Source organism: Pangasianodon hypophthalmus, chromosome 11 (genome assembly GCF_027358585.1).
Source record: "Pangasianodon hypophthalmus isolate fPanHyp1 chromosome 11, fPanHyp1.pri, whole genome shotgun sequence".
Lineage (NCBI taxonomy): Eukaryota > Metazoa > Chordata > Actinopteri > Siluriformes > Pangasiidae > Pangasianodon > Pangasianodon hypophthalmus.
The window spans coordinates 6,201,707-6,345,885 of NC_069720.1; the positions used below are offsets into that span (position 1 = coordinate 6,201,707).

Genomic DNA, 144,179 nt, shown 5'->3' on the forward strand with positions numbered 1-144,179 from the left:
TGATCTCAACAGACTTAAAGCAACATTTAATTAATGGAAAATTTAAGATGTAATCCAGCTTCAATCAAATTCTCCCCCCTGGAAAAGGAGTTCCTTCTTCAAAAGGATGAATTTTACAGATTTGGAGCTTCATTTACAAACAAAAATTCATTTAAACATTTATTGATGGACTTCAACAGCTGCTCTTAGACTTCAAAGGAGTAAACAGGTTTTTATTGTTCAGGTCTCACTACAGGGAAATGTATTGAAATTCTTGTCTGTGGTAATCACACATACACTACGGATATGCTGGCTAGAGATTAGGATGAAAAACACTTGAGTATTCCTTTAATATAATGGGTCACAGATTGTGCTTAATAATATATAATGAATGTTGTATGACACTCTCAACTTACTTACATTAACAAAGTGCAATGCCACACTTGAAATAATGATACACATCTGTTATTATTATTATTATTATTATTATTATTATTATAACAATAATAATAATAGTGCCTGGAACCCTAATAATGCATACTGCATCTCTTTATGTACTGAAATCCATGTAATCAGGTTAGAGATCAAAGATGAATAAGTAACTCAACCGGAAACACCCAAACAACTCACTCTCTCACGCGAGCCATTCCTACACATTCACGCATGCGCGCACACACACACACACACGCACACACACACCCACACCCACACCCACACACAAACTGCCTCTCACACCACTTTACAGCCAGCAATAGAAAGAGAAGTTAGTGCCTTCAGCAGCAGGGACAAGATGTCTGGCCAGACTTTTGAACAGAGCCTAAAGTCCAGCATTGAGCGGGGCATGAACATGAAGGATGAGGAGAAGCTTTACAAGAGAAATGGGATCCTCTATTCCACAATCATGAGCCCACCGGCGAATCTGGATGCCTTGAAGGACCTGGAGGCCAGGGAGGATGATGTCATGCTGGTGGCATATCCCAAATGTGGTGAGTAAGACCTGATTTTGGGTAAAAGAAATCTCAGCTGTTACATGTTTTTTTTCTTTCTTTCTTCTCAGCTGTTTCTGCAGCTCTAAAAAAGTCTCATTCAGTGCTGGAATGTAAGGAAAAGGGGTACAATAAGTATCAAGTTACACAGTAGATAACAACTGCAGATCTTTAGTGTAGAGTTCCTAAGTGCAGTGTGAAGCAATGTTATTAATACTAAACCTTGTGAAAATGTCCCGAGTTTCCAGGATGCATAATGCTCACAGTAGTGTGCATGGGTGTGTGTTTTGTGTCAACACTGCTTAATCACTGTTTACTTTTCAAGTACGAAAAAAAAGAAAATGACAAACCACAAACAGAGTAATCTGTGAGCTCTGATTTTGTTCCAGGCTGTAACTGGATGGTGGGAGTGTTGAGGAAAATTATGACCACATGTGGATACACTGTCCCTGACAGGCCCCCACTGATCGAGTTCTACCCGCCAGACACACAGAAGGTCTGTATTGTTCCAGAAACCTCAAGCATTCTGAGGTTAAGAGGTTAAAACATCCTTTATTTACTGAAATCTTTTGTGTTCTTCCCAAATAATATACAGTAGTAGACAAACTGATGTTTGGCTGCTTTCCCACTTTTTTGGAGCACCTTTTGTGCTGGTATGAAAAAAAAAGCCAAACATCTCATTCAGTGTGCATGCTGTAACCATAACAACCCTCTTACCAGCCCTAGCTATCTAGTCTAGCTTAAGCTTCCCAAAAGCATCATAGCACAGATCTCCTTTAAATGCTAGGGAGAGCATTCAATTCAATTCAATTCAATTTTATTTGTATAGCGCTTTTAACAGTGGACATTGTCACAAAGCAGCTTTACAGAAATAAATGGATTCACAAAAATATATTGTAAATATTTGAATTTATCACTGTGAATTTATCCCTAATGAACAAGCCAGTGGCGACAGTGGCGAGCATCATATTGAACACTCTCTTGACATTTTTATGATGCTTTTTGATAGTCTGGCCCCTAGCTTGAGTCTGGCCCCTAGCTTGCTCTTTATATTGGATTTATTATTACCAGTAATAAAAATGAAATAGAAATTGGTTTAACTTTGAAGATGTGGTGGTCGCTTGCCTTCACTGTCACTTTAGAGACAGAAAATCAAGATTATTTGAGCTGCTTCTGTGACTTAAACAATACACATACTGTTATTTTTAGTTATATTGGAACCTTGGTATATTGGCAATCAAATATTGGTCAAGAGGGAAAAAAAACCCTGCTGAACCCTGAACTTCTTTCAACTTTGGACATGCAACTGCAAAGCTCTTCATTCCAGTCACTTCTAATAGGATTATATTCAAACTGTGTGCTGGTGCCACACACTTTTTTTTCTGTGCAATCTGAGGGATAAAGCTGTGCCAAATTATTTGACTCTTCCCTTTTTTCGTATCTTTGTCTTTGCAGATTGTAGCTCAGGCACCATCAAGGCGGTTGCTTGCGAGTCATTTGCACCCTGATGACATCCCTGTTTCATTTAAGACCAGTAAAACAAAGGTCAGTGTGAGAGCACAATGCAGATTGTGACAGATTTTCAGGTTTCAGACTGGCATTGTTATGTTAATAGTAGTCATACCTTACATTCAATCCTTAAGTCTCAGTTTATTATTCAGTGATATGCCTCAAAGCACAATAACTACCATGAATTATTCAGTAACTACACTGAAAATAATACACACATGCTTCTACACCAGCGTTGAATCAGCCATGCAATAGAACTTAACAATTTAAAAATCATAGTTTTAAGTGCATGGTTACTTAAAGAACAATATACTTGAAAAATAAATCAAGCTCTTCAGTTCAATCAGGGACTCAGGCAATGCTGTGTTGCAGATCTTGTATGTTTTCTTTACGTTAACTGAAAATGTTGTTTGTTTTCAGATGTTGGTGGTGTTTCGAAACCCCAAAGACACTGCCGTCTCTTATTACCATTTCACAAACAAAAACCCAGTGCTGCCCAATGCCGAGTCCTGGGACAAATTCTTCTCCGACTTCATTACTGGTGAAGGTGAGGTGAATGCTCTAGAGCCCCTGATTTCAATCATAATGTTTACTTTTTCAAGATAACTGAGTACAGACGTCTCACACTGACCTGATTTTCATATGCAGTGGGCTGGGGTTCATACTTTGACCACGCCCTGGGCTGGGAGAAACACATGGACGACCCTAATGTGTTGATTGTGACCTTCGAGGAACTAAAGGAGGTAAAAAAATGGCCATGCTTGTGTTATAGCATATCAGGAGAAAATGAATTATCGTGCTTATCCAAGTTTAGAGTACATATTCTCCTTATTTAATATTTGTCCCCTGTAAATGAAATAAACTGTAATTTAACATAAGAACACAATTCAGTTCTGTGCCTGCAGTACAAAATAATGATAATGAACTGCTCTCATTTGAACACCTGTAGCAGCAAATAATGCAGAAATGCTTTTCTATAACAACACTGTTTTTTTTTAACCTTTATTAGAACCTACTTGAGGGTGTAAAGAAAATCGCAGACTTCTTCAGCTTCACCCTGACGGATGAACAGATCAAGGCGATCACCGGAGAGAGCACATTCAGGGCCATGCAGTCAAGCTCTGAAACTTCTCATGGAAATTTTGCCAGCATCATTTTCCGAAAAGGTAATTAAGCTGAGCATTAATGATGAGTTTGCGGAGTTTGCATGTGTTAGAGGGCTGGTAACCGTAACTCTGCTTCATCACACCAACCCGTCGTTGATTGTTTTCCTACAACAGCATGACCCAAATGTCTAAATCTGTATGTCTAAAGCATGTTTATTTTAATATCAGCTGTAAATTACTAAGCATATGCACGGCTCAGTTGATTTACATTTAGCAACACCCAAAAAACTGTGAAACAGCGCCTCCTAAGTGTGATGTTCACTAAATCTTCCAGTAATCCAGATGAACCATTGCATAGTGTTGGCTACCACAGACACACAATAAATTTTCCTCCTTTTATAGGGTGCCATTACTTTCAATCCACAGAAAATGTGATTAAATGCGCCCAAGTGGCGCAACAGAAAAGTGAATCAGAAAAGAGAATCAAGAGAGCAAAAATTGTTCATGCTTTCTGGGTGGGAGGGATGGCATACTCTCTCTCTCCCTGTCAGTCACAGCGACACTTGTCAGTCATGGGCGTCTGTGAGCTTATGTAGGTGGAAGAGGGCGGATACCGCTTTCTGTGTGTGTTATGCTGCCCTGTGATGCAGCATGAGCAGCAGTTTGAAAAAAAAAAAAAAACATTGAGGTTGGCTTCACGTGTCTCAGAGGAAGCATGTGTTTGCGCCACCCTGCCTGTGTCGTTAGCTAGTTAGCTTGTGGATGGGAATTGGCAACTGGGTGTTTAAATGTGATTAAACAAAACAAAAGAGAAATGTTCGTTTGACATTTGGAGTGGTTAAATAGGGAGGAATCGTAATGCTGAACATTTGAACATCATTATAGTGTAATTACTGTGCTAATGTTATTTGACATGTATGTCATTAGCTGCACTGTATGTGTGCTATATTAAGCACCCATGAATAAGGATTTTGAACTGTCCTAAAATATTTCAGGGTTCAAATATGAAATCACCTTTAGCAATGATTCTGTGATAGCCTTCTCACATAGTTCAAATAAATTGTTACTGGTATAAATGTTTCTTTGTCATAATATTACACCAATATTGCATCAACTGTAGACCAGGTATCAAAATGTTAATCTTTGCTAATTCTGTTTCTTTTACAGGTGAGGTAGGAGACTGGAAGAACCACTTCAGCGAGGCTCAGAGTAAGCAGATGGATGAAGAGTTCAAGAAGAAACTGTCAGGAACCAAACTGGGAGCCAAGCTTAAATACGAAAAGTACTGTCAGTAGTCTGAAATATTAAACACTGTGAAACAGGGCTGTTTTTGTTTTAAAACTCTTTTCTCAACAGTGATTTTTAGGCATAAATAATTAATACATTGCACTTTGAGCTCATATACAGTACATTACCTAATTTATCTCCAACATACTGTGTGACTTAGAATGGTCAATATTCTAATATTTATGTACCTGACTGTATATAATATGGGAATCAACTCCAGATCACCTCTGGGCAGTGGTGGCTCAATGGTTAAGGCTCTGGGTTACTGGTCAGATCAATCCCCAGCACTGCCAAGCTGCCACTGTTGGGCCCCTGAGCAAGGCCCTTAACCCTCTCTGCTCCAGGGGAGCTATATCATGGCTGACCCTGTGCTCTGAACCCAAGCTGGGATAAGCAAAGAAAAGAAGTTCTCTGTACTGTAATGTATATGTGACAAGTAAATGCTTCTAAAAATAATCTCAGTCATCTTCTTCTTCTTCTTCTTTTTCTTCTACCACTCCAATGCTATATATACACACACCATTATCCTGATTTTAATTGTCCCATTGTCCCAATCCAAGATGGCTGATGGTGAGAGATGCAGCACATCTCCGGCATTTCTGTCTACATTTTCTCCACAAATACTCTAGTGAAATAAAAAAAGACTCTAACAAAGATGTTAGCTGTAACGCCTCGTCCGAGGCGGATTGTGTAGGATCCATCAGCAGAGATGAAAGCAGACTAATCCGAAACAGCAGGCAGAAAACACAATCAAGAAACGAGAGCAAAAGTCCGAAAAACCAGGAAGTCAATCAGCGAGAAAATACAACACCAAAATCACAAGGCAAAGGCAGAAATCCGAAAAAACAAACCAGGGTCATACACATGGAGAAAACTGTAAACAAGGCAAAAGAAAACGCTCAGTAATGTCCCGAAAACAATACTTCGCGTCCTCGTGTGGTGAATGCGCTGCTTAAATGTCCCTGAAAACCCCGGAAGTGTTTCTCAAGGGTGGAGTCAAAACTCAGGCGAGGGCTCCCTCTGGCGGGCAGGTGCCGGTGGTGACGTTACATTAGCTTTCTTCAAATAACACATCCAAATAATAACTGTATTTGTTAAAAAAGTGTAAGATTTACTTTATTGTCACTGCATAGACAATGAAATTTAGTATTCTATAAATATATCAATCAGCAATAACATTAAAACCACCTGCCTACTATTGTGTAGATCCCCCTTGTGCTGCCAAAACAACTCTGACCTGTCGAGGCATGGACTCCACGAGTCCTCTGAAGGTGTGCTGTAGTACCTGGCACCAAAACATTAGCAGCAGATCCTTTAAGTCCTGTAAGTTGCATGGTGGGGCCTCCATGGATCAGACTTGTTTGTCCAGCACATCACACAGATGCCTGATCAGATTGAGATCTGGGGAATTAGGAGGCCAAATCAACACACTGAACTCTTAGTCATGCTCTGCAACCCATTCCTGAACAATTTTTGCAGTGTGGCAGGGCGCATTATCCTGCTGAAAAGACCACTGTTATTAGGAATACCGTTGCCATGAAGGGGTGTACTTGGTCTGCAGCAATGTTTAGGTAGGAGGTACGTGTCAAAGTAACATCCACATGAATGTCAGGGCCCAGGGTTTCCCAGCAGAACGTTGCCCAGAGCATCACACTGACTCCGCCGGCTTGCCTTCTTCCCATAGTGCATCCCCAGGTAAGCGACACACACGCACCTGGCTGTCTGCATGATGTAAAAGAAAATGTGATTCATCAGACCAAGAAGCATTCTTCCATTGCTCCATGGTCCAGTTCTGATGCTCATGTGCCCACTGGCTGTCTAATATATCCCACCCCTTGACAGGTGCCAGTGTAACCTGATAATTAATGTTATTCACGTCACCTGTCAGTGATTTTAATGTTATGGCGAATCAGCGTATAGCATTTCTATCATTTTGGACAGCAAAGATTTTACAAACAATTTTGTGTAATATTTTAGACCTAAGCAGTAGCAGTACCTTTTTTTTTAAACCCAATTTTACTTTTACTTGATGCATGCTAATTTCAAAAGATTTTTAATATAGGTGGTACATATTCTGCATGCCATTTTCTGATTAATAAACTCATCTAAACTTTGGATATGTTTTGTAATAAGTATTGTTAAAGTAAAAGTACAAGAAAGAATCACAAATCACAAACTGATTTTGGTAATTAACAGAAAATTTATATTTGCCAAAGAACCAAGGAATATGAGCAAACATGAAGTAACAGTAACTAATGATAGACAGTAGCTGTGACAATATAAACTCTCTTGTATGATACAAGACATAGCTGTCTGTCATGATGTGAATTAGCTTGATAAATACAGAATGTAGCTGAAGACAGACAGATATTTGTAGATATACTGTATGCAGTAATAGACATTGGGTGTTGTTTTTTCCGGAGTTATGAGAAAATCACACACATTTCAGATGTGAGCATAGGTTTTTCCACGACACCATGTGAACAATATGTGACACACTTGTGAAAAGGTTTTCACATGTGTAGTTTTAGGTTATTAGTAGAGATGGCACAGTACCACTTTTTCTTAATAATATAGAAACTTTATTGCTGCATTTTAATGAAATTTTAGTCTTGTGGTCTTAAAGCAATCTCATGTGCCTGATACTGATACTAGATATTGGATCAGTGCCATCTCTAGTTATTAGATTATTACAAGTCATCTTATGAAATAAAAAAAAAGATAGAGTTTAAAGTCAAAAGTATTGCGTAAAAAGAAAAGCTCATAAGCAGATTTTTGAAAATTACACTCAAGTCCAATATCAATAAAAAATTAAAGCTGCAAGCAGCATTTTCGAGGGCCAAGCACCCAGACTGGGTGAGCCACACATTACTACAGCCACACTACAGTTGTTGCCTAAGCAATCACAGGGAAGCAGAGCCATAACTTTAGGCAAAGAGATTCAAGAGTGATTTGTACTTTTTTTGGCATGTTATTGGAACATTTGACCAGTAGGTGGTGCTGGCACAAAATTTGTTGCATAGTCTCAGGTCATGGTCTTGACGAAGCCTACCAAGTTTTGTGTCAGTGTGCAAAGTCATTGCTGAGATACGGCCTCAATTCCTGTTTGGTGGCTTTGCCATCAGATTCGGCGGCCCATTACGGGCAAACCGTTTGAAATATTCAAAATTCTTTTGATAACATTTGTGAGGCAAAATTTGGTAATGATTGGACAATATTTTTAGGAGTATGGGAAAAAACTGTTTTTGACTAAATTCAAGATGGCTGAAAATCTAATCAGGCGGAAATTGACATCAGAGGGTGCATTGAACTCATCTTGACCCAGGGAATCCAGGGATGGCTTTTAAATTTTGGACACACGGTTCAAAAGTTATGACCATAAATGTACTCCAAAATTAGGCCCAAATTTGACCTGATGGTGGCGCTACAGCATTGGCAGCACTTGGCCCAAATTTGGTCGGAATGTTCCTTAGACCCTCTCCAATCAGTGTGCCAAATTTCACAACTTTTTACCGGGCGGTTCTATGGGCTGCCATAGACACCCTAGCCAGAAGAAGAAGAGCAATAGGGTGCCTATGCACCTACTGTGCTTGACCCCCTACTAAGCACACGTAGAATAACAATAGAGTGCCTATGCACCTTTGGTGCTTGGCCCCCTAATAAGAAAATATAGAATAACAATAGGTTGCCTATGCACTTCGGTGCTTGGCCCCCTAAAAATCCATTAAAATGTGGATGCACACACGAAAATTCTTTTTTTTGGCATATCAGAAGCACAAAGCTGTCCAAGTGCAGCTTAAAAGAACATGAGAAATAAGGTGTCACACGTGCACCTTACTTTTTTTTTTGGTGTAGTATCTCTGGAACCTGAAGAAACCTGCACAGGAGGAACAAAAAGAGATAAGGAACAGAAAGAGATGAGATAAACTTCCATACCCTCTGGCACAGATTCAGCCTGGGTCATTTTGTAATCCAAACCAGCTCCCTTTTACCTTCTACACCACTATTTAAACTTTATGTACCTTACTAGAGAGAATGTAATGTGCTGTTGGTAAAAACAAACAATAAGGTGACACACCCACACCTCAACTGTAGAAGAGGAGATTACACGCGATTTCCTGATTTAGTGAGTTGTGTAAGAATGTGTGGGTGCATGTGAGGACGAAGGCAAGCTTGAAAGTGGTCAGACAGGTGTCAGTGAGAAGGAAAATAATTTCAAAAGACTTTAAGCAACATTTAAATAATGTAAAATTTAAGATATAATCCATCTTCTCAGTGTGAGGCATTTATCTCATTCACCATCACTATCTTATTAAAATGTTCCAGTATTTATTTCAAGAAATACTCCAGGTGTTTTTCAACTTAATCTCTAGCCACTTTATGCGTAATGTATGTTTATTCAATTATAATAAAAGTCTAAGGGCAATTGTGTAACCTGATGATAATTGTTTAAAATACACAGTTGTGTGATTTGAATTCAAAATTACAGCCTTTAAACTGGAACAATAAAATGTGTCAGGATGAATAACACCAAAACTGTTCTTATAAAGTTTTATCAACTTTCTAACACTAAAGCAATACAATAAAAAGTAGTTCCGGTCACTCTACCCTTTCCTGAAGAGCTTGTTACATTCATATGCCACACATTTTCACTGGTAATATTGGCATTACTGCAAATTCTCCCCCCTGGAAAAGTAGTTCCTTCATCGAAAAGATGAATTTTACAGATTTGGAGCTTCATTTACAAACAAAAATTAATTTATTATTGATGGACTTCAACAGCTTTCAATAGACTTTAAAGGAGTAAACAGGTTTTTATTGTTCAGGTCTCACTACAGGGAAATGTATTGAAATTCTTGTCTGTGGTAATCACATATACACTACGGATATGCTGGCTAGAGATTAGGTTGAAAAACATCTGAGTATTCCTTTAATATAATGCGGTCACAGTTTGTGCTTAATAATATATAATGAATGTTGTATGACACTTTTAACTTACTTATATTAACAAAGCGCAATGCCACACTTGAAATAATGATACACATCTGTTGTTGTTGTTATTCTTTATTGTAATAATAATAATAATAATGATAATAATAATAATAATAATAATAATAATAATAAAGAAAAAAGTGCATGGATCCCTCATAATGTACACTGCATCTCTTAATGTACTGAAATCCATGTAATCATGGTGACAGATCAAAGATCTGTGAATAAGTAACTACCTGAAACACCCAAATAACTCTTGCTCACGTGAACCCTTCCTACACATTCACGCATACGCACGCACACAGACACACACACACACACACACACACTCTACAGCCAGCAGTAGAAAGAGAAGTTAGTGCCTTCAGCAGCAGGGACAAGATGTCTGGCCAGACTTTTGAACAGAGCATAAAGTCCAACATTGAGCGGGGCATGAACATGAAGGATGAGGAGAAGCTTTACAAGAGAAATGGGATCCTCTATTCCACAATCATGAGCCCACCGGCGAATCTGGATGCCTTGAAGGACCTGGAGGCCAGGGAGGATGATGTCATGCTGGTGGCATATCCCAAATGTGGTGAGTAAGACCTGATTTTGGGTAAAAGAAATCTCAGCTGTTACATGTTTTTTTTTTTTTTTCTTTCTTCTCAGCTGTTTCTGCAGCTCTAAAAAAGTCTCATGCAGTGCTGGAATGTAAGGAAAAGGGGTACAATAAGTATCAAGTTACACAGTAGATAACAACTGCAGATCTTTAGTGTAGAGTTCCTAAGTGCAGTGTGAAGCAATATTATTAATACTAAACCTTGTGAAAATGTCCCGAGTTTCCAGGATGCATAATGCTGACAGTGGTGTGCATGGGTGTGTGTTTTGTGTCAAGACTGCTTAATCACTGTTTACTTTTCAAGTGCAAAAAAAAGAAAAATGACAAAATTAACACTGAGCTCTGATTTTGTTCCAGGCTGTAACTGGATGGTGGGAGTGTTGAGGAAAATTATGACCACATGTGGATACACTGCCCCTGAAAGGCCCCCACTGATCGAGTTCCACTCGCCAGACACACAGAAGGTCTGTATTGTTCCAGAAACCTCAAGCATTCTGAGGTTAAGAGGTTAAGACATCCTTTATTTAACGAAATCTTTTGTGTTCTTCCCAAATAGTATACAGTAGTAGACAAACTGATATTTGGCTGCTTTCCCACTTTTTTGAGCACCTTTTGTGTTGATATGAAAAAAAAGCCAAACATCTCATTCATTGTGCACACTGTAACCATGACAACCCTCTTATCAGCCCTAGCTATCTAGTCTAGCTTAAGCTTCCCAAAAGCATCATAGCACAGATCTCCTTTAAATGCTAGGGAGAGCATCATATTGAACACTCTCTTGACATTTTTATGATGCTTTTTGATAGTCTGGCCCCTAGCTTGCTCTTTATATTGGATTTATTATTACCAGTAATAAAAATGAAATAAAAATTGGTTTAACTTTGAAGATGTGGTGGTCGCTTGCCTTCACTGTCACTTTAGAGACAGAAAATCAAGATTATTTGAGCTGCTTCTTTGACTTAAAAAATATGCTAAATACACATTCTGTTATTTTTCGTTGTATTACAACCTTTCCCATAGGATTACATTTAAACTGTCCTGGTGCCAAGAGTGAAAGCAGCCTTATAGCTTTTTTTCTGTGCAATCTGAGGGATAAAGCTTTGCCAAATTATTTGACTCTTCTTTTTTTGTATGTTTGTCTTTGCAGATTGTAGCTCAGGCACCATCAAGGCGGTTGCTTGCGAGTCATTTGCACCCTGATGACATCCCTGTTTCATTTAAGACCAGTAAAACAAAGGTCAGTGTGAGAGCACAATGCAGATTGTGACAGATCACAATGACTCGTCAGGTTTCAGACTGGCATTGTTATGTTAATAGTAGTCAAACCTTACATTCAATCCTTAAGTCTCAGCTTATTATTCAGTGATATGCCTCAAAGCACAATAACTACCATGAATTATTCAGTAACTACACTGAAAATAATACACACATGCTTCTACATCAGCGTTGAACCAGCCATGCAATAGAACTTAACAATTTAAAAATCATAGTTTTAAGTGCATGGTTACTTAAAGAACAATATACTTGAAAAATAAATCAAGCTCTTCAGTTCAGTCAGGGACTCAGGCAATGCTGTGTTGCAGATCTTGTATGTTTTCTTTACATTAACTGAAAATGTTGTTTGTTTTCAGATGTTGGTGGTGTTTCGAAACCCCAAAGACACTGCCGTCTCTTATTACCATTTCACAAACAAAAACCCAGTGATGCCCAATGCCAAGTCCTGGGACAAATTCTTCTCCGACTTCATTACTGGTGAAGGTGAGGTGAATGCTCTAGAGCCCCTGATTTCAATCATAATGTTTACTTTTTCAAGATAACTGAGTACAGACGTCTCACACTGACCTGATTTTCATATGCAGTGGGCTGGGGTTCATACTTTGACCACGCCCTGGGCTGGGAGAAACACATGGACGACCCTAATGTGTTGATTGTGACCTTTGAGGAACTAAAGGAGGTAAAAAGCTGGCCATGCTTGTGTTTTAGCATATCAGGAGAAAATGAATTATTGTGCTTATCCAAGTTTAGAGTACATATTCTCCTTATTTAATATTTGTCGTCGATTTCTGATTGTTAGTATGTACAATCTGAAACAACAGCATTTTCAGTGATCTGAGTCTGGAGTGCACTAATAATAATAAACTGGACTCATTTCCTTTATTAGAACCTGCTTGAGGGTGTAAAGAAGATCGCAGACTTCTTCAGCTTCACCCTGACGGATGAACAGATCAAGGCGATCACCGGAGAGAGCACATTCAGTGCCATGCAGTCAAGCTCTGAAACTTCTCATGGAAAATTTGCCAGCATCATTTTCCGAAAAGGTAATTAAGCTGAGCACTAATGATGAGTTTGCGGAGTTTGCATGTGTTAGAGGGCTGGTAACCGTAACTCTGCTTCATCACACCAACCCGTCGTTGATTGTTTTCCTACAACAGCATGACCCAAATGTCTAAATCTGTATGTCTAAAGCGTGTTTATTTTAATATCAGCTGTAAATTACTAAGCGTATGCACGGCTCAGTTGATTTACATTTAGCAACACCAAAAAAACTGTGAAACAGCGCCTCCTAAGTGTGAAATTCACTATATCTTCCAGTAATCCAGCTGAGCCATTGCATAGCCACAGACACACAATAAATTTTCCTCCTTTTATAGGGTGCCATTACTTTCAATCCACATAAAAGGGAGGGATGGCATACTCTCTCTCTCCCTATCAGTCACAGCGACACTTGTCAATCATGGGCGTCTGTGAGCTTATGTAGGTGGAAGAGGGCAGATACCGCTTTCTGTGTGTGTTATGCTGCCCTGTGATGCAACACGAGTGGCAGTTTGAAAAAAAAAAAAAACATTGAGGTTGGCTTCACGCGTCTCAGAGGAAGCATGTGTTTGCCCCACCCTGCCTGTGTCGTTAGCTAGTTAGCTTGTGGATGGGAATTGGCAACTGGGTGTTTAAATGTGATTAAACAAAACAAAAGAGAAATGTTCGTTTGACATTTGGAGTGGTTAAATAGGGAGGAATCGTAATGCTGAACATCTGAACATCATTATAGTGTAATTACTGTGCTAATGTTATTTGACATGTATGTCATTAGCTGCACTGTATGTGTGCTATATTAAGCACCCATGAATAAGGATTTTGAACTGTCCTAAAATATTTCAGGGTTCAAATATGAAATCACCTTTAGCAATGATTCTGTGATAGCCTTCTCACATAGTTCAAATAAATTGTTACTGGTATAAATGTTTCTTTGTCATAATATTACACCAATATTGCATCAACTGTAGACCAGGTATCAAAATGTTAATCTTTGCTAATTCTGTTTCTTTTACAGGTGAGGTAGGAGACTGGAAGAACCACTTCAGCGAGGCTCAGAGTAAGCAGATGGATGAAGAGTTCAAGAAGAAACTGTCAGGAACCAAACTGGGAGCCAAGCTTAAATACGAAAAGTACTGTCAGTAATCTGAAATATTAATGATAATAACACTGTGAACCAGGACACATGTTCACATTTCACATTTATCACATTTTTAACAGTTAAATGAATTCCGGCTAAATACAGTGATTTACCATAAATAATTATCACTTATTTACTACTAATAATTAATAATTAATAATTATTGCTACTAATTATGTTGGATCTGTTCACAAAATTTCAATGTTTATTACTACTAATTAAAGACTTCGCCACTAGATGGTGCAACGGCTCATGGCTCATGTTCATCTCTTCCTCTCGGATGCTGTCACTCAAAAAACTCGCCATCAAAAAAATAAAAATTTACAGCACACTTATGCTCCGTTTCAGAATAGCCTGAGAATATTAATCCTTTCTGAAACCCAGAGCTATAAATGAATGTCACCATGGAGAGCCTTCCTCTTTCTGTCTCCATTCTCAAGAGCCCCCTCTTCAATCTAATGAGCACTAATCAGGCCAGGGCCCCTGCAGAGCAAAGCCAATCAACAAGAACAGGACAGCGACAGGAACAGGAGACAGTGGAGTCATTACTGATAAGCTGCCATTTCTCATCAAAACAAACATTTTCATTTAGGAAACGCAGAAATGCAACGAGAGGCGGTGAAATTCTGGGTAGTGGATCAGATTATTCATAAACTGCAAAACAGCGAATCAGCTATCTGAACACAGTATACTACCCCTTACAGAAAACACATTTAGACATATCACTGGTTTTAAAATCCTTTTAAATTTTAAAAAAATTTTCACACACAGTGAAACAATTCAATTCAAACAATTTTCACACACGCAGTGCTCCCTAATGGAAATGTCATACATTTCAAGTGATTATGTGAGTAAAATAAATCACCTCGAAAAACATCACGTAAAAAAAATATTGTATAAAAATAAAATGTGGAAATAAATGAATTGTGTGTAAAAAAAAATCACATGAAATTAATTGGATTATGTAAAATCATGTGAAATGAATCGTGAAAAAAATAACACACAAAATTAAATGAATTCTGTAAAATTCACACGTGGAACTAAATAAATTTTGTAAAAAGATAATGTGGAATTTAACAAACCACATGAAAAAAATTCACAGGTGAAAATAAATAATCTCAAAATAACGAAAAAAAAAAGGATCATGTGAAAAAAATCATACGTGAAAAATACATTTTGTAAAAGTAACGTGGAAATAAATGAATCGTGACAAAAATCATGTGAAAATAAAAGCACTTGCATTATACATGAAAATTGTGAGAAATATAATGTGATCTGTAAATATCACATATGAGTTAAGTGATTATTCACATGAGAAGCTCACGTGACATTTCTGTAAGGGAAATATATTTGATTTAAATGGTTTAAGAGATTCGTAAGAAGAAATTAAGCCAATATGATTTTATCTCTCAAACACAAAATAATGTCCAATTAATAATATTTAAGCTCGTTAAATATATAGGCCTACGTTTGGTGTTAATTTCAGAACAGAAGTACACATGTGTGAAAAATGTGTGTTATTCAAGGAGAAAACAGTCAAGGGCCTGCCAATAATTAGCTTTTTCTAAGTAATGAGGCGGGATATTTCAAGTAGACGAGCGTCTCTAATCATTCGTCCATTTTCGACAAAGAATGCGGGGCACTTGCCGAGACCCTCACACAAATGAAGATCTTGACTCATCAGTGGTGATGACTTTGAGCTGATTTATTAATGAACGCTGCGCTCAGTGCGTCACGCTGTGGTCCGGGCCTTGACACTTTTGGGTGAGAAAATAAAACCTTGAAAACATCCAAACACATTAGAGTCCTACCCTGGATAAGTATTTCATAAAGCAGCTTGAAACTTCATTTAATTCAACCAATATGTTCCTGCATCATTGTTTTTCAACGCTGTTTGTTTTTCAGAGCTCCTGTTTATCACCAGGTCAAACCTACATCAGGGCGTGTTTAGATTTGCGATGTCTAAACTGAAATATAATATATTTTTAAAAGCCCTAATCTATCACACACTTGGCATGACTGTACTTGCAATACAGCAATATATCAGAGTTTCGAAAAAGCAATTTTGTCGTGTTAGTGAAGGTACAATGTAAAATGTCGCATGGCTGCCCTTTTCACCAGTAATTCTCACGGGATCAGGATGGAGCATCTCCGTTTGTGTTTCTGACACCTGCTTCCTTTCACATCGCTCACTGCCATGCAGGGCAAGACCATAAAGACCATAAAGCAGTAAATGCAGCTTGACTCTTTCCATATTATAGCAAGGAATTTTCAAGCAGCACACTCTTCTTTGCACAAATAAAATTATCTTGATATCATAACAAATTTGTATGAATTGGAATGATCAACGTGATTGTGGTTGGAATTTGGACTTGATTTGAATTTCAAATGGAAAAGCTCTAAATTCAAAAGCTCTAACTAACTTTAAGCTAGCTACTAAATAGTTCGTAGTAGTTACTAAATAATACACTTTCACGCTGCTTAACTCATTTCATATCATAGCTAGGAATTTTCAAGCAATTTACTTTCTTTTACACAAACTAAAAAATCTGATATCATGAAATTTTTTTGCAAATTTGAACAAATGAGAACAGCATGGTTGGATTTTGCATAATTTCATACAAATAAATTTGTAAGTAAAATTACAAATGCAAACCCCTCTAAACTTCACCTTCATAACTACTCTTATAAGACAGTGAGAAAGGAAGGTTCAAGTTAAGAACTAGATTTCCGATTTTTGTGACCATACATATTTCCTTTTAGTTACTATAGTTACTAATAATTCATAGTTACTAAATAATAGGCTTTCATGCTGCTTCACTCATTCCATACCATAGCTAGGAATTTTCAATTAAATTACTCTCCATTTTCACAAACTAAAAAGTCAGATAACATGAAAAATTCATATGAATTTCAGCAAATGAGTGTGACATGGTTGTAATTTGCTTAATTTTATACAAATAAAGTCATAAGGAAAAATACAAACACAAACCCCGCCACTGAATGCTAACCACAACCTCGATAACTGCTCTTATAAGACAGTTAGAAAGCAAAGTTCATGTTAATATCTAGATTTCTGTTTCTTGTAACTACATACATTCCCCATTAGTTTTACTGTAGTAAGTGAATAATTCGTAGTAGTTACTATATAATATGCTTTCACGCTGCTTCACTCGTTCCATATTATAGCTAGAATTTTCAAGCAACTCACTCTCTTTTTGCACAAATCAAAAAAGCCTGATATCATGAAACATTTGTACAAATTTGAATGAATTAAATTTGCTTAATTTCATACAAATAAAGTGGTAAGAAGAGCTACAAATGCAAACCACGCCCAGAGCTCCAACCTTTATTCTTCATAACTGAATTTGTTATTCTGAATTTGTAACTGTGAGATCATGGTCTACAAAGATAAGACTGATGATATTTAGTGTTTTGTCCACAGTTAGCTGCCCAGATCTTTATTGGATCTTTACAAGACCTGTTAAACAGCTGACCATCAACCAGAGACAAAACCAGGACTCCAAGTTAATAATCCATTAAACTCTCAGAAGCCTTTGATGGCTCCAGATTTGCACTCCAGTCTGAATAACTCAATAATATCCAGCACATAGCAGCCAAGTAAGATTTATGCAGATCTTGGAAATAAATAAGGAATAATACACTTGGGAGTGTGCTGTTAAAGGGAAATAATCACCAACATGGTGGTGTGAATGCAATCTGGCATGAAGCAGAATTAGTGTTACCGCCCGGAAGTTCATTATTTTCCTAGAACAGCATAACCTGAAGTGTTTTATTCCTCTTATACCACAGAAATTTTCTGATTATTCATGTAATTTATTAATGAATGACACATCATACATCATCGCCAGCCCCTAATTTTTCTCTTTCATGAAGTTAATAAGAAAAGAAAAAGTCACTATTACCAACCACACAAAATACAACTGGCCACGCACATGCTGAGTGGGAAGGTTGCATTTGTGTATAAGGCATTTTCAGAAAATAAGAGTGAAAACATTAATAATAGAGTTAAATTTCTATACCCAATAATCCAAATGCAGTAAAGACTAGAACAATGAGAAATACAAGAAAACAGAAGAGCTGATACTGTTGACAAAGAAAGAGTGTCATAGCGTCCTTTCAGGTTTTAGGGAATTTCCTATGACTAATACTAGCAGAAAACAGAAAAAAGAGAACCTAACCCGAAAGTTTTGGTTCTCATATGATATTGTGTAATGTGCTGAAAGACGTGTTACAAAGAAATGTAATCATTCAAATGTTAAATGAAAACCAACCCAACATGAAAAGGGCTCTGAATATGGATGTTTCTTTTTTGTGATCATCCAACCATGAGATTTCTTTCTTCAAGACAGCAAGAAAACAGGTTGGACAATGACAAAGCAAGCTTAGACCAATAACATTACATGAGTATAAAAGGCGAACATATTTAGCAGCCTGTTTAAGGTGCTTGACCTTCACCTAAATCATTTCCAAGCACTCTAGGGCATGAATCGGTGCGATCGTAGCTGAAGGATATCACAACATTGCCCATGACTCCACAAAACCAGGCTCAAATCAGCAAAAGAGCTTTCTGGATTAGCGGCCAATTTCCCTCTCTGGTTTCCCTCTTCGCTGATAGTCCCTCAGCACTAGTCTCAGGAAATGAGCGGTCATAACAGATGCACAGGCCACCATTACCTCAACCATGTCTGCTTTCCTGAGGTGCTTCATCAATCTTAGCACACATGCCTACACAAAGGCCAAGGCAAACACTCTTAACGTCAAGTAAACCCGGTGTAGATAAACCTATATGCTGGGAAACCCTTGATGATATAAGTTCCTTCAAATAAATGCTCAAAGTTCATTTGTGACGTTAACCCATCATATGCATAAATTGTAGAAAACAGTAATAAAGAAAGTTTCCTTAAGGAAGCAGGACACATGTGTGTGATCATTTGTCATCTCCTTTACTAGACCAGATGTCTTCTGATGGACATATTACATGGCAATATTAGAATATTATGTAATAATTAAATGCTTGGCAGTGTGCTGTTATAGGAATATAATCAACAATGGGGTGGTGTGATGCAGCCCAATTCAAGAAGTTACTATTACCACCCCAAACTGATTATTTTCCTATAACATTAACATGATGTCCTGAAGTGTTTTATTTCTCTTATACTACAGCAATTTGTCAACAATTACAATTTCTATTTATTCATGAACTTCACATCATAGTTTTTATCCATTTATAGTTACATTTAATGTTATGGAATGTCCAAGAGACAAGTTAGTTCCTGTTTTCACTTATGTTATAGCGATATACAGTAAACAGTTGCTCCCTCACCAAACTGTGTTATTTTTTGTAGCTTGTTGTGTTACCAATAAGTCACGAATCCTGAAAGATTTCCTGTAGAGAAAAACTGAGCACTGACACTGGAGACTCCTTCCATACCTCCTTCCATAAATGTCAAGAGTGCTGTGGTATAAGTAATTTTATAATATTTTACTAAAATACTAAAAGTCACCACTCAGGCATGACACACACTTCCTAGCATATTTGATAGTAGAGTGGGGCTATAAGAGCTAATTCATGTTAAAATTTTTAAAGCTGCTGGAAAAAAAACCAAAAAAATTCTCATTAATAATAAATCATCCGGTCACGGGGGAGCCTGGAGTCTATCCCAGGGAACTCTGGGCACACCCTGGATGGGGTGTCAATCTATCACAGGGCACAATCAGACACACGTTCACACACTACGGACAATTTAGGAATACCAATCAGCCTACAGTGCATGTCTTTGGAATGGGGGAGGAAACTGAAGTACCCGGAGGAAGACCCTGGGGAGAACATATGAGTGTCATCAAATCTTAGCCAAATGTTAATGGCAGGTACTTAATTAATGCAAGAGGGTTAAATGAAAATGTATAGATGTCCATGTTGTAGAACCCATAACCAACTCCTATGGTAGCTAATTTTCTTCCAAACTTCAGAAACTTGCTGTTTTTAACATCCAAATTTTTTTCTTTTGTTGATCAATTTTCTGTAACTTGCAATACCTATTTCACCTTAAATGGTCCTCCACTTCCTGGAAATATAAATGGTCTCTCTAATTAATTTATGTTTCTTTATGTAATATAGTAATGTTCTTCCAGTCTGCATCCTACGCAACTGCCACTGGCACTTAGCTTATCGGCCTGCTCATCTGATTCTTTGTAAGTGTATCCATTCTTGATTATAAGTTTGTCTTTGAGCCAAGTAATTAAAATGTTCAAGTTGTTTAATGGATGTCTTCTTCATATTATCTCAGATGCTCACCAGTCATACTGTAAACATCTCCACTCCTTTAACAGTAAAACCTCTGACATCACAGGCTAGTTTGGCTATAAGGAGATTTATACTATTGGTTGTGCACATATAGTACTTTATTAACATGGATTCTATGGGAGTGTACTGTCTTTGACACATCTGAAATCCCGCACCCTTAATATTTCATGTGCAGGCAGAAACCTAGCTGTTCTATTATGACCAGCAGTGCTGTCCAAACAAGCATGGCTACTAAGCAACAAGCAATTCACACAACCAAATTATTACATTTACACCCACTGTACTATTTTGGCACTGGAACACTGTTACCTTGCAGCTACCATCAATTAATCTTAAAGAACACAATATTACAAAACAGTCTACCTAATTCAATTATGAATAATTTTTCTTCTTTCCTCTTCATGCTCAATATGGCCAAAGGTATATGGACACCTGACCATCACACCCAAACTGTTGCCACAAAGTTGGAACCACACAATTATCTACAATGTCCTTATATGCTGCAGCATTATTATTTCCCTTCACTGAAACTAAGGGGCAAAGCCCAAACCTGTTCTAGCATGACAGTGCCCCTGTGCACAAAGCAAGTTCCATAAAGACATGGTTTGTCAGGGTTGGAGTGGAAGAACTTATGTGGCCTGCACAGAACCCTGAATGGAATGGAATGGAATAACCTACCTGTTGGATAGTGATATTATCCATGCTTCCACAGTTTGGAGGGAGGAATTAGCTACACAGTGAAATCAGTACCAAGATCCATCATGGTAGTTCTGCCTCTCTTTGCACTGACACCACCCTGTATGTTGCACCATTAGGTAAATTCCAAATGAATTCCATTCATTTGGCATTAAGCCAAATGGCAAACTGTATAAGACATGCTATTTTGCATATAGTTCAAACTGATGTGGTGTATAGTTGAAGATGGAGACTATGCCAGCAAGACTCAAAATTGACAATGGGGAAAGGACGTGGTTTGAGATTCAAGTTTGACCTGGCAAGGTGTATGGGTCCCTGGGTCAGACGAATGTTCTTAGATCAACAATGGGGAAGGTCCATGATCTGAGATCAACACTGAAGCATGGACATTGTTGACGACTGACACTGGGGCAGGTACATGGTTCAAGCTTGATGCTGGCACAGGTACATAGCTCAAGATCAACACTGGGGCAGCTACATGATTCAAGGTCCATCCTGAGGCAGGCACATAGTTTGAGATTGACACTAGGTTCGATGCATTGTCTGAGATCAAACCATGCTATGGTTAGAAACACAAGAAAGTTTTGTCAGGACAGATAACATGACGTTATTGGATTCAGGCTGTTGGGAAGTGACCCAACAGGGACTGCAGGGACAAAAATCCCCACCTAAGGCATGCTGATCCTGTAACATTATACTGTAATATTTTACTAAACATTCTTAAGAAAGGTGCTAGCTGGAGTATTAGGAAGGTAGGAGACCTCATTGTCACTTATCACCTCTCTTCCGTGACTACTTCTATAGTGTCTGCTGTTTCTGAAAGCCTTAAGGTAATACCTGATGCAACATACATGTCTAAATAGCAAAAACATACTCAAAGCAGTTATTTTCTGTATTTTCTGCTTTTGAAGTTTTATAAAGTGGCTTACTCACTGACCTGAATCTACAGCAGATGAAAATGAGAGGTCCAATCTGATTAGTGAACATGCAGAATGCAGTAATCTGATTGACCCTGTGGGCCAGTGCACTCGGGGAGTTGGAGATGCACATAGGCAACTTGTAATGATGAAACACGATGCCTGTAATGACCAGCCCAACTCACTCCTCGTCATAAGTTTATGAATCTAATCAGAGTGATGATGAACGTGCGTCCTGTGACATCTGAAAACCGATATTTGAAAACAAACGGGGAAAATGTACTTGTACGTTACAGAATAGGTTTATAATATGTGCAAAACTATTTAGAAAATCCTGACCTGGGATATTGTCTTAAATATCTTAAATATAGGAATGTCTAAGAAAATTCACAAACCTTGACCTAATACATAAACATAAAAATTCTATTTATTCTTTTGTAGGCAAGTTTATTAAGTATATACGTACATGCATTAAACCACTAGCTAACCAGCTTAGCATGCAGGTTCTGCAGCTAAATGTTTCGAGATACCTGTCATCCTATGATCTTTGGCACATTTACTCAGTGTGAAGATCATTTAATGATCACACTAACATAGGCTCTATGTGTTACGCTTCAGTCCACTTTCTAAGATTATAGGATGACAAGGTAGCTTGAAACATTTAGCTGCAAAACCTGCATGCTAAGCTAGCTAGCTAGCTAACTTAGCTAATATTAATGATGAGCAAAATAGTTTTAATTGCTATTTTGACAAGTTTTGCTATAGTGAAATAAATCATTGAGGATATCAAAACTGATATGAAAATTCTACTCATGTCAGTCTGCGAATAGAATTACTGTTACCACTCTGATGTTAATTATTTTCCAATAACAGCATGAAAACAGCATGATTTATTCATCTCATACAACAGAAATTTGCCAATGATTACAATTTTTAATTTTTTTAACATTTAATTTTTAATTTTTAATTTTTTTAACCATTTAGTTACATTATTCCAGCATTTCATGTTACCAACAAACCACAAACCACAAAGTCCTGAGGACTTAGTCCTCCATCTTGAAGACTTTCCCTTTGCTTTGTTGTTACAAAGCACTAAAACTGGAGACTCCTTCCATAAATATTAAACAAACATCACCATATCAATGAGTATATGTTTTTCTTTGTTAAGTAAGAACACATTTTTAATTTGCTTGTTGTTAATATTAGATTATTTTGTGCATCCGCCAAACAAGTACTTGTGTATTAGCTGTTACTATAGAAACAATAATATTAGAACAAGCATATTCATTTAACCCTGTTAATTGAATTACAGCTGGAAAAGAGCTGCTGCAATAGAAAATAAATCAACACCTTCTGACTAATCAGAATCTAGAATTGTCTAGAAATGGAAATAATAAGCTTTTCATTTAGGAAATTTATATCAAAGTGTTGAACTTTTACTTGCAAGGGAGGCAAAAATAAAAAATAAAAATAAAGCAATTATGCTGATATATATAATATATCTTATTCCTTAAAGTAGGCTACATATTATTTAAAGAAAAGTGCTAGGAATAGTCGTTATAGACTTGAAATGTTCCTCAGCCATTTTTAATCATGCTTGTTCTAATATTATTGTTTGTGCATTAATACCATCTTAAATTATTTATTAGTCTACAGAGACCTTTATAGTGGCTCGGTGGTGTAGTGGGTACCGATGTCACAGTCCCCAGTTTAATCCTGAGCTTATGTTGCTGTTTCTGTGGCATTGTGCATGTTCTGTCCATGGGTTTCCTCCTGGGTCTCCAGTTTTCTCCTACCTCCCAAAAACATGCTGGTACAGTTGGATTGTCTATGCTAAAGTGCCCCAGTGTCTGAATGAGTGTGTGAACATGTGTAGATGGTGCCCTGTGATGTACTGGTGGCCGTTCCAGGGTGTATTCTTGCTTCAGGGTGTGTGTGTGTGCGTGTGTGTGTGTGTGTGTGTGTGTACTTCATACTCTAAACTAACATCTGTTTGACCACTTTACACACAGGCGGTTACTAGTAAAAGTGAGTCATCAGTTAAACAAATGCGATTTGACCACGGGCTTTCGAGGACCAGACCACCGGCCGTTAATTCCCTCTCCGTCATTTCTCTGCTCGACTCTACCGGGACCTTCATGACGCAGGACTGTGTCAGAGCAAAACGAAACGACCGTCTGTATAAAACGCGGCAGGCGGAGGAGGACAAGAGCAGAGGTAGAGGAGCTTGTGCATATCTGAACAACACGAGAAAAGAAGAAAACTTTCTTTGATTTTTCGGAGGAAAAGCTTGGGGAGTTTTGTGCGCTCTCGGCGCGCGGCTGCTTTGGTTCCAGCACCTCGGACAGCGTCCTTTTCCGGTTCCCACCCCCACGACAGTGAGTAGCTAAAAATATATATGAAAATCATTTCCATAAACCACGATCTTTATGCACACAGCAATGAATTGTGTAGAGTTTTAAACTGATCTAGAAATTCGGTTTAAGATTAAATATGCAAATTCTAGATATTCCAGAAATTTGCTTTAAGGTTAAGTATGTAGAAATTTTTATAAATTCATATTAAGATTATACATCTATAACTTCTAGCAGTCCAGTTTAAGATTAAACTGAATCTAGAGTTGTTGTTTTTACAATTAAATATCCAAAATTCTAGAAATCCAGTTTAAGATGTGAGAATTTCAGTTCAAGCTGAAATATCTGAAATTCTAGAAACTCAGGTTTAGATGAAAAATTGAGTAATGCTAAAAATTCCATTTAAGATTAAACATCTAAAATTCTAAAACCTCAGTTTAAGATTAAACATGGAGAAATGCTAGAAACTCAGTTTAAAATTAAATATCTAAAATTCTAGAAATTTGGTTGTAAGATGAAACATCTGGAAATGATGGACAATTGGGTTATGAATAAACATCTAGGAATGGTAGAAATTCAGTTTAAGATTCAATATCGTGAAATGCTACATATATGTAATATAGTAAGATTTGGTTTAAGATCGATCATTTAGCACATTCCTAGAGGTAAATATTTAGGGCTTGTCCAGGACACTCTCAGAAAAAAAAGGGATCAAACACAAAGTACTTTTCATGACCACTAGCGTGGAACCATCAAGGGTACACCTTTTGTACCTTTAGTATATATTTTACTATGTTTTACCTTTAATTAGTTTTGGCATAAAAAAGGTATAAAGGTATATCAGTGATCCTTAAGGGCCAATTAAATACCTTAAAATATTATAAGTATTATAGTATCTTTATATTAAAGACTTAAAGAACATAAAGATACTTAGTAAAGGTATGAAAGATGTCTCCTTGATAATTCCAACCGAGCAACGAGGAACAGTACAGTTTGGTACCTAAATTTCTCAGAGTGCACTTTACCCATGCTCATGACCTCTTTTTTGTGTTAGATATGAAGAAAGCTAGGAGATCAGTGAGCACCTCACAGTTGTTCTTTATGGCTGTGTGTAGCGTGTTGTGCTGCAGGACACTTTCAGCTCTCCCGGCCATCAGCTCATACTCTGCCATCAGGTGAGAAGATCGAATCCCCTCCCAATTCATTCTGAGAAATGCAATTGGCCTTTATGTAGCCTGTTAATTTTTTCCTCTTCTGACATGATAAAGTAAAGAATAAAGTAAAGAATGACACACGATGATGCTCTTTAGGTCAGGCAGTCTGAACAGTGACGGGGATGGTGGGTGGCCAAACGAGCCCTCTCAGGATCTGGAAGTGTATAAACTTCTGTATGAAATTGCAAACACAGTGGAAAGGTAAAAAAAAAAAAAAAAAAAACGTAAAAAAAATCTACCTTTGTATGAAGAAGTGTAAATTCAGAAAAGTGGACTGTATATCAAATAAACAAGATGCCTTCATGAATATTAGGATGTTTTCAAATAAAAGCACATTTATTTAAAGGCTATATTTTTATATTTTTTGTGAGTAATGTGTATTCATTCTCCTGTCATTTCATGCAGACCACCAAGACACGCTGATGGACTTTTCACCAGCGGATACAGCAAACTCCTCGGACAACTTTCAGCCAAAGAATACCTTGAATCCTTACTTGCCAAGCGTGTCAGGTAAATATTTTTCTTCCATATCCATTGTACACCTGCACGTCTAACTCACAGGACAGTGTAGAAGTTAGATTTATAGATTTTGTTTGAGATTTGGCCTGAAAACTCAGCCATGCACTTCCCATGACCATGATGACTCGAATGTAATTAAGCTTACAAATGGCTGCCCAGTGTGTCTCACATAGCGGAATATTTAATTACGAGTACAAATATCTGTCCAAACAGAATTACACAGTAGGATATTGAATTAACCGTACAAATATCTGTGCATTTGGAATAATAGCCTATAGCACAATATTTAATTAAGATCACATATATATGTCAATATGTAGCAGAATATTGAATTATGTTTACAAATAGATATCCAGAGATTTTATATATAGGAATATTTTATTAAGGTTATGAATATCTGTGCAATGAAAAGGGCATGATGGTTTCATTTGCAGTGATGAGCTGAGCGCAGATGACCTACGCATGAAGCGTCACTCGGATGCGGTGTTTACAGACAACTACAGCCGATATCGCAAGCAGATGGCAGCCAAGAAGTACCTGAACTCAGTCTTAGCAGGAAAGAGAAGGTAAGAAGGTAAAGCCTGCAAATTCTAATATGTGTATATAAAGATTTACATTCCTCACTCTCAGAAATAAAGGTACCTTGATGCCTGGGTGGCAGACCTGTCGCTAGGCCTCAGTCTAAAATTATACATTTTATTATTATATTTTTAAAGAAAAAAAACTGGAAACACAATTAATGTTCATAAGGAAATGTCCAGAAATCAAGACAATATAAAATTCAATATCATTCATTTATCATTCAAAATATTCATGGGCGTTAGTGGCTCTGTGGGTGGGCCCAGCCCCCTAAGGCCCGCCCATGCTGACGGGTATGCTGAATGGTACCATTAATGGTACATTTTTTATACCTTTAACATGAGAAGGCACATTTAGTGCACCTTTAACTAACTTAAGGTCCTTAAAGTCTAATTATGTTGCTTAAATTATTTTTAAAGATGAAGTATACATGCTAAAGGTACCCCAAGATGATACCATATTTGTATGTATTTCTGAGAGTGTACACACCTTTCTTATTAGTTTCACTCTACTTAATGAATAATTAATAGCAGCTGCTGAATCATAAGCTTATTATATGCTTAATATGAATATCTGAATAATAATCTGAAACTTTAAAAAGCACCATTTGGTGAATTGCTTGCTCTAACACTATTAGTTAGGTATGTTAGATCAGGAAAATCATCCTCTCTGCTTGATTTTAGCTCCAAAGCTATGCATATGAGAAGCTATACACTGTACTGCTATTTTCTTATAGCCCAGAAGATGCCTTAACGCTGTCTAACCAGTCCAAAAGCACTGACTCTTCCTTACCTCAGAGCTACGAGGACGAGGTCGATCAGCTCCTCCAGCAGCTTCCGCTAGCATGACTACTTTCCTCTGGTTCTTAACTTAAAACTGTGCGCAAGAAGGTCTGACTCACAAATAATCCACTAACACTGGTGTTTGCTTAATTAACACTGCTTTTGCTTCATTTTCATCGCTCTCTTACGTTACTGTAGAGGAACTGTTCCACTATTCCTCTGTAAATCTGAAGAAATAGCTTTAAGAGCTTTAATATATCCCAGTGCTCAAACATCACACATGGTTCTGGGGTTCAGTATTTTCAGCATTTGTGTACCACATCATCAGTAAACTGAAACACAATCTCTATTGCTGCTTTCTTTCTTTCTTTTTTCCCCAGAACATCTAGATGATGATGACGATATTTAATCTGGCACCTGTAATATTGGACCTATTATCTGGTTACTGTAGAACAAACATAACAAATTGTATCAAGATTTTGTAGGCAAAGTTGATTATCATTGTTGTTGATCTGTTTATCAAAGAGCTATTTTTTTTTATTTTTAAGATCGCTGCTGGTGTCTGAAATTGTAATGTATCAAAACAGAAGAATAAAAATGTGTAAAGAAGAAGAAGGCTGTTGTGTTGTAGTTTGTCAGTGAATTGTGTTAACAAAGCAAGCTCCTGAGACATACTGGATATATGTGTTTATATTATGCACATGAAAAACATAGGAAATGGGCATGGGCATTTCACCATGTTATGTGAATATTGAGATCACATACAGAAAAAGAATTATTCATGTCAGAAAAGGACATCTCGAAAAATGAAACCTAGTGCAGGATCTGTAAAACTAACCTGTGAAAATTGATCAAATAATTAAAAAAAAAAAATCACATATAAAAAACTGACAAATAAAAATAAATTAATCTGGTGAGAAAATCACATCTGAAAAATCTTAGCAAGTGAAAATATCTTGAATATAGACAAATTTATTATTAATAAATTTATTATTTATTATTAAATTACCGTAAACTACATAAAACGATTACTAATCCTATTTCTAGACTTTTTTTTTTAAACTAATTTCAAGCATGAAATATGTTTGTTTTGCAGATTATTTAAAATAATTTTCTAGAAAAAAGCAAAATTATTTGCTGACAGAAAAAGAAAATTTAAAATTATTTTATAGTAAGCTCATAAAAGGAAATATTATATAAATTTGCCACATATATAAGAAATTTTCACTTGCTAAGATATTGCTTTTGCAGTATTTGCCCTACATGTGAAAATAATTATGTGTTTTTTTTGTAAGATGTGTTTCATGGATCTAGCTTTGGTATAGTTGGAATAGAGAGTTAACACTGGTTTATTATTCACACTCACAGATTTAGGGCGGGTGTGTCCATTAGGGTGGGAAACGGTAAGTCTGCGTCACGCTATTTCATGAATGCTAACATTTACACTGTTTACCTACTCCACAAGGAAGTAATGTGGATGATTAATAATTCCAGAAGAAAAAAGAAGTAGAAGAGGGATGTGTCTGCTGCCAACAAGTCTAGTCTTTCTTTTTACTAATGTGTACACCTGAAATACCCTTAAAATATTCCATGACCATGTTTGGATCAATGCCATGTAATCGGATCATTTGTTAGCAAGGATAAGTCTATACAAATCTTACATTATAGAGATACAGAGCCTCTAGAAAGTATTGACCCAAGTGATTATTTCTCTTTTTGCTGTATTGCAACAACAAATTTAAGTATATTAAAATGAGACTTTTTCTTTTATTTTTGAAGTAACTCTCTATAGAAATAAAATTTATTAAAGTATTTAATGTTCTCAGAATAATTCAAAAATAAAAAAATCTAAAATCTTAACTGATAAATATTCACCCCCCCCCCCCCCCCCCCCTCTTTTAACAGTCTAAATAAGGACAAGTATTTCATTTTCTTGAGCACTCACGCTAAATACGTTTAGCATACACCTGTGTTTATTTCAAATCCACCTGTGTCCAACTGTATGCTTGCAGAGTAAATATCTCTGACTTTAAACTAAAACAGCATATCAGATTAGTTCTGCAGGAACTGCCCATGAAGCTTCATGATGAAGCTGGTCAGAGAAGAAAAACAGCTGGAGAAGATTATAAAAAGATCAGCAAAGCTTTGAATGGTCGTAGGAGCACTGTGAAATCCATTATAGCAAAGTGGAAAAAAATACGGCACAACCCAGACACTACCTAGATCAGGCCATCTTTCCAAACTGAGCACGTGCAATTGTCAGAGAAGTATCCAAGAGGCCAGCTATGAGACTAAAAGGGTTACAGAGCTCACTGGTTCAAATAGGAGAACAATATCATCATCTCATCAGGTATCAACATGGCAACAGTTGTACATAGCCAGAAAATGGGCCTTGAGTTCCTGGCTATGAACGCATAATTAACATCTCAGTATGACAAACAGGAAGGAAGTTACTGAAGAAAAAAACTGTTTCAGACATTTGACCTTGCTGTGACCTTGATCCTGATTGAATCAATTCCAAAATCGAATCAGTTCATCTGCTGGCTATGATGATAAATCCATATATATCTTACAAACATTCAACCACTCATTCTTGAGATATTGCGCTAATGAGAATCTTCAACAGACAGACACACAGACGGACACACAGACTACCCGAAAACATAATGCCATCACCACTTAGTGGTGACATAAAACCATTAAAATAGTCACAAGGCAAACTGAGGCACTAGCTCAGCCACAAAGGGAGAAAAACTTAATCAACTAATACGACGAAGGCGAGAAAAAAACTTCCTGATATGACATAAGGAAGAAACCTAGTGAGGAATCAGACACAAACCAGACACCAGATAATAGGGGTGTAACAATCCGATACAACAGTTTAATAGGCAACAACTGAACAAAGCACAATGTGTTATTCCTAAATCAATTATTATTGATTATAATTGATTATGAATCAATTATTTTCCTGGTTTGTAAAAAAATAAATAGTGTCTTTAAACTAATGTGTTAGGAAGGTGATTTGCCCATAATCCTAAGTAGTCTTCATTATTCGTGAATTAACGATAGGTTTACTCCAGATTCTGAACAAAGTTAGTCACATATTGATCAGAGGCTAATAAATAAAAAAATCCTATCATATTGAATCATAACAGATTCAGTGTTATCGTCAAATATTGAATCATTGACATAAGAATTGAAATTGTATGGTATTGTGTAAAAGCCTGAGGGTTACACCCATATACTGGATAGTGTGATTATAAATCACTACAGTATACAGGTGTATAGAGTAACGAATACTAAATTACTGAATGTGTTTACAGGATGTCCAGGAGGAGCAGAAGAATCCTGGGATGAGCTGCAGGACAGTCTTTATGATTACAGCAGCAGCTCTCAGACACAAACCACCTGTACATTGTTACTATGAGAGTATGTTGTTGAGAGTATTGTGAGGAAGAGGATATTAAAATAATAAGCAAAAAGCAATCATTATATTTTTGGCACATAAATATTATCTTGCCATTATATTTATATAATGGCAAGATAATAAAGCCTACAAAGAACTTCACAGAGCAATTGTCAGATTCAGATGCAAAACGGAAGGAAAAATAACAGCAACAGCATCAGGAAGAATAAAACAGGATAAAATGCAAGAATACACACACACACGCACACACACATTATATATATATATATGTGTGTATATATATATATATATATATATATATATATATATATATATATATATATATATATATATATATAGATAGATAGATAGATAGATAGATAGACACACACATAGTGGGGTCCAAAAGTCTGAGACCACTAGTGAAACTGCTTCTGTTTGGCATTCTTTTTCAATTTAACACAAAAATTTTCATTACAAATGATATTATCAGCAGCAACTTGAGTGAAAAATAGAATCTTAGGAATATTTACATGAATTTCAGACTTTGTTAGTATTAGCTATGTCCCTTTTTTGCTTTAATGACTGTTCAATCGAGCTAGCATCAACTCCACAGTTTTGGTGAAACCTTATGATCCATTTTAGATCAAATCTTTTGGAGTGTTGTCTGAACATGTGCTTCAGTAGAAGGGATAAGACTCACGGAATATCTGACCTTCTGTACAAACTAGTTAACATGGTCAATATCACAAATTTGCTTACATTTAAACAGGGGTCTAGAAATTGTGCAACATCTTTAATATTGAATAGACAAGATGTTGCACATTTCTTTTTTTCAAAATTCTAAAGCTTTCTGTTTATTTCCAGTTTTAAATAAAAAAAAATTCCAGATTTTCGATGTCTCAGACTTTTGGACCCCACTGTGTACATATATATATATATATATATATATATATATATATATATATATATATATATATATGTAACAATTAAATATTATACAAATGCATGTTTAAAGAGAGGCAATACTATGAATATTCAATAATGATATTAATAAATAAATAAATAAATACAATGCAATTGCGAAAGAAATAAATACAGATTTAAGAGCTGGTGTAATGTGATTGTTCAAGCATCACTGTAAACATTTGTCACTTTCTTCTAGAGCATATTGGGTCACCCTTTGGTCTCGTCCAAGAACAGACCGCTGTACCTGACTGTGGCCAGCAGAGGGCGTTTTGTTTTTTTTTAAATAGTCAAAAGTCTGAAACCCTCGCTCAATACTGTAGAGCTTTACACAAATAAAGGTACCGAATTGTACGTGTCTTTAGTACCTTTAGTATGATACATACTAAAGTACCCTTGATGGTACCACCCCACCAACAAGCAAAAGTTCACTCTAGTACCTTCATCACTGAGACTGTTACATACTGAAAGTTAGCTAATTAAAACCATGGAAGTCCTTGGATCAGTGATTTCAAAAATTGCCTTGATTTGTTTGTGATCATGTTTTTGTGTTTAAAACAACAACAACAAAAAGACTCTAATGGAGATGTGAAACTGTTGGTTAGGGGACAAAAGGATAAAAGACACTGCTCCATTCACCCTCACCTGTTACTCCATGGACACAAGAGAGGCAGGAATCTGAACACAGTACAAAAAAAAGGGCAATGTCTATAAATAAACCACTATATCAGTAACAACCAAGAGCAAGAACAAGAAGAGGAAGGGAGGCACAACCTGGCAAGCTTCCTCTCGTGCCACTCTCCTGGTGAGGAACCCGTCTGTCATTCTCAGATATCCAGTGATGGCTGGGTGTGATATTATCCTGGAGGGCTAAAATCCCAACTCAACAAAACGACACTACTTTATTTGGACTACTTGCTAATCTTGCTGCAAAAATCATGTAAGCCTAATCAGTTTACGTTGCGATCTTGAATGTACCAGGCTTTAGCCAAAAGTCCTAAGGCCACTACACATTTAAATTAAAGCACAGAATTTTGTAACTACAGTGAAACTAATAGGAAAGTGTGAGGAATGTAAGTCTGGAGCCTGAGCGTTTAAGGAGTTAAAAGTGACACGTAAATTCAACAAACCTTTCGGTGAACAGTTGATCGTGTCTCCAGCAAGGTGTGTTAGTAACCTACAGTGTTTTTTTACACCCTTCCCTCTGAGCATTACAACTCTGAACCTCTGCTGTTGAGCCACATACTAACACACACAAACACACATACAGGTCCTCCATCTTTGTGAGGATTTTCCACTGACATAACGATTACTGTAGATGATTAGTGCAACACATGAAAACTAACCCTAACCTAGTGACCAAAAGCTATATTTTGCAATTTTACATTTGTTAAACAAAAGCTGCTGTTTTTGGGAAAAAAAAAGAAGAAAAGTTCCTTATGGGAACCAGGCAAATGTCTCCACAAGGTCAAAACTGTCAGATATTCCAGTCCTTGTGGGGACATTTGCCTAGTTCCCATAAAGAACTTTTTTTTTTTTTTTTTTCACAAAAAACTGCAGCTTTTGTTTAAAGTAAAAGGGCCAAATATAGTTATGTTATTTATTTATTTATTTACTTATTTATTCATTCATTCATTCAAAAAAGTCAGCTTTGATTTAATATAATAAATGAGCGCACACAAACACACACAAACACACACACACACTTTTTGTCTGTTTGTTTGTTTGTTTTGTGAGGATCTTCTATTACTGTAGCAAATTAATGATATGACTACACCTTAACCTAAATTAACCATGAAAGTTTTTCAAATAAAAGCCATAAAAAAACAGAATTTTTGTGAGTACTGGGTGATTATGAGGATATTTAACACTGTCCTATCATTGTGAGGACCTTTTTTGGTGCAGACACACACACACTCATGTTTCAGCAACATGTATGGATTGTAACCCATTCTCTAATCTTTATTTGCTTTCCCTTCAGTGTGATTTAGCATAAGTTATTTTCTTGGTGTACTGGGACACAAAGTTGTAGTGTGAATTGATGACCTAGCATTTTTAGAATTTCCGTGTCATTAATCCGTGCAGTAGTTACTCTGATAAACACACTAAATGTTTTACCAATTCTGTTAATAATTTCCAAGGTTAATGAATTTCATTAGTGTTACTTTGCTTTAAGTTTAATATATTGTAAATGACATAGAGATATAAATATCAATTGTACACTGCAAGTGAAAGTTTTTGAACTTTTTATGTTTTTTCTATTTTTAAAGGAAAACAAAATAAGAAAATAACTAGAAAAGACTGATGTATTTGTGTACTAGCACTGTCTCAGCTTACAGTAAATTACAGTTTTTCAATTAACTGCTTTATTAAAAAAGTGGACTTTAATAAAGCACCCATTTAGAGTTTGATTATAATCTGAGAATGAGCAATGAAGAAGTCCTTAAATACAAAGGTTAAGATATTTGATAGGAAACATTAATTTTTTTCTTTCCATATTTAATTGCCAATAGGGTGTAAACTGTAACAAAATTTCAAAGAGCATAAAACATAACAAATGCCACATGTTCAAAGATTGTAAAATGTCATAAAATGTATATGTACTGCTTTTTAACACTTACATATGGTGTGCAATCCAACAGTAAATTCTGCTTACACAAAGAAAGTAAGCAAAATGTGACAGCAGCCTGACTAAACAGACAACTACAACATTACGCAACTCTAAAAGTGCAGATTAAGCTACCATGACTTCTCCAGGAAAGCAGAAATCGTTAGCCTCAGGGGTTAAAATGCAATGCAGTCACAGAAACATGTGACAGCAGTGGAAAAGAAAGAAGAGAACTGTCTGAAAACAGAATTGCAACCAAGAACAAATCAAAAGTTTGATCGGACTAAAAGGTAAGAGGCAGATGCTCATTTGATCTAACTGTGTGCACTTGTGCCATGAATGTAGTGATGTTAACAGAAAAGTAGGTGATGTTAACACAAAAGTCTCTGTGTTGAGTTAACAGCAGTGAAATAGAATCACTTGGGCTGTAATTATTTTCAATGTTGATGGATTTTATGGTGAACCTTCTAGTCACTAACCATCTGTCAACTGTCTGAATAGTGATTATGAGACCACCAAGGAATGCACTGACACAATAAAAGTGCTAATGGCTATTGTCTCTGGTGCCATCTCAAGAATTTAGCATTTCTAACCTTAGCACAAACAATCTAAACAGTTTAGTTTAGAGATTAGAGTTGAGTGATGCATCCTTTCTCACAGCTACATTGTCCTAGACTGTTAAACAAGCTTACACAAGCTGTGTTAGCGAGCTCAGTCCCAAAGTTAACACCTTGCTCTGATATATTTTTGAAATCTTTTTGCTTTTGGTTTCTTTCGCTTATAGACACCATCATAAATTTCGCAAAGCATAGACTTCAGAATAGTCTGTCAGCTTTGTGGTGAAATTCTCATATACCTACGCAAGAGTTTTAGCCACAGTCTTTGATTAGCAGTAACTTTCTTACATCACTGGGTCTGGACCAGAAAACAAACAGTGTTAATGAGTATGTATACCATAATGCTGGTTAATTCTCTATAGTGTTCAGTCAGAAGGTGTTGATCATTTTTCTGACAATAGTTTCTGCTGCAAGAAAAATCAGTACGTTTTCCTCCACAGGAAAATCTTCAGACAAGCTGTGGGTTTTTTTTTTTTTGGTTGTTTTATTAAATTAAAGAAAGAAAAAATAAAGAACCTGGTGAAGTAACGGCTGTTTATAGCTGCTATAACATAAGTGATAGCAGGAATGATCTTGTTTCGTGTTTGTTCCATAACATAACATAACATAACATAATTTATGATGTCACTCTTTATTTGATTATAAAATGAATTGTTGGTAAAAGAGGAACAAAACATTTTAGCATGCCCTCAAATGTTTTATTCCTTATTTATCAGCTAGGAATGTAAGATGTGTCGCAGTTAATAAACATGTTTCATTTCTACATTTTTGTCGGTGGTTAATAAAACTAAATTTCTCGGAATTTGTGAATGTAATGTCAAGTGCGACACTACAGTCAAAAATTCACTGCATACCCTGAATCAGTAGCATCACATCAGTTAGAGGAGAAAAGTAATAAAAGCTAGTTTTTTTATGTTTTATAGTGAACATCAGAAACAAGGCTATTTTCACACAGAGGCTAACATTAGCTAGTTAACAAAATGACAGGAGAACGTAACAAAATACACTGACAACACTGCTCATGTAATAAAAATACACACAGGAAACAAACAGCTGTATTTTGAGGCTATCTAGCTAAAGTCAGTGTTGTTTTAGTCTTTAATATTTACAGATATAGTTTAATTCTTTGAATCAATCCTGACCAGGATAAAGCAGTGACTCAATATGAATACATAAATGAAGTTAAATTTAGGTACGTTAATTAAGCAAAGTAAGTACATTGGATTAAGTACATCCAAGTAAGGAGGAATTGTAAGTCAAATAATTGTTTGGCGACAGATCCAAGATAATAAGCCAACATTTTTCCACTTGCACAAAACCAGTTATTAATCTTCACTGAGAACCTGAAACTGTAGAATAGTTTAATTCTGTCATATACCTGACCTTTTACTTCACCTTCCGTGACGTTACTATTTACAGTATAAACACTCTTGATATTTTCCGCATCCAGAAATTCGGATGTTTGAAATACAGTTGAGTAAATGAAGTCTTTTCCATGATGGCATTCCCAGGTGTTCCTGAACAGTGTAGACAATGAGCAGGAGGTGGTAAGATGTGGTGTCAGGTCACACTTCCTGCACTGCGGTGTTCCCGTTATAGCAATGGCTAATCGAGGATAACCATCAAGGCAGCTTTTGCAGGATGTAGTTTGAATCTTGGGGATTTGAATCTCACATCATTGTTATGATTGCAGTTTCCAGACATTCAGATGTCAGATGCTCGAGAGTTTCATTTTATTATAGACCTTATTTCTGTTGAGAGGGAACTTTTGAACAGTTTGTCTAAGAATGTAGTGATCAGTCAGCATCACAAAACAAACATAAAGGATAAAGTATGAAGTATCATAAAGTATAAAGTATTATCATACATTCATAACCTCGTACATACATCCACGTATCCTGTCCAGACATCTTCTGATGAACAGTTATGGGGTGTAACACAGTTGATATCTTCAGGACCTTTTGTCTTTTGTCATTTTCTCCTTTGTAAGTGGTTTCTTCTCTGTTTTTAGTCATTAGATAGTGTATGGTATTAGGAAATCAATTTTTATCCCTTTAAAAGCACTTTTCTTTAAAGGTCAGATCGATCTGTGGGAAGCCGCAGTCCTTAAAATGCCCAGGAATACACTGAGGAATGAAGTTTTGTAGGAATAGTAAAGAAGTGAAAAGGGAAAACACCCTCTAAGTGCCACGATAACGCTTTATGTGAAAAAACCACGGCCATTTAAATCACAGTGGTGGCCCTTAATCTTTTTTTTTTTTTTTAATGATTCAGCTGTTAGTGCTAATTGTGTCTCATCAGAGCAGATCTGATAAAGTGAAAACGTAAAGAGCATCACATGTTGCGATGCTTTACTACACTTTTACTAGCATAGAAATGAAAAAGGGTTTGTGTTCACCTAAAATAATCATGAAAATAAAAGGCACAAAACAAATGTCAAGACAAAGATTATCTCAACCAGTGCTCTACTATCCTCTAATAATGAAACACTATTTTGCTGTAAACATTTACGACTTCTTGCAGTGTAATAATTTCAGTGTTTCAATGGTTTCAAAGTCATTAAACGTACTTAAATTATCTTTTCACTTAAGAGCACTCGAGCATGATGGTGAAACAGGTGATGGTGGGTTTCTAGCAGGGTTTCCTCGTCTGTGTAAAAAAAAAACAATTAACTGCAAAAACAAGTCCAGTATCAAAACTGAAATAATTTTCATATCCAAATCCTAGATACTACTTTTAAAGTCTAGCTTTATGACACTCTCACTGTAAATGTATTCAAAATATATCTTTATTCACTCCTAGTGCACTATTTGGGGAGTTTTGTCATTTTATATGTGACAGAAAGTAAAGTAGAAAATATATAGTGCACCCGTGAAATCCTACACTGGTTAGCTTTCAAATGATGTATTCTAGAATATACAGAATACCCATAATGCACTTAGCCATTTGTAGAGACTACAGAGCATCATTTCAGACACAGGGATTTTTTTTAAATATTTGCCAAAGGGCTAAAATGATGAAGAAATTTGAGAATAAATAGGCCAAAACACTGTGATGTTTACGAGTGTGTTGGATGTTTAAATGGCAATGTGTTTTGAAGTAGGTTTGGAATATTGAATATGAAATATTAGGAATATTTTAATTGAATTTCAACAATATATGTTGTAATATATACAGTAGGTATAATTAATCGAAAAAAAAAAAAAAAAAGGCTGTACCTCAGTGCTTGGACCCCTTTGGTTTTTTAATTTATTTTTTTTTTTACATGAAAGTGCTCCAAACACTCCCAAGAATCCTGTGTACCCTGTCAGTCCCAGAAATGTGCAACCACACACACAGGGGGGGTCCTGGGGGTGGGGTGGGGTGGGGTGGGGTGGGGGGCGGGGTGTTGGGTGTGGCTTTAGTGAATTAAAGCTGGTGTGAGGGTCTATAAGTTGAAACCTGTTTTCCATTATAGACTAAAGAGTGTACGATGATGTGGAGGTGAAGCATTAAAGTGTCTGGTTAGTGGTTTGTGAGTATCTCATTCTTATTTATCTGATTGTGTTGTCCATGCATTTGTTCTGCATTGTTTAATTACTACTTGTTTGATTTTACAACTGTTGCATGATGTAGTTTCTGGAGATGAAAAAAGCTATTTAAAAAAAAGCTGAAGTGTTCATTGGTGTCTGGTGCAAAAATATTTCTTTAACTTAATTTGAGATTTTGTGTAGAAGATTTGTAAAGATATTGAGGATGACAAACTGTCTAGAGAGCAAGAGAAATCAGTTATCAGAATAAAACATTACATATGAAATTGAAAAAAAAAATCTTCCAAAAAATTATAGAAAATATCATTAATGAACTAAACGTGCCAATATACTTGACGTCATGCAAAATACCCAGTTTATGACTGTTATGCAGTTTTTGAAGAAAAAAAAAAACTAGTTCATTAAGTCTGGAACATTTTTGTTTTACTTAAGTTGGGATTCCTTTTTTTTAAGATATGCTGCATTGAGAATGACAAATAATCTAGAGAGCAACAGAAATCAGAAATCAGGATAATTATTTATGTTAAATTACAGTATTGATCTCAAGTGCTGTGGTGGTGATCTTATATTTTCCTAGAAACAGCTGTAAATTGACTGTACATATGTGTGGACACTGCATGAAAGTGTAAAGCAAATGATTAACTCTAAATGCTTAAATTGATTTTTTTTAATTGATTTTTTTTTTATTTTATATGCACTGTCTGTGTTTATCACTGACGTTCCCTTTGTGATTGTTAAACTTTTGAATTAAATCAACAGAACACACAAAAGCGGTTGTTTGAATCTTGGACCAAGAGCAATTTCCAGCATTACATTGGGTAAGTTCTACTTGCACACATTCATTTATTACTAATTCATACATGTAACATATGTATATTACTGTTCAGGACAAAATGACTAATTACTGTTCCTTCTCAAATCTAAAGCTGTCTGTGAGCATTGAGAAGGACACAAAAGCATTTTCTCCACAAAAATGGCCACAGAGGATCCCAAAGACAGGTTAGTAATGTTGTCTTTTGTTATCAGCTCAATCATAAGCTGGTTTATGATTTATGATTGAACCTGGATTATCCACATTATACATTAATACACAATAATGCTAAGTGCTTATTTAATTTTTTTCTCTTTTCATTCAGATTCAAAGCTGTGTGGTTGATTCTCTTCATGCTTGGATTAGGGACTTTACTGCCATGGAATTTCTTCATGACTGCCACTATGGTACTGTGTAAATTTAAAAAAAATTATTTTATTTTTTATTTTGGAATGAGTTTGGAAAAGTTTTTATTTAGAGCAAATATAGTATGCTGACTCAAAAATACAGTTTTCTGAGCAGTAAAACTAACACTCCTGCTCTCTACAGCCATTTTGTCACATCCTATAGCTGTGTGATGATAAACATGATCATGTACTTTAATCTCTTCTCTGTATTTGTACCTAAAGTACTTCAACCACCGTCTAGCCGACCCTGCTCCAGCCAACACGACCATAGGAGAGAGTCGAAATGCCCTGCAAGCCAAATTCAACAACGCAATGACGCTGTGTGCCATGATCCCTCTGCTGATCTTCGCCTGCCTCAACTCCATCGTACACCAGAGGTAACACTGCGATGGATAGATTTATTCTCTTCAAGAATAACGTAAATCTTTACATAAGTGACTCAATAATGGACAAGATGGATATGTATAGATGGGTGGACAGATTGATACATAGGTACAAGTGAGCGCAAAATTTGTGTACACCTTAGAGGAAAATGAAGAAGACAAAAAAATTCTAGATTTATAGCGATAAGTAATTTAATGAGTTCAGTTTCATGGTCCTTCAATATCACAAGTAACCAAAAATGACCAAATCGTGTAAGATTTTAATGATCCAAAAAAAAAAAAATGATATCAGTTCAAAAGTCTCCCTTTCTGTGTATGATATGAATATTTTCCATTAACCTGTATGCCCATTGTATGCATTTGGTCAAGAGACAGTGTTTTAAGTAAGGATTTAAACACTTGTAGGCGTGCTGTTATAGGAAAATAATCAAAGATGGGGGTGATGTGACATGGCCTGACATGAAGCAGAGTTACTGTTACCACCCAGAATTTGATTATTTTCCTATAACAGCATGTCCTGAAGTGTTTTATTCTTCTTATATCACAGCAGTTTGCCAACAATTACATTTGTTTTTATTTATTAAAGAAGGACACGTCATTGTTCTCAGTTTACAGTTACCTTTAATGTTGTAGAATGTCTTCAAAACAAGTACTCTAGAGATTTGTTGTCGTTGTGTATGTATTTATTTTATGTATTATGTATTTTTTTTTTCTTCACATGTTCATCACATTTTCTAATGTTTGTGATTGAATAGAATTTTGTCCTCGACTTGTTTTTGATAGCTTCTTGGTCTCTTTATGATGCTGTTTGTTTAAGTGTGATCTCTAAGATACTCTAGGGTCTTCATGGAACAGGTGTATTTATATTGAGATCATGTGACACTTTAATTGCACACATGTTGACTCCATTCAATTACGTGACATTTTTGATAGCACAGTGATGGGGGTGAATACTTGTGCAATCAATTCATGACATTATAATGCCACTAAAATCCATTTCACTTCCAGGTCGTAACTTCTAAATGTGGAAAAGCTCATGTTCAAGACACTGCATATCCTGCTTTTTTTTTTAAAAGATCAGACACATTTTCAGTTGATTCTGACTTATTTAAAAATGGTTTGCATGATCCACCCACAATTTTAACTTTGTGGATTTTTTATGTATGGTATATAAATTGCCATATAGAGGCTTTTTCAGTAGGTTTCAGACAAAAGTCCTTCAGCACATGTGTAAGCAAAGTGCTTTTGAGGCCACATGATTGACTAATTGGACAATTACATGACTGAGCAGATGTATAGATGTTCCTAATAAAGTGGCAAGTCCATTGCAGCATGTCCCCTAACCTCTGGCCTTACTTACTTACTTATTTTAACAGAATTCCTCAGAAGATAAGGATTCTGGGTAGTCTGGTGTTCATCTTGGTGGTGTTTTGTGTGACTGCCATCTTGGTTAAATTGTCTATTAATCCCTTGCCCTTCTTTGTGATTACTATGATAAAGATAGTCATTATTAATGGTGAGTCCTGCATCACACACACACACACACACACACACACTTTTACCTACAAGTGTGATACATGGGATGACACTAACATGACACACAAAAAAATATCCAGGCATTATCCTAAGTTGATGCATATAGTCAGTTTTTGTGTGTGTGTGTGTGTGTGTGTGTGTGTGCGCTCCTTTGCTAGCATTTGGAGCTATTCTACAGGGCAGTCTCTTTGGCATGGCTGCTGCGTTGCCTGATGGCTACACGACCCCCATCATGAGTGGTCAGGGTCTGGCTGGAACCTTCGCTGCATTTTCTATGATCTGCGCCATTGCAAGTAAGACTGAATAAATGCTAACAGTGCAAAGAAAATTCAACAATACAGGATTTTCTCACCTTTCCCTCACATGTGTGACTTTTTCTTCCACAGGTGGTTCTGATCTAATGGACTGCGCGTTTGGCTACTTCATCACAGCCTGTGTGGTTATCAGCCTCGCTATTCTGTCCTACATAATCCTCCCCAAACTGGTGAGCGTAAATCCCTATCCTGCCATCAGGACATTCTTATGACGTACAGTCCAGGAAAATCACGCCACACTTCTTCCTCCTTCCTACAGGAATTTTACCGATACTACCTCGAGAAGCGCCAGAACAATCGAGCACTACAAGAGGAGAAAAAAATCAAACTATTGAAAAATGGTAGGAATCTTTTTGTATTTGTTTCAGCTCAGTTCAGTTCAGAATCATTTGGAAACATGGAATTCATGGATTCAGATCTAATATGGAATATTTTGAACCTGCTTTAGGGGACACCAGTGGAGAGATGAGCACGAGTGAAGAGGTTCAGCAAAAACCCTCGCTTCTGAGCATCTTTAAAAAGGTAAGATAAGATAAGATAATCCGTTATTCATCCCCAATGGGGAAATTTGCATAGTTACAGCAGCAAAGGATAGGAGACATAATACTTATAATAGTAATTATATACAATCTGAGTATAAAAATATAAAAGAGACACACCAAGAATGCACAAAACCACAAACACACAACAGTATTAAAGTGGTACTTCTGGTGGGGCCACGTGAGCGGCTGCCTGTTACAGCGGCTCCCACTCACTTTTGAGTTTTTTCTTATATTCTTTTCTTATAAAAAGGTAAAGCACTCACAAATCCCATCTCTACACACAGCTTTTTATTGCAACAAAACATTGGTAGGTGTGAAAGTTTATAGGTTTTATACCTGTAAATAAACCTGATCCTGGGTTGTTTCTCACTAAGTAAACATGAATGAAGATCAGAAGTTATCATTAAGCTAAGCAAGGAATAAAACACTTTGGGGATGTGCTGTAATAGGAAATAATCAATGACAGGGTGATGGAGATGCTGTTACCACCATGAAGTTAATTCTTTTCCTATAAGAGCATGCCCCAAAGTGTTTTATTACTCTTATACCAACAAATACAATTTTTATTTGATTAATTAGCACCACATCGTACTTATTTATTATCCATTTATAGTTATGTACAATGTTATGAAACATCCCAGAGACAAGGTAGTTCCAGTTATCGCTTATGTTATAGCAGCTATAAACAGTCATTCTGTCACCAGGCTCTCATTTTTTTCTCTCTTGAAATTAATAAGACAAAAATAATCATATCTTTCATGTTACTAAGAAACCTCAACGCACAAATTCCTCTGTCCTGAAGACTTTCTTGCATAAGAAAACTTACTGACTAGTACAAAGCGCTGACACTGGAGACTCCTTCCATAAATGTTAAATAAAAATCTCCTTAGAGAAAACTTCACCAAATCAATGATTACATGTCTTAACTGACAACATGCATTTTACTATAATTGTTATGATGTTAGATTATGTGGAGCATCTGCGATACAAGTCCCTGTGAATTAGCTGTTACTATAGAAACGATAAATAATTAATATAAACCTGTGATTTTAAAAAACAATTACAGGGAGAACGTCTGTCAGAGTGGCATCTGTTTAGTGGCATGATCATGTAAATACGCAGTAGGCCTAAATTGTTAATTAAGCTTGTTGTCATGGTTAGATTCCAACATATCCTGATATAAGAAAAACAGACATCTGCCAGCCAATCAGAAACTTATATTTTCAGTGGTCCTTATATTATATTTAAGCAATATTACATGAGCAAGAGTGCAGTTATACTGAATATCGGCATGGCTGTGATTCAGCGTAGGCGCGCAGAACGAGTGTCTTAGGTGCAGCCGCGCCGATATTTAGTAAAACAGCATGATTGCATGTGCAATATTGCTTTTATACAACACTTCTATAAACAAGAAATTAATTTTGAGTAGCCGACATTTCCCACACAATATGGTGAAATAATCTGTTTATTTTTGCTCCGCTAGTGGAAATAGATCCCGAAGAAGCCACACCCACTTTGTAGCACATATCATTTGTATCACAATGATTTGTACTTTCTTGTTAAAGGTGCTTCCGGTTAATTTTTCTCGTCCCTTCTTCTTTTTCATCTTCATCTGACGAGCTTTCATATTTCAAGTCGAAAGCTATATTCATGAAAAATGTATCATTTGCCATGTCCGCTGAAGAAATCATTAACTCTACTGTAGTATCCGTTTCGAACTAGCAAGTGGAATTTTACGTGCAAACACACAGGAGTGGAGTGATACAAACAGTGAAACATCCCAGTGTGGTTATACTAAATATAAGCACACTTGAAATGCTGCTTGACCAATCAAATTAGTGGACCGGAACTTACAGGTGTATAATATAGACTTTAGCATTTCATACCTGTAACATAAACTTGCGTTACCGTTTGAGTGTGTGATTTTTCTTCCTCTTTATTTCTCTCTCGGTCTTGCTCTGTAGATCTGGGTGATGGCTCTGTCTGTGTGCTTTGCCTTCACCATCACCATCGGCATGTTTCCCGCCGTCGCCGTGGACGTCAAATCCACCATTGCTAAAGGAGGACTTTGGGGTAAGCTGAAGTGTGTGTGAGAGAAATTTCTGAAAAATAACCTGGACAATTAGTTACATTACAGTAATACTCACACACATGGAATGTATCTGCTCATAAACTTCCAGCAGCCGTGCATATTCCTCAATCTTACATTTACAAACTTATAATTGGTTAGGTGTTGATTAATTTTCTATAACAGCAGCTCTAAGAGTAAAGACAGCAGCAAATCAGAGGTTTATATTAATGGGCTCGTTCTAATACGTTACCGTTTCTATAGTAACAACTTACACAGGGACTTGTATGGCAGATGATTCACATAAACAAACTTTTAAAATGTTTGTAATCATTAATAGGGTGAAGTATTCTGTAAGGAAGGAGTCTCCAGTGTCAGCACTTTGTAACAGTCTGAGGTAAAGCTGTAACTTTATGTTTTCTGACACGGGAAAGTCTCCAGGACAGAACACATTGCATTTTTGCAGTTTCTCAGTTACATGATAAGCTGCATTTAACATATTTAATGTTCCACATCATTAAATATAGCTATAAATGAGTGGAAAATATGATGGGTCATAATTTAATGAATAAAAAAAAAGTAACCATTGGGAAATTGTTGTAGTATAAGAGAAATAAAACACTTCAGGACATGCTGTTATAAGAAAATTAACAACTTTGGGGTGGTAACAGTTAAAATTAAGCCACCAATAGAGTTACATGTACTGTCGAGTCAGCGTACTTCTGTAATCTTAGTTTCTTTTTGGAGTTAAGAACTTAAGAACTTAGGAAACTGTAGTTGTCATGGTTACTAGGATGTTTCTGTAATACAGCACAATTTTCTTAATTTCAGTATTACAATATAAAAGCTTTATTATTATAAACTGCATTTATGGTTCTCTCATCAGAGAAATACTTCATTCCTGTGTCTGGTTTCCTGCTCTTTAACCTGGGTGACTGGCTGGGACGGAGCCTGACTGCTGTGTGTTTGTGGGTGAGATTTACACACACACACACACACACACACACACACACACACACACACACACACAATTATTGTTGCAAAAAATACACTCTGGTGAGAATTTTTGCTAATGCTATATGGTAATAGTAACCTATAATGATTTTTTTTTTGTGCAAATCTGTCAATTATTCTTCTTATATTCATATAGACAACACCAGAATTATTGGCACCCCTTTAGGTAATAGACAAAAACGATTTAAAACGATCATTACACACAGTGATTCATTTTGAAACAACTGCAGAAACTACTTATTTTTCTCTAACAAAAATCACTCTCATAAGAATAGTAGTACATTTTCTGAAAAAACTGACAACTGCGTGGCCAAACAGAGATGACTGTTTTGAAACATTCTGCATTTGGCAGATCCGAACTCATTCAAGTGTCTTCAGTCTTGTAAGACATTACATGAAGAGAGTTCTTCTCTCTAGGAGAAACTTCATGGAATATTAATTGCAAGGGTGCCAATAATTGTAAGTCCACCTTCTTTAGGAGACGTAACACTTCAAAATATCACTTGATGCATGTAACACATCATACAACATGTTTAAAGAGGGAGACGTCTTATATATATATATATATATATATATATATATATATATATATATATATATATATATATATATATATAAAAGATCTAGCGAAAGTTAGTTACTACCATAATGTGGATTATTTTCCAAAAAATTATTGTCCCCAAAGTGTTTTATTCCTCTTATACCACAGTAATTTACCAACAATAAGAACAGCATGTCATTTTTATCAATTTATAGTTACACTTATTGTTGGGAAATGTCCATGAAACAAGTTAGTAGCTGTTATCACTTACGTTATATCAACAGGCATTACCTCACCTGCCTCTGTTTTTGTCTTAAAAGATTGCAGCGTGTCATTTTCTCTGCCCTGCAGAATTTCATAAAGAAAATGTAACATTACAATGCTGTGATATGATTTAATGCATTCATGCAGATCATTATTTTGTCCATTCCTTCCAGTAATAGAGTCAATTACAAATCAATTCAACACAACAGTAGAAAGACTTTTTTCATAATAGCTCTTTTCTCTGTATGTATTTAAACTAGATTTAATAGACGACAGACAAAACTGTTTGTGAATTTGAAGATATTATTTAAGATCTGTTCATTTTTCTCTCAGCCAGGGAAGGACAGCAAACTGTTGCCGGCGCTTCTGATAGCGCGCCTGATCTTCGTGCCTCTCTTCATGCTGTGTAACGTCCAGCCACGCTACAGCATGCCTGTCTACTTCTCACACGATGCCTGGTTCACCGTCTTCATTATCCTCTTCGCTTTCTCCAACGGCTACCTGGCCAGCCTCTGCATGTGTTTTTGCCCCAAGTGAGTCCAACTCTCACTACTTCTACACTATACAGCCAAAAGTATGTGGACACCTGACCATCACACCCATATGTGCTTCTTCCCCAAACTGTTGCCACATAGTTGGAACCACATAATTGTATAGAATGTCTTTACAATTTCCCTTCACTGGAACTAAGAGGCCCAAACCTGTTCCAGCATGACAATGCTCCTGTGGACAAAGTCAGCTCCATGAAGACATGGTTTGCCAAAGAACTCGAGTGGCCTGCACAGAGCCCTGACCTCAACCCCACCGAACACCTTTGGAATAAATTGGAACCCTGATCTTGCTAATGCTCTTTCGGCTGAATGGGCACAAATGTTCCAAAATATAGTGGAAAGACTTCGCAAAAGACTGGAGGCTGTTATAGCAGTAAAGATGGACCAGCTCCATATTAATGCCCATGGTTTTGGAATTAGATGTTCAACAAGCACACACGTACAGTATACATGCAGTTTTGAGAAAGCTGAAATATTATATTCACGTTACCTTTCCCTTCTCTGTCTTCAGGCTAGTGGATGCACACGAGGCAGAGACAGCTGGAGCCATCATGGCCTTCTTCATGTCTCTTGGTCTTGCCCTTGGCGCGTCGATCTCCTTCCTGTTCCGAGGGGTCATCTGAGGTCAGCGTTTCACCTCGTGGGATATTTAAAGACGTCTATCCTATATAGGAGTAATTAGTAAAAAATTTGCATTTTGTCTGATTTGTTTTATATAATCTTCTGATCAGTTTAAGGGTGATTGGGGATGTGAGAATGTAGTATTGCTTGAATGAAGGGTGTAATGGCTGAGCAGTCTGACAGTCGGACACCTTGAATCTCAATGACACTGTCCCACATGATGGGATAAAAGTTTTTTAAATAATAGTATTTGTACATTTTTTTTTGTGAACACTAATAAACACATTCTTTTCTAATTTAATACAGTGATTTTCATTACAAATTATATTACTGACAACAAATTATATTATTGGCACGGACTCCACACGTTTGTGCAAAACCTCATGATCCATTTTAGATCAAATCTTTCGGCGTGTTGTCTGAACACGTAGGAGCCTAGAAATAGTGCAGAATATTGAATATTAAACATTCAAGATACTGAACATTTACTTTCTTTGGCTCTGGGTTACTGATCAGAAGGTCGTGGGTTCAAGCCTCAGTACTGTAATGTATTTGTGACAAAACAAATATATGTACATATCAAATAAAAACATGCTGTTTAATTTTTTTCTCCAAGGGGCATAAAATTTTATTCGAAAAATCTTGTTTTTTTTCTTTTTCTGTTTAGTTGCACATCTGTCCTAGAGGATGATCATGTCATTTCTTTCTGCTTCCACTTTGGGTTACTATAAAAAGCCAAACCTTTTCCAATAAAACACGTTCTCGTGCTGTTATGGTCAAGTCTTCCAGTCATGGTTTGTTTTGAGCCACACCTGTATGACTTGACACAAAAACTGAGGATACAGGGAGTGTTGTGTTTGAATAAGACTGTCTGAGGTTTATTTTTTATAATAAATATAGCCTCAGTCACCAAAACTAACTTTCCAGACTAAGTTACAACACAAGAAAAATATGCACATTTGACTGAGAAAAACAAGTGTTTTAATTTAATCCAGCGATCTGTATCATTACTGTTGGGAAGCAGCATAATGGTCCTGTTCTATCAAACATGTTAATGGGTCTGAGTCTGGGGAACGCCGCCTGTTTTTAGCAGGCAAGTCTAAACAGAAATGATAAAATTTCACAGCATTAAGGAATAAAAAGCACATGGGGTGTAGTGTTATAGGAAAATTATGGCAGATGCGGTAAGGTTTTCTGTACGTAGAGGTTTATTTAACATTAATGAAAGGAGTCTTCAGTGCAAGTGCTTTGTAACAGTCAGTAAGCTGTCCAGCATGGGAAGGTCTTAGACAGAGGAATTTATACTTTCCAGTTTCTCAAGAACATGACAAGCTTTGTTTTTGTCTTATTAATTTCGAGAGAGAGAGAAGCTATAACGTAAATGAGAATTGGTGTCATGGATGTTCCACAACATTAAATGTAACTCTAAACGGTTAAAAAGCATGTGCGGTTTATTAATACATTACAAAATGTGACTGCTGGCAAAGTGCTGCGGTATAAGAGGAATAAAACACTTTGGAATGTGCTATTATAGGAAAATAATTTACATCCTTCGACCACCTCCTTAATTAATCAATACCTTCTGACAATTACATTCAAGAATTCAACAGTGCCATGGTACAGCAAGATGTATACACTGTAAAGGAGAGCTTTTTTGTTTTAAATCCAACTCCTGGCCACTCCCAAAGGAATTCTGACTAATCACACCTTGCTCCAACAGTCATTTCTGTTTGTACAAGACCCTGACCGGGATAAAGACGTATGAAGACGTATGAATGAATGAATGCAGTAATTGGTACTACGCTGCCCTCTGCTGATTAAATGAAATAAAAACAGACAGGACAGAAGGGAAGCTACACTCTCACAATGAATAGCAAGTTTTATTGATCAACAAACTAAATATGTGACAAATGCTTCACCAGGGAGACGACAATCAGACCAAAAAAGTGTAAAAATAAATATCACCCAGTCAAACAAATCTTACAGCTTCAAATTAAACTAGTGGCTGGCTTAATTGTATTAATACATCAGTGGTGGAAACTAGCAACGAAGAAGCAAACTTTCACCCTTTATACATAACCTATTAGATCCCACCATTTAATCAAGACATGTACAAACTGTACATATGTGCTTTGGAACACCATCACGATGACAGTGCCATAACCGAAGTGTATATACACACACACAGTTCACATCCATTCATCCATATTGATTAACTAAAGACTAGCTGACAATATTTTTCTGCCCAAATTGTTATTAAAGACATTACTTACTTCGTAACTTAAACAGTTAGTTATATTGGTTTAAAAAAAACATTAAACAGACATTAAAAAGCAAGAGCAAAGCTAGTTATCGACATCCCTTTAATACACAACTGGTATCAAATACTTCAACCGTTTTAGATATTTTCTTCAAGTGTTTACAAAAATACCCTCAGGCCTTTGTCATTTTTAGAAACCCTCCATCATGACTTTACCCTAGAGCTCAAATAGGAGGTGAACTCAAACTGACCTTCACACGAGTTCAACTTTAAGTGCGTTACAAATGACAGTCCTGTACAAACACGCTGCATCGTTTCCGCAACGTATTCAAAGACAGACACAAATTTGCTTCAGTATCTCCAGCATGTAGCTACAGCATTCAGACGACATGGGAGGAAAAGCAGAAAGAAAAAAGCTGGGGGAAAAAAGGCTGCACAACATCTACAGGCGACCAAATATTTACACACATGCGTAGCTACAGCTTTCATAGGTTACCTTTGTGTCTACCAGTGAGGAGCCTGGAAACGAGGGGGGTGCGCAAAAAAAGCAGCATACCACAAAAAAAAAGAAAAAAAAAAAAAGAAAGACAGATGTAAACATTGTGTAGTAAATAAAGAACACCTGAGACTGTTCAAAAGTTCCTCAAGTCACTGCACTGAGACAGTACCAGTTATCTCCTGTATTCAGCTCTGCTTACAATATTGCATGTTCCAGAAATAGAAGTAGTACATCATCATAAAATCGAACGTTGGAAAGATGGTGGAGTCTCTGCTCATAAATCTGAGATCCATAATATATTGGTGGAAAAGAAACCAGTGCACAGTGAGCAGCTAGGTTTGTACTGAAGCCCCAAAAAATGTGAAAAAAACTCAAAGTGCTATGTTATTATTTTGACTTAATAACTTGAAGTAACAAGTCGAAATAGCATCTAATTACGTCCATTTAACTTGCTATTTCAAGATACAATCACTTTTACTTAATATAATTTAAGTCATTTTTGTCTTAGCATCTTAAAAATATCTAATATCTTGTGTTGATTTAACTCGTTATTTCAATTTAATGTCATTATTTCAACTTCTCATGACTTCCACTTAACTCATTTTGACATTAACTCATTATTTCAACTTAACTTATTTTATGATGTCATTATTTTGACAATATCTCATTATTTCAGTGTAACTAATTAAATTGAAATAAGTCGAGTCAAAATTACATCTCATTATTTCAACTTATTTCAACTTATTTCAAGATATCCTTGTTTTGACCTCATCATTAGTGTTATTTCGACTTAGTCATTATTTCGACTTACTTCGTTATTTTGACTTAACTCATTGTTTCGATTTAACTTTATCATTTTGACTTAAGTAATTGTTTCAATTAGATACTGTATATACTTGTTATTTCAACTTAATTATAATTATTTTGGAATAGTAACTCATTATTTCGACGTTAACCCATTATTTCAACTAAATATTTAACACCCCACATTCTAGCACTAAGACTTACTTATTTAATATATTAGCTTACAGTTCTCATTCTTTCTGCTGTTTCTCAGATAGTATGTGCGCCAGACATTGCTTTAGCGAAATTCAGTTCACACTATACATATACTTCAAAATGATCACTAAGAGCATAGGAATTCTGGCAGTTTAACAGTTAGGAGTCTAAATAATTTCACAGTAATGAGACAACTCATTATTTTTGGATAATTAAGTCAAAATAATGAGATATTAAGCTAAAATATTGCCTCAAAATAACAAATTAGTTAAAAAAGTCATAAAAGGAGGTCAAAATAATGACATGGCACTACAACATTTACTGACAAGTTGCAGCTCAGGGTTTTTTTTCTAAAGTTTTTTGATTCACTAAAAAGTTTAGGAATGCAACCTCCCATAATGCACTTCACCAACATTGCACTGCATTACAAAAACGGAGGGTTTTTTTTTTCCATCTTTGACTTACTGGACGACTGCTGGATGGCAGAGTATACCTACATGTGCCAAAGACAGGTTTTATTCATCTTTTATGCATTTTTTACATTCACAAAACAAAAGAAATGAAGGTTTTCATCAAAGGAACCCACATTTATGGAGAAGTGGCATCAGATTTCTCCGATTTCTTTCAAATTGTACCTATAAAATAGAAGTGCAAAGTAGCTCTAGCTAAAAAGCTGGCCAATAATCCACCCCTCTCCATTTCATCTCTCTACCATCTTAAACAAATCCAGAAATTTTTAGAAAACACGGGAAGATGATGCAAACCAGTGGTACTGACCCACTTTCTTGTGCGAAATCCAGTTTGTTTGTGATTTTCCAGTGTAGCACAACTGCCAGTTAGATTTAAATAAAGATGTTGGGATTCTTTACTTGGTTATCACTTCACTTTTTGGACTTGATACATGAGCATGTAACAGTGGACCAGGAATATCAAGAGAGGAAGGGAGTGAAAAAAATATATATATAAAAAATAAAAACAAAAATGAACAGGTTGTGAAATTTTTCGGTTCATTTCGGAACTGCGGTTCTTCGACTCTGTAACTAAACCCGAACAGCTCAATGTGATTGAGTGTGTGTGTGTGTGTGTGTGTGTGTTTTTTTTTAAATTTTTTTTTTTAATAGAGTATACAAACACATCTATTAAGGTAGTTAAGGTGAAATCAAAATTAAAAACAAAAAACACATCAAGATGCCAGTGTTGCCCCCAGTGGATTCTTCTGCTGTAGGAACTTAACTCTAAGATGTGAGATCAAACATGCCAATCTTGTACAAGATTGAAAAAGAAAAAAAAATTCTTCACATTGTGAGCTCAGCATTATAAATTTCTATCTGGCATTTTGGTGAGCTATGAACTCGAAAATGAGTTCTCGTATGGTGTTTTTTTTTTATTTTGTAAAGTTTTTCCATGTGATATTAAAAAAAAAAAAAAAAAAAAAAAAAAAAAAAAAAAACCTAAAAGTTCTATCTCCAAACTTGCAGATAAACTTTGATAAGGTTTTATAAGGTTCTATCTGCCAGGAAATCATCATCCAGGATGAAAGCACAACAGGCAGCCATGGACAATCAATATCCATTTATCTATTTAGCTATTAACAGAAGAGATCAGTATCGAAGACTCAGAATGTTGAGGAGAAAGAACATTTTAGTAAAACATTCTGAAACATTCGAAAGTTAATCATGTAGCTAAAGCCAGATTAGAATTAGAGCTCAATGTTCGAAATAAATATTACGTTAAAGACATTACATGCAATGCGCTTAATAAACGGAACTCGCCAGCATAACTGGGACTGAAGAACACCTAGCATCCCGGCTAGCATGAGAGTTTGTAATGTGTGGGGTGACTATTGTATGAATATTTACCATTTTCTCCAAATTTCCCCAATTCCAACCCACTACGTAGCTCTTCTGCCACAGGCAAATCACTGTGGTATAAGGAATACACCTGGGATGTGCTGTTATAGGAAAATAATCAACTTTGAGGTGGTAGCTGTAACCAGTTGCTGTTGCTGAATCATATAACAGCATGCCCCCAAGTGTTTTATTCCTTACTTATCAAGATTATGGGACTGTTTCATCAAAAATCATCAGATAAGAACGTTAGAAGTTCAAACATTACAGCACCTTAAGAGCTTTATTTGCTTTGATGGCATCTTCCACCAGATAGAACCTTATATAATAATAAAATGTCAATCAAGGATGACTTATCTTAGAATGAGGAGGCTGGGCACTGTGATCTTTTCTCTTCTCTATTGCACATGTGCTTTGGAATGATGTTAAATCAGTTCTCTTAGGTAAAGAAAGACAGACGGGGCAAGCAAGCCCGCTTCGGGAGCAACTTATTCTATAAACTAGCAGTGAGATGATATTATTAGTGTTGATCGGCGTGACAGAGAGATCAAGTCCTAGAGAGAGATGAGTTACTGCAGAAAACATTCCACAGACCTGGCCTCTCTTTTGGAGATGACTGAACTTTTCTTTTGTTTTGTTTTTTTCCTTCAGAGGTGAATTGTCTCTTTTCCAAGTGTTATGGTTGTGTCTGGAAATCCTTCCCGTATGCTTGACCACTTAGGAGTTATTGTAGTAGACCTGCGGCTAAGTTGTGGATTTCCATTCAGCTGCATTCACAGGCTTCTCCTTTCCCCTCATGGAGAGTTTGAATTTAATAAATAAAAAGCAAAAAGATCATAAATACACTTTTCTTTGATAGAGATGATCACACACAATTTACTGATTTTTGCATGACCAGTTTTTTTGCAACACAAATTCCAAGTGTGTAAACTGTCTACTTGCATGTAGTCCACAACAGACATCAGGAATAACGCATGTAGTGTGTGAAGATACGCTCAATACGTGCAGTTTGTGCTTGATGTTGGTGCTCGACTTGATTGCAGTGTTTTTGGCAGGAGGAGTCGTGAACACTGAAGCGACATACTCCTCAGGAACCTTCACACTTGGGTCTGCTCATGATGGAGATGACACACAGCTCGCACAAACATGTGGAAAGCATAAGCATGGATCTCTGGTCCACCTTCAGTCCCCACCACACGCCATCCATCTCGCCTCTCTCTCACTCCCTCTCTCTCTCCATCAGTGCTGGTGTTAGTGGCGGACCTCGTTGGCGATGAGGCTGTCTTCCCCAGACTGGAAGTCGGCCTCATTCAGGCTGTTGCCTCCGTTGATCATCTCCTCGTCCTGCGAGGATCCCTGGCCGTCGTCCTCTCCGCTGCCTCCACCTGTCTCGTCACAGTTCGGGTCCTGCAGAACCTGCGCAATGTACATCTGCTGCTGCAGGACAGGAAGTGAAGAAAAGTTATTAAATCCTATATGCTAGCATTTAGATAGGGGTAAATTTGAATTACATTTAACAAGTATGACACCAAAAACCATCTCACGGTTAAAGTCACAGATCACATTTTATCCCAATCTGATGTTTGATGTGAGAATTAACTCAAGCTCATGACCTGTATTAACAGGTTTTTTGCATTGCGCTGCTGCCTAACGATTGGCTGTTCCTAATAAAGTGGTCAGTGAGTGTACGTCCCATTTAACCATGTCATTACTTATATTACAGCAATATAACTACTATAACTATATACAATATAACTATTACATATATTTAAAATCTAAAGCTTTGTCTTAATTATTAGAGAAACTTTCCTTTCAGTAAAACTTAAATATGGGTCGTTTTGACACAAACAGATCATAGGGGTTAAATAAATGGGCAGGGGGGGCAGGGGACTTGCCGGAGATTTGTTGGAGGGTGAGGAGCGTGCTGGACGTCCGTTCTCCATGCCGTCCACCTCGCTGTCCTTAGTGTCAATCTGAGAGCAAGAGAAAGAGAGAGAAAAAAAAGAGAGACATTGGGGATGAGTGTGTGCACTCCATCAGCGCTAGCCGCTCTACTCTAGGGCCAGCGAGGGCGTACCTTTAGTGGCGTAACTCGTACCTTGTAGTTGTGAGCGCTGAGATACTTGAAGTGGCCGAAGCAGACGTGCGACAGACAAACCACGATGGTGATGATGAGCACCACAAACGTGAACATGGACGTCGGAGTCATGAAACCTGTCCAGAGGGAAATTTTGGGCACTGTCCTATAAACATACACAAACTTGTACAACAAACACACACAACCACACAGTGCTCCTCACCTGTGCGTACAGTGGAGAAGAACAGTAGCCAGAAGAGACAGAGGATGGGCGCGGCCACCACCTGATTGACGGCTCCGGAGTGGATCTTCTTGTCGAGTTTTGAGGGCAGGTAAGCATAGTACATGTTATAGCGATCCACTAAATGCTTTAGCAGCATGTACATCAGGCCTGCGATCAAACACACACAACGAATTACTGACCATCAGACATGTCTTGGCATTAACACAGGTTAATATCAATGCATTCGTTCTTATATATGTTGTTGTTTCTATAGTAACAACACAGGAATTAAACACAGGGAATTGTATAGTAAAAACTTTTTTAAAATAAATTGGTCAAAATGATGAAGTTGTTGAACTTTACGGGCCACATTTCAACAACTGCACGGTCCTGTAGGTTCATTCTGTATAACATCAAGAAGATCAGATCCTATCTCACTGATCATGCCACACAGCTACTAGTCCAGGCTCTTGTTATCTCAAAACTGGATTACTGCAACGCACTACTCCCGGGATCTCATCCAGCACCATCAAACCCCTTCAGATGATTCAGAATGCAGCAGCACGTCTTGTTTTCAACAAGCACAAAAGGACCCACATAACACCCCTCTTCGTCTCCCTCCACTGGCTTCCTGTAGCTGCCCGCAGGAAATTCAAGGCCTTGATGCTCAAGTACAGGAGCTTGTCTGGAACAGCATCCCCTTACCTCAACACTGCTTGAAGTTTATGTTCCCTCCCGCAAGCTGTGATCAGTTAACAACCGATGGCTTGTAGTGCCTACACAGTAAGGCACGAGGTCCCTTTCCAGAACCTTCAAACTGACTGTTCCTCAGTGCCAGAATGAACTTCCAACCTCAATCAGGACAGCAGAATCTGCTGCTATCTTCAAAAAACCTCTAAAGTCCCACCTCTTCCATGAACACTTAACTAACCCCTAACGTTTCCCCACTCAAAAAAAAAGTCTCTTTGGATAAAAGAGTCTCTAAATGAATAAATGTAAATGTATATCAGGAGACGCTTATTCAACATTTATGGAAGGAGTCTCCAGTGTCTGGCAGAGTTTGGGCTTTCTGGCAAGACGACATTCTCCTTTTTGTTTTATTAGCTTAGAGAATTACAACTGAGAGGAACTGAAAGCTGCGCAGAGGTATGGAAGATGCTGTGGGGTGAACACACAAGTGTTTAAAGAAATTCAGAATCACAAAATTCAGATCTTTACATACACTATTTGACTATTGTTGCTTGTGCTAAATAAAGAATCATCTGCACAAGCTAAATAACTAAACAGAATAAAATTCCCTTGCTTTTTACATTAGAGGTCTGCAAAACTCTGCACTCTACAGTACAGTGAAACTCGTAATTAGCAGCCCAGCAGTGGTGCCATACGGTGGTGTGAGGTCTGCTCAACACTGCCGTCATCACGCTTTCAATGAAACGTGTCAGCACAACCTGCTGCATCCTGTTTCAATGCAGAGCTAAATCCTCAACAACCCGATGAGTCATACTGCTAACAGGAAAGGTGTGTGTGTGTGTGTGTGTGTGTGTGTGTGTGTGTGTGTGTGTGGAGAGAGAGTCATACTGTCAACAGGGAGAAGAAAAAAAAAAATGCTATTCCTTTCCATCACCATCTCCTGGTTTCTGTGAATGAAATTTCACCACAGAGAGGCTATATTTAAACAGACACACACACACACACACACACACACACACACACACACACACACACACACACACACACACACACACACACACACACACACACACACACACATCTAGAATGACTTCAAGCAGCAATATCTATTCATTCAACACCTTTTCTTCTTTCTCCCACATAGAGAGGGAGACAGAGAGACAGTGAAAGAAACAGAAAAAGAAAAGACAGAGAGAGAGACAGACAAAGAGGAAGAGAGACAGTGAAAGAAACAGAAAAAGAAAAGACAGAGAGAGAGAGAGAGAGACAGACAAAGAGGAAGAGAGACAGTGAAAGAAACAGAAAAAGAAAAGAGAGAGAGACACAAAGAGGAAGAGAGACAGTGAAAGAAACAGAAGAAGAAGAAAGAAAGACACAAAGAGAGAGAGAGACAGACAGAGAGAGGGATACAGAAGGAGAGACAGATACAAAGAGAGACAGAGAGACAGAGAGTGTCAAAGGAAGAAACACACACACACACACAACACACACACACACACCAGATGCTTCTATTCACACATGAAGCAGCTCACCAGCAGGAGGCGTTCTCCAAACATGCAACAATGTTTAGAAATTCAACACCTTTTTTCCACCATTTCAGTGGAGAGGTCAGAAATTAAAGTGGGTTTGAAAAGAAAACTCAAATATCAGCAGTTGCACAAAAGAACTTCAGTGAGTGCAGAAAGTGGTTGAATGAGTTGCACAGCTATCACTTAAGAGCTTTGTTCATTTGCCAGTTCCTCACGAATGCCGGGGGTTTATACAGACACACACAGACCCTGGGCCCCCCATTCAGAGGCCTGAAATCCCCCGTACCTTCACCATTGCACCATTTCATCAGCCACGTTTTTCATGTTTTTCATGTTCTCTCTTCATCACGCTCTTTATTCTCTCATTCTCTTGACTGAATTAATCCTCTTCATTCTCTCTCGTCCTCCTCCCCTTTTCTTACTTATCTTGGCTCTCTTCCCGTACCTTCCTCCCCCCCTCTCTCTTATTCTCTAGTTCTTTCGTCTATCTCACTCCCATTTTTTCCCTTTTAATGGGCTGCTTTATTTTTCTCCTCTCATTCACTCACTCGTTTTGTGAATGGACTGCAGTGTTTGGGGGCGGGGCAGACTCACCGAAGGGCACGATGATTGGGCAGGTGATGCTGTACGTCATGACGACGGTGAAGACGCACATCATCCAGGCATAGGCTGCACCGAACTGAAACTCATAGGCCTGGTGCTGCAAGGTCGTTAACACACACACACACACACACACACACACACACACACACACACACACACACACACACACACACACATTTTATAATCTTTTGGACCCTCTCTCAGTCTCTCCAGCCTCTCAAAATTATATTGCTTCATTCTTTGTGTTTGGACGTATTTAAAATGTGTTTAAATGGTTGTGTGCAAAAGTTTGTAACCCCATAGCTACTGAATTGAAATGTACCTTACACACACACACACACACACACCAGTGTACACATAACGACAAACACACAATCAAATCTTGAACTTGAGATAGAGAGGGAGGGAGATAGAGAGATGAATAGAGAAAGAGAAAGACACAAGAGAGAGAAACACACAGACACACAGAGATGGACAGAGAGAGAAAGAAATAGAGTGAGAGACAGACAGACAAGATAGACAGAGAGAAAGAGATAGAGAGAGAGAGAGAGACACAGAGAGAGAAAGAGACTGACACAGAGACACACACAGAAAGAGAGAGAGAGGTCATGACAGAGACAGACACAGACAAAAGATGTAGTTAGTCACTCTGCAAAAATGTTTTAATGGGTTGTGTGTGTGTGTGTGTGTGTGTGTGTGTGTGTGTGTGTGTGTGTGTGTGTGTGTGTGTGTCTCCGTATGTTATACCCGTTTGACATTGCGTCTCTCAGCAGCAGATCGAGCCAGGCACAGACGGATCATGTACATAAGAAGACCCGGAATGCGAAGAAGATCCATTGCGTTCCCGATGAATGCAGACGCTATCACGTAGTTCACAAAAAACGCTCCGTTATCAGGGAGGAAGACGCACCTGCGATGCAAGGCAGGGAAATTTTAATGTTTTAATGCACGCCTGAACAGAAAGTTTTTTTAGTTATTTAATTTTAATCTTTTATTATCCTGAATGCCTAAAGAATGAATACAAGAAGGTATATACAGTGTAGTGCAAATTTGCATACCCTTAGAACAAAAAGCATAAGGATAACACCTGGGGGTGCGCTGGTACAGGAAAATAATCAACAATAGGGTGATGTGATGAAGCAGAGTCACTGTTTCCACTTACTGTGTTTTTTTTTTTCCTTTTTACCACAGCAGTTGGCCAATGATTTCACTTTTTAAAGGTTTATTAAAGAATGAATAAACAAATCATACTTTATCCATTTATGGTTACATTTAACGTTGTGGAACGCCCATGAAACTAGTTAGTTCCTGTTATCACTTATATTATAGCAGCTATACAGTAAATAGTCTTTTTTTGCCCCCAACAGCCTCTGTTTTTTTCTCTCTTGGAAGTTAATTAGACAAAAAAAAAAAAAAAAAAAAAAAAAAAAAAAAAAAAAGAAAGAAAGTGCAGACTGTCACTGAGAAACTCCTCTGCCTGTTACAAACCACTAACACTGGAGACTCCTTCCATAAATGTTAAATAAACATCTCCTGACAGAAAAACTCACCATATCAATGTTCGTGAATGATTTGGTTCTATAGAAATGAAAGTCTATCAGATAAAGTGCATTAATATAAACCTGTGATCTGCACTATTGTCAGAGCTGCTGTTATAGAAAATTAATCAACACCTTCCAGCCAATCAGGATCACTTTTACATCTTGTAATTGAATAGAAATTGTATAGAGTATGGAATTTCCCTTAGTCTATTAAGTGTTTATCTAAAAGTATCTTAAAGATTTAAACCAAGTCGACTCGAACAAACAGAAAAACTGACATTCAAATGAGCTTTTTGTGTATACAAAAGTTCTATAAATCCTTTTACTTACTCAAATCGGACAGCGGCAACAGCTAGGAACTGTGTGTCGAACAGCCAGCGGAAAAACACATCCAGACTGTGGATAGCAAAGCCAAAATTAATTTTCTGGACTTTTCCGCATTGATGGAAAGCAAATGATACTCTGAAAAACTTCCAGAATAATGTAACGGCTGTATTACATTACCATAACTGCCTGCTAAATCAATGTAAAATCAAATCAAAGTGAAAATCATAAACTGAAAGCAGCAGAAGTTAAGACTTGATTTAGTGTCTTCATCACGCAGAGATTCAGAAGTCATAAGAAGTCATTCGGTGAACTCGGTAGTACAGATGGCCGAGGTCTTTAAGAAGCCTTATGCTCACTAATTTTAGCTTGGGCTGATTACTGAAGCAGCTAGAAAGCAAGGAAATAATTCTATCATTGATAGGGTGGGATTCAATTAATGACTACATTACGGAAACTGTATCTGATTACTATTCAAATGCATTACTCACTTTAATAAATCTGTCTATTTAGTTATAAACCACACCACTAAAGCATAAATGTGATTTCCATAATCAGTTGATTTACTCGAGCAGTACAACCTTACTGTTTGCATATACAAGTGGATTCGAAGATCCCAGTGATTAGCTTTTAATCATCAATGTCTGCTTTCTGAGGAAGAGAGAAAGACAGGAAACCAGCTTTACCTGCTGAGGCCCAGAGATGGCAGCAAAAGGACCATGAAGATGAGAAAAGTGTAGCATTTGTGCATGGTGGTCCGGTTTTCTCCCGACCTAAAACACACAAGCATACAAAGAAGCAATTTTTTTTTTTATTAACTTCTGCGCTAAATTCCTCACTTAATCCCTGTTCAAGTGTGCTGAAATGTTTACTCAAATAAAAGAACATTTAAATATAAAATCAATTTAAAGTTGAAGTACAGCTTCAAAACTTTCACTCAAGTTAAAGTAGAAAAATATAAACTCCTAAACTTAGTTTCTGTATGAAAGTAATATAATTGTGACTTTATCATTACAAAGTAATTGCACTTTGTTAATTCAAAGTAAATGTACTAGTTTGTTACTTCAAAGTAATGACACTTTATTACTTCAGAGTATTTCGTTTTAGAAAAATGACTTTTAAAAAGTAATTGTGCTTATTTCAAAGTAATTGTCCTTGTTACTTCAAATTAATTGTTCTTTGTTTCTTGGAAGTAATCATACTTTATCTCAAATCAATTTTATTTTGTTCAAAAGTAGTATTTTTTTTTTTTTATTGAAAGAAGTTCCATGTTTTTCCTACACAGTCAATGTACTTTCATACTTCAAAATTAACTGTAATTTGTTACTTCAAAGTAAATGTACATTGTTATTTCAAGTACTTGTACTAGTTTTTTTTTTTTTTTACTTCAAATTAATGGCACTTAATTTCAAAGTAACTGTACTTTACATAAAAATTACTCTTATTTTAAAGTAACTGTCCTTTGTTATATAAATAAAGTACTTTTTTATATAACAAAGTAATTGCGCTTCGTTACCTCAAGGTACTTGTATTCGATTGCTTCAAATTAATTGTTCGTTGTTACTTCAAAGTAATTATACTTTGAAGTAAAAAAAAAAAAAAACAGTTGCTTTGAAGTAGCAAAATAAAATTGATTTGAGATAAAGTAGTTTTATGTTTTTACTACACAGAAGATACACTTTCTTTCTTCAAAATTAATTTTGCTTTGTTACTTCAAAGTAATTGTAGTTTGTTACTTGAAAGTAATGGCACATTCATATATAACAAAGTACAATTACTTTGACATAATAAAGTACTTCTTATATAACAAAATAACTGTGCTTCGTTATCTCAAAGTCATTTTACTTTGTTATCAAAGTAATTGTACTTCATTACTTCAAAGTTATTGTATTTTTTTTACTTGAAGTTCCATGTTTTTCCTACACAGTCAATGTACTTTCATACTTCAAAATTAACTGTAATTTGTTACTTCAAAGTAAATTGTTAATTCAAGTACTAGTACTAGTTTTTTTTTTTCTTCAAATTAATGGCACTTAAAGTTACTTCAAAGTAACTGTACTTTACATAAAAATGACTTATTTTAAAGTAACTGTCCTTTGTTATATAAATAAAGTACTTTTTTATATAACAAAGTAATTGTGCTTCATTACCTCAAGGTACTTGTATTTGATTGCTTCAAATTAATTGTATGTTGTTACTTCAAATTAATTGTTCTTTGTTACTTCAAAGTAATTGTACCTCGGAGTAAATAAATAAATAAATAAATAAATAACTGCTTTGAAGTAGCAAAATAAAGCTACTTTATCTCAAATCAATTTTATGTTTTTACTACACAGTCAGTACACTTTTACTTCAAAATTAATTTTACATTGTTATCTCAAAGTATTTGTACTTCATTACTTCAGAGTAATTGTACAGTCAATTTTACAGTCAACTTTGTTACTTCAAAATACCTATACATTGCTACTGCTTTCCTCTTTTCCCACATCTCCTGCATGCATTCTCTCAGGTTTAATCAGCAGTGTTGTGTCTCCAATGTGACATGTTTTACCTGCAACTCTCTCCACTACATGAACTCTGTACATTATTCCTACGCATTGATTCCTGTGTGCTGTACATTCTGCACGTAAGTCAATACAGTTTTTCATTAGAGTGTAAAAACCTATGCTGAAATCTGAATGTGTAGCTCGGGAGTCTTGTGCAATCTTGTGACATTTCTGTAGGACATGCTGAACTTATGCAATGTTGTCTTGAATGTTGTCACTGTGTGAATATATAGAGTCAGAATGCAACTGTACTTCAGCACACTGCAAAAATGTACATCTTCACTAGTAAAACTATCATAAATATAGGTGATTTTTTCTAATAGTTCTTGTTACATGGTTAGAATAAAATAAATATTAGAATATTAAATACATTTCTAGACATTTTACTACTTTCAAGCTTGAAATAAGCTTATTCTATTGGCAAATAATTATTGCTTGTTTTTACTGTTTGAAATAAGGGAAATTCTCACCATAGAACAAGATAATTTAAAGCATAAAATTAGTAAACTAGAAATAGTTTTAATATTATATTTTAGTGTAAAAAAACATCTTAAATCTGGGTGAATTGCATTACACTGCAAATAATGCTGGTATTGCGAGTGAAAAAAAATGTTTATATATAGGTGAATTTAACTAATAGTTCTCATTATAAGATTACAATATAACAAATATAACAAATATAATAATATTAAGCCTATTTGTAGACATTTTCAATTTTAAATCAAGGAATTTTATTGTTCTATTAGGAGAAAAATTTGCTTATTTCAAGCACTTACTAAATTTCTAGAAAAAAGAAGCGAGATTCTCTCTTAAAATTAGTCTATAAAGGTATATGACCATAGATAGGCTTAATATCCTAATAAATGTTTTATAACGAGATAAAACAATGAGTAGTATAAGATAAGTTTATCTCATACTTTAGATTCAAGATATTTTTGCATATTTGTGAATGCAATCTTGAAGTTTGCCCTAAAAACACAAACTTAACTAATTAAAATAATTGGCTGTTTCCTCAATAAAGTAAAACCTCCAGAGCAAACCTATCTGAAAGAGACGTTCATTTGATTTTTACACACTGAGATACCCATAATTTGATGGCCAATATTGTGTTATTAATTATCAAACAATATATTGTGCAGCTGTAAACTACAATAACCAAGAATACTTCAAGCCATCATCTAATTAAAATTTCACTTTTAATGACAAATAATATCGATTATTTCGAGGGCAGACCCCAGTAACAGCAGTCACTGCTATAACAAAACCAAGATGCACTGCTTTGGTTTACAGTTGTATTTTGTAGTTACTGCAAGTTTTGTGTCAAATTTTCTTCAAAACAGAGCAACCTAAAACAGGTGTCTAGTTTTCTTTCATAAACCCAAACTCTACAGTTTTCACGTTATACAATATTGCCTACTGTACAAGGGCAAACTGTAAACAAATCTTCATCAAATCTGATTCTGAGTATAGCCCACTGGCCTCTAAACTCTATCCTCCATCCTCTGTGGCATGACTCCAACTAAAAACCTACACACAGCCTCTCTACGCCAGAGCTTTTTACAATAGTGATGATCTGCGAAAACTGTGACATGCATATTTAATACCATGACAACAGGCTTAGTGTGCATGGTGACTAGCATATCAGAATTAATATCATATTACAGATATCTAATTAACACCTCTCCTTCCATCACTAGCCAAAAGGAGGAGTGTGGAAGTCTGCATACCGGGTCCAGTGGGCCTCGAAAAAAGCCGAGTAGTAGACGATGGTGGGCAGGAGCGCAGAGAAAGCCCACAGCAGGAGAGTGGGGAAAAACTGGGTGATGATAGGATTCTGGGGGGGAAAAAAAAAGACACAAGAGTGGTGGTTAATAGATAAACTCTTGCTCAAGATGAATCACTGTTTTAATTCCGAGGCATCCGCCTCCACCTCCACCTCTCCCGTCCCACTGATTTCCTGCCAACCGCTGTCTTATGTAAGGCGAGCTACAAATACAACAAATATATATATAGAAAACTATATTTAGCAAGCTTACCCCCACTCCTGTCATCATTTCAGCCTCAGCTCTTGTATACTGCCTACACTCGCTGTACAGGAAGGCTGAACAATGCAGAGTCATGCTTTTAAGCAATTACCATTCAGTTTCATCAAAGCACAAAATAATAATAATTTGGACTCCTTGCCGGGCATCCACTAAAGTTTCTTTCAAATCTAACGAACTTCTAATGAGAAGATCGCAGTTAAGAACAGTTCAGACATTTATGACAAGTTGATGAGTGCACAATTTACATCCCAGCTGGTGGTCGGCCAAACTTGAGCATGTTAAGTACTTTCTAACTATTCAGAAGTAGGACCACGTGTTGAGCGCAATGTCTCCAGTCACTAAAACCCAAGTGACAGAAGTCACACAATTGCAAAAAAAGATTTCTTAGCAAGAGGATATTATATCTTGAATATGGTTTGTTTGTTTTATTTGACAAAATTTAAAACATAATACAAAAAAGTCCAAAAAAGACTAATTCATACTCATTTCAAAACCGTCGAGGATAAAATACACAAAAAAAGCCATCGGCTTATTTCCATTGTGGTCCTCGATATTTTAAAAATGGACGAACAAATCATAAATGGAGTGCAATCAATCTCAAGTTCAGAAACTCACCACACAAACTTCAAAACATCAATGATAAAACAACCATTTTTTCACTTCCCTTCTAAAAATACTATCAACTTGTATCTCTTGAATACACCCAGGTAATTTATTCCAAGCAACAGAGCTAGTTTATAAAAAAGAATTTTTTCCCATTTCACTCTTAAATCTACAAGGATATATCATTACTACTCGCCCTTGTAGAATGACCGTGAACCTCTCTTACAAATACATAATATTCTAACAGATACTTTGGAACCATTTTCTTTAATATCTTAAACACCATCACCAGTTTTAGAAAAATTACCCTTTTTTCAACTTTTAGAAAACTAATTTTCCTATAATGTTCATCTCGCAAATGCATCAGTGGATTTACTTTCAAAATAACCCTACACAGCTTATTTTGAGCAGTCTGGAATTTATTTTTTAGTTTCTTTGAAATACCACTATACCAAAAAGCTGCAGCGTAATCAAAGTGTGACTGCACTAATGCACCAGCCAACATTTTTAAAGTTTGAGTATCTAAGAAAGCCGCCTGTCTTGCTTAAGATTTTATTCGATTACAAATCTTTGAATGAGCTAAAGCAGCCATCTTTTCTCCTGTCAAATTACTGTCTAAACCACAACCCAAATATTTTACTTCTCGTTTAGGTGTAATAATTTGATCTTCAACCTTTACCTCTAATCTAAAACATTTTTTCAATTTAGCAGCCGAGCCAAATAATATAACTTCAGTTTTCCCCAAATGGAAAGACAGTTTATTATGGCAAAACCATTTGGAGACCCCTTCAATCTCTCTACTTAATTCATTTTCAATATTTTCCTTCTTCTCATGAGACACAATTATTGCTGCATCATCTGCATATAATGGTCAGATTTAACTACTATTTTCTTTTATAAGACTACAAAACAAGTATATGATTATTAAGCCTATTTATAGACATTTATACTAATTTCTAATTTTAAGCATTTATTTTCAGAAAAAAGAAGAATTATCCGCCAATGGAATAAAAAAATTTAAAGCGTGAAATGTGCAAAAGCATTGAAAAACAGGCTGACTAACCTTATATTCGATTTAAAATAACCTCATAGTAAGAAATGCGATATAAATTTGCCCATATTCAAGACACTTTCACTTGCTAAGATATTAGTTTTTTGCAATGAAGACAAAAATTGTTGTTGGGAGGTAAGTGACGTGATCTCAAACTTAAAATAGCAACATTAGTATACAAACTGCAATTTAGATACTGAGCAACTGATGACACAGTTATATGCAAGAACTTGTGACAGGTCTATTCTTCTGTGGTTTTAGATCAATTTAAATATAAATAAAAATTAAGGTTAGGTAGAGGCTTACATTGAGATACTCCACTGGCTTGGTAACGTTAAACTTGTCCATGGTGGAAATGATGATGGCCGGGGTTGTGAGGAAGAAGAGCAGTAGGAAGAGGATGCAGTTAATGATTAAGCAACGGATCCACCACGAAACGCCTCCCAGAGACAAATGCTCCCTGCAGAAACCGAGAGAATGCTCAGAAAACATCACAAAACACAGCAGGTTCCAGTCACGACGTAATGCTGCGATGCTAAAAACCTACCCATATGCACAAACTCAAACGCACAAATACGCAAGTAAAAAAAAAAAAAAAAAAAACTGGTGAGTGATTAAAAGTAAATATCATTCCACAAGAAAATATTTTTTCATTAACCATCCTGTATGACGATAACATCAGTCTTAGTGGTCCTCGCACTACCTGATGGACCGCCTCTGAAACACACACTTACGATACACTGATGTGAATCTAAAATGTGTGTAGTGGTTACAGGGCTCACCAGCGCACATTCTGGGGGTCAGGAGCGTAGGTCACACTCCAGTTATAGATGTGAAGACTCTCGCTGAACTGAGAGGAACGCGGCTCCTGATGACACATACAGCCCTGACACTGACACGCATTAAAGTCTTTCAGGATTCTAGAGAGACACAGAGAGAAATTTCACAGTGGTGATCCACATTTCTATCTTGGACGTTAATAAAATATTGGACAAAAAATAAATACAATCAGAATCAACCCCTGGGCGTCTGAAGGACGGTGGAAAAACACCACTGACGCACGCTACAGTCACTCACATTGCAGTCATGGCCTCATTTTGGAAGGTGACGAAAGCCATGCCCAGAGGTTTGGTGTTGACCTTCTCCTTCTCCTTCCTGTATTCCTCCTTAAGTTTCGCTTCCAGCTTCGTGTAGTAGCTCACTGCTTCCTCCTGTAAGGGACGTATAAAGACGTGTCAGGATGGCCTTTACAATACTGCACAGCACACTATACTCTGTTACTATGTTATTCGTGTGTATGTTATGTGTCTGTTACAGGGCTATTAGTGTATCTGGTGTGTTATAAAGCTGTTAGTGTATAGGTGTTGTGTTGTGCTCCAATGATATCGGTGTGGATGTAGTCTGTTACAAGGCTATTAGTGCGAACACTCCTGGGGGGGGGGGGGGGGGCGGGGGGAGGGGAGCCAAGTATTAAGGTTTTAATGATCTTAACAACAAATTATTGGTCAGGAAATTAGTAAGAATTAAACAAATAAATAAAGCAATTTAGCATGGGCTAGCTTTTCCTTTTGATTTCTTTGAATGTTTAAGCCTTGTGGTAAACTTGCAGACAGCTTTTTAAAGAAAGAAGGGTCAGGGATTTTCCATTCAATGTTGATGGCTTCAAACAGTTGAGGAGTATTTGAAAATGTTTCCCAGTTAGTTTGTGTTTAATGCAAGACCAAATATTCTCTACAGGGTTTAAATCTGGACTCTGACCAGGCAAAAACATGATCCTGATGGACTGGATCTCAAACCACTTTTTGGTGGTCTTTGCAGTGAGGGCAGGAGCATTGTCTTGCTGAAAAAGAACATCTGATCGTTCCTCTTTAGAAAACAGCTTTTCAGTTGTGGGAAGCAAACCTTTCTGCAATATTCTCCTGTATTCCAAAGCATTAGCTGACTTTTCACAGTGAAGCAGCTCACCAGTACCAGCAGCTGAAAAAGCTCCCCACACCATAACACCTCTTCCTCCATGCTTAACTGGGGCAGACATGCTTTCACTATTGTAGTTCTCACCAGAGCTTCGAAGACACCTCTTCAGAACATCAGCATGCAACTCGAATCGTGACTCTTCACTCCACACAACTCTCCTGAACAACTCGGAACCAAACTTTCCATATTCTGCCAAAAACTTCATTCTGTCCTTGATGTTTTTCTGAGACAGCAATGGCTTTTTAAAATATCTTCTAGACACAAAACCTGCATTACAGGATCATTAGGTAGCCATTTTGGGCTTGGCCAAAGGAGTGTATATGTCTCAAGTGTGCATGTTATGTGTCTGTTACAAGGCTATTAGGGCATGCTGTGTGTTATAATGCTGTTAGTGTTTATGCATACTCCTACTATGATATCGGTGTGGATGTAGTCTGTTACACACTTCAAACATGTACACACTAATAGCCTTGTATGTTATGTGTCTATTACAGGGCTGTTAGTGTATCTGATGTGTTACAATGCTGTTAATGTATATGCTGTGTGTCAATGTTATTAGTGTGTATGTAGTCTGCAACTGTATGTATGCAGTGTGTTATAATGCTATTAGTGTCTATGCAGTGTGTCAGAATATTATTAGTGTGTATGCAGTATAATGTTATTTGTGTGTATGCAGTGCATTACAATGCAAAAAGTATATATGTAGAGTGTAACAATACATTACAACGTTATCAGTGTGAATGCAGTGTGTTACAGTGCTATTAGTGTTTATGTAGTGTGCATATGCAGTGTGTTAGTCTTATCAGTGTGTATCCAGCATGTTACAGTGCTATTAGTGTTTATGTAGTGTGCATATGCAGTGTGTTAGTCTTATCAGTGTGTATCCAGCATGTTACATTGCCATTAGTGTTTATGTAGTGTGCATATGCAGTGTGTTAGTGTTATTAGTGTGTATCCAGCATGTTACATTGCCATTAGTGTTTATGTAGTGTGCATATGCAGTGTGTTAGTCTTATCAGTGTGTATCCAGCATGTTACAGTGCTATTAGTGTTTATGTAGTATGTTAGTGTTATTAGTGTGTCTCCTGTGTGTTACAATGCTATTAGTGTTTATGTAGTGTGTAAGAATATTAGTATGTAGGCAATGTGTTACATTAAACCAATATTTTTTTCTTCTTTGACTTTGAATCTTTTTTTTCAGTGAACATGTCATGACGTAAAGGTGTGTGTGTGTGTGTGTGTGTGTGTGTGTGTGAGCACAGTCCTCACCTCTTCACAACCTTTAATGGCACAACAGCACAAGTGGCCACAGGGTTTGGGGTTGATCATGGTGGGCATGTGTTCCTTCGCCTGCAGATCTGTGAAGAACTTCTTACTACGCTCAGCCTTCTTCCTATACACACATGCACATGCACACACACACACACACACACACACGGGTTACATAAAGGCTGCCGCACTGCTGTTCTCATGGATCAGTCAGTCAGTCAGTCAGAATTAGAGCATCAGCAGGCCCAGCTCATTTAGATCACCCATCCATGTGCGCACACACACACACACACACACACACACACACACACACACACACACACACACACACACTTTCCTCCTGACACACTACAAATCAATAAGCCCTTGGCAAGCGATCGCTTCTCCAGGCTTTGCACTTGGCCTGAGTGTTCATCAGTGCCTTCTGTCTCGTAAACCAGATAAATATAAGACACTCCTGTTTTTTTTCTTTATATTTCCAATATTATAATCCAAGAGCAAGTCATGGAAGACAAAAAAAAAAAAAAAGCATTAAAACTAATCCTAGCAAAAGAAAGTTTTTTTTTCTTCCTGCAATCAGAGTCATTCCCAGGTTTATTTCTATTTATATCTTTCTATATCTGCTTTGCAATAGACTTAATATTATAATTAACTTATTTTTACTCTCTAGCTTTGTTGAAAAAAAAAAATAGAATTGGAAATAGAATATATATAGAATAAATAACAGATACTTAATCCAAATAATCATTTTAACTGAGTTCATCAACTATGGATTTAATTTTGTGTCAAAAGAATAAAAATCCACAAAGAAAATATTAATAATCAAAATGCAATTCTTTTGTTGCAAACACAAGTAATGAAAAGCAAATCAAAATTAATTTTCAAAAAGATTACTTCTGATTTACTCTCATTTTGCTTTCATTTTTTTCTACTTGTGGATTTTTCTGATGCTTTTTTTTTTTTTTTACTTCTGGAATCTTTCTTTCGCTTCTGACTTTTGGTACAATTTATTTTATTTTTTTGAAATGTTGGGTGGGTCTTAGAAGAAGGCATTCACCTTTAATCTCTATTGGTCAGCTGATTTTGGAGTGGGAGGTACTCTGCAATTTAGCCACACCCACCCCATTAACAGTGGAGAGGCTTCTGACATGGTGGAACGAACAGAGCCGAGTGATCAGCAGCAGGGAAGCCGTATTGTAGTTGCATTAACAAGCCGACAAATATAATATGAGTAGCTGCTGAATTGTTTGGAGATGCATTCATGTACATATCTTTATCATACAAGTGCCTTCATTCCATCCTGTTGAGTAGCAGTTTATCCCACGAGGCTGACGTTGGCTTCTTACTCCGATTTTCCATTTCAGTCTTAAAAAGGTCCAGGTCTTATGACCTCACGCCTGTAGATGGTGCCATGAAGCGCACTAAAATCACATACAATTTCCTGCACCATTATCATCTCATTCTCAGAATGTTCCAAAAATCCGACAATTTCATATGAAAATAAGGGTAATGTGTTGTAGGAATGCTCAGTATAAAAAAATTTAACTGAATGAGTCTCAGCATGGTCTTTATGAAGAAATTTACTGTAGAATGTTTTTAAATAATGGGCCTGTGAACATAGCATTTGAGACTATTGGATGCAGGTAAATTACACTTTCTGCCTAATCCCTACAACATTATCTCAGTATTATAATAATATATTACACTTATTTTTACATGCCATGGTCTCAAATGCTCAGTTCACAGGGCCATTATTTTAACAAATTATACAGTAAATTTCTTCATAAAGACCATGTTGAAAGTATATTATACTTAGCTTTAGGCAGAATTGTCAGATTTTTGAGACATTTTCATAATAAAGAGATAACTGTATCAGAATTAAGCAAAAAAGTGGAAATAACAAATCAGAAGAAGCAGCTGGTGAATAAGAAGCCAGCTTCAGTTTTGTCACCTACTTATCGTTTTAAAAGACACTTGTACGGGCAAGAGATGCATCTACAAACAATTCAGTAGCTACCCATATGTTTTTTTTTTTTTACTGCTGAGCACTCAGGTCTGTTCGTCCCACCATGTCAGAGGCAGCTCCATCTTAAATTGAGTGGGCGGGGCTAACTTTCAGAGCACCTCCCACTCCAAAATCTGTTGACGAAGAGAGATTTAAGGTGGACAACTTCTTAGACCCCATAATTAGAAAAATGAAAAAAAAAAAAAAATGAAAGCAAAATGAGAGTGTCAGTATAATACAAATATCAAAATGTCAATATAAAAGATATAAAATGAAGATAAAATTTATTTTGATTTGATCTTCATTATTTGCATTTGCAAACTTTTTTTTCTTTACATTTTGATAATTAATATTTTGCTTGTGGATTTTATATATATTTTTTGCAACAGTTGTCACAAAATTAACTCCATAAACAACAATCCAGGCTTGTTGATTATACCACTCAAAAATAAAGACATATGAAGTTATTCATAATTCATATTATTTTTTTTCCTTCCTCCATGATAGTTTTGTCCCTTATACGTAATCCAGAGATTAATCTGCAACTTCACAGGCTTTGTGACCTTTCAAGCTTCACAACTGATCTTGTGATAAACAAACGTTATTATTACGAGAACCATAACTAATTATTAGGAAAGACATAACACAAGCAACAGGTAATTTTCTTTTGTTTGCTGAGCTCAGACTGAGGTTTCCCAAACTTTGGGCAAATGACGCCAAATCAATAGTATGCATTTTCCGTTTCCTCAAGTCTTGGCTTTTTTTGTTTTTTTCCCCTCATTATTTACACTCACCATATTCAATAAATATTTCGCAAGTTTTCACGTTTGACTTCTGTTGTTCCACTGAGTCAGAGTCACTCGATGTTTTCGAGGAACCAGCGGCGTTAGACGGACGGAGAAATTTGTCCATTTTTATTGCTGAACTCCTACGCTAGTGCAGTGTGTCAGAACAGCGAAAAAGACCAACACAGCAGGTACACGCTTCATTTCTGTGTGGCTCGTTTGAAATCGACTCCCAGTAACAAAACAACGGCATACAAAATCCATAGTTAGAGCAATATTCGTAATGTTAATTTGCAATAAATGAGTAAAACAAAAGAAGAAAGGAGGTAAATCAAGTGACCCTACATGGGATCAGCTGAGGAACCCCTGGCTTAGACGCTACTACTGACTACTGACTGCTGACTCTAGAATTAAAAGGAGTGTGTACCTCTCGGCGTTGAGAGCCATGAGTTTGGCCACGTTGTAGCAGATGCGCGCTTCCAGGACGACACAGTTCTCGTAGGCTTGCCTGCAAAACCGAGAAATCGCATATCAGACGAGCACATGCACTCCCTGAGCTCTGAAAATGCACATTCAACTCAAACACCAGCTCGACTAATCACCCCGACCTTCTCAGAAGTTTGACAGAAGAGCAAAAACTTAATCTTAAACCACACTGAAGGGTAATTGTAGTCAAATCAGCCTCATTTAGAAATTGAGATTATTCAAGTTAGGATTATTCCTGGCATCTTTGCACGCCGGTCACATGATTTAAACTGGAAATCTAGTTTTCTGATCACAGGCATGTCAGAGTGGTTAGAAGAGCTGTGAGAGCAGAATCGACAGCACTGGTTAATTTTATGAAAATGAAGAGAGACATGAAATCCTACTCAAAGTGCTGCTTGATCTGAATCTCCTCTGCATATTTAGAGATGCCATTTATAAATAAAGTGCGTTTCACCTGTAACCAGAGAGAGAGAGACAGAGAGACAGAAATAAGAATCAGCAGTTTCAGCGTCTTTGCTTCTCTACAGAGCATCTTTCTACTGCGAGACGCTTACGGCAGAATGTAGGTCAGCTCTATAGACAGACTTCATCCATATTTCAAGAGACGTGTTCTATACGCAGCAGTCTGGGGCGAAGATTTCATTAAGGACAGATTCATGAGAGAATGTTCTCGGTGTAAGCCATAGCAGGTTTTCATACAGCCTCAACATCCGAGTTAACTGCTATTACTTCATCAGTGTCATATCACATAATATATTTATATATTAATATTATTCATATTATTATCTACTTTCTCTGTATAACAATTCAACCTCTCCATGAGGGATTAATAAAAGTCGATCTGATCTCATCATGCTCAGGGTGTTCTATATAATCAACACCAAGATGGTGGGATGAAGCAAGTTACCCTTAAACCAGACATTTTTCCTATAACACCACATCCCGAAGAGTTTCATTGCTCTTCTACCACAGCAATTTGCCATTTAAAAATTATATTTTTTTAATTAAAGAACGACACATGCTGTACGTTTTATCCGTTTACAGTTACATTTAATGTTGTGCAACAACTGCAAAAGTCAAAGCTAATAAGACAAAAGTAAATGTAGCATGTCATGTGACTGTGAAATCAAAAGCAAAGTCCTGCATCCTGAAGACTTCACCTTGGTGGAAAACCTATTATAAAGCGCTGACACTGGAGACTCCTTCCATAAATGTTAAATAAACGTCTCCTTACAGAAGGTTTCACCACGTCAATGATTAGACAGTTTATGTTTAATAACACATTTGTATTTATAATTATTATTATTATTATTATTTATTAAACTTACATTATGTACAGTGTTTTTGTTTTTTGAGGAATGTGATGCAGCATTTATAGCTTATCAAATTAGATATTTCCAGACTTTTCAACTGTAACTCCATGTATATACTGTAATATTGCTGGGGTTTGATTGATTGATTGAATGAACAGTTTGATTGATTTTAATGAACCGAGGTTTATCTGAAAATCATATACCACAGCTCCTGTCCTGCACTGAGCTCATTAACAGCGGGTTTCATTAGAGAAGCTGTATTCCTGCTTTTAAAAATGAATGAGGAAATTACCAGGTCGTCCTCCTTGTAGTGCATCTTTGAGGTGTGGCGTCTCATGCTGTAGACGGTGAGAAGGAGGTACAGGAACGCAAAAGATGTGTGCAACCACAGCAAGTTGTTCCTGTGGGACGGCAAGAGACGAAATCCCTCAGCTTTCATGTCAAAAAACTCATTCCACATGTAAATTCACATCTAAACACTGCATCCCAGTCTTCTTTTCATTACAACGATCATAAAATGATTTGTCACTCAAATGTGTGTGCACTCACCCCGAATTCAGGTTTGCGATTGTGGTGCGGCCAAAGCTGTACGCATTGTTTTCTGATTAAATGAGGACAGAAAGAAAGAGCCATGTTTAGATCACAGAAGTACAGCACAAAGAACAATCTGGATTCAGATTAAAAAAAAAAAAAAAAAAAAAAAAAAAAAAAAAGAAGCTAAATGAGTAATAAATGAGCTGCAGCAGATTTGTAGCAAAAAACAGTACAGGAGATGAGATGATAAAAATAGAGACAGTTCTGTAGAGAGAATGACAGATGACATGAGGAACCAAAGGTCTAAAATAAAAGATAGACAACTGAATTGAAATAGCAAGAAAAAAAAATAGAGACAGAGAAAACGAGTCTGTAGAGATAGAGGGCTGTTTTCATTGTTGCATTCAACAAGCATAGTGAGGTGTTAATACCGAAATTTTATACATTACACACAATTCTGACCATAAACTCTTTTTTTTTTTGGCTTACACAATATCAACTCAAAAGAAAAGTCCAGCGCCACTCTGACAGTTTGATGTAACCACAATACACACATCACACCAAAATTTATATATTGTGATGTAAAGACAAACAAAAAACTATGGAATGCAATCCAAGGGCAACATTAAATACATCAATACAGCACTATTCATTACGTAATTAATCATATTGTCCCTAATTATGAATCAAAGCTCAGGGAAAGGTTTCAACAAATACAATTTACGAGTTCCTGACCTTGATTTAGTACAGTTAATTACTAAAAATATTTAGCAACTAACTGTCTTCACATGATAATAAATAAAAATATTTTTCGTGGCTTATCCAGCATTTTTTCCTACCTTTTTTTTAAGCGTCAAACCTTCTGCCACTGTAATGCGAAATTAGCATGTGCTGGATCAAGTGCTATTTTTAAGCTGCTTAATAATGAGGGTGGAAGCCATTTTATTGAATTAATTTAATTTTATTGACCGTGATTAATGTGATGATTACTTATGCAGTAATATATATATATATAATATATAATATGTCTTGCTCATTTATATACCATTAATATTTATTTTTATTTATTTGCAATTTGTATTTTGTATTACATTTGACAGAAATGCTGCCTCTTCAGTCTCCATCTTCTACCCGGAATTTTTTCTGTCTTAAAGGCAAGGGCTTGTGTTTGAAGCTGGTGATCTAGACATGATTGAAAAACCCATATCTCAGATGCTACTACTCAAGAAAATCTGGAGTGTGAAATACACGCAGGTGATTTGCATAATTTGAATGGGAAGCTCAGGAAAATCAACTCGAGGACCGTGCACAAGTAAATGTCTCCCGTGTAAACGTTGACATAACTTCTGAACTTCAGTCGCTGACTCTGAATACAGTCCAGAGAGCGTAGCATGGAATAGATATGTAGTAATGTTAGATTAGAGGATAATTAGAGAGAGCAATATTTGCTCTGTAGTACGTAACTCACTTTCACTCACACTCCAATACCACCAACATACACCATCTATGTGCACAAAGCTCATGCTCATTACGCTTTCAACTGGGAAGACACATGACTCAGGCATGAAATAAAAAAAATGCAAAATTATGACCAAAAAAAATAATAACAATCTTGCGGTTTTCTCCAGGTTTGAAGAATAACTGGAAACAGGAGCTTGAAGGTCTAGAAGTAGCGCGCACACAAACTATACTGTTCTTTAATACGTTGTCTTTTATTAATGATGATTTTTTTTTTTTTTTTTTGCCATTAACATTGGGCGTCTGCTTGATGAATATTAATAACTAGGGAGGGGTTTCTGGGAAAACAGGCTGTGAGCATTAAAAAAACAGCACTTAATTTTTAATTAATAATTAAATATATATAAGCATGATTTTCAGAGGAGAAAATAATCAAAGATGTTTTTGATGTTTCACAAACACTTATGAATAATACAGAACTGCCTAAAATAGTAAAATAGTTTCTTCTTGTCTCTTCACTCCATTTCTGTCCTACATCTCATCTCTTTGAAATTTCTCTCTCTCCTGACGTACCTTTGACCGGCGCCCAATTACCCCTCTCACTGACGAGTACAATCCCATTACTGCAGAGGTTAAGCCCCAGAGCATGATAATCTACAGCTAGCTGCACTAGAGGACAGGACGCACCGAACAAGGACATCAACAGGGTGAGCATGGGCGCTAACGCCAGCTCATTAGCAGCTAGCGGCTTGCAGCTGAGGCACATGTTCCCCCCACTGCCAAAACTCCTTCAGTCCAGAGACAGCCGCAGGTTATTACACTGAAATGGAAGTGGGATCCTACTGAGCAAATTCGACTGCCTCCGAGACACCTGATCATCCATGATTCTCTGGAAGATTCAACAATATGCTACGAGCTCGCTCCTGCTCTTACCTGAGAAGAGCTAATGATGTAAAGGGTTACACGAACAGCGTATGAACATGCTATGTCTACTTTCTTTTTTTTTTTTTTAAAGAGCTTTCACATTAAGCCTTTTTTGCAACATAAAAAGCACTAATGAGAACACCTTTAGTGTTACTATGAAATAAAAGTGGCATGCACGATGTAACCATAACAACAGTACCACCAAGTAGAGGTGTGCATCGGGATTGGATCCCATGAGACGCAATAAAAAAGTCACAGGCGCGGGAGGTTAGATATGAAGCTTGTGCCACCATGTTCATTCATTTATTATGTTTATTCAAGTTAAATTATTTCCTTTAAAATTTTGGAGGAGATATAACTGACCGAGTTCTTTAGAAACAAAGTAAAATAACTGGAGTGAGCAGGATTAGTCAGATAACTCACAAGTTATTCTTATTATTAAATATAGCAAAGAGGAGTCTGAGCTTTGGATTGAGAGACAGGAAATTAAGAGGAGCGCTTGTGCGATTAGATAGCATTTAGACTTAGATCACTGTATGCACCCTGAGCTTAACCTAGGAGAAATCAGATACCAATAAACATCCAAAAATGGTTCTCTCTTGCTACATTGCAATAATAAAATACTGACAGTCAGATATCTCTGATTATACATAACGTTATGATCATATTCACTCACTGAGTGCGTCCACCATGTAGGATTTTATCGCTTTCTGATCTTTTTGGAAGTGCTCCACTAGGACATGCCTAGTGTGAGAGCAGCCTAATAAACATGGATCAATATCTGCTTGTGTCTACTTCTGCCATGTTCTCTCTTTAGGGAGTCCGTCTCCTCTCAGCAGCGCTCTACTCACCCAGCAGGTCTCCGGAGAAGTTAACGGGCAGGACGATGCCCACCGACAGCACGCCCACCACCACCAGCAGCCCGATGATGTGGCGCTGGAAGGAGAGGTAGTGCACGGCATCCTCGCCACACTTCTCACGGATCTCCTCGTCCCTACAAACACACACACACACGTTAAATTGCTCTCTTGTAATAACCCACGTGCACTCTTACTGCTGCATAACTCTATTAGCTTATCAAATTAAGTCACGCGGAACATAATTCTGCCAAATCAACTTACTGCAGCGGTGAGTGAAGCGAAAAATTTTGCACATCTTTAAGACAAAATAAAGGGAGCAAAGATTTTTAGTTTATAGCAGTAAGGCAAAAATGTAATTTCTAGCAGTATGTATGTGTGTTAGATTTCACAAGTGTTTTCCATGTCACAAGTAACAAATGGTCAAACAGTGTTTGTTAAAATACTAATAGTGCAAAGAATCTAAATAAAATCCCTTTCAAACAGTGATACTAATATTCTCTAATAACTTGTTTGCTCATCCTTGTGGGCGTGGCCTGTCCAAACAGTAGAATAACTGCAGGTAGGAACTAAAGTTGTGAGCGGGGAACTGAAGAAACGTTAAAGAATTGGTCTGAGGAATTGTGTGACAGTTGTTTGGATTTGTTGCGTTACTTTATTTGTGGTCGGATCTAATTTACATGGAATTGAGAAAATCTCGATTCAGACGTTGCTTGCTGTTGTTGCTGAACTCACAGCTATGTATTGTGCACATGCATAGAAAATTAATGATCGCCTGGCTCTTTGTTACTTATCAACAATATATGGGTTTGCTAACAAATGGCCAGCAAAACAGTAGTGCTGCAAATGAAAATGTTAATAAATGTTAAAGAAAATGTTAATAAATAAACAAACAAATAAATAAATGCCTGTTTGATGATCCTTTATTTAATGTCCAGAAAAATAATCAGATTTTTGTTTTTTGCATTAAATTTAGAAAAAAATATTTAACACTGAAATGGAATAAACTCACTTACATTTTACAATATGAAAGATTAAGCAGAAAACTGTCATTTTATTTATTTACATATATATATAAAAAAATCACGTTCCAATGACATGACTACAGTTAGAGAAAATTAGGGGGTGTTATTACTTTTGCACTCCTTTATTTTTTCCCTACAAAATGGCCTTGTTTAATACTGATGGTCAAAACTACTGTTAAACATCTATTTTAATCTGATAAATTGTATTTTTTAATTTAATGGTCACTGTAATAATGGCTTTTCGAACTAAATTTTTCTGCTAAAAACTGCAGGATGTCAATTAAACCCAAACGCATGATCGAAGATCTGCGCAGTAAAAGGGTGAATAATAAAGATAGGCAGCTAAATGAAATGAAGAGACGAGCAGCCACCCAGCTGGCTCTGTCACAAACAGCACGCTCGGCGTAATTAAAGAGGCACTTACTTTATTCGAAATATGGCCGTCAGCCAAGAGCAGAAACCCTGCAGGAAGAGCGGATACAAACGTGAATTACGACCATGTGGGGAAAAAGTGCGTGTGTGCAAACATACATAAACACAACTCACACAAAGACAAGAAACACTGCCTTTGTGCTAAGAATCACACAGTCATGCAAATGAAAGCCTCAGAAAGCACCTAGCTGATATTTGTTCGTGAACGAGGGCGAGAATGAGGCGTGATTAACCTGTGAGGAGTGACGTGGCCGTGTGACCTGCGCTGACTGCATAAAGACCGGCTGCAGGAACAGGATTACTGGAAGCGTGCCAGTCACACTGGAAAGAAACGTCACCGTGCTCTCCGCAGAACCTCCACATCCACAATCTGTGCCACAATTACTCAGCACTTTCAGCTGGCGGTTAAGGGACTGAAAGTGCTGGGTCACACTTTTTTTCGTTGAAGAAGACTCTTTCGCTTCCACCCACAGTGTTTTTTTTTTTTTTTTCCCCTCATCAGCAATGCGAAAAGTGCAGGATCATCAGCGACATGGTTTATGCACAGAGCTGAAGGAGAAGGAAGGACGCCGGGTCCTAGATAAACGCTACGTTATATAAATTTATATAAAGTGTGTATCGAGTGTGATCAGTCGTCTATGAAGGAATCAATTGATAGCAGAGAGAGAGAGAGAGAGAGAGAGAGAGAGAGAGAGGGAGGAGTGTGCTGAGTGAGATTAATTTAGCTGAGCTTTCTTTAGTGTCGGTGTCCAGGACCAGAAATGTAACAAACGCAAAACCACAAGACATTTATCAGCCACGCACTGTTAGCAATTTTAACTTGCAACTCAAACGGTTTTATTATTCGTATGTAAGAATGTCATATTAAATGTACAATGACCAGCCACTTTAATAGGAACACCTGTACTCTTGCTCATTGGTTGATTGGAGAATTGCACGAATTATGTCGCAGCAGCGTAATTCATAAAATCAGGCAGATACAGGTGGTTTGAGTGTAAGAGAAACTACTGATATTCACACACAACAGTCTTTACACAGATTGGTGCGAAAAGCAAAAAAGATCCAGTGAACGGCAGTTCTGCTCCTTCTTGATGACTGAGGGCGGAGGAGAATGGCCAGACAGGCTCAAGAAAGCGCACAGTATCTCAAATAAGCACTCTTTACAACCATGGTGAGGAGAAAAGCATCTCGACATCTCGAACCTTGAAGCGGATGATCTACAACAGCAGGAGACCACATCGGGTTTTACTCCTGTCCACCAAGAACAGGAAGCTGAGGCTACAGCAGGCACTGATCCTGGACAGCTGAAGACTGGAACGTCACTTTGCCTTTTTCCAATCTTCAACTGTCCAGTTTTTTTTTTTATTTCTTAAGGTTGAAAAGACACCCCATACAAGCGAGCCAAGATTCATTATGCTTTATGGCTATTGTAGTTTTTGGACTATATGACTACAGGTCACTCCAGAGCGTCTCCTAAATTCTGTCCATGTAACGATTCATTGTAAAATACCAAGAATTTTTTTTTACATAATGTTTGTGCTGCTTGTAAATCAATCTGTCATCATAGATATGAAAAGTTTGATGCCTCGCTGCAAGGCAAACTTAGAGGGATTTAACTTTCCAAGTTGAACTCACTGGTGTTAATTCAAATCAGAGCATCTGTTGAGATTTTCTCAAGAAACCCGAGAGAACCAGGAATCATTTCTTACTAGCCTTTCACTTCGCTTTTTATTGAACATCACACACACTCAGAGACTGCAGCCAAGCCTCCGCTTTTTAATCGTGCATTATTTAAAAGAGAAGAGACCTAAAGTCAATCCACTGTCTTTCCGCAAGCTCGCATGACCCACGCACAGCAAACCAGCAGCAGAAACAGACAGCTAGTGGGCGGGCCAACAGGAAGAACAGGAAGGGAAAATTAGCGAAAGACGCCTTACGTTGTCTCGCTGTTCAAAATCCACGGAGCTGGAGACGGAGGTGAGGCGCTCGTAACGATCTGGAGTTTCTGAATGCAATGCTGAAGCCACGCTGAGAGAAAAAGAGAGAGAGAAAAGGAAAGAAAGTCAGAAGCAATGGTCAAAGCAGATACACATGATTTTTTTTTTTTTTTTTTTAAACATACACAGGTTACGTTCAAGTCATTCTGGAGCACTGAAATGGGACTGACGAGGCTGGATTGAAACTCCAATCACGCAAATGTAGGTCAAACTTCTTTAAGTGAGGAAAAAATTAAGCATTGACGCTTTTGAGGAATAGAAGTGTGTATGCGGGTTTCCCTCAGATGCGTAATGACTTGCGGTGGCCTAGAAAAACCCTTCGCATGGTAAAATCTCGACATTTTTGACTATATATAGTTCTGAAACTTTCAGTTCAGGATTTCATCAACGCGTGGCATTCACTGTGTGAGGACATCCCACTTAGCTAGCATGGTTTGACTAGAATGACTGTTTTTATCACCACGTTTGTTAAACTGGCTCCTGATACAACATGATCTTTGCAGGAAGAGGACAAGGCAAGATTAAAAAGTAAACAAAAATGTCACTTCAGTGAAATATGTTCAGAGTTTTTCCCCCAAAGTTGAGGTGTTAAATACGTGATAAATTTGGTTATAGGCAGAAAAAAATGTCCAAAATCATCTTTTTTTTGTATATATTATTTGGCTGAATTCAGCTGCAGCAACTTGTGATGGTTTTTCCCAGACCACCACACAACAATATGAATCTATAGTTTTTTTTTGTTTGTTTTTTTTTTAAACAGAGTTTTCTGAGAGCACATTTTTTGTTAGCAAGCTAGCATGTGGACTTTGCGTTACCTAAGGACAACAATGCATCCTGGTTGGGAATGTAATCTGCGCCATAAAGAGAGAGTTTTTAAGCAAGTAATAAGACGGACCACGCCTTGGCCGTCTACGTGTCAACACGTCCGCGTTGTTGTTCTTGCTGTTGTTGTAATTCTCTGATGTCAAGAAGCGAAAATACACCTGAAATAAAGGCCACTTGATATGTGACGTGTTTCAAAAGTATTTTCAAGTGACTTAGACTGATGCATATCTTCATTTTAAGTACACAGTGACGTAAAGCAAGCCTGCGTGTCCTGTTGAACTTTTTTTTCCTACTTGTTTTTTTTTTTAAATGAAGCATCAAACTACATCAAGATGCATCGACATCCTACATATGGAGATCATATCAGACTCCCCAGTCACCATTTCATGCAGTTTGCAGCATGTTTAGTGGAAAAACACCCTCACACACTCACATACACACTCACACACACTTTCTCTTATGTCTGCTTTTTTGTTGAGCTTAAAAAAAACATTCATTCAAATTTAAAGGTGCACTGGTCAATATTCTTATTATTTTACTGCAGGAACAAAGCACAACATTTATTGAATCGCTCTGATCAAAATGATGCATCATACATCGGTCGCTGATGGAACCCACAAGAGTGTTTGCAAAATTTACCAAAACAGGCATGTTTGATTAAAATATGGAGATCAACCATGTTACCCAGGCCTGGGCTTTGGAAATTCCAAAACATTTTCTTTCAAGGCGTACTGATTTGTTGAATAGTTAGGTAAATGATTTGGTGTGTTTGTATTTTGCATGTTTATAGTATAATGAAACAATGGAAATTTAGCTAGCTAGCGTACAAATGCGTATGACCTCCGCTGGCCATCAGATTCTGGCAGGCTGGACTTAGGATGTGTACACGATGACAGAGTAAGCCATGTTTTCATTCCAACCAAGCAGAAACCACACCCGAGTCTACTGAAAGCCAAGATCAACTGATTAAACAAGAGGAATCAGGTGTGGCTTCTGCTTGATTGGAATGAAACCCTGCACCCACGCTGGCCCTGTGTGGATGAGATCGGACACCCCATGGAGTAAGCAAATTGGCTATCTACCAGAGCCTTAATGCACCTTTAAAGTGCAAAACGTAAAAAAAAAATAACTACGCAAGTATGCACAATTGGTACAATCTTTTAAAGTTTAGACCCCTTAAGGGCTGTTTGATTGTCCTTCTGTCCTAAAGTGAACCCTTAAAGACTCTATATAGAACCTTATCAATAAAGTGTTTTCTATCAGACAGGCTTCCAAGCATAACCCTCTTTTGGGTTTTTTTTGGCAATAAAATAACATAGCTATACGTTATTATGTTTGTTTGTATGTATGTGTATGTCTGTTCTTATTTATTTATTTTTATATAGTTTGCATTTGTCTTGTCATTTAATGTGGACAGCAAAGAAAGAATTTCATTGTACAGGGAAACTTGTTTTTCCTCACTGTGCACATGACAATAAACGCTTCGAATCTCTTGAATCTTTGAATCTTGAATCTTTCGGAAGCACATTAATTGATATTCCTTAATTATCCAAAGAACCCTTGACAAAAGCTTTTTGTCCAAGAGTGCATGTATTAACAAGGTAAGTGTATGGTACAAACTCTAAATTATTGGTCATTATTGTCTTCTTAAAATCGAGAGCCTGTCATTTTAAATTTATTCTTGTTCTTGGTACTTCATATTATATTTTTAGAGAAATAATGGCCCTTTAAGGGTTCACTGGATAATAAAGGGCTCTTAGATTCATTTAAAAAAAAAAAAAAAAAAAAAAGCATTCTACTAAAAAGGTTAATCCTTTCTGATAGAAAGACATGGTTGTCAGGTACTACATAGATCCTGTTTCCCCTAGAGGAACAACTGAAGAACCTTTTCAAAGAGTGTAGTTAATGCTTTTAGAAAGCGATAGTGTTGATTTAAACACGACGTCCACTGCTGCCGGAGGACGAGTCAGTCACCCGAAATATTTGTCTAGACCAGCAGAATGCTTAAATAAGCCACGAGGACAGCATACTTCATGGACAACATCTCCTAACGGCCTAATTTGATTTGGCTGATCCTAGAGAGGACAATAGATTGTCTTATACATGTTTCTGTTGGGGTGGGCGGGGCTTCCGGAGGTCACGTCTATCACCACCACCTACCAATTTCACTAAGCATTCACAGGGAGATAGGAACCACAAATGGAGAACATTAAATGTAGTGGTACAGGAAATAAACTGGTTGGGAAAACAAGTAACACGAGGGCTCTGCCAAGACCTTAGGTTGTGGTTTACCTTCGTACGGGCTCATAGTTACCCTTTTCCTTTCTCGTACTGCGGTCATTAGGTCAGACAGGCAGGGTGAGAGATATATGTTAGGAGGAACGCATGCGCACACACACACACACACACACACACACACACACACACACACACACACACACACCCAAAGTTGCTCTTTTTTCCTTTTTGGTGGGAAAAAGTCCCCACAAGTTCAAAAGTGTCACATATTCCCATGTGTATGGGGACAATTGGTCCCCACCAAGATATATATATATATATATAATATTGATTTTAAAAAAAATAAAATAAAAAAATAATAATTTAGAAAAATAAAAAAAGAAAACACCACACACACGCACACTGGAAGCTGGAAGATTAGTAATGAGAAATCACATCCAGAGCATACAGGAAAGCTCAACGTCATACCAGTGCCAACACACACACACACACAGTCATAAATAACAAAGAATCAGTGGTAGGAAAGGTCTGTTAGGAAAGGTCAAAAGGTCAAACACTCAGAGAATGCAGCAGACATCAGTGCAACCCTCCCAAACACACAACACACCCTACAGGAGGAAGAAAAGCGTTGTTAGTTCACCAGTTAGCAGATGAGGAGCAGCCCAGGAGAATAAAAAAAAAACCAAAAATTATGAGTGTGAACATGAAGATGACATACTATTCCCGCTCTTCCAGGCCGTTGAATCTCTTCTTCTGTCTTAGGAAGAGGAAAAATAAATAAATAAATAAAGAGGTGATCAAAAATGAGATTCACACACAATGTTTCTTTTGAAATCTCTGAAAATGAGCTGCATCTGAGGAGGAAGCATCACATTAACACATTTCCAAACACAAGGAAGTATATATTTTTTTTAAAAAAAAGTACATTTACATCTGACTGTTATTCATACTGGTGTCAGAAAACATCAGAATATGTCACGAGAGAACAAGGAAGGTGATATGGTCAGCTCCAAAAGTATTGGCACCCTTGATATGCACCAAAAAAAAAAAACCTAACTATATAGAATGATAAAGCACATGCAACGAGTGAGGAGAGGATGTGGTATAGTTTTGTTCTATTTTAACAAAAAAGTACTCTCTTTCCAAAAGGGTAAAATGCCAGTTTCATAATTAATAGCACCCCAACATACAATATTTAATGGATATTCCTATTCAGAGAAGTCTCTTCCTGTGATGTTTAACAAATCTGGAGAGGATCTGGGATGCTTATATAGGATATATATATTCTTATCTTTGTGCATGTGGATGTCCAGCAATGATTTCTGTGTTGATCTGGACATTGGAGGTGATTATTCTTTTATCTACATTTTAGTCTTAACCTCCTGCTGATGTGTTTTTCTTTATATCCATTACTCTACTTGTGCAAATGAAGAGCCATCTCTCTGTTTCGTGCTGAAAGAGGTTTGTTTTGCAGATTGGGAAATTTTACATGTGCAACTTTATATTTAAACCCCAGAGAAACCAAAATTATTTGCACTTCCAAGTCTTGTTTAAGTTTTACAGCAAAAATACTATTAAGAAAACAGCTGAGTAGAAAACTTGAATCATTGTGCAATTCCTTTTGCACATTCACTTAAAGGGTGCCAATAGTTCTGGAGTTGACTGGATACACAACTACAATCTACAATGATTCAGGTTTGACATGAACCATGATATTACTGTTACAAAACAGTGTTCAACTATTTCTGATCATACACAGTAGATCAGTGATGGGCTATAAACATCAGGAAACTATTAAAAATGTTTTGTACAAATATTCTGCTAAAATGCAACGTTAAAAACAGTTTGCATCAGTCATCAATCATGATCAAATGCATGCACTGATCCAGTTATCCCAAATGTCTTAATATTTTTACACACATTGGACAACATCGGTACAAAAATATAGCAGGGACAACTAATGAAATGGACAGGAGGGTTGCTGAACTCTACTGATGCTTGGATCTGAAAAGAAAATCACTTTTCCGTGTGTTTTCATGAGAAAATGGCACTTCAGTGTTTCTCAGTGATCAGTGAAACATCTTGTACGTTGTTCAACACAATGTTACATGAAAAGGCAACCAATCAATCACAGGGAAGACTGTAATGCCATACAAGCACTACAGCGTTTTCATGGATTTGAACATCATGTAGCACGCAGCAGACATGTAATGAGCACATGTTCATGTAACATGTTCTGTAACGCTGTACACCATGTTTTGATCTCTTTTTACCCAGACGGGAGAAAAAAAAAAAAAAAAACAGCACATTCTCAAATATCACCAATTTGAATAAAAATACACAAACTGAGTTACACTCTGAGGCGTATCTAACAGTCGACACTGCTGTAAATCACACCACGTTGCATTACCGCAACCAGAGATCATGACAACGCAACTAAAAGTTCCATACTGTAGTGCACAGCAAAGCTGCAGCGTTGAGAGTACAAAAAAAAGTCATGCTAAAATTCAGAGACTAACTTTCACTTCATGGTCTTACGACCTTAGCGTGTGTTAAATCGTTCGGTTCATGGTAGCGTAGGAGAGATTACAGTCAGCAGGCTGTGTTCGACATGACATGCAACACACACACACAAAAGAAAATGGCTCTGTTTAGAGAAACAGAGGGAAAAAAAAACTTTGAAATTATGCAGACTAGCCATTAATGCTAGTTAGCTAGTTATGCACTATGTATTTACCTTAGGAGTGCTGTTCTGAAATTTAGGCAGTTCTTGAATGCTTTTCTGTACCATACTCATTTTTAGCTTTAACCTCCGAAAAAATATTTTGGGTCACAGAAATTCGATAATACTCCACACAAAAATGAGATAATTCTGAGGTAATGGCATTCACAAATGAAATTTCCAGCCACGTAACTTTATAAAAAACTATATTACATACTGACAACGTGAACTGCACTTGGACACGACTAAAACCTTGAGTATCCGTGTATACTGATATGATAGTGGTGACTTAACTCTGAATGCAAAGTTACCGGTAACTTGACTTAGACTGCAGAACTTGATTTGTAACTCAACTCTCCCGCAAAGCTTGAGATAAGCAACTCAACTCAGACTACAAAGCTTACAATTCACCACTCAACTCTCTCTGCAAAGTTAACGACTCCCAAATCATCTCAGGCTATAAAGGTTATGAATCGCGACTCGACTCCGACTCAAAGCTTCAGACTTGTGACTCCATTCGGACTACAAAGGTTATGAATCGACTCTAACTGCAAAGTGTCAGACTCGTGACTCGACTCCGACTGTGAAGCTTGAGATCTGCGACTGAACTCTCTCTGCAAAGCTTCCGATATATAACTCAACTCTCTCTCCAAAGCTTGCGATAAGTGACGCAACCTCGATTGCAAAGCTTACGATTCCCAAATCTCAGACTACAAAGGTTATGAATCTCGACTCGACTCTAACTGCAAAGCTTTAGACTCGTGACTCCACTTGGACTGCAAAGCTTACCACTTAACTTGGACTACAAAGGTTATGAATAGACTAACTGCAAAGCATCAGACTTGTGACTTGACCCCTACTGCAAAGCTTGCGATCTGTGACTTTCTCCGCAACTCGTATGACCGGCAGCTCTCTGATCGCAACGCTTATGACTGGCGACTGACTTCGTATTAACTGACCTATGACTCATGACTCGCCCACCCCAAATGGATAATGACTTTGTTTCACTGGAGGGCCGTGTCTGCACGTAAAGCATCTCATGTCAGAATAACTGATACAGAACTTCATCTGTCACTTAAAGACACAAGAAGAAATGTATGTTTATCAATTAATATAAATTAGCGCCCTCACACAGGCTAGTAAAAACAGCAAGCCAAGGTTGTTTCAATATGTATGTCAGTTGCAACACAATAAAACCCCAGGCATTGGGCCAAGCTGTGGGCCTGCTATGTGAAAACAGAATGTTCCTGCATGCCAGATCAAAATAGCCAAAGTCCGAAGCCCTGTGGCTCAGGACACACTCATTTCCAGTAGCATCACTCAACTGCACAGATAGTCGATATCCAAATGGCCTAGTTTGGGGCATTCAAGGTCCCGCACTGCACAAGCCAGAGTGCCGGGAAATGGGAGAGATGGAATGTGCATTAAAGGTATAAAAAAAAAAAGGATATCACACCGTAGGGAAAAGTACAGCATGAATATATCCCTTGTTTCCTTTTCAGGAAGATATTAAGGAAGTATCACCATGGAGGCCAGCTGTAGTAGGGAACATTGCATATTGTAGATGCAACAGTTGTTTACCTTTATAACAAGAATGAAATAAAAGACCCATAATTCATTTATACTAATTCTCTTATTACAAAAAAAAAAAAAAAATCTACAAGTGAATTCAACAAGAAACTTAAAATACAACTAATTTGGTCAGGAGGCGGGGCTATTTAGGTAGCCAGCTAGCAACATCCTGCTGTACTAACTTTAGCTAGCTAGCAAAGTTTATATCATCAGTGAAGGAAGAGTAATGTGTAAAAATTTGCCAAATTATGAAAAACATTCTTTTCTTTTACTGTTAAGTTAGTAAAAGTAAAATAATAATGATAATAATAATAATAATAATAAAAAAAGGTTAGATAGTGCAAAATAAATAGTACACTTTTACACTAAAATTTTACATCTTGCATCAACTACTACTATTTTTGCTTTTATTACTGTCTTAAACTGCTTTCATATCATTTTATTTATTTATTTATTTATTAAATAAAATAAACTCTCCTAATAATATTTAGCATGCTGGTATCCAAGAAAGTTCTCCCCTAAACACAAGTTCATTCTTCACATTCCGGGTATAGAGAAATGTCATTTTTAACAAAATAAAATCGAAAATCAAACATGGATATAATAATTATTAACAAAATCAGATAAAAATCACAACAATAGCTTTATGAGAAAGCCCATAAGAGAATTATTAATCCCATGTCAAACATATTGCGCTGCTTTCAAACAAAGAAATAAAAGAACCCAATCAATAAACACTTAAGGTTAAACAAGGTCAAGTTGTCCAAGCCAATAAAAAAAAAAAAAAAACGATCTGATTACAAGGTATGTGCAAAGTTATGGAACTGGGTGTATCTTTGGCTCGGCTTATTTTTGGGTGTATCGATAAGCAATAAGGCCAAAGCATTTTCCACAGTGCAAAATGATACGCAGAGAGCTGGACTGCTGGATATTCTTGGTGCTATTTGCCCGCTGAAACACACACACACAGAGAGAGAGAGAGAGAGAGAGAGAGAGAGAATGCGTGGGTTCTCGAATGAATCACCCTGCACAGTAACAACAGAAATCCTGGGAGTGCAGAAAATATGCGCACTGCACGCTGGAGCAGATTGCTTCATAGAACAGATGGCATTCATAATGGCGGCTTAATTCACTTCCCTCCTCCTACCAAATCAGTGTCAAGAAAGCCGTGCACTGGAGCTTCTGGAGCGCCGTCATCCCTGCCCAGAGGATCGAGATGGCAGTGTAAAGGGAAGGAAAGTGAAATCTCAAGGCTTGGCGGTGAAAGGCACAAAGAAATGAGTCAGGAGAAGGAGGCACAACATGTCTGCAAGGTTGTTTTCCACACTCAAACAAGTTCTCTCCAAGGCTAACGAAGAACTGGCTGGTATAAAATGTGTTAGCTGGGTTAAGCCATTATTATTGATCAGGAAAAAATATATTTATAAAAAAAATAAATGAGTCAATTCTTGGCATCCATGTCATCTTAATTGCTGTTAATAAATGGCTTAATTTTGACTTTTTTTTTATTTTTTATAATTGAGAACAGCATGACCAATGCTCACAGAAAAATACACAGAATGGTATGAAGAAGTGAGAAGTAAGGCTGGGGCTGATTTCTTTCTAACCCAGACTGTAGATTCATGCAACCTTGTTAGACGAAATGCTCCCTAGATTTCATGTGCATTGTAGTTTTATGTAATTTATTTAATCCCGCTTCACCGACATATCCATTAGTACCTGTATTCAGATTTAAACCCAAACAGAGTATGGCCTAAAATGCAACCAACCCTACAGATATGCTTCAAGAATACCGGAAATACCAGCGATTCATACACTATATGGCCAAAAGTATGTGGACGCCTGACTATAACAGTCACATGTGCTTGGTAAATATCCCAATCCAGATTTATTGTTTTAACTTTGTTAATATTCTGGACAATTCTTTGTGGCAAGAGTTTGTGGAAAGTCTGCACGTTGCTGTGATGGTCAGGTATCCACATACATTTGGCCATATAGTGGAACTTTTTCTGCTGCATACTTCTCTTCTCAGATTATAAAATTATAATTCTTATAATTATAATTCTCATATCTGATTGAATACATTATCTGTTCAATCTGAATAATGTATATTTATGTATTCAGCTATATAAGCATAAGTGAAATTAAATACTGGAACAAGTTTTTTTTTTTTCTTTCCCCAAAATGGAGACTAGAATTAAATCCAATCAAAAAAAGCTGGCAAACAGCGAGCACAGCTTTTTTTCAGAAGAGACACAGCATGATTACGGACTTGAAACACTTGACCTAAATCATGAATCATGATCATATTGCCTATCTGTCTTTCAATGAGTGTGTTCCTGTGTGTACGTGTAATAGTTTTATGTCTATTACGAGACTTCTAAGAGGAGCACTTCCATATTCAAGCTTGAGGCTTAAGTGTTAAGTTTCATGTGGAGGAAAACGATCCATGCCTTTGTTGTGAACATGAAAGAGAAGGCAGTGAATAAGTTCATACTTGTAGGTTTCTGAATAAAAGCTAAACCCACATTGGAAAAGATGCGCAACAATGATTTCTGTAGTGATTCCCAGTGTGAGGATGTTTCTTCACCGCGGATTAGCTTTCTTTAGCAGAGAAAGCTTAGCACCTGTAGATGCACAAAGTATTAAAACATTTGAGACACAAGACTTGACATTTGGTCAATTGACATTTTTGTAAAAAAAAAGCAATTATATTAAAAAGATTCTGCCAGATATGTGTGGCATGGTGGTGTAGCAGGTAGTGTTCCAGTCTCATACTGTAGCTCCAGGGTCCTTGGTTTGATCTGGACCTCAGATTACTGTCTGTACATTCTATACATGTCCACATGGGTTTCCTCAGGGTTCTCTGATTTCTTCCCACCTCCCAAAAGCATGCTGATAAACAGCTGAACTGACGGCTCATAGCTGTGAATGAGTGTGTGTCAACTGGTGGCCCCACCCAGGGTGCATTCCCGTATACTCCCGGGATAGACTCCGGATCCACCGCTTTCCTGCAAAATGCTTACTAAAGACAAATGAATGCTATAGAGTTTTTGATGGATATTGACTGCATAAATAAGCGAGAACAGTTCAGGTCACTCTCTCCAATTCAGGAGTGATGTTAATCCAGCTTGGCCAAGAAGTCATGCACATACTCAAATGTTGCTATAGCAACAGTCTGGCGCAAACAAGAACAGCCAAATCCCCCTCCGTCTTTTCTGCCTTACACATGAATCTCTCTGACAGCTGAGTGCCTCTCAGAGTAATAAAGTTATTAAGGTATTCTCGACATCCTCATTCCATACATGTGACTTCATCGTCACAACACAATGTTTGTTACACTGACACACATACACACACACACACACACACACACACACACACACAAAACCCGTTTTACTGGTCTCTAGAGCTTCAGTGCTACGGATACGGATAGCTACACCACCACACTGTAAAAAAACAACAAATACAAATTTGCCACAAATGGAGACATGAGATTTCCTTCCTCAGATCTGTCAACACAAACGTGTTTGAGGAAACCATGACACCAATTCAGCACTGGATACACAGATGTGGACTGGAAAAATAAGACTCAAAATTAAACAAGGAACAAAACACTTGGGGGTATGCTGTTATAGGAAAAGAATCAGTGCAGTGTTACTGTTTCCACCCCAAAGTTGATTATTTTCATAGAACAGCACATCCTGAAGTGATCTATGTCTCTTATACTGCAGCAATTTGACATCGATTACAATGTTTTAATTACAACGAGAACACGGCATACTTTTTATCCAGATATAGTTACACAATGTTTAGGAACATTCATAAAACAACTTATGACTTGTGTTATAGCAGCTAAAAACACTAGTTCCCTTATTGGCCTCTCTTTTTGTCTCGCATGAAAAAAAACAAAAAAAAACAACAACAAAAAAAAAACGTAGCTTGTCATGTTACCAAGATACCACAAAGTGCCAACTCCTCTGTCCATGACGGAAATCTTAAAATTACAAAAGTTTCAATAAACACGTCCCTACAGAAAACTTCACAATACATTCTGCCATTACATTAGAATGAGCGTATTAATATAAACCTTTGATTTCTAGCCAGAGCTACAGTCAGAGTTGCCATTACAGAAGATTAATCAACACATCCCAACCAATCAGAATCGAGAATTCAACAGTGCTGTGGTATAAATAAATATAAATAAGGATTGGTGATAATGATTAGGATTAGGATACATCTGTGTCTGGGATAATCAATTTAAACAATTTTAGTTTTATTTAATGTGAGCACATGCAAATCAAACGACTACAAAAATTCAAATTCAAGAGTAAAAAAGTTATTGCCATTTTATACCAACCTACAAAGTGAAAGGTAAATGATGATAATGAAGAAATAAGGCACGATGTGACAGAAGCTGCAAAAACCTTTACAAAGAGCAGAAAGGGAGGTTTGGTTAGCAACCCAACATCACGGTCCAGGGGACACATCCGTACCTGTCAGCGTCGGTCACGAGCGCCAGCCGGCCGTAATCCCACGCCAGCTTCCGCAAGATGGAGAAGACAAAGAGAAGTACCTGTGGCACAAGTGGAGACAAAAATGTCAGAGCCTTGAAAATGATCAGTAAAGAAATGAATTATGGAGATAATGATAAACATTGGCTTTTCATCACAGGTCACACAGCACTATAGTATTCTCACACACAACAGTGTAACAATGCTGACTAAGTCACATTCAGTCCTTAGCTGGAAATTTACACCGACACCCAGGTCCAAGTCCAAGTCCAAGTCATGATCATCAGCAGGAATGTGGGTCAACATTACGGAGCAGCTCGCAGCCAAGAGCATTATTAGGTTACACTCAGTCATTTCACATAATGTCCTTTCAGTATATATTATTGGACATTATGTGAAACATCCAACAACCTTTTGGCCCTGTTTAAAGGCTAAAGATCAATTGGGTGAGCAAGGCCACATGTGGGTTAATGCATTGCTCTTGCGTTTAGCAGCATCTTTTCATCTACTAGATACGCACAAATAACGCTGGCTATCTGAGTAACTGGGTTTCTGCCACAGGGACTACAGTTGCGGATTTTACCACCAGGTCCAAAATAAACACTCAAAGTCTCACAAACTGATTTCCACCTACGGAATCAGGTTGTTTTTAGTTTCTATGCCATATAGAATCATCAGCAGTTCTTCACTCGTCCCTCTCTGGGAACCCTTAAAATAGTCCATGTCGAACCCTACAACAGAGCTTTTCTTTATTAGAAAGACTTCCAAGTATGTTAAGGAAGCAAAGAACCCTTTACTGTCCAAAGAACCCGCCCCCCCCCTTCCCTCCCTTTCCAAGGTTTTTCTGTATTTCCAGGAAGCTTATAGGTTTCTGCTCCAGATCTGGTACTCCTTTGAGGACCAGGAACTACTAGGGTGGATCCTGCAGCACTGAATAATGGATTAGTCAAAATGCAAATCTTACTGAACACACAACTTGATTATCCACTTTTTTTTTTTTTTTTTAAAGTAGAACAGAACTTGTCCATGTACTCAAGAACCAAAATTTAGTAAAAGTACCTATAAAGACACCTAATAAGGCACAATTCCTAATAAATAAATAAACACACACACACACATCAGTGAATCACTTACATTATAGTAGAATAACTAGCAACAACAAGAATGTCATTCCACAACATGAAACGTAACTGTAAATGGATAAAAAGTACACAGTGTTTCTTTAATACATGAAAAAAATTCAGGAAATAATTGTTGGTAAACTGCTGCCATGTAAGAGTGGTTAAAAAAAACCTGTCATTATTGTAAAATAATGTATTTTATATTATTTAAAAAAAAAAATTGTAAAATAATGTCAGGATGACCTCACCACCAATCACTGATTATTTTCCTAAAACAGCATGCCCCCTAACCCCCACCCTCCCTAAAACAATTGTTCGATGCCCTTTAGACCGTCTGATTCTTCAAGACCATGCTCTTTTGGTTGCCATGATTTCACCCCCCAAAAAAATCATTAATGCTCACCAGGAAGCACATGAAGTCGAGAGCGAGCACAGTGGGCACTCCTCCGAAGGGCAGGCCCTGTAGCACGGTGCTGCGGATCCGTGCCGAGTAGCAGTAATCTTTGGAGCTGTTGTTGAAGCAGCTGGTCTGGCCCACACAGGACGGGCCCCCAAATATCTTCATCATGAGCAGACGAGAGGGTTCACTGTCGCATCCTGCTGCAGAACCTACAGACAGGCGAAAAGATAAAAAACAAGTGGGTTTTAACAAGGAGTCAAAACGTAAAAGAACATCGTGAATCCAACCTGGTTGAAATTAAAGTCATTAAAAGCATTCAATCACTGGAAAACTGCTTTGGTATTACTTTTCTGTTTCCTCACACCGCAGTTGTTCCACAGCTGTCATGTGAGGTTGATCTAACAGTGAGCGATAATCAGAGCCCCACCAACCACCTCATACGTTATTTCGAATATCTGTACACACATCCTACTACTGTCACTTCAGTCATCACAGACCAATTAGCGGCGATGAAAATCACATCGGCAAACGTGTCGCAGCTAAAGTGCAGCCTCCCTAAAGGAGCAATTATCGGAGGATGATTTTTCCATCTGACGCAATGGAACAATGTGGCCCTATAGAGACGGCGTTGAGCTCGACGCACCTGAAAAACTCACACCAAGACGGTAGTATTGTGTCTTATTGGCTACAGCACTTTTACTGGACAATGTTCGATACCAAGCCCGAATCTGTGACTTTCAATACACTGGCTGAGTGACCATGTCTGTTTCCTATCATGTAACACTACCTGTTAAAGTAGGAGGATTTTTCTTAAGGTTATGGGATAGAAAATAATAATAGTAGTAATAATAATAATAATAACTCAATTTGCAACACATTTTTATTTAAAGTTTAAGCCATACTGCTTATTTGACATTAAAATGGGTGCGGTTTCCCCTCACAGGGTAAATTAAGCCTATTAAGCCTGAGAGTTGACTAACAATGCATCTGGGACCAAGGGTGCCAATACTTTAAGCTTAGTGAAGAGAGAGCTATGTTTGAGTGCAAACTTTGTCAGATGTCTTTAAAATACAACAGAAATACAAGGAGTTATTAATTTTGTGACATGTAGTGCACTACATAGTATATTCTAAGTACATGGCTATTATATTATGCCCTATGTAGTGAGCATATACTGTATAGCAAATAGGAAGGCATTTAGAGTTTAAACTGTACATTTTAGCTGGCATGCATTACAGGTAGCACAACAATTTGGGCTAATATCAGTAGCAAGAAAATATTACTTGGGGGAATTTAAAAACAAGAAAAACAAGAAAAAGGAGGTTAGAAAAGAGAAATTTTGGCAGATGGTCACTACGTTACTACCGAAGATCATTGTGCTATACTGTCCATGAGATCAGTCGTTCCAGCCATAGACATCATCACAATGATTCTATGTCACTTGTGTTTGACCAATGTTCGCCACTATTTCTAGCTCCGCCCTTGATTACATAATACATAATACATTCAAATCGAACACTAACATTTCACACCACTGAATGGTGACCAGATGAAATCCACAAAAACAAAAATAGCAAGATATAGACAAAATATCCAGTCACTGCTCATCATTTGAGGACTGATTTGGACATATTTTCCACAAAATATAATACACAGCACCTTCTGGTGGCTCCAACCCTTCTGCTATGCTAACTTTTTAATATTCCATACTTTTTTTTTTTTGGCAATTTTAGTACATCGCCAGCATATTAATAGTGCAAAACTCACCAACTCCATGTGAAACTACTAGGTGCACTAAAAGTGAATGAAAGAGACATAACTGATCTATAAAACGGTCTTCACGCTCACTGAGGTTTAACAATAAATTGTGGTAACCGGTGTGCTAATATTTATCCTTAGTACAGTGCCAACTCCCATCAAGTCACTTATACACAAGGACATCAGACTGAACTGATACAAATACAGACACAAACAAGAGGAGCACTTTTTTTTTTTTTTCTTTAAACAATACAAGATACAAGAAGAATGCTTGCCAGAAAGGTACACAGTGTATCTGGTTGAGATTTAGAGGTGTGCATCGGGACTGGGATCTGGTGGGATGCAACAAAAAAGCTGTTCGAGAGGGAGGTTTTTATTTTCACACTGACGCAAGCAAGCGGTCAGATACGAAGCCCAGATATGAACCATGTTCAATGTGACCATGTGATGCATTTACAGCATCCTTAGTAACTGCCTGGTCAGGGTTGTGATGATTTGAATTAGGCTGCTAGTTTGTTTATATTTCAGGTTTAAACTCACTTCTGGTTTAAATCCAGGCACAGATAGAGATTAATATTATGCATTAATATGACCTTAATGGAAAATTACAAAATAATAAACCTGTATTTCCTGGGCTTGGCTTTTGGACATCATGCACTTTGACCACACCATCTGGACTTGAGCTTAAAAATGCTTCAGTAAACAGAAACACAAGCCTTAAAGGAATACGATGATCAAAAGGGGAGATCAGGAAAAGTGAAAGAATGCCAGACACAATGGCAGATGCAAAGTAATGATTACTCAGACTGCAGAAAAGGCTGAGAAGGACAAAGACAGAAAAAAGAGACAGAGTAAAAGAGAGTAAGAGAGGGGGAGAGAGACCGAGAGCAAGAGCGAGAGTGAGAGAGTGAGAGAAAGGTGGAGGAGGGTTGGCTGCAGTAGCACTGCAGCAGATGGCTCTGCTAGACCAGCCTCCACACTCCCACAGTCCCAATGACAGCGCAGCCAGCCTCTGTTTCCATTCCCTCCTCCCTCCGATAGGCTCAGAGCACCAACAACGCAACAGCTGATCCCCAAAATAATCCCACCAAGACACGACCGAGATCCGAGGACTGATTCGGTGCTTGGCACTCGTCTTGCCATGGCAAAGTCTCATGACAAGGATACAGGTTTGGGGGTGGGGGTGCTGTTACCAGGGTGACAAGAAGAGAAAGATGCAGCTGAATCACTCTCTGGAAAAATGAATCATATTTATAAATGACTCAGAGGACCTGACTGTCTGGTTCTTTAATCTTATGGCAAGGAAAACCCAATCTCTAAATCAAAAGATAGCCCAATGGGAGGGAAAAATAAGAGTCACAAATGTTATTGTCATCTGACTTTTAGCACACTTATTAAAACATACAATTAATTATACAATTTTGCATGGAATAATTGCTTCTACAGGCTTGAGAAAGCACTTCAACTGGGTGTTTAAGATCTTCAGTGGGTCAGAATAAAGAAAAAGCAGTTTGTCTGGCATTGGTTTTTGTTCCAGCTGCCTTTCCTTCAACAGCATAAGACCAGAATTTTACCAAATTTCAAATGCTTGTTTTAAAGTAAGCTACAGATTCACTAGCAAAATTCTTTCGCTAAACAGCCTCAAGTAGGTCACTAAACTGAGATTAAATCTCCTCCATTCTTCCTAGGAACCCACAGAGCAATGCTAGAACCAGTTTTCATTTTGCTCGTCTCTAAGAAACAGTGTTTACATCTTTGGCATTCGTAGCCTCAAGCGTTCAGGAGTCACGGGAGTTGGAGTTTTCCCTTGCCAAGGTGACGCACCTTTCTCAGTGTGCCAGCACACCTTTGCTTCCACGGAAAACATCACGAGAAGCTGGTCAGACCAAGACGCAGACTGCTGCGAAGCGTGAACTTGATAGCCAATCAAGAAAAGAAGAGTACATGAATGTGAGACTGCAATGCATTTCACATTTTTATCTTTAAACGGTTAAAAACTAAGCCGTGTTGTTGGTTAATGAATAAAAATTGTAATTGTTGGCAAAAGTGTTGCTGTTGTGTAAGGGGAATAAAACACTTTATGTCATGTCTTGTTATAGGAAAATAATCAACACCACCCCTATGTTGATTATTTGCCTATAACTGCACACCCCCAAGTGTGTAATTCCTACACAACATTCCTTTCACTATCATCATAAATGGAGGCAAAACTGCAAATGTTTGAGTTGATGAAGCCATAATGGATAAATCCTTATTCTCAATGATCTATAAAATGGTGTTTTAGGTTTGCTTTCCTTCAGCCATTGTGTTATACACTGTGCTTCTGTTATCATACTGATGGAAATGGATCCCATATTTATGTCCTGATAATGATCTCAAAAGCAACTTTCTGCACCAATTCTCTTTATCCAACAGAATCATATTAGATTATACAGTACTGTGCAAAAGCCTTAGGCACATGCAAAGCAATGCTGTAGAGCAAGGATGCCTTCAAAAATAACAAAATTATAGTATTTTTTTAAACATTTAAAGAGCAGTAAACAGTAATAAATGAAACAGTCAATATTTGTTTTTGCTTTTAAATAAAAATAGTAGTCTCGGGTACAATTAGTGCAGTTTTATAAGGAAATGAGCTGTAAGTGTTACTGAGCATCGTGCAGAAGCAGCCACAGTTCTTCTGGAGACTTTGACTGTCACACTCGCTTCTTATTTTTGCAGCAAAACCCAGCAGCCTTCATTCTGTTTTTCTGTCTGAAAAGTGTCTCTTATGTAATATGCTGCTTTCTTTACTGACATACAAACATTTTTCTGTAACATTTAATTTTGTGCTGGAAAAATGATGTTTGGAATCTAAAATGTTTTTGTACTGACTTGAGAATGTAGACGTCATAAAATAAAAATCTAACAGAGTGTACTTAAAAAAAAAAACAAAAAAAAACAAAACAAAACAAACAAAAAAAAAAAAAAACCACAGAGTGCCTAAGACTATTACACAGTACTATAAATCTGAAACAACCTCAAGCACAGATCAGTTCCCAAAAACTATAAAATATGGATGGTTCAGCAGCATCAGCATCTGGATTCTGGCTGGTATTGACAGAACGATTGACTCTAATGGATACTGGCAGATTTTATATCGTAGTGCACTAAAACGGTGAAGGTGGACGCCAAAAACAACAAACGATGCTGCAATATAAAATGAACTAGTTTTAAAGGAATACCCGTTTTATAGTTCATTTCAAATGCTTCAGGACAAGTGTGTTATACCGCAAAGTGTAGTAGAGCCATCCATCCATCCATCCAAACTTTTATTATGGTACCTTTAATGATGTACAGAATACACACATATACTCTGAGCTGAAACATTTGGGGATGCGATACATATTTTTTATATTTCAAAATTATTGGCACCCCAGCAAATAACATCTTGTGAAGCGTTCACCAATTCTCTTACCGTTCTGGTTAACAAGGTATCAGACACCTGTAGAGGATCTTGAACTTTCCTACCTGCAGAACATTTTAAACTTAAGTGACTTTGGTACCGGTTAGCATGTTCGTAAGCTCCAGGCTCCCCGCGACCATGTGTAGGATAAGCGGTACAGAAAATGGATGGATGGACTGAACTTGGTACTTTAAGATTCCTTTAGTGACATCATTTGAAAAAAGTGCCTAGCAAAAAATCTTGCAACTTTTCGAGGAGCTGCTGGTTAATGAAGAGCAGGTTTGCTCAACTCATCACCAGTCTGTAAAGCCTGAATGAGCTCCCAGTGATCAATCGCTGATCACCATTGTTCCCAACAACGAATCACTGATGACCATTGTTCCCAAAGACCAATCACTACTCACTATTTTCCCCCAAAGACCAATCAGTGATCACACACTACCCAAAGACCAATCAGTGATGACCACTGTTCCCAAAGACCAATCAGTGATGACCACTGTTCCCAAAGACCAATCACTACTCACTATTTTTCCTCAAAGACCAATCACTGATGAATGATTACTCACATGCGCACACATCTTTGTTCTTGGTTGTATACTCTCTTCTTGGTGATATTTACAGTAATCAGAGAGTTATACCATCCATAACCATTTCCTTCGTGTCTATATCGCAACTCCTCACTGCGTCTTTTTGTCTGTGCTTTTGATAGAAATTATAGAAGTTTGAAAATAGTCAGTTTGAGGTTCCATGACCAAAGGGGACTTCTTTCTATAAGACGTAAATTATAATTTATTCTTTTCTATTCTGATAAAACTCTATTCTAAGTGTCCTCAGAAAAGCCTTCTTCTTCATGTAACACATTTTGATATGCAAATAATCATGACAAATAATGAATATGCAAATTAGTCTATGATGACTCTTTAAGCATGCATTAGCTAATCTTAAAGCAACATTGGATGAGAATGAAATACAATTGTTAAAAATCCAGGTCTGGGTGAGAGGCTGGTTATAAATGCATTCATTATTATACATTCACTATGCATCACATTTCAATTCCACTTTCTAAATCTGACAGGGTTTTTTTTTTTTTTTTTGCACAAGGAATCGGATTATGCCTGTAATATCCAATATACATCCATTACAAATACGGCAAATATTTATTACAATAATTTTCATTAGTAGCTACATTTGCGAAGCAGTGTCAATCGACACACCAGCTATGTGACAGATTCCTCATGTTGAGTTTTTCTATGAGAGCTGTGGATCTCTAAAATTAGACGATGATCAAGGTGAGCTAGCACAAACCGCTACAAATCTCTACTGCTCAGACACCCCACTGCCCCAGTTTTACTTGAAAAGATGAGACATTTCTATCCTGCTCGAGCTGCACATCAAAGAGAGAGAGACCGAAGAGAGGAAAAAATGAAGAAAAGATAAAGGGAGTCAGAGAGAAACGGTTCGAGATAGGGAATGAGGGAAAGGAGAAAGAAAGTGGGAGAGGCGAGAGATAGAAAGAGGAAATGAGATAGAAAAGAAAAAAAGGGGAGAAACAGGAAAAAATAAAGGGGGATGTAGAGCATGTTAAACAGAAGGGACAAAATAATAGGGAGCACTGAAGAAAAAAAAATGAGAAGTGGTGCCTCTTTCTGTTCAAAAGCTTTTGAGAGAAAAAGATACATTTAAACATGTAGTAAGAAAAAGGCTTAGTAGAAGAGTCTTGAAGGAAATTACTCCAATGTTCTACACCAAAAATGAGCAATTTGACTTCATTCCATCAAACTGAATATTTAATTGTGACTCAATGATTCATAACCCTGCTTCAAAACTCCCCGATTAATTCCATGATACTGATGATGATTTATGGGTAATGTAGACATAAATCATATCTGGATGCAACAGCAATGTGTGAGGAAATTAAAAAAAGGCAGAGAAACAAGGACTTGAAGAGAGGAAGAAATGAAAAGAAAAGAAATAAACGGAGCCTCGAGCAACACTCACGATGGATGTGATGCAGTATGCGAAAAAGATTTCCAGGAGTGGTACATATTGCACACCACACACACACCACACACACACCACACACACACCACACACACACCACACACACACACAGTTCATTTCAAGGAATATTGACCCAGTGACTGCAGCGATCGTACAAACATGGCCGAGAGCGTGAAGTTGGAGGACTACAATAACAAACAAACTAGCTAGCTAAAGACCACAGCACACTTCCTGCAGAGATGACATTTGGCTGGCTTCTACGAACAGTATGATGTAATTGTAGATTCCTGTAGTCATGGAAACTGTCAAGACATTTTCATTGCGCCACCTGCAGTACCGGAGCACGCGTACACGAAGGCCAGTACAAAACTGTAGAGCTTGTAAGCTCACGAAGGTGGTTTCGTTTTCATACACCCATCACTGACATTGTCAATGTGTTAAGTATGCTAAAGCCTTACGGTTAGCTGGTCACTGAACCGCTACCTTTCCTAGAAAGTGATGCACCATTAATAAACGATTCTGCCCTGAGTCGGCTCTTTGAGTCAGCTCTGTTAGGTGAATGTTGAAAGCTGAATTGCAAAGTGAGCCATTTGTGTGTATAATCTTTTTTTTTTTTTTTTTTTTTTTTTTTTTTTTTATAGATTTGTTATTTTATGATTTCTGTATTATTGAATTTAGATTTCCAAACATTAGTTTTCCAGCACAAATTTAAATGTTACAGAAATATGTTTGTCAGTAAAGAAAGCAGCATATTTTGTAAGAAACCACTTTTCAGACAAAAAACATGAATCAATGATATATAATGATAATGATAACATAATGAAGGCTGCTGGGTTTTGCTGCAAAAATAAGAAGCGAGTGTGACAGTCAAAGCCTCCAGAAGAACTGTGGCTGCTTCTGCACGATGCTCAGTAACACTTACAGCTCATTTCCTTATAAAACTGCACTAATTGTACCCGAGACTACTAATTTTTTTCTTTTTAAAGCAAAGGGCCATCACACCACATATTGACGTTGTTTTATTTAATACTGTATACTGCTCTTTATAGTACATATGAAAAAAAAATGTCATCTATAGTTGAAATAGAAAACAACCACTGCTCAAAATACCGCAATCTTCTGCAATGAGTCGTCTCTTCACCTCTCTCTGGTGAGCTGAACCACATGAAATGACTCACTGAAAGAGGCAAAATTCCCCAACACTACCAGAAACACGTCACACCATGGGCACCCAAAAATCAGCTGGTTTCATGCGTCTCTTGCGATGCTCTAATGGCACAAACACTTTGCAGTCTCTTTGACTTAAGAGACTCTTTAAAAAAAAAAATCATTCACAAACTGATCAGTTCTTCTAAGTGAGCGTCGAGAGCCGACTCTTATATGAGTCTTTTTGCCTTTTTCTTGCAGATGTAGGCTATTCCTGTACCTCTGTTGTGTAATTTAATCAAAATGCTTCCTTTTCAACATCTGATCATACCTTTTCAGAGTCTTTCTAAATATTTTATAAAATGCAATATAAAATCCAAAATAATGTTATATGGTTAATTAGAAGGTAAAGTAAGATTTCATGAAACAATTTCAGACAAAAGATCAAGCACAGGTCATAATAGTGCAAAAACGTGTCCAATTTGGAGAAAAAAAAATGGCAAGGAGGCATTTGGGAGTAACAAGAGCCGACTCATTGGTGAGCCGAGTCAAATGATCTGACTCTCTGAAAAGAGACGAATTCCCGTCACTATTCTGATGATGAAAACGGCATGAAACGATGTAACATATGAATCCTACAGCTTTCAACGGAATAAATGAAACCAAGGTACAAAGACGCAAAAAAAAAAAAAAAAAAAAAAAAAAAAAAATCAAACATCTGGTTGCAAATTAAGATAAATAAATTAATATAAATGACTGATGGCATAGTGAAACAGAAATGAAGACTTTATATAGTATTGCTTATTTTAATTCCTTTGCATTCTTATTTGCTGTAGTCAATAAAACTGGACTAATTAGCTAATTACACCAAAAAGGAGCTTGGTTAAATGCAGTAATGGATGGGACGTGAAAGGAGACTTCATAATTAAAATGCAAACGGTCAGCTTTAATTTGAGGCTAAATACTCAGGTATATGAGCGAACCTCAGCGAAAGAAGCTGAAAATAACAAGCTGCGTGCCTCACTTTAACGTTCCTTCATTTCAAACTGCTGCAGCACAGAGCCAAAACCAACACAAATCATGTCACTGTTCAATTACTTATGAGCTGGACTGAATTATTACAGACATGCTTACGCTGAGAGGAGGAGCGGGGGAAAAAAAAATAAGCCTTAGACTTGTGATAAAACCAGTTTAGAACAAAGCAAGGATAAGTAATGGATTGGAATTGATTTAGCTTCGTCACCTCGTTTGGCCTGGAGCTATTAACGTTGTGAGATTACGGCTAGCGAGAGATAACTGTGGGCAGCGGCATAACTTACATGATAAAAATGTTTCATCGTATGAGGCCAAATCTAATTACTGGCCATGCTGCTGTGGTCTCTCTCTCTCTCTCTCTCTCATGGACACACACTCACATACACATAAGTACATAATTTACAGCTCATGGTCTTATGGAACATTTCTATATCCAGCTATCATTTATACTGTTAGATCAGTGGTTTCCAAACTAGGGGTCACTTGATTTACAAAGAAATCAAGAGAAACTCACAATATCCTTTTTTGTTTCATTCAATTATTTTACAAATTAGTTTTAGAAATAATCAAAAGACAAATTTTTGTGCTAATATTTTATTATTATTATTTTGTTACTTCTTTGCTATTTTTGACTTTTTCCTCTATCCTGACACACTCAGCAATAAAAATGGATAAATTTTTCCATCTACCTCCGCTAAACAGCATTGTGTCTTAAATTGCATACTTGTGTACTATATTAGGCCTTTATTCAGTAATCGGTTTTCCTATTATAGCTAGTGTTTATATTATAAAAAAATTCAAACCTAACATTCTCCGGAATTTTCTAGACTACTAAAAGTTTTTAAATGTAAGGTCAGAGTTTTTGATTTGAGATGAAGCCAATGACAGCAATCATGACGACAGCAGAAAGTTTTAACAGAAACAGAGCTCTCTAAACATAAAATCGCTAAACATTTTACAGCAAGCAACAACTTGGAAACCTGAGGGATGTTTTGGCTCTGACGTGCCGTCTAGTGGATGTTGCTTTTATTAGCATGTAGCCTATGAGCCAGGCTTCTTCACATGGGCCCAAATCGCACCACCACAGCATGGATTATTTTCACTTCCCATAACACGTTGCCCATAACGTTCGAGAACTCGCATTGTTCTAATTAATTGCATTCCACTATAGAGTTCGCTTTTTTCAACCTGGACCGCCCATTTGCCAAATCCGCTATATTTTGCTGACGTATTGATTGAGGTGGCAGCGATGCCTTGGGAAACATAGCGTAACACATGAACTTTGGTATCAAGGTCAAAGCAGCACACAGGAACATACACAGGGCTGGAGTGCATTTATTTGAAATAAGTTTCCGATTTTAATGCTCAGTAACTCAATAACAGGAACATCAGACTTAGAAATTTTCTTAGCAGATCATTATCAATAATATTGTACTTGCTTTTGCTTGTACTTTATGTTCATTTCTATACAACTCCCACTCATGGGTTAAATTGAATTTTTTTATTTTTTATTATTATTTTTTTTAAAAATCATTCACAAGTTGATCAGCTCTAAGTGAGCGTTGAGAGATGATTCATATGAGCCTTTTTGCCTTTTTCTTGTAGATGTAGGCTATTCCTTTAAGGCTAATGCTTCCTTTGCAACATCTGATTGTTAGCATGATGGTAAGACGTGCGTTTGTCTCTCGGCTATGCGCATGAGGCAAGGAGAGTCTTTCTAAATATTTTATAAAATGTAATATAAAATCTAAAATGTTATATTGTTAACTAGAAGGTAAAGTAAGATTTCATGAAACAATTTGAGACATAAGAACAACAAATACAGGTCATAATAGTGCAAAAATGTGGGAAAAAAAATGGCAAGGAGTCATTTGGGAGTAGCAAGGAGTCGACTCAATGGTGAGCTGAGTCAAATGATCTGAATCACTGAAAAGAGACGAATTCCCATTTCCCATATTCTGATGGAGAAAGAAGACAAGGGTGAGAGACTGAGGACAGCCTGGTGAAGATAAGCCCATAAGATTTATTTAGTAAAGAAGCTGTGGTATGAATAAAATGACTCTTGACTCATAGCCATAATAAGATTAGGAATAGCTGCATTTATAATAATGCATTCAAAACCATAATAGTCTCAGTATACAGCCTTTAAGAGCTCACAGAAATGTCAATATAGTCTGACATTTAGCTAACACCCTATTTTAACTGACTGGCTCTTTGATAAAATAAAAAATAATGTCAGCTAACTGTTCAATGATGAAAATTACAAGATGAATTTCAGCTCATTACACAGATGTGTGCTTGTTAAGTGGTATTAAAGGGTTTATAACAGCTCTTGATGCTCTGTAGATAATCTCCACTCCTTATCCAGACCTTGCATTAACATGAAAATCATTTGGATATCAGTATCTGGATAACAAATAATGAGCTCTTGCCCTTGCATTTACATCTAGTATTTACATGCACTCTCGTTTGTCTGCATGTTGCACGCATGATCGCCTGGCATTTCTCCTGCATAATATGAAAGCAAGTTAGTGAGCTGGGTAATGTGGAGAGTCAGGCAGTCGGCCATCAGATTATTACATTATACTATGACCATAAATCTTTTTAAAATGTTGTCTATATTTCATTGTTCTGTGTTTTAAAATCACCCGAGTTGGTTTGGTTGCTGTGAGATGACAGGAAGCTCTTCCTGAAGTGTTTCTATACTGACGGAATGAGGCAAAACCTCTTTTCACACAGGATATGAGAGATTATTTTCCAACATGTCGATTCAGACACGGTATATATTTCCTGGAGATATTTCTACCAGTGCCTTCATAATGGGTGCAATATTTCCAGAAGCAGGAATGTGCAGTCCATAAAATATACCAAAATGACTTATTCAGACATGACTGAAATCCCAAACATACTCCAGGAATACATAACCCCATCTCCCCAGGTAAAACTAATCCCATCGGAATAGGGCTTTAGGCTCAAACTAATTTTGAGATTTCCATCCTGTGCTCTCTCTTGCATTACAGCCTTTGATCAGTCCAATGTAAAGCAACAAGGAAAAGCTAACTAGTGAGCAAAAACTAACCTAATGAGCAAAAACTAACCTAGCAAGCGATAATCTAGGGAATGAAAGCTAAACTTGTGCACAAAAACTAATTAGTGAAAGCTAACCTAGCGCATGAGAGCTAATCTAGTGAGTGAAAGCAAAGCTAGCAAACAAAGATTAACCTAGTGAGCAAAAACCTGAGTGAAAGCCAACCTAGTGGGCAAAACATAAATAATCAGTGATATCTAACCTAGTGAGCTATCAAAACCAACAAATGAGTGAAAGCTAACGTGGCGAGCATAGCAAGTGAAAGCTAAGCTAGTGCATGAAAGCTAATCTAGTGCACAAAAGCAAAGCTAGCAAACAAAGGTTTACCTAGTGAGTGAAAACAGAGAGAAAGCTAACCTAGCAAGCAAAAACTAACCTACTGGGAGAAAACATAACATTTAGTTAGTTACTGCAACCTAGTGGGCAAAAGCTAACTAATCAGTGAAATCTAACCTAACAAGTGAGAACTAACCTAGTGACTGAAAGCTGACCTACCAGGCGAAAGATTTCAATCCCCTCAAATGTTTTTTTTTTTTTTTTTTTTTTTTTTTTTTTAATTAAAACCTTTAATTGATCCACTGTAAAATGAAACTAGTCAGCTAATCTAACCTAATGAGTGAAAACGAACCTAGAGAAAACTAGCCTATCAAGCAAAGCTAATCTAATGAGTGAAAGCTAACCTAGTGCATGAAAGCTAATCTAGTGAGTAAAAGCAAAGCTAGCAAACAAAGATTTACCTAATGAGCGAAAACTGATTGAAGGCTAACCTAGTGGACAAAAACTAACTAATGAGCAAAAGCTAACCTAGCAAATAAAAGATTTCCATCCCATCAAATGTCCTCTCTTTTGAAATTACAACCTCTAATCGATCCACACTGAAAAGTGCACCGTCACTCACTTTGTCTACACAATATTTTTAATACCAGCTGGCTAGAGCAGAATGTCCCAGAAACTCCTGCCAGAACCAGTCAGAGGTTTTCCCCTTGATTACTTCAGACATCAGGAGGCTTTGTTGATGCTGTTTGAGGACAGTCATCCATCAGCATGGTGCAGAGCGGACACACATCACATTCCTTCTCTCTTTAAGGATTATCAGTCGCTGAGTGCAGCACCCTGACACGACACCATAAATACCACCGAGCGCTGCGGATCATTACAGTCCTATTAAAGACTACGCAGTTCAGAGGCACAGAATAGAAAAGTGAGGGAGATGTCAATTAAGGACACACACTGAGAAAGGTAGACAAACAACCAAACAAAGGGAAGAACAGAGAGAAAGAAAGATGGAGTTACAATAACAAAAAACAGAATGAATGTGAACTCTGTGTGAGTGAGAGTGAGAGAGAGAGAACTACTTAAAAAAATTATAATGAATGACAAAAAAAAAGAAGAATAAGAGAAACAGTGAGAGTGAAAGTAAGGAACACAAAAATACAGAAAGGAAAAGGACGATAGGAAAACATGAAAGGGAGAGGGAGTAAAAAAATAGGCAAGAAAGAAAAAAAAAGATGAAGAGAATGATTATGGACAGTAGTGATGGATGCAGAAATGGGTAAATTAGCAAAAGAAAACAAAAAAGCAACAAAAAGAAAGGAAAGGAAAAGAAAAGGAAAGGGAAAATCCACAGAAAATGCAAAAAAAAAAAAATTAAAAAAAAATAAAAAATAGGGGGGATGCATTAAAGAAACAAACAAAAGACAGGGAATTATTTGGAAGGACGGAGTATTCAAGGATGTAGAAATTGATAAACTTGCAAAAGAAAAGAAATTATAAATATGGAAGAAAAGAAAAGAAAATGAATGGCAAAGGAAATGGGGAAGGAAAATGAAAATAGAAAAAAGGAAGTAAGAAAGATGAACAGAATGATTATGAGGGACAAAATAGAGGGTGTAAAACATAAATTTAAGAAAAGAAAAAAGAAAAGAAAAGAAAAGAAAAGAAGGAGCAAATAAAATTACAGAAAGGAGAAACAAAATAAGAGAAAGGAAAAAAAAAAGCAAGTAAGGTGAAGAGAATTATCATGAAGGACAGAAGAATGAAGAATGTAAAATGGACAAATTAACTTAGCAAAAGAAAAAAGAAAAGAAAGAAGAGAAATAAAAGAAAGAAAAGAAAAAAAGCAGCCCAGTAAGATCAGGAATTGTCCTGTGGTCTATAAATTCATGATGAAGCTGTGTGATTTAGTGCTAAAACGTCTTCAGGATTATTATTAACCGTTCGTGTTACGCTGACGTACTGCTACTAGTCATTAAAATGACTCGGGTGACTGAAACCCTTCACAGATAAACCGTAAGCAATGAAAACGACAAACATGACAAACGCTGATCAGTTCTCAGAGCCTAAGCAGCTATCACACACAGCCATGCAGTTTACTCCGGCGGAGCAGACGAGCTGTTTATCTCCGACCTGAAGGAAACTGCACTTCATACATTTCACACTGATCTGAAACCAGTTTCCTGTCAAACAGTCATAAGAGGACCTGCTAGAGAACAGCTGACACTGGATCAGTCAGAAAGTGTAACGTTTACCCAGATCAGTTATCTCAGTCGAACAGACGTTCAGCAACAGGCCACGAAGACGAAGCCACACCAAATCAATGAGAACTGCTCCATATTATACATAACAGACCTGATGACCTTTACTCCTACACATGATGCTCCTATGCATTTGGTGTAGCAGCTCCTTATTTTAATGGCAGCATATGCTGTTGTATCACTCAAAAGTCTTATCCACCCCCAACCCCGCCCTCCCCAAAAAAAGCCTGCTAATCCGAGTGTATCTGTCTGCGTCCTGCAGGATTACAAACCACGCCCCTTTCAAGGTACGCCCACTACTGCAAGTTACACCCACAACAAATATGGTTAGGGTTAGGGAAACTGACGAAATTTGTGCGCCTACCTTCAAGTGGATGTGGGAATGCTGTGTAGTGTGATTTGCTAGTGGGCGGTGCTTGTCATGGGCGGTGCTTGTCGTGTTGCAGGATGCAGACAGACCCTACATATTAATCTGGAATGATTGACAGCTGCATAGGTGTTTTGAACTCTCTGATATTAATGCTGCTTTGAAATCATCCTGGACGTTCATGCATGCGAGTCTGGAGGTGGTGATTATGACATGGCGAATATCCAAGCTGTTTGGTTAGAAAAAATATGGATTGCGGGAGAATATCTTTTTTTTTTGGTATTGTCAACGACAAGAAGTTTGTTTTACTGAAAGAAAATAAAGGTGGGACTTGTATAAAAATACAAGTTCCCAAGCTGTAAATTGTGATGCGGTTCAAGCGCGCTCACCTCATAATTACGATTTTTCCGAATGGCCTAGAAGGCAGCATATCTGATCTCTGGAAGCCCCGCCCCATTCCCCTCATCAGACATTACTAATCTTTGGGTTGGTGCTCTTATGTCCAATCGATTTTCTCACTTTGTCACACTACATGGAAAATATTTTACACTCATTAATGTAAAATAAAACCCAAACAGTGTATGCTTGACTTAGCGAATATTAGACAAAGTTATAAACATTAGTTAATATCAGTTATACTATATTTTGTAGGCATGCATCCAAAAATAGCGAAAAATGTCACGTTTCTTGGCCAAATGACAAATTGATTTAAAAGGCAATGATTGAAATGAATCAAGGCAACAACCATAAATTGATTATCATCAAAAAAGGACAGACAACTGGTGTGTAAAAAATAATTTAGATTTTTAAACTGATGTGTCAATAGGCTAGCAAGGTGATTTGCCCCTAACTCTGATACTCTTCGTTACCACCATACGTAAATTAACAGTAGGCCAAGTCCAGATTCGGATCAACATCGGTCAAATGATGATTGGAGGATACTAAGCCGTAGCAGATTCAGTGGTATTGTCAAATATCTAATTGTTGCCTTATGAATTAAACATTATATTGTGTAAAAGCCTGAGGTTTACACCTCTAATAGGTAACATCAGGTAACTATATTTATTAGAAATGCCACCAAACCCCCATATATACATGCACTCCTGGTTCTATCTTAGACAAGTGATTTGTGAAAGGACTATCAAAAATGTCCTCCATTTTCAGACGTGCCCTTCGCCTCTAACACACACCCTCACACACCTTGGCACGACAATGCATTCTTCCTCTTGGGATTAGCAAGCCTGGTACAGGTTGTTCTTTTGAAGTCTTCTATAATAAGAATTATAATAGGTATTCAAAAACATAAACATGACATCCCTTGAATGAGTGGCAATAGTTCCATATAGCTCCACACTGGTCCACATGCACACACAACAACCAAACTAAAAGATCAGCAGAGCAGAATGAACCATGGCCTTTTCTCCACACATTATTACTCTCTCTATTATTCTACCTCAAACATTTCTTTCTAGAAACACAAAAATGGACCTTTTTTTTGCCAAACATTTCAGCTAGGATTTTTTTTTTTTATTTCAACATATGGATATTTTGTTGAAGGTCAGATCAATATCTAGGAAACAGATTACTTACTTGTTTTAAATACAAATTTAAAAATTAATAATATGGCAACTGCAACAGTCTAGTATTGTGATACCTAGAAAAAAAATACAACAGATGCTTATTAAATAAAGAATAAAAGGACTTGGAGGCATGCTGTTATAGGAAAATGATCAACGTTGGGATGGTGCGATGCCGCCTAATGCAAAGCCGAGTTACTGTTCCCATCCCGAAGTTGATTATCTAATAACAGCATGCCCTGAAAGGGTTTTATTCTAGTTTTTAAAAAAAAAAAAAAAAAAAAAAAAAAAAAAAAAACAGCAATTTGGCAATGATTACAATTTTTTATTCAGAAAGGTGGATTATTTACTCAGTCATTCCTTTGGAGGAGAAACTAAAAGTAGATAGACCAAGCACACTTTATCCAGAGTATGCATTACACAAAAGGTCATAACAGAACCACAGGGATAGTGATTTAATACCTCATGATATAATGCACTGCACAAAACTAATAACTTCATTGTCGAGCTATTGATTAGATTTCAGCCTCACATTTAATATCATGACCAGCCATCACTGGGTAAGACCACTACTTTCAAGTCCAAGACCAGGACTAGTCAAGCTCTTGTCAAGACCGAGACCAAAAACCATCAAATCCTTTACAAGGCCAAGCCTTTACTTCAACTAGTTGGCTTAATTCATGCACCAATGATTAGTCTGTTTTCTAGGAGAAGGTATTACTTCTTGAATAGATAAAAATAATAGACAACACAAATATATTTTTTTACAAACTCTCAGTCAAGTCCATATTTAGCAAGACCAATGCCCAAGACTGAGACAAGTCCAAGCACAAATGCCAAGAAGTCTGACACAGTCAATACAGAAAAAGCCTTGAAGATGTTTGTAAGGGACAGCCCTAGTCCCACACACACACACACACACACACACACACACACACACACACACACTGCATGTCGTACAGAACCACAAACACACATTCACACTAACCAGCAACATTAAAAAAACTGATTATTAATACAGTAATATAAATAAATAAACCTAAGCTAACCTCTACTGATTCTTGTGGTTTGAAAGTCACAATAACGTCAATGCACGTTCAAGCTCAATCCCCAAACGAGCATCAGGGGATCTCTGAGCTGTAGACTCTTTGACGCCTGATGGAGATTAATGGAGAGTAAACTTTAATACATACATGAAATATGCACACAGTCCGATCTATACAGTCTGAGCATGAAAGATTAATAAGGTAAGATTTATTCCTGCTCCTGTAATATACACGTTTTATTCTTGCATTTTTCTATTCTGAGCTTAATCTTAGTATCTATTCTCACAGCTTGGAAGTCTGTTCTACCTGAGGAAAAGAGAGGAAAAAAAGAAAAAAAAAAATCCACAGTTCCCCATAATTAAGCAGAAAAGAAAGTCATACAGTACAGTGATTCAGAAAGTATTCAGTCCCCTTTACCTGTTGTACACTGTGTTGTGGATTTGATTTTGAATGTATGTAATTACCATTTTTACCCATCAGTCTACACTTAATTACTCATAATGACAAAGTGAAACATGTTTTTAAAGATTTTTTAAAAATTAATTAAAAATCAACAACTGCAATTTCTTATTTAAAGTATTCAGACCCTTTGCTGTGGCACTCCAAATTATGGTCAGGTGCATCCTGTTTGCTTTAACTGTCCTTGAGATGTGTCTAGAACTCAACTGGAATCCACTCGTTGCAATTTGGATAGATTGAACATAGACTGGAAACGCACACACCAGGGTCTATAAGGGCCCACATTTTACACTGCATTGTCTGGACAAAAACCAAGCCATGAAGTCCAAGGAACTGTCTCTGGCTCTCCTCGATCAAATTGTGGCAAGGCATAGATCAGGGCAAGGTATAAAACAATTTCTAAGGCTTGAGTGCTCCCAGGACCACAGTGGCCTCAATAATTTTGAAATGGAAGAAGCTGCTTGGCATAACCTTAACCTTCTTAGAGTTGGCCATCCAGCCAAACTGGGCACCCGGGAAAGAAGGGCCTTGGTCAGGGAGGTAAGAAAGAACGTAACCCAACGGTCATTCTAAAAAAGCGCCAAAAGTCCCATGCAGAGATGGGAGAACCTGTTAGATGGACAACCATCTCTGCAGCACTCCATAAATCAGGCCTCCAATGGCAGAGTGGCACGATGGAAGCCACTGTTGAGTAAAAGGCATACGACAGCATAAAGGACTCTGGCAATATGTGGAAAAAGATTCTCTGTTCTGATGAGACGAAAATTGAACTCTTTGGGCAGAACAGTAAGCACTATGTCTGTTGAAAAACAGGCACTGCACATCACCTAGCTAATACCATCCCTACGGCGAAGCACGGTGATGGCAGCATCATGCTATGGGGGTGCTTCTCAGCGTTAGGGACAGGGAGATTAGTAATAACTGAGGGAAGGATGAATGCAGCCAAACTCAGACTGGGGCAACATTCACCTTTCAACATGACAATGACCCTAAGCATAGAGCAAAAACTTCACTGAAGTGGCTTCAAGGCAAGTCTCTGAATGTCCTTGAGTGGCCCAAACAAAGCTCAGACTTAAACCCCATCGAACATCTGTGGGGAGACCTGAAGATGGCCATTCACAGACACTTGCCATTCCAATCTGACGGAGCTTCAGAGGATCTGGCATGAAGAATGGGAAAAACTGCCCAAATCCATGTGTGCAAAGCTTCTAGAGATGTATCCGAGTAGACTTGTAGCTGTAAACTGCTTCCAAATGGGGCTTCTACAAAGTATTGAATAAAGGGTTGAATACCTTTATGAATAAGAGATTTCAGTTTTTAATTAATTTTCAAAAATCTTTAAAAACATGTTTTGACTTCATTATAGGTGATTGAGTGTAGATTGATGGGTAAAAATGGAAATTATATCCATTTAAAATCCACAACACAATAAAGTGTGAAACAAGTAAAGGGCTCTGAATACTTTCTGAATCCTCTGTAGACGAGTTGCCATTACAGACCTGGGTCCTGTTCCTGTGAGGAATCAGAAACTCCAGGCAGGTATTTAAGGGGATTTTGAGTTTGACACTATTTCCAGACAATGCTAAAAGACTCGCGGTGCATTAAAATTAAAAAGCATTTAAAATGTAGCGGATATCGATTTACAAAAAAGAGTAGGAAGTTACAAAAACTAGGGGGGGAAAAAAAAAAGGAACAAATTTATCATGTCAGGTGATTTCACAGAGTGAAACACCACCTAGATCTGATTTCCTTTTGGACGTTATTTTTAGACACATCCATAACACATCATCATGAATGATTCAGGAGGTATTGCTCATCCCTATTCATTGCTTCATTCTCAAACTGCTGATAGAGTTTAGATTTCAGCTCTCAAATGTAATATCATGACCAGCTGTCATTGTCTTTAATCATCAAAATCATATCAAGTACATTGTGAATATCAGATCTCAATTTTTAGATGAGAAGTAGCACGTTATGTCGCTTAACGTTAAACTCATATTACTATTAGATTTCCCTACATAGAAAGTGACAAAAAAAAAGACATTAATATATAATATAACTGAGCGGCAATCTGCTAGGCTATTACATGTGTTTTATCCTTTTTATTGCTGAGACTTCTATCAGATTGGCTATTTGTATGCACCAAGCTGTGAAATGGAAAAGAGCATCCTGAAAATTGTAAAATTCATCCCCAGTTGGGAAAAACATAAGAGAATATGATGCTGGCAATAATCCTGTTTCCTATAAGAAAACAAGAATATATACAAGAGGTATACAAGAGGTATACAAAGGATACGTTCTTCTTCTTCTTCTTTTTTAAAAATTAATTAATTTTTTTAAGATTAGAGGTGCGCATCAGGACTGGGATCTTGTGGGATGCAACACAAAAAAAAGCCACGTTTGCTGGAGGTTATTACTTTCAAGCAAGCACTCATAAGAGGCTCAAATAAACACCAGAACAAGCGACAGTCCTTAGTAACTGCCTGGTCAGGTTTCTGGCAGTTGAAATTAGACTACTAATTTAGTCTAATTTCTAATTATTAGTCTAATTAGTTGAAATTAGACTACTAACTTGTTCATGTATTGGGAAACTTGTTAGAAAATATTACAGGTGGGTGCAAAGTAAAATAACTCAGAGAGGGATTTAAAAAACAAATAAACAAACAAACAAACAAAAAAAAACAGTACTGAATTATGAACTTGATGCAGCTGAGGCTGAGGAACTGTCAGAGCTAGAATTCACACTCCGTTACGACACTGCTGGAATTTCAAAAGCTGTGTTTGTGCTGACTTGTATGTAATATTTTGCACGCTTCCATGAAAGCATGCGTTTTGTTTGCTCTGTCAGCGCATATAAAGCTCATAAAAAGCTCCTTTACCTGCACTTTTACAGTTACAGGCCCGAGTGGCTATTGGTTCTGTTCTACTATACTCAACTTTCAACATTCATGCAAAATTTTGGACTGAAACTGCAGCACAGCAACAACAGCAGACAATGGAGAGTAGCTTAGCAACAAGGTAGCCAGAGGACAATAGCGAGTAATGTGAGCAAAAAACTGTCCGACTAACGTTAATGAGAACTCTAACGTTGATGATTACTTCTCAAAACTAAACACACAGAGTAGTATCTCTCTCATCAGTTGGAGACTGCTCGCTGCTGGGGGTGACCACACATGGACGAGCTGAAGATCAATGGGGATGGCCATGCTTGAGGATCTCATAGGGGACTTGTACTGTGGCGGCTTTGGGGCTACGGTGGCTGTGGCGGCTTTGGGGCTGCGGCGGCTGTGGCGGCTTTGGGGCTGCGGCGGCTGTGGCGGCTTTGGGGCTGCGGCGGCTTTGGGGCTGCGGTTGCTGTGAGCAGTTTTGCACTCAGGTCTCCATCAGTGGACAGTGAATAGGTTCAACCAACCAGACTTCATGTAAAAACTGTAATGACTTTACTGGTTGCATAATTGCACTATTTGTCCATGAAGTACACAGTTATAGAAAGGATTTATTTATAATCGCACTATCCGTTATCACCCAGATGAGGATATGTTCCCTTTTGAGTCTGGTTCCTCTCAAGATTTTCTCCTCATGTCGTCTCAGGGAGTTTTTCCTTGCCACTGTTGCCTCTGCCTTGCTCATTAGGGATACATTCACATGTTTACAATTCATTTTGATTTAATTTAATCTGAATGTATTTATTTCTGTAAACCTGCTTTGTGATAATGTCCACTGATAAAAGTGCTATACAAATAAAATTGAACTGAATTTAACCAGGTACTGTGTCTGTATATTAACTGCTCTAAACCCAATACTGATGTAAACTCAATTGAAAGCAGAGACAGGGAATAGGGAAGGAACAGGGAAGGAACTGGTAGCTGAGAAGACTACCAAAAGTTGACGAATTAAAATTGAGGGGGTGTTTTCGGTGGTTTTTACCCGACGTAGGTGAGGAATGTACAACTGCAGCACCTTTAAAGCAGTATATCTCTACTGGGGAGCAGGTGTTTTAGGTGGGGGGGGGGGGGGGATTTAGGGGCTTCCAGGGTTGACAAGTTAGGGCAGATTGACAAGTTAGGCCACACCCACTTTGCATTTAAATCCAAATACAGATATGGATACAGATATCTGGAGTGCTACACAGATAGAGATACAAGCTCTGCATTATACTTCTAATCAGAAATAAAAATCTGAAATGAAAGAACATGATTCACAACTGATGGAAAAAAACAAAAACAAATATGCTATATTTGTTATATAAGTGTTATTTTGTTTTTAGGATATTCTCTCTGTCCTGCGCGCCAGTGTGTGATGATATTTGATGACGTGCCAGTGTAATGAAGTCCACGTTTCCCTTACAGAGTGCAGTGTGGCACAGTGTGTGTCAGGGAGAGCAGTATCGCATGATCTCACACTCTCACACACACACACACCCCTTATTACAATGGCGTACTACTGTGTCACATTATTTAGTACAGCACTTTGGAATGAATGATCCTTGTGCTGTGCAGCAGTGCTCTGTGTAAAGGAGAAACAAAGTCATCCTAGGAATCCTTTACATATCTGAGTGATCACTGGAGAAAATATAGGAATATAATGTGCTCAAAATTTCCACCAGGGCCCAAAAATTCAGCACAAACCAATCTGAAGAGAAAAAAACAGTAGAAACCATCACATAAATTCTAATGCTTTCCACTACAAATACCATTACAAACCATTAGCTAACCATTAAAACCATTACCATGACCGATCCTGTGCCACCAACAGAAGGCAACAAATGTTATGTTATATACAGGCAATACCTGTAGAAACCCACAGGGACCATCAGAGTTTCCATTAAAACCAATACAATTCCCATTATAACCATTAAAACCATTATAAACCATTACAAATTCTGTGAGGGTTTCCCCCCCCCCCCAGCAGGGTATTAATCTTTCAGGCACGTTCCCTGAAGTGCATGGTCTTTGGAATGATTATTATTATTATTATTATTATTATTATTATTATTAACTATTATTCCAAAAAATAAATAAATAAATACATGATTATTAGATCAAAAATCTCTAAAACATGAGATGTGTGTCTTGTCTAGGCGTTAACAGGCCCCCCACACACACAATAGGAGACAGGCACACGCACACACACACACACACACACACACACACACACACACACACAGACAGAGAGACACAGAGAGACACACACAGACATTCCGCAAGGGAAATTTGCATATTTACAAAAAACACACTGATTTATTTATTTATTTATTTATTATTATTATTATTATTATTATTATTATTATTATTATTATTTACCTGTCGGGTGTTGTTGTTTGTTTTTTCCTGCTCCTGCCCACCTCAGGCTCGCTGCTTGGCTCCTGTCCCTGCGTCCCGAGAGAGATAAATCCCTGGCAAATCCACAGCAGCGCTGATGATGAAGATGAAGAAGATAAGCAGGTCTCGAGCTCCTCTCACCATCCCCGCACCGCGCAAACCCGCACCGCGCTCGCGCACATCTGCGGCTCAGCTCTGTGTCCGAATGATCCTCTGAAAATCAGGAAGTTAGAAATAAATCAGGAGATCCGAGCTCCGTGTGGAATAAAACAGACGCACAGAGACGACAGCACACAAAGGACGCGCTGGGAATATAAATACACCGGCGCGCGGAGCCTTAATATACGCGTCTATGTGAAGCAAGTGCAGGCGGGTCGATTTAAAAATGGCGGCCTGCATGTTTAAATTTCAATATAAGAGTCTAAAAAAAAAAAAAAAAAAAAAGCAAATCAGGGTCAAACAAACAAAAACAAACGTCAGTTATTTTGTTGAGCTTAGTGGCAGACTTATTTAAAAAAAAAAAATAACAAGATTAAAAGCAGAACTTATATGCTTATTTTTACATTACATTTATGGCATTTGGCAGAGACTCTTATCCAGAGAGACTTACATTTATCTCATTTATACATCTGAGCAGAGAGGGTTAAGGGCCTTGCTCAAGGGCCCAACAGTGGCAGCTTGACAGTGCTGGGGTTTGAACTCACAACCTTCAGATCAGTAGTCCAACGTCTTAACCACTGGCTAGTTTTGTAAGATTTCCTTGAATGTAAATGGAGGAACAAGTGTTTATTTGTCACATATGCATTACAGGATAGTGAAATCTTTCTCCACAGGTTGTTAGGAAGCTAGGGTCAGAGCACGGGGTCCACCATGATACGGCACACCTGGAGCAGACAGGGTTAAGGGCCTTCCTCAAGGGCCCAACAGTGGCAGCTTGGTGGTGCTGGGGCTTGAACCCCAACTGTCTGTAACCATCAGTAACTCATCATTTAACCCTTGAGCCCCCACTACCCTATGACCTATGGCAAGTTGAAAAAGCTAATCTAAAGGCTAAGATAATCTGAGAAATAAATGTACCAATTGTACCAACTGTACTTTTCCTTGTTGCTGTGGTGATACCATCAATGGAACACATTTTGTACCTTTAGTATCCATCATTCACCTTTAAAAATAATTTAAGGTACACCTTAAGGACCACTACTCTAAAAGCTAATCACATGCACCTTCCCAGGTACAAGATACTAAAAGTGATAAAACATGCATCCTTGATGGTACTATTTATTTCTGACCTAGTTTGGGAGAGTGTAGGACAGTGTAGAAAATATACACTATATGGCCAAAGGTATGTGGAAGCCTGACTATTGAACATCCTGTTCCAAAACCATGGGCGTTAATATGGAGTCGGTCACCGTTTGCTGTTATAATAACCTCCACTCTTCTGGGAAGGCTTCCACTGGATTTTGGAGCATGGCTGTGGGAATTTGTCCATTCAGCCACAAGAGCAGAAGCGTTTTGGCACTGGTGTCTGGCAAGAAAGCCTGGTATGAAGTTGGTGTTCCAGTTCATGCCGAAGGTGTTCAGTGGGGTTGAGGTCAGGGATCTGTACAGGCCACTCGAATTCTTCCACTCCAACCTTGACAAACCATGTAGCTTGGCAAACAATGGAGCTCGCTTTGTGCAGACAGCAAGCAGAGTTCACGATTGTACCTGGGACCCTGGAGCCACTGTACCACCCACTTTCATACCAGTCATTGTAAATTCAGACAGCATTAAATCATTATCAATTAAATGAATAATTAATAAGTACACTTTGAGCCACATGGACTCAGTTATTTATACCCAACATATACTTACTCATTACATTTATTACATACACTCACTGTCCACTTGAGTAAGAACACCTGCACATGCATGCAAATATCCAATCAGCCAATCATATGGCAGCAGCACAATGGACAATATCATGCAGATACAGGTCAAGTGCTTCAGTTTATGATCACATCAAACTTCCGAATGGAAAAAAAAGTGATTTTTAACATGACATGGTTGTTAGTGCAAGAATAGCGTCTGGGATTTTCAGAAATCTCAGGGGATTTTCGTGCACAGCAGTGCTTATACAGAATGCTAGGAAAAACCTAAACCATCCATTAAGCGGAAGTTCTGCAGGAGGAAGCACCTTGCTGATGAGAGAGGTAAGACAGGAACGAGCAGACTGGTTCAAGCTAACAGGAACGCCATGCTAACTCATATAACCATTCTTTACAACCATGATGAACAGAAAAGCATCTCAAAATGCACAGCACACCGAAACTTAAGGTGGATGGGCCACAAGAGCAGAAGACCATGTTGAGTTCCACTCCTGTCAGCCAAAAACAGGAATCTGAGGCTACAGTGGGCACCGAAACTGGAGAATTGAAGATTGGAAAAAGACCAGGCGATGCCCTGTCGGTTGCTGCTACACGATTGGCTGATTGATTAATTGAAAGAAGTCTTAATGCACACAAATTAACATAACTGTAACATTTGATCTATATTTACCCTAGTGCTTATGATAAACTAGATTTGCTCGCCATCTGGTGTTCATACTGGGAACTGTACTAGATAGGTTAGCTAATAAAGGTATTCAGATTTTTGTTTCATAATAAAAATGAAGATAAATGGTGTGAGGGATGAAAATGAGTAGAATTGTGGATGTGACCTAAACAAATCTTTCCCCACCACGGATTCCAGGACTGGGATTGGGAGCCCAGGACAAATTTATGGAAATGTGCACTGCCTTAGAATAGATATAATAGGTTATAATACTTATAATGTATAACATATTATAATAGGTATAACAGTTAAAATAAATTAGAACTAAAATGCAGCATTCTTTAACAAGTTTTCTGCAATCTGTCACAGGATTTTCATTTAACACTGAAGTAAAAAGTGCTTTGTTTTGTTCAGAATGATGGTTTCTTCACTGAGCCACTTCAGCTGGACAGGTGACCTGTTTTCTCTGATCACTGGATACTAGGACATCTAGCTTTTATTTTTATCATTTTATCTTTATTATTTTCTAATATATATTTTCAATATACAGTAGAATGATTAAAAAAGACTATGCCTAAATAAAAACACACATTTGGTTGTCTTTCTGCAGTATAGACCCACACATTGAATGCTTTTTATTTGTAGATAAATTGTTCAAAATGAACAAAACAAAAAGTTTTATAAAGCTTGTATAAATTTTTTTTTCCATTTAAAAATTATAGGGGATGTAAACTTTGGCAAAAAACTTTGTTTTGCTTAAATTTCCTGTCTTTCATATCTGTTTTTTGGATTTATTTCTTCTGGAGTCTTGCTAAATTTGTTTTAACAAATAACTCTTTATCTAATTTTGAGAACAGCTGGACCCTCAACACTGATTCCTGAATACGGGAAAAGAAACTAAATTGCACTCACAGCCAAAAGTCATTTCCTAAATCTCAGAAACTCTAACCATCTTTCTATTTTAACTCCAAATACACGACTAATGCAGTACTTATCCCTTATTTTCTAACCTCCATAAATCTGTTTTTCTCTGCATACAATGTCTGATGATTGATCTATTACTGATCCTGAGTATAGATTTTTATGGATGTTTTATTACATATTACATTTGACATTTTTCACAAAGATTTTTTTTTTTTGCTCATAACCACATCCTAATACTCTGAATCTGGGAGATGTGAGAGAATTCTCTACTTCTGCACCAGAACACAACTTTATCTCCTGGAGCATGAAATTAAAAATCTCTTGCTGCAAATGGTAGATTTTTTTTTTTTGATAAAAAAAATATTATGAATGTTTATTTACTGTTTATTTGCTCTCGGGGTAAGACACGGGGTGTTCCCTTGTCTAAGCAGAGGTTAATCCATTGAGATTTTCATTCTCCTGCCATTCCCATGCTCTAATTTGCATAACTTCCTGGCCTAAGTGTAAAGGAGACTTTTGTCACTGTGATGATTGGGAAATTTGCTGTACTCAGCCTTATGGCATAAGAAGCAGGAGGTCTTTTGATTCAGGTCACACCAGATCAAAACCCACTTTTCTGGGAGACACTGATCCCCCTTTGCTGCTTTTTTTAGTCATAAAGCATTGGTCACAAAGCCGTCCTGCCTTAGGTTGCCCTGAATTTGTCCATATGGAATCTTACCTGTCTTTTGAATCAACACATTGTGACACACTGGTACCTGTTACCAAACTGGCGTCTCTATTCCTTGTAGCGTTGCTTGATTTCCAGACTCATTCTGATGAACTCAGATAATTTCCTCCATAATGGTTTCCCTTTATTCCCTGAGGAGTTCATCGTCAGCCAAAGAACTGGTCAGTATTGCCTGCTCGCACCATTCATCAGCTTCAGAGTTCTCCAGAACAGGAACACAGATCCAATGGACACTCTGGATCAGAACCCCAGCAAACAGCAACTGGTTTGAGTTCAAATCCCAGCATCTAACAAGCACCAACAAGCTGCCTCTGTTGGGTCGTTGAGTAAGTCCCTTAACTCTTAACTGCTTAGTTGTATCCTATCTCAACTATAAGTCAGTTAAATGAGGTAAATATAAATAAGGTAAATGAAACGCGTTGTTCTCAGTGTTACTGCCACAGGGAGGATAACTGCATGGCCACATTGCCAGGTTTTCCTCAAGGGGTCCAATTTGGTTCCAAGTAATCAAAAACCATATACTAACTGAAATAGTCCCATCTCCATTTTTCATCCTCACATAAACATGACATTGCAACCAACCCAACAACACAGCTTGCCTGACTGAGAGTAAGACATACTATACTGTTCAGATCTTCCAGAAGCACCAGAATCTTCAAGCCACTCGTTGCATCGGCTTCCATTTACAACTTGACTTTCCATAGCTGTCTTGCATTAAAGGTTCTTCTTCATACCTAGAACCTGCCAGCTGTATAAAATGTAGCTAAACTGGAAAAAAAGTCTTGGGAAAAAATGGTTCTTGCATGGATTTTTAAGGCTTCATTGGATTATTAAGGGTATTTAGCTTCCAAAAAGGATTCCACTCTTGAGGTCTGTCATCATCATGTCTTATCAAGCTCCAGTCAGCTATGGTGGTTTGCCCTGCTCTGTAGCACTACTTCTCCTGCTCTGTCCACTGTTAAACATTTGTTACTGCCCCCCCAAAGATGTCAAAACTCTTACTAATAATTCTAACATTGTCACTATGTACGGCACGGTGGTGCAGTGAGTAGGGTTGCCACCTCTTAGTGCCATGGTCCTGTGTGCAATCTTGAGCTTGGGTTACTGCCTTTACAGAGTTTTTGCATGGTCTACCCATGTTCATGGGAGTTTCCTCTGGCTTCTCTGGCTTCCTCCTACTGTCCAAAAACATGTAGTTAGGTTGATTGGCTATGCTAAATTGCCAGTAGGTGCGAATGAGGGTGTGAATGTGTGTGTGCATGGTGACCTGCGATGGACTGTCATCCTGTCCAAGATGAATTCTCCTGCGTTGCACCGATGCTGTATATCCACCATGACCCTGACCAGGATAAAGCATTTACTGAAGATGAATGAATGAATGTCCCCAAGTTTGCATTGGCCAAACTAGTTAGCCTTTTTTATTTGCTGTTAAAACCCTATTTGTCCACTCTCATGCCTGTAAACACTTGTTCTCCACCCAATTATGGTTATAGTCAGGATATTGCTTGCGAAGAAGCATTCCTTCATTTTGTCCCCACACTTTGTTGTAGGATTCTACACAGAACCATTAAGGGTCAGACAAAGAACCCTTAAGAGTTCTAAGTTTTCTGCGTTTATATAATCTACTGTATCCTATACTAAAGACAAGCTGAAAAAAGAGATATCATTAAGAGTGTATATCCACAGGGTGGCAGTGTAGTAATGTATAAAGATTCCTTGTGCGTTATAGTTCTTGGCAAAAAGAGAATTATTAGTTTTACATACTAAGCGCTAAAAGATGGATTGTCTGTGTGTTTGTATTGCATTTTCTAACCATGATAACTTACTAACATTTTGATTTACAACGCTATCACAATATTCTATTTAAAATGTAACTGAAAAAAGACCTTTAGCAGCATCTAATTTGGGATTCACTTTATCAGATGTCATCATTTTTTATTCAAAATTATTTATCAGCTTCTTAGCACAGAAAACAAAAAACCCCAAAACTAGTCTATTTTTTTATAAAATGGGTTTGCTCGTGTATCAAATAGGAACAGCAAACTGCATAAGCTAGCAAGCTAGGAAGCTACCACTAGGTATCAAAGTACATACACAGCCTGTCAAGACAAAAATGTGGATTATAACAGAATTACTTTGCTAACAGAAGTAGTTTTCTGCATACAAATATGAAAAAACATACACACATCGCTGAGCTAGCATATCTATAAAAAGTGATTAGCATAACACTACAGGCTTAACACATTAGCATAACACTACAGACAATGAACTTTATAAATGCAGTTACACATAATTGACAATAGAAATAAAGAACCTTGAATCCTGTCCTCTAAAATTTATATATGTACAAAAAATGGAAATGGGATTAGCTGGCTAGTCTCACTGTGCACCACAAATACAGAACTGAGCCTAGAGTGTATTATATAAGGAATAATACACACCAGGGTGTGCTGTTATAGGAAAATAATCAACGATGTGGTGTCGTGATGACGCAGAGTTAATATCTCCAACGTGAAGTCCCATCCTGACATGTTTTATTCCTCTGTACACCACAGCAGTTTACTAACTATTACATTTTTCTGTTAATCAAAGAATGACACATCATACTTTTTATCTGTTTATAGTTACATTTAATGTTGCAGAACATCCACGAAACAAGTTCTTGTTATCACTTATGTTATTGCAGCCTTGAACAGTTAATAAGAAAATGCAGCAGGTCAGTAGGAATCTGCAAAACGCGTTATTCTTCTTTCCTGAAGACTTTCCTGTTTTGGAAAATGTCAAGTTCGAGCTTTACCTCTGATGGATACAAAGTGTTGACACTGGGGACTCCTTCCATAAATGCTAAATAAACATCTCCTCACAGAAAACATCACCATATCAACGATTACATGTTGTTCTTTGTTAAATAACATACAAGCCATACAAGTCCCTGGGTAAGTTGTTACTATAGAAACAATAACGTATTAAAATGAGCTCATTATTATAAACCTGCGATTTAATTAAAGCCAGAAACTACTGACTATCACAACTAATCACAATGACTACTGAAATATAGGAGATATTTAGATGGATATGAGATATGAGGAAGAAGTTTACATTAATTATTGATGATTAACTTTTACACGTGTGCCTGAGAGTAACAGCAAGAGATGTCAAGATCTAGAAAAGAAAAGAAAAGAAAAGAAAAGTCAAATGTCCAGAGAAAATCAGGGACCTGTCAACGTGAGCCACAGTGTGTCTGTGTTTCATTTTCCTGGACCTTCTGACCCGAGCTGTTCTGCTCCATGGCATTAATCCATGCTCTGGCTATCAAATCCATGCCCAGGGCATTGGAGCAAAGCTTTCACAGTCCATCCACCTGTCTGCAGGCTGAAAAGAAACTTCTCCTCCTATCTGCACAGTGCATTCCTGTTTCTCTGAGACCGTGGAGGCTCCATCAGATCTCAGGTCGCTGGAGCTGTAATGAAAACTACTATGCATATTATTGATTTATGCATCATGGATGTACACTTAAAATCCTTTGAGATCGTGATGTATTGCATTTATTTATTTATATTTTTTAGCTTAGCAGGAATGGGCTTGTTTACTTGTTTGTGTGTTTGTGTGTATGTGGGTGTCATTGTGCATGTGTGGGTGTCTGTGTGTACTCTGCTGTCACAAGCCAGGTTTATTATCCCTCTGCTAATTACATCCTGTGGTATTAAGATTTGTCATGATCTTCCTGTATAATTATCACACACACGAAAATAATAAGGAGTCTGACAAACAAAAGCAGTGTTACCTACTGCTTTGAGGAAATGAATTCTAACAGAGGTGGGGGGGGGGGGGGGGGGGACATTAAAATTATTTTATACATTTTGTTTTTGACCATTTTGGAGTGCTTTAGATCCCATAAAATAGGTCAGGTTGTGACATGCCTCACATTCATCCCCTTTTAAAGTTTTCTATATTTTATAATGTTACAATCAGAAACTGAATTTGGGATTTTTACCATTTTTATCTGGGTCTATACTTGGTATTACTATAACAGCTTTGCATATCTGGATCCTGATATTTGTGCCCACTCTTCTTGGCAAAATTGCTCATGCTCTGTCAGATTATACACAGACTGTCTTTACATCTTGCCACAGATTGAACTGAGGTCTGGGTTTAGACTGGGCCATTCTAAAACTTTCAGGTTCTTGGTTTTGAACTCCTCCAGTGTAGCTTTGGAAGTTGTTTCATTATCATGTTGGAAGGTGAAGCTTACCAACTGGAACAGGTTTTCTTCTAGGATTGCCCTGTATTTGGCTTCATCCATGTTGTTTCTCAGTCCCTGCTGTCCCAAACCACAATGCTACCACCTCCATGCTTCATCGTAGTGAATGGTGTTCTCAGGGTAATCAGCAGTGTTGAGTTTCCACCAATCCCAAAAAGTTCAATTTTGGTCTCATCAGACCAGAGGTCCTTTTCTGCATATTTGCTAAGTCACCAAATAAGATTTCATGTCCCCCCCCTCCCTTTTTTTTCAGTAATGGCTTTCTTCTCACCACTCTTCCATACCATCCAGCTTTGTGGAGTGTTTCAGTTATGGTTTTCCTGTGAATAGCCTCTCCGTCAAATTTAACCTTGGCCTCTTGGTTGCTTCTCTGATTTTGTTGGATAGCCTCCTGTAGGCATTTTTTTTAATTAATGGACTTAATGATGTACCATAGGATGTTCAAAGTTGGGGATATTTATTTTAACCAAACCATGAATTTTGTCCAACACTATGGATTCTTCCATATGAATACAGGTGTATTTATATTGAGATCCCATGAACACAGGTTGACTCAATTCATCTAATTATACAATTTCTAATGGCAACTGTTTGCACTGGGAATAATTTAGAATTTTTCACATTAATAGATGTGAATACTTATACAGTCAGACCTTTTATGTCCTTAATTTGTAAATAATTTTGCAAACTTTTTCATATTTCCCCCCTTTTCAAGATTATGGCTATTTTGTGAACATTCATGCCATACAATCTCAATTAACCCCAATTCAGTTCTATGTTGAAACACTATAAAATATATTAAGGTTCAAGGGGATTGATCATTTATGCAACATACTGTGTGTTTCTGTGGGTAATTTGTAGACTGGTATTAAATCTGTTAATAATCTAAATTCTGGTTTATATACATTAGTTGAACTCGGATTTACACTCCATGATGTGTGCAGAAGCAGCAGGGAAGGTGGATGTCTATCTTTTTCCGGCTAATGGAAATTCCAGTTCCAAATTAAAAATTCAACAGATAGGCCAAATTAAAATCCATCATGTTTCAAATAATTAAAGCAAACCCGTTAGCGATGATAATTACCTTAAATTTCCACAGTAAGGGGTATGAGGCAGGCTGAGCTTGGGTGCTTTTTAATACAGTAAATCTTCAAATCTTAATGGATCCTTATGCAGCCATAGGATTTATACATTTATTTATTAAGCTTTATTAGTGGAAAAATGAAAATAAAATCATTATTTTAGTGAATAAAGCATATATAATGGTTAGCAATGCACAGCTGAGACTAAAATAATATGAAGTAACTGATTAAATAGGCTTGTTTTGTGAGAGAACAGTTATTAATATCCTTTGGAGACTTTGTAAAGAGGTAATTTAGATAATTAAATAATAATAAAAAAATTAAATAATTAGTCATTAAAAGGACATTAATTTGTCCTTTAGAGCAGAGACTTTCTGTGGTTTATTTTTAAATAGTTGTGGAAATCATAACCCACTATGTTTACCTTTAAAGCTATTATGAATTGAATTCCAGGACTTAACTGAACCTAGATTTTTGGCTCATGTTTTTGATTTATTAGTCGCTCTAGCGAACTTTAATTACAGATAAATTAGATTTCTTTAGTACAATTTGTGATGAATAAGTGCAGCGTACTGCTGCATTAATGTGTACTGGATGGTAATTTCTGTGAACATATAAACACACACACACACACACACACACACACACACACAAACCCTAAATCTAATCTCAGTAAACAAAAAGTTTTAGTTTTTAAAATGAAAGCTGAAAAAAAGAAAAAAGAGGGGAAAAAACAGTTTTCCTCATGTGGCCCAGCCAAATGTCCCCTCTGTTAGATATTCCTAATCTTGTGGACACACTCAATCAAAAACTAGTGCATTCCTATGCTGTGTGTGTGTGTGTGTGTGTATAAAACACTATATTGTTATGACAGTTATATTTTACTCTCATGCTGTTATTACCTGCCCGGTGGTATTTTTTGTGGAACTTTATTACATTTCTTCAGTCCAGTTTAAAACAAATGAGTGCAGTTCCTAACTCAAAGCCCACTGCTGCATTAACGTGTACTAGTAATTCCTCAGTAGGATGAGCGCTGCTTCATGAAGCTGTACGTCAGCAGGAGACAGGAGCCTCAGGAAGGTTGTTAAAGAATCTGTTCTCACACTCCTGTTCCTCTGGGTTCCGCCTCATCAGAGCTGCTGAAGGAGGAGGCGATGGAGAGATCGCTGTCTTTCACGTGAAACAAGCTATTACAGCATTTACAAGAGGACTAATGCTGAGGTTCTGTCGAGAGCCGTTAAACAGATGATCAGTGTGATAAGTGCTCTGTGACCTTCCGTAATATAATAATTTTATATTACATAGTATTTATAGATAGATTAATAGGTGGGGGAGTAGCTAAACATGCTAAACATGTATTATTATTATTATTATTATTATTATTATAAGAAGTAGTAGTAGTAGTAGTATGCTATTTTATTTTGTATGAATGCATATTAACCAGCGCACACACACACACACACTCACACACACATTTGCAGCATTTTTACTGACTTGTACAATCAAAAAGAATTAGGCTTTTTTGCTTACTAAGTAACTAACTAACCGAATTCTCAATTCTGATTGGTCAGAAGGTTTCTTGGTAACATGACAAGTAACAGAAGTGCTAACAGGAACTAAACTGTCAAATTTCTATGGTTTAAGAGGAATAAAACACTTCGGGATGTGCTGTTATTGGAAAATAATCAACTTTGGGATTGTAACAGTAATTCCGCTTCAACAGCACGACGCAGTGTGTTTTACTCCTTAGTTACTTTATGAGAATAAAACAAACGTCCTCATCATGAAGGACACTTGGTTCCTACAAAGTCATAATTACATGTCCACCACCCACCAACACACACACACACACACACACACACAAACACAATCAGAGACCAGTGCACACTACACTCTCTATACAGATAAAATAAAACCCAGTGGGGGAGGGGGGGCAATTATTTATTTTGCTTGCATTCTTTTGTGCCACTTGTCCCTTCAAAGCAAATCAATTCATAGCTCTTCTGACTGATCAGATTTATCCTATGATGGAACATTTCGATCCTGATGGGCGTGGCCTCATCCAGGATGACTCCACCCCTATCCATAGATATCACTGAACAGTTTAATGAGGATGAAAATGACGTACGTCATGATGAATGATACTATGCCCTTCACGCTCACCATATCTCATCAGATTTTGGACTCTCCAGCACATCATCAAATCCCCAAGTTAGGGAGTATCTTTTAGCGTTTATCTCTCCAGTACAGTTCTAGAGAGTTGTAGAATCAATGCCAAGGCTCTTGTGGTGGCTCTTTGTTGGCCTGACACCTGAACAATTTGTCACCAGTCTGTATGTAAACACATTAAGCATATAAATAAAGCCCAGGCTGCCTTTCCTCAGTGGTGGGACTGATGGCAGACATGCTATCTGGAGACACAGAGCCATGGCCACGCACTCCAACCTAATGAGTCCCTACACACTCCTCTGCTGCTGTAAATACAAATAAAGCTACCTGTGCTGGTGGAAAACAACCGCAATCTGTGGTCCGCATCACATTTCATTTTCCCCCAGAGGGTTTACCACAGGCACTCAGTGCCTCAGCATGGATTTATATACCAGTCCAAGCTGCATGGATGATGATATTTCCAAAGAAATTTTTTATATTAGACATATCACAAACAATATTTTCCAAAAAAATGAATTTGCACATATTTTTTACAAAATTGTCAAGCTTTCACAGGCTGTTTTCACATCTGCCAAAGTGATGAACTTGTGAATATTACTGATTGTGCAGCTGCAGCAGCACATACTCAAGTAAACCTGATGGCGTGTGTGTGTGTATGTGTCTGTGTGTGTCACACAGAATGGGTGCTAATGAGGGCAGGTGCATGCAGTTCAGCCACTCTGTGACAGGCAGGTTAGTTTAACAAATTAAAACGAGAACTGGTGCATCTCCTCCTCCCCTCACTGCTTGCTCACTTCTATAATCACAAAATACAATTAGTATTGTATTACTGTTGATTAAAACACAGAGCTATACACACCGATCAGCCATAATATTAAAACCACTGACAGGTGAAGTGAATAACATTGATTATCTCAGTACAATGGCACCTGTCATGGGGTGGGATATATTAGGCAGCAAGAGAACTGTCAGTTCTCGAAGTTGATGTGTTGGAAGCAGGAAAAAATGAGCAAGTGTAAGGATCTGAGTGACTCTGACAAGAGCCAAATTGTGATGGCTAGACGACTGGGTCAGAACATCTCCAAAACGGCAGGTCTTGTGGGATGTTCCCGGTATGCAGTGGTTAGTACCTACCAAAAGTGGTCCAAGGAAGGACAACTGGTGAACCGGAGACAGGGTCATGGGCGCCCAAGGCTCAGGGATGCGTGTGGGGAGTGAAGGCTAGCCCATCTGCTCCGATCCCACAGAAGAACTACTGTAAAACAAATTGCTGAATGTTAATGCTGGCTATGATACAAAGGTGTCAGAACACACAGTGCATCACAGCTTGTTGTGTAGCTGAGGACCGGTCAGAGTGCCCATGCTGACCCCTGTCCACCTCCGAAAGTACCTACAATGGGCACGTGAGCATCAGAACTGGACCATGGAGCAATGGAAGAAGGCGGCCTGGTCTGAAGAATCATATTTTCTTTTACATCATGTGGAAGGCCGGGTGTGTGTTTGCACCGTTTACCTGGGGAAAAGATGGCACCAGGATGCACTATGGGAAGAAGACCAGCTGGCGGAGGCAGTGTGATGCTCTGGGCAATGTTCTGCTGGAAAACCCTGGGTCCTGGCATTCATGTGGACATAAATTTGACACCTGCAACCCACCTAAGCATTGTTGCAGACCATACACCCCTTCATGACAATGGTATTCTCCGATGGCAATGGCCAATTTCAGCAGGACAATGTGCCCTGCCACACTGCACAAATTATTCAGGAATGGCTTGAGAAGAGCTCAAGGTGTTGCCCTGGCCTCCAAATTCACCAGATGTCAAGCCAGTGTGCAGTTTTATAAGGAAATTAGTGGGTAAGTTTTATAGAGCATCTTGGAGAATCTGCCACAGAACTTCTGAAGACTTGCTTCTTCTTTTTTTTGCAGCAAAACACAGCAGCCTTCATTATGTTTTTGTCTGAAACATGGTCTGTTACATAATATGTTGCTTTCTTTACTGACATACAAACATTTTTCTGTAATTTTAATAAAATAACTGCATAATGGAAATAACTGCAGTGTACTTCAATAATAATGGTATAAGTGGTAAAAGTTCAGCGTAGTACACAAAGTTTCCAGTGATACAGAAAGTTTTAGACAAAAGAAATACTTATGATACATAAGTACTATACATATGTATAATAGTACAAATACATATAATATTTTACGCATATCAGTGTGAATACAAATTGGCCTACATGTAAATAAAGATTAAGTATTTGTGGCAGTGGGGGCGTGGTCGAGCATTAGCTGTGGACGGAGAGGAGATGGGTCGAACCAGCAGGTAACGTGTGATGATTCTCACCTGTGTCTTATTACCACCAGTCTACTTATCTCTTTGCGCTTTCAGTGAATCCCGTAACTGGTGAGAGAGAGAGAACATGATATAGCTGGCAGAGCTTACAAGACACGCACAAGCACACGCATGTGCACACACACACACACACACACCGCAGAGCGTGGCCTTGAACCTGAGGAAGCGAAAGCTGCAAGTCTGGGACAGACATGTTTTCGGTTGATGTCCTGTTTTGCTGAGTTTTAAGAAAGTGTGCTGAAAAATGTGGACTGAATAAACATGTAGCTTGGCTAAAATTCTTCCTCCACACCCACTACACCTACTACATCTACTACTTCTCCTACCACACTTACTACATCTACTACTACATCTACTATTACACCTATGCCTACTACTACTACATCTACTTCTACCACTACCACACTTACTACATCTGCTACTACATCTACTATTACACCTGCTACTACATCTACTACTACACCTACTTCTACTCCTACTACATCTACTTCTACTACTACCACACTTACTACACCTACTACTACATCTACTATTACACCTACGTCTACTTCTACTACTACTACATCTACTACTACCACACTTACTATTACATCTACTATTACACCTACTTCTACTCCTACTCCTACTAGATCTACTTCTACTACTACTACATCTACTACTACTAATAATACTACATCTACTTCTACTACTACTACACTTACTACATCTACTACTACTTCTACTCCTACTAATACACCTACTACTTCTACTACAGTGCAGTGTTGTACTTATCTATAGTTTGTTCTACAGTTTTTTTTTTCAAATCTAATCATATTCATTAAAACAAAAAGGTTTCATTTTCTTTCTTGTTGGTGCTACAAAAGCTCAGAAGAAATGTTCTTATTTATTCAAGAGCCAATATAATTCCCTAAATTCCCTAAAAAGTGCTACAAGGCTATTGGCCTCTGTAACAAACTAAAACTTTCCTGGAGATTTTTAGTCAATGAAGCGACCTGTTATAGTGTTTCCAAAAAAAAAAAATAAAATCAATAGACTATCCCTTAAACTACCCTTTACATGAACTCAGAAATAAGTGAATCAATTCACTGCTACAACAATGCCGTGCAGAAGTCATTCAATCAGCTCTGTCCAGTAGTGGACTCCATCTGCAAAAACCAATTACTTGAGCGCTATTGATCACAAGGACGCCCCTATTATGCTGAGATTACATTGCCAATTTATGTTCTGAAGACATCTGTGCAGTATTGAGGTGAGCTCTGAAATACTGACCAAATTCAAATTCCAAGTGGAAAGGAAAACAAGGACGATGCAGATTTTGTTCAAATAAAGTCTAAACCACAGTGCAATCCATAATTAAATGAGCAGTGATACACTATATGGGCAAAAGTTTGTGCACATCTGTCCATCACACCAATATGTGATGTGGGCGTTTCCCAAACTCTTGCCACAAAGTTGGAGCCACACAATTGTATAGAATGTCTTTGTATGCTGTAGCTTTACAATTTCCCTTCACTGGAACTAAGAGGCCCAAACCTGTTCCAGCATGACGAAACCCCTGTGTACAAAGTGATCCATGAAGACATGGTTTGCCAAGAGTGGAGTGGAAGAACTCGAGTGTCCTGCACAGATCCCTGACCTCAGCCCCACTGAACACCTTTGGGATGAACTTGAACTTGAATCAGTGTCTGATCTCACTAATACTCTTGTGGCTGAATGGACAAATCCCCACAGCCACGCTCCAAAATCTAGTGGAAAGCCTTTCCAGAGGAGCTTATTATAACAGCCAAGAGGGGACTATATCTGGAACAAGATGTTCAACAAGTGTATATGGGTGTGATAGTCAGGCCATATAGGGTATAAATGGATAAAAAGTATAACTGACATTCTTTAATAAACAAATATTGTAATCACTGACAAACTGCTGTAGTATAAAATGAATAAAATATTTCTTTGCATTCTGTTATAAGAAAATAATCAACTTTGGGGTGGTAAGAGTAACTCTCCTTCACGTCTAGCCGCATCACACCACCCCATTGTTGATTATTTTCTTATAGCAGCATGCAAGAGTTTTATTCCTTATGTGACACACATGTCCATCTTCTCTTCCCTCACTTGTCTACACAGATTTAAGCTGAACACTTGAACGCAGACTTGGTTTGTTCTATTTTTTCACCATATGTGCAACAGTTTATAAAGCCCTGTCAAATCTGGCAATCCGTCTGGGACCGACAGAGCCGTCTGAGTGAGAGGAAAAAGGCAATAGAGAGAGAGAAATGGCGAGGCGTAAAGCAGCAAGTAGGAATAAACAAATCTCCAGTGAGCGTCTGCTGTAGGATGTTTTTGTGCACTGAGACGTGCCGGGGCTCGGGAGAGAACAAGGAGTGAAGTTGAACTCGACAGCGCAGAACTGAATCGGACGAGTGATGGACGGGAAAAGCAACAGGCTCCTGAAGCTTTCTGTCTCCACAGTAATGACTGGGCATCAACCTGACAAAGTGACCCACCTCCAGATTCACAAAGACCTCCATCGAAAAAGAAGCATTTTCACAAAATATGAAAGTGGAAAGTGGAACTTGGGATGCTTATTTACAGGGACACACTCACACCCATTAAATGTTAAAATGCATACTTTATGACAAGCAAGCTATAAAAGTCACCAAGAAGGCCATCAGGTTGAAAGAACCCATGTTTATTACATGAATAGCTGAATGTTCTTGCATTTAAATCAAATTCCTGTTTACTCTGAACTTCTGACAGGAAAATCTTTTCATTTTCAGATTTATTTTGGCCAGTGCTGTTTTGGCATGACAGGCCTTGTGTCTGGGGCAACCTCAACTGTCACAGCTTTTTTCACACAAATTTATTCCGCAGTGCGGTCGAATTCTCAAATCTGATTGGTCAGAAAATGTTGATTAATTTTCGATAAAAGCAGCTCTGACAGTATTTTCCAGCTATAAATGCACTCATTCTAACATGCTATTTTTTTCTTTGGTACAATTTCAGGACTTCCCAGTAATCTAAAGCTAATAATAAACAATTCATTTAAAATCAATTTTATTTCTATAGCACTTTTATCAATGGACATTGTCACAAAGCAGCTTTACAAAAATACATAAATTCCAGACATACATTTTAAACAGATATTAATATTAAAATATTATTAAAATATTTATTAAATATTACATTCTAAATTAGATATTAAAATATTCAACAGATTTTTAAAAATGTGCTATTGTGTTATTTAACAAAGAAAAACATGCAATCGTTGATATGGTGATGTTTTCTGTAAGGAGATGTTTATTTAACATTTAAAGAAGGAGTCTCCAGTGTAAGTTTTCCACCATGGGAAAGTCTTCAGGACAGAGGAGTTTACGCTTTCCGGTTTCTTGGGAACATGACAAACTGTCTGGTTTTTTCCCTTGTCTTATTAACTCGATGGCTGATGAAGGAATGACTTGTTTATAGCTACTATAACGTAAATGATAACATGAACTAACTTGTTTTGCAGACAACATTAAACTATAAATGGATAAAAATACAATGTGTCATTCTTTCATATTAAAAAAGGTAATTGTTGAAAAAATTCCTAATCAACTTCAGGGTGGTAACATTAACTCTGCTTCATCACCTCATCTGGTTGTTGATTATTTTCCTATAACAGAACACCACCAAGTGTTTTATTCCTTATATATGTCATCGCTGAATTAGCCTCTGTTTGCAACATGAAAATTGGTAAAAATCATCAGAAATCGAGTATAGGATAACCAATATTCTTTAATGGTCTTTAAGGGTTCTTTGGATAGTTATGGATTTTTTCCCCCTAAGAACACATAACCTATATTCTGCTTGGTTACACAGGATTAACACTGATGGATGGCGGATTTCTGTAGAGCGTTGTGCTAAAACATTAGTGCTTATTTAACAGATTGCAGATTGCAGTTTGATGCAGAGGATTAAAAAGAGAGTAAATAAAGCATACTGCCCATCAAATCTTAGATCTCAATGTCAAATGGCACATCATCAATACCATCCCACATGCTGGCTTCACTTAACTGGCTGTCTGGCACACAGCTCACCTGAGGTTTTCCCTCATGTTTATTCATCAGTGCTGATTTCCTCTGGGTTTGTTGGTTTTGTGTGGAATGCTTGATTAGTTCAATTAAGGATATTGAGCTGATATGCACTGAAGCATGGAGTAAACATTTACCCAAATTGTGGATTGTAATACTTGCTGCCTCCAAAGGTAGAGATGGAGGTATGACTTTCATCAGTTTAAGCTTGTGGGAAAAAATATAGAGAATATAATTTAGTCTTTTATTTTGGTCATCAAGAACAAGGTCATATTTCTATGGCTAGTCTTTAAATTTGTTAAACATATTAAGAAGATCTATGTGAATTATTTCTGTGCAATTAATGATGGGAAATGACATATAAGACAGGTCAAAGGTCTTGGTCATTTTTGCTCATAAAAATAATCTGTTACAGTGATCTTATCACATTAGTAAATTTGGGCTGAAATCAGTGGAATTACATTAGAAATCTAAACTTACAAAGCTGTTCAAACACCTTTTCACAAATGAAACCTAATGAAAAATGAATGAAATTAAAAACCAAATTTTATCAAGTCGAAAATAATAAGTGGTAAAGGGAAATTTATTTACCGCTCAGTTGCATTTTTTTCCCTGTCAGAGGTTGGGTTTTTCTGAGCTATGAGTACAATGGATTGCAGAAAAAGCAACATAGTTGTTAACAAAAGGGGCGAAGTTAATAAAACTATTAACAAGAAGTGTGGTTTGGTTTGCTTCTGTGATATCCAATCAAATCAGCTCATCTCATTCATTTGAGAAAAAAAATAGGGAGAATTTATTCAAATTAGTGAAGTGACATTTTTGTACAAGAATCTGTTCAGAGTGAAAAATCAGGCAATGGTCAAAACACAAATTTTCATCAAACAATCCAAGGCCAAAACATTCATCTAAAGAATAATCCAAAACAGGCAAAAATCAACAGCACGGAACAGCAATATGAGAAATATCAAGGCTTAGAATGTAAAGAAACTACTAGATAGTTGGCAAGACTTCGCAAAGAGGGTTTGTTAGAGGACTAGTGGTTAGGTCATGATGCTCTCACTGCTGCAGCCTGGGTTTGAATCCAGGGCAGTGCACTCCCAGTGCTGGCCCCGGGCATCTGGCATAAAAATTGTGCCAAATCAAATATGTGGATGATCCGATGTGGCGACCCCTAACGGGAGCAGCTGAAAGAAGGAGAAGAACAATATACATAGTTATATATATATATATATATGTATGTATATATGTTTATGTGTGTGTATAAATGTACAGAGCTGGAAAATACTTGAGTAATTGTACTTTGTTACTGTATTTAAGTACTATTTTGGAATTATTATTGAAATTGAATACTTGTACTCTTACTCAAGAAAATTTTCCAAAGATAACATCATACTTTTCAATTATAACTTTTAATTTTTACCCTCAAAATACAAAATCTAAAATGGCATGATGATTCACTTTTTAATTAGTAAGATGTTACCTTTCTGCTAGAGGTACCCATTTATGCAGGATAAGACATCTCATTTGCCTCCCATGTAAAAATGTGCAGTTTGCCTTTAAAATTTGCCATCAACTCTAAAGAAATACATTGAGTTAAATTTAAGTTTCATAAAATAGTTAAGATTTGTAAATTGTTAAATTAACTAGCCAATTAAGTTTTGTAAATTAGCTTGTTAAATTAGCTCGCTAATTAGATTTTGTAAATTAGCTCGTTAAATTAGCTAGATTCTTAGATTTTGTAAGGACTTTCTTAAATTAGCTTGATTAAATTGGTGTTTCTCAAAGGGGGCGAGCCCCACTAAGGGGGTGTGCGGCAAGCTCTCAGGAGGGGTGTCATGGCAACAAAAAAATTAAAATAATAATTCTCACATTCAGATACAGATGCACAGCATAGCTTTCCTTGTACGTAGCTGTCAGTACACCCCATACACTCAGTCAGAGAGCGACTGTCTTCGTCATCAGTTGGACTGACAGTGTTCCGTATGCATGGATGTCAGACTTGTGCTTACTAACACTGAGCCACGCATTGGGCTTCTTTGCAACAAGAAGCAAGCGCAGGTGTCTCACTAATACATTTGACAACAGAACTCTAGGAAACAAGCAAGGTTCTGTTCACAAAGGTTCCAAGAAAGTTCCCTGTTGCCTAGCTCTGTTCCCTACCAATTCCAAAAAAAAAAAAAAACCCACAAAGGTTTTTTTTTCTTAGGTATTGGGCATGGGGTTGACGGGGGGTTCTGGCTGGAGGAGGGTTGCTAGATACTTAGGTTTTGTAAAGTACCTTGTAAAATTAGCTGGATAAGTAGGTTTTGTAAATTAGCTTGTTAGATTAGCTAAATAGTTAAGTAGAATTAGTTTTAGAAATTGTGACCTCAGTATTATAAGTATTATAATATATATAATATATTATAAGTATTATATTGTGACCTCAGTATTATATTTCCTGCTCAAAAATTAAGCAACTTAACCACATAAACTCAGAAGTGGGCAAACTTTTTTGTTTTTGCAAAGTTTTCAGTGTAATATCTGAAACAGTAAAAAGCTGATAAGGCTGATAAAATGTCTAAAGCTGATAATTGTCTTTTATAAAGATAAATGTTAGAGCATGCTCTGTTAAACTAATGGCTTCTATTTATTATTTAATACTTAGCTTCCCTCCTACTTGATTTATGTTTAGAGGTGTAATTTGTAGTGCTTCAACAAAAAAAAATCGTTCAATGGATCTTGCCAATTTTGCATTTCAGGCTTCTGTTTACATTTTTAAAGCCTTGAAATTAAATCCACCCCAATAAGGAGCAGGAAAAGTGGTTGGTTGCACTGCAATTCAGATTCACCTCTCAGGCAAAAGAGGGCACTAAATATTACACACATCATCTTTAAATATCTAAATCAATTCATTTTAGTTGTATTTATAGAAATCAGGAAGTAGAATTAGGTGCAAAATGAACGAGCCATAGATGAGGAAGAAGAGGAAGAGGAAGCAGACTCAAAAGGAACTCGTCCTTTACATTTGTAAATATGAACGAATGAAGAAAAAAAGAAGGGAAAAATTCTTCAAGTATTAAGCATTTCATTGTAGAAATAGTAAATCCTACTTTTAAGGGTGCCCATATTAGTATTGGACACGATGTGACTCACATTATTTGATTATTTGTTAGAAACAGATTTAGGATTCAACTGATTTAGTGTGAAAAAAAAAGAAAAAACTCAAACTTCAGGGTTTCAGGGTTTACCCAAGGACAAGCTCACTGATTTGTGCTGTTTCACACCAATTCAGAGCAGAGGAATGAAGTAATGGAGTCATTCGTCCAAAGCGCTCCATGGGGACAGCAGCGAAATACAAAATTCACAAGATCAAGACCATTAAGAAGCACAAGAACAAAACAAGGCAGGAAACCAAAGTGTTCGACTAAATGCTGTGAATTGGATTCTTATGGCGTTTCCTGAGTATTTATCGACACTGCTATCGAGTGGAGCTGAATTAATGTCTAGAGCAAAGCCATTCATTGTGAAAGAATATGATGTGAAAAAGCACAGCTCAGTTTTTCAGCCTTGCTTAATAGCTGCAATTATTTTTGTAACAAAGCAATGGACAGCGTCTTTGTAAATCTCCTCATCTACTCATGCAATGTACTGGGATGCAATTATGAAGAAAAATGGGGGGATCAGAGGGAATCACCAGAGAACATAGAAAAGGACTACTGTTGAGTGCTGACAAGTTGAAAGTGGTTCTTTGCAGAAATTGAGAAACATATATTTTAATTTACATTTTAACACATATGAATATTGCATTTTCTCTTAAAAAAGTAGTAGGACAAATTGTAGGGTTTTTTGTTTTGTTAAATTCAAGAGAGAGAGAAAAATAAAGGGTGTAGTGAGGGAACAACTGTTTATAGCTGCTATAACGTAACTGACAGTAGGAACTAACTTATGGATGTTCCACAACATTAAATGTAACTATAATTTTGATGTGTCATTTTTAAATAAATAAAAAATGTAATTGTTGGCAAATTGTTGTGGTATAAAAGGAATAAAACACTTTAGGACTTGCTGTTATAGGAAAATAATCAACTTTAGGATAGCTCCGCTTGACATTGGGCCACATCACACCACCCCATTGTTGACTATTTTCCTATAACAGCATGTCTCCATGTGTTTTACATAAATCTTTACATAAATTTGACTCTTACCTGAAGCTAAGGCCCTTCACAAGGACTGCTCTATCGCAGGAAAAATAATTATATAGAATTAGATTTTTCCCGTCCACTATTCTCTGTTACTCATTTGAATATGTCAAATAAGTTGTAAAGAAAAGTTTTTGAGTTCTAGCTTTGATGCTTCAATTCTAAATGCTGATGTAATCATTTGAGCAGGAAATTTAGTTAGGTTTCTTTCCAAATAAAGTCTATTTATGGTTCCTACCGTCAAATGCATTGGCCTGATAACAAAAGGCTCCATATAAGGACACATTCCAAAAAGGGTCCTGCTTAGAGGGTTTATTTTAAGAGCTCTTGGTGTGCTGGTACAACAGAAACCGTTTAATCTCAAGTCTTTAGTGTAATATGACCAAGAACCCAGCTGCTCAAATCCCCATTGTATCTGGTACTGCATTTTAAATGATGCAGAATTAAATCTGTAAACAGCACAGCAAAAAATATGGTGCAATATTCCCAACAACCAACCGACATCATTCAATTCAGGAACAAAGTAAAATTAAATATTCTTTTTACCATCCTAGTTGTCAATCAGACTAGTACTTTTTCTAAAGCCTATTTTACTCAACATTCATGATTCAAGAGTCAAGATTTATTTGTCACATGCCCAATTGTAGCAGGTACAAAAGTGCAGTGAAATGAGATGCAGCTACTCAAAAGACTGTGCATATCACCAACATTAAATACACTATACACACAATATAACAACAGGCATAGGGGTACTCAAAGTATACTCAGACATGTATCTAAGTTAGTTAACTTTACATTAAATATACTTAGATATGTTAATATATCAAAGTAAACTCCTCTCTAAGTATACACAGAAATTCTAGTTTACACTAGTACACCTTAGTCCAAGTTTACTTAGACATACTTGTATATCTAAACTAGTTAACGTTACTCCACATCTAATTACACATGATATTATATCTAAACTAGTCAACTTTACTCCACATATAATTACACATGATATTATATCTAAACTAGTGAACTTTACTCCACATGTAATTACACATGATAGTATATCTAAACTAGTGAACTTACTCCACATGTAATTACACATGATATTATATCTAAACTAGTCAACTTTACTCCACATATAATTACACATGATATTATATCTAAACTAGTGAACTTACTCCACATGTAATTACACATGCTATTATATGAAAATTAGACTAGTGTACTTCTATTTAGACTAGTTTAGACTAGTGAACTCCAAGTATACTGTACTTAAACATGGTAATATATCAAAAATAAACTAGCATGCTTCTCTCCAAGTATATTTAAAAATTCAATATATCAAAGTAAACTAGTGAACTTTTCTCCAAGTATACTTAGAAATTCAATGACATCAAAACTAGTGAATTTACTCTGAGTATATTTACACATGTCAATATATCAAAAGTAGACTAGCATATCTCTCTCAAAGTATATTTAGACTAGTATAAGCTAGGTTGGTGGGAGGAAGATGGTGGCGTCTTGGGGGGCAGCCATGGCCTAATGGTTAGAGAGTCAGACTTGTAACCTGTAGGTCGTCTGTTCAAGTCTCAGGTCCGGCAGGGATTGTAGGTGGGGGGAGTGAATGACCAGCGCTCTCTCCCACCCTCAATACCACGACTGAGGTGAGACCCTTGAGCAGGGCACCAAACCCCCAACTGCTCCCCAGGCACCGCAGCAAAAAGGGCTGCCCACTGCTCCGTGTGTGTGTGTGTGTGTGTGTGTGTGTGTGTGTGTGTGTGTGTGTGTGTGTGTGTTCACTACTGTTTGTATGCACTTGGATGGGTTAAATGCAGAGCACAAATTCCGAGTATGGGTCACCATACTTGGCCACATGTCACTTCACTTCACTATATCTAAGCTACTAAACTCCATTACAAATTTCTTGTGTTTAGACATGGTATTGCATCAACAGTAAAACAAAGTTCTTCTCTACAAATATACTTAGACTTGCTAGTATATCTAAACTAGTGAGCTTTACTCCAAGTATACTTAGCTAGTGTACATATCTCCAAGTATAATTAGACATGCTAAAATATCAAAGTAACTAGTGAATTTCTCTCCAAGTATACTAACCCTAGGATATCTAAATTATTAAACTGTACAGCAAGTATACATAGACATGCTAGTATATCTAAACTAGTGAACTTTATTACAAGTATACGTACAAATGTAATATATCAAAAGTATATTAGTGTACTTTTCTCTATGTATACTTAAAAATGCCATTATATTTAAACTAGTGAGACTTTCTCTGAATATAATTAGACATAGTAGTACTGTATATCAAAAGTAAACTAACTTAATTCTTGCAAAATATACTTATCAATGCTAGCATTTCAAACAAGTAAACATCACTCCAAGTATGCTTAAACATGCTCGTGTATCCAAACAAGTTCAATTTTCCCCAAGTATACTTGGAGACAGTGTAGTAGTAAATATCAAAAATAAACAAGCATACTTCTTTCCAAGTATACTTAGACATGCTAGAATATGTAAATTAAAGAACTTTACTTCAAGTATACTGAGAAATACTAGTACTATACATCAAAAGTAAACAAACATACTTCTCTCCAAGTGTTCTTAGAAATGCTAGTATATCTAAATGAGTGAACTTTACTCCCAGTAAACTTAGACATGCTAGTATATGTTAACTAAAAAAGTATACTCCAAGTGTATGAAGGCATGCTTGTATAGCTAAACTAGTGAACTACTACAAATTTTATTACTACAAATATACGTAGACATGCTAGCATATTAACTGCAAACTAGTGTACATCTTTCCACTTAGACCTGCTAGTATATTTTTAAAAAAGTCAATTTAACTGCAAGTGTACTTAAACATAATATAGTATAATATAGTATGTAAACTAGTGAGATTTAGTTTAACTTACGTATTTTAGTATAACCAAATAAAACGTCAAATGAAATTCTGTCAAAAGTGTACATTAGTATATTTGTAGTAAACTCTGATAAACTTGTAGTGTACTTTTCCGTAAGGTGGCAACAGTGTTAAAAGCAAAAGCAGTTCCGTGTTATAAAGAGCAACAGGCTTAAAAGAACTGCTACAGAAACAAAGCTCTGCTGTGGAAGCGTTGCTAGGGAGGTGTGGTGCTTTACATCATATTTCACGGTGTGTCTGTTTCTGTAGTCTTTAGAATTTACAGATTGTCTGGTAGAAATTTGACACACAATCTCATTGCTTCAAATTTATTGTTAGAATTCGATAATGTGATCCTTGCTGATACTTGGATGATTACCGCAATAATAGAGAGATAGAGAGCAGCCAGACAGATATACACCAGAGA

The 144,179-nt window shown here is 37.2% G+C and overlaps 5 protein-coding genes and 1 long non-coding RNA gene across 11 annotated transcripts; 4 read left to right on the top strand and 2 right to left on the bottom strand.

Annotated features, from left to right (window-relative positions):
* Nucleotides 1-659: 659 nt before the first annotated feature.
* Nucleotides 660-5,323, top strand: LOC113536616 (sulfotransferase 6B1). Its single transcript, XM_026930674.3, has 7 exons — nt 660-965; nt 1,355-1,461; nt 2,421-2,510; nt 2,895-3,021; nt 3,123-3,217; nt 3,484-3,640; nt 4,748-5,323. The coding sequence occupies exons 1-7, from the start codon at nt 770-772 to the stop codon at nt 4,873-4,875; spliced, it is 900 nt and encodes a 299-aa protein (XP_026786475.2). The 5' UTR covers nt 660-769; the 3' UTR covers nt 4,876-5,323.
* Nucleotides 5,324-10,135: 4,812 nt separating this feature from the next.
* On the top strand, nt 10,136-14,164 carry LOC113536774 (sulfotransferase 6B1). The gene is made up of 7 exons (XM_034308727.2): nt 10,136-10,436; nt 10,818-10,924; nt 11,608-11,697; nt 12,092-12,218; nt 12,320-12,414; nt 12,622-12,778; nt 13,789-14,164. The coding sequence occupies exons 1-7, from the start codon at nt 10,241-10,243 to the stop codon at nt 13,914-13,916; spliced, it is 900 nt and encodes a 299-aa protein (XP_034164618.2). The 5' UTR covers nt 10,136-10,240; the 3' UTR covers nt 13,917-14,164.
* Nucleotides 14,165-24,010: 9,846 nt separating this feature from the next.
* vipb (vasoactive intestinal peptide b) lies at nt 24,011-27,915 on the top strand. 3 transcript variants are annotated; one of them, XM_053238211.1, is made up of 6 exons: nt 24,011-24,230; nt 25,261-25,381; nt 25,517-25,621; nt 25,826-25,930; nt 26,374-26,505; nt 27,681-27,915. In XM_053238211.1, the coding sequence occupies exons 2-6, from the start codon at nt 25,263-25,265 to the stop codon at nt 27,691-27,693; spliced, it is 474 nt and encodes a 157-aa protein (XP_053094186.1). In that variant the 5' UTR covers nt 24,011-24,230; nt 25,261-25,262; the 3' UTR covers nt 27,694-27,915. The 3 variants fall into 3 exon arrangements, with proteins under 3 accessions (XP_053094186.1, XP_026786556.1, XP_026786555.1); XM_026930755.3 differs by having other exon boundaries at nt 24,014-24,230; nt 26,374-26,513; nt 27,255-27,915; XM_026930754.3 differs by having other exon boundaries at nt 24,017-24,230; nt 27,255-27,915.
* Nucleotides 27,916-34,257: 6,342 nt separating this feature from the next.
* On the top strand, nt 34,258-48,081 carry slc29a1b (solute carrier family 29 member 1b). 2 transcript variants are annotated; one of them, XM_026930354.3, is made up of 15 exons: nt 34,259-34,570; nt 38,355-38,411; nt 39,187-39,245; nt 39,354-39,426; nt 39,564-39,645; nt 39,868-40,022; nt 41,405-41,544; nt 41,723-41,857; nt 41,951-42,048; nt 42,138-42,219; nt 42,327-42,400; nt 44,385-44,493; nt 45,375-45,460; nt 46,641-46,840; nt 47,370-48,081. In XM_026930354.3, exons 4-15 carry the CDS (start codon nt 39,401-39,403, stop codon nt 47,479-47,481), a joined length of 1,299 nt encoding a protein of 432 aa, XP_026786155.2. In that variant the 5' UTR covers nt 34,259-34,570; nt 38,355-38,411; nt 39,187-39,245; nt 39,354-39,400; the 3' UTR covers nt 47,482-48,081. The 2 variants fall into 2 exon arrangements, with proteins under 2 accessions (XP_034164370.2, XP_026786155.2); XM_034308479.2 differs by lacking the exon at nt 38,355-38,411 and having other exon boundaries at nt 34,258-34,570.
* LOC128319189 (uncharacterized) lies at nt 44,387-47,483 on the bottom strand. Its single transcript, XR_008302625.1, has 3 exons — nt 47,349-47,483; nt 46,340-46,388; nt 44,387-44,522 (listed from the first exon to the last, which is right to left on the bottom strand). It is a non-coding gene; the product is annotated as an uncharacterized LOC128319189 (long non-coding RNA).
* A 1,262-nt stretch (nt 48,082-49,343) lies between the features above and the next one.
* On the bottom strand, nt 49,344-118,902 carry LOC113536569 (CSC1-like protein 2). Of its 3 annotated transcripts, none has more exons than XM_053237973.1 (24): nt 118,524-118,902; nt 94,771-94,976; nt 93,229-93,308; nt 85,157-85,195; nt 81,316-81,406; nt 79,371-79,408; nt 77,916-78,058; nt 74,698-74,749; nt 74,441-74,549; nt 73,219-73,289; nt 72,777-72,857; nt 69,560-69,683; nt 67,394-67,527; nt 67,099-67,236; nt 66,623-66,776; nt 64,345-64,451; nt 60,758-60,844; nt 60,078-60,143; nt 58,954-59,116; nt 58,198-58,303; nt 55,385-55,552; nt 55,183-55,298; nt 54,980-55,057; nt 49,344-54,518 (listed from the first exon to the last, which is right to left on the bottom strand). In XM_053237973.1, the coding sequence occupies exons 2-24, from the start codon at nt 94,933-94,935 to the stop codon at nt 54,336-54,338; spliced, it is 2,493 nt and encodes an 830-aa protein (XP_053093948.1). In that variant the 5' UTR covers nt 94,936-94,976; nt 118,524-118,902; the 3' UTR covers nt 49,344-54,335. The 3 variants fall into 3 exon arrangements, with proteins under 3 accessions (XP_053093948.1, XP_026786391.1, XP_053093949.1); XM_026930590.3 differs by having other exon boundaries at nt 49,344-54,521; nt 118,524-118,901; XM_053237974.1 differs by lacking the exon at nt 85,157-85,195 and having other exon boundaries at nt 49,344-54,521; nt 118,524-118,901.
* Between the last annotated feature and the right edge of the window lie 25,277 nt (nt 118,903-144,179).

What these genes read in the sequence shown, in the direction of transcription:
- LOC113536616 (XM_026930674.3), top strand. Translation starts at nt 770, where the DNA reads ATGTCTGGCCAGACTTTTGAACAGAGCCTAAAGTCCAGCATTGAGCGG. An exon ending in GGTGGCATATCCCAAATGTG is followed by an intron (nt 966 to 1,354) that starts GTGAGTAAGACC and finishes ATTTTGTTCCAG; the next exon opens with GCTGTAACTGGATGGTGGGA. An exon ending in ACCCGCCAGACACACAGAAG is followed by an intron (nt 1,462 to 2,420) that starts GTCTGTATTGTT and finishes TTGTCTTTGCAG; the next exon opens with ATTGTAGCTCAGGCACCATC.
- LOC113536774 (XM_034308727.2), top strand. Translation starts at nt 10,241, where the DNA reads ATGTCTGGCCAGACTTTTGAACAGAGCATAAAGTCCAACATTGAGCGG. An exon ending in CCTTTGAGGAACTAAAGGAG is followed by an intron (nt 12,415 to 12,621) that starts GTAAAAAGCTGG and finishes TTCCTTTATTAG; the next exon opens with AACCTGCTTGAGGGTGTAAA. An exon ending in CAGCATCATTTTCCGAAAAG is followed by an intron (nt 12,779 to 13,788) that starts GTAATTAAGCTG and finishes TTTCTTTTACAG; the next exon opens with GTGAGGTAGGAGACTGGAAG.
- vipb (XM_026930754.3), top strand. Translation starts at nt 25,263, where the DNA reads ATGAAGAAAGCTAGGAGATCAGTGAGCACCTCACAGTTGTTCTTTATG. An exon ending in ATTGCAAACACAGTGGAAAG is followed by an intron (nt 25,622 to 25,825) that starts GTAAAAAAAAAA and finishes CATTTCATGCAG; the next exon opens with ACCACCAAGACACGCTGATG. An exon ending in GTCTTAGCAGGAAAGAGAAG is followed by an intron (nt 26,506 to 27,254) that starts GTAAGAAGGTAA and finishes ATTTTCTTATAG; the next exon opens with CCCAGAAGATGCCTTAACGC.
- slc29a1b (XM_034308479.2), top strand. Translation starts at nt 39,401, where the DNA reads ATGGCCACAGAGGATCCCAAAGACAG. An exon ending in TCTTCATGACTGCCACTATG is followed by an intron (nt 39,646 to 39,867) that starts GTACTGTGTAAA and finishes TTGTACCTAAAG; the next exon opens with TACTTCAACCACCGTCTAGC. An exon ending in ACATAATCCTCCCCAAACTG is followed by an intron (nt 42,049 to 42,137) that starts GTGAGCGTAAAT and finishes TCCTTCCTACAG; the next exon opens with GAATTTTACCGATACTACCT.
- LOC113536569 (XM_026930590.3), bottom strand. Translation starts at nt 94,935, where the DNA reads ATGATGAAGATATTTGGGGGCCCGTCCTGTGTGGGCCAGACCAGCTGC. An exon ending in GGCCTGGAAGAGCGGGAATA is followed by an intron (nt 81,407 to 85,156) that starts GTATGTCATCTT and finishes TTTTTCTCTCAG; the next exon opens with CGTGGCTTCAGCATTGCATT. An exon ending in AGAGACGCAATGTCAAACGG is followed by an intron (nt 58,304 to 58,953) that starts GTATAACATACG and finishes ACGACCTTGCAG; the next exon opens with CACCAGGCCTATGAGTTTCA.